This window comes from Macrotis lagotis, chromosome 2 (assembly GCF_037893015.1).
Source record: "Macrotis lagotis isolate mMagLag1 chromosome 2, bilby.v1.9.chrom.fasta, whole genome shotgun sequence".
NCBI lineage: Eukaryota > Metazoa > Chordata > Mammalia > Peramelemorphia > Peramelidae > Macrotis > Macrotis lagotis.
Genome location: NC_133659.1, coordinates 157,260,751 through 157,384,870, shown reverse-complemented (window position 1 = coordinate 157,384,870; position 124,120 = coordinate 157,260,751). Strand labels below are relative to the sequence as shown.

The window sequence follows — 124,120 nt, the reverse complement described above, 5'->3', positions numbered from 1 at the left end:
CAGAATCTATTTTTTGCTCAGTTCAAATGCTGCTTCCTACTTGGGATCTTTCCTGATTGCTCCAGTTGCTAGTGCCATCCCCTATAAATCATCTTATACCTATTATTCACACACACACACACACACACACACACACACACACACACACACATTATTCAAATGAAATGTGCTATGTGCTATATGCTAAGGACTAAGGATAAGGATACAGAAAGAGGCAAAAGATAATGCCTGCCCTCAAGGAGTTTACAATCTAATAGTGGGACAACATGCAAAACTCAAAACTATATATAGTATAAAGAGGAGATAACCAACAGGAAGAAGACACTGAACTTAACCAACAGGAAGAAGACACTGAACTTAAGAGGGGTTGGGGAAAGCTTTCTGTAGTAGGTAGAATTTTAGTTGACCTAGAGGAAGCCAAGTAGGTCAGTAATCAAAGCAGAGGAGAAAGAGAAGTTCAGGAATGGGAGACAGTCAGAGAAAATGCCTGGGTCAGAGAACTGGAGTGTTTTGTTTGAGTAACATCAAGCCCGGAGGTTGCGGGATTGAAAAGAAAGTGTTGGGTAGGAAGATGTAAGAAGATTGGTAAGGGAGGAGATGATTCATCTCCCAATGTGCCATGAAAAATCTACAAGCCATCCAAGACTTCTAGCCATTTGGGGCAAAGGACAGTCCTTCTAGGTGGACTGAGGCACAACAAAGAGAACATTGAGTTGAATGGCAACACATTGAGTAGTGGGTGTTCCTACTGGACCCTTCTCCAATGTAACCTTGCCATTAATTCATCTGCCAGCACCTATTCTGTGTTTAAGCAAGAACTTTCAATGTCTTCAGATGTGACTGGAAATCCTTCTCAGTTCTTCAATTCTATCAATATCCAATCCTGGGAAAGGTCACAGCAACCTCCCCACTGTGGCTTCCCTGTGCCAACACTGGATATAAATACATTGGGGTAGTTTGTATATGCATATATATGTATGTATGTATGTGTGTGTGTATGTGTGTTTATCTATCTATTTATCTTTCTAGCTTTCTGTATCTATATCTTTTGTTTCAGTTTTATTCTCAATTAAGGAATGTTTAAACCAAGGATTGAATCCAAAGTTCAGGGACGAATACAGGATTACAACCATAGTCCACAAACCTTTTATAGGGACAGTTTGTTGTAGTAACTGTCTCTTTAAAAATTTTTTTAAATTAAATTAAATTTATTTATTTAAGGCAATGGGATTAAGTGACTTGCCCAAGGTCACACAGGTAATTATTAAATGTTCAAATTTGAACTCAGGTCCTCCTGATTGCAGGATTGGGTTCCATCCACTGTGCCACCTAGCTGCCCCAGTAACTTAGTCTTAATCAGTAATTCTTTGACTCTAAATAAAGTAAACCTACTTTAATGTAAATAACTCTTAAAGTATCAATTTGAATGTTCTAAAAGACCTATAATTTTTACCTTATTCCTTCACTCAGTTAAATGAGTTTAAAGAGATCATTTTTGGGTAATTTTGAGTCATAGACTAATAATTCAAAATTTGTGAGTTTGTGAATTTTTAATGAATTAACCCCTTATTTAAGCTTGTTCTTTCTCCTCAATGGGATATCACTCAGGACAGCCTACGATAGGTGCTATCCATAAAATCTACTTTTTTATTTGATCTGAAGCAGGAATGGAAATAGTTTATAAGGAAAACTCAAATTACTGCCAAAGAACTGATTAGGAAGATTAGACTATATCCTTGGAAGAAAGACAATTTGTGCCCTTCTCCTTCCCACCTTCTCTATTTATGTTGTTTAGGGCAGCTAGGTGGTACAGTAGATAGAGCATTGGCCTTGGAGTCAGGAGTTCGAATTCAGCCTCAGACACTTGACACTTACCAGCTGTTTGACCTTGGACAAGTCACTTAACCCCGATTGCCTCACATTCAGGGTCATCTCTCGTTGTCCTGATTCATATCAGGCCACTGGACCCAGATGATTCTGGAGGAGAAAGTGAGATTGGTACAGAATAGTACCCCTCACTCAAATCTAATTCATGTGCTTGTCATGGCATCATTTTCCTGATGTCATGCTTTTCTTTGAGAATGATGGGACAAATATCATTCATGTTGTCTTTAGTTATATTGTTGTTACATCTCTTTCTTTTTCAAGAGTTAAAAACCTATGAATTTTGCAATTGAGTGTTTGTGTGTGTGTGGGGGGGCATCTTGTCCCCTCTACTCAGTTCTCATTCTTTTTTTGTTGTTGTTTTGTTTTTTGCAAGACAGTGGGGTTAAGTGACTTGCTCAAGGTCAGAAAGCTAGGTAATTATTAAATGAGATATATGAAATAAATAGGTCCCCTGACTCCAGGGCCGGTGCTGTATCCACTGTGCTACCTAGCTCCTCCTCAGTTCTCATTCTTGTAAATCCAATGTCCTTGTTCATGTCTGTCTTCTTCTGGTGCAGTAAGATTGAGATTGAATGTGCATTCAAAACTGATTACCGATTGTATTTTGTGTTTTATTTATGGCAATGGAGTTAAGTGACTTGGCCCAAGGTCACACAGCTAGGCAATTACTAAGTATCTGGGGGGGGATTTGAACTCAGATCCTCCTGACTCCAGGGCTGGTGTTCTATCCACTGAACCCACCTAGCTGCTCCAATTACTAATTTTAAGAGTAAAAATCTGGAACCCTATTTTCAAGTACTAGGGAGCTGCCATGGTTACTGTTCATAATGCTGATGAATCAAGCTTCTGTACTTTATTACTCTGGTTTTCCCAAAGAACTATTCATTTTCTGACTGGGACTTGCTTCAATTTGTACTCCTGACCATGTATGGGTGATATCTTTTGATGCATGTGTAAATTGTATTTAAGTGCAATAGAGTTGCACAAAGTGAGCTCTCTCTTCCAAAGTCATCATGATCCAGCATGGCAAGACAGGGTCAAGGCAACTGGTGATGGCTCTAGATGCAGTGAATGACCTTGTTCTCTTCAATGTCCAACCAAACTCTAAGTGCTCCATAGCACCTGCTTCAGCTGCTTTCATGGCCATTGGAACAAAGTGCTCTCTTTCATCCATTCCACCAGTGGAAGACTTCATATGCTTGGGGTAGACACCCCCCACAACTCACTGATGAGTTCAAGACTCCCTCAGTTAGCCTGCTGCCAAAACAGTTTACAGCAAATGGAGAAATTTTGAGTACTGTGGACAAATTCATTTACTTTGTCAGTGTCCTTTCCAGGGAAGTACACACTGATAATGAAGTTGACATATGCTTTGCCAGAGCTAGCTCAGCATTTGGTAGGTTCCAAAAGAAAGTATGGGAGAGGAGAGGTATTAGACTAAATACCAAATTGAAGGTCTTCAGGACTATTGTGTTGACTTCATTGCTATATGCCTGTGAAATCTGGACAATCTATCAGCTCCATGTCAGAACACTGAATAACTTCCATTTAAATTGTCTTAGGAAGATTCAGAAAATCACCTGGCAAAGTGATTCTTGAGCTAAACCGCCTAGCATTACAACATTACTACGGAGAGTACAGTTATGATGGGCTGGACATAGTGTTAGAAGGCCAGAAATACTCTTGCCTAAAAGACTGTTCTATGGAGAACTCACATAGGGCAAGTATTCACAAGGGGGTCAGAAGAAATGATATTGGGGCACCCTGAAGATCTCTCTTAAGAGCTTTATAATTGTACAGCATGAGAGACACAAGACCATCCAGTATGGTGTACTCTCATCAATGAGGATATTGCACTCTATGAGAAAGGCAGAATTAAAAGTACTCAGAGGAAATGTGACAGATGTAAGTTTAAACACTCCAGGTGTTCATATGAACTATTTATGACCGACTTATGTTAGAACACTCTGAGCTCACATTGGTCTACTCAGCCACATTTGTACGCACTGTAATTTGTTTCAAACATAGTGATGTCATTTTGATCTTCTTCAATAACAAAGCACAAGAACTAACCAAGTAACACCTGAGCACATACTTCAATGCTCATCACATTAAATGGTTCTCAAAAGTTAAAAAATAAAACAAGCCAAGAAGAACATTTTGTATTTGATCCTAGAGACAATAGGAAGTCTCTTAAGTTGATTGAGTGGGGGGAATGATATGGCTGTATTTGTACTGTAGGAAAATCACTTTAGCAGCTAATGGAGGTTGGATTGGAGTAATGAGATTTGAGGCAGGCACATCCACCATTAAGCTATTGCAATAATCCATGTGATGAGGTGATGAAGGCCCAAGTTTGAATGGTGGAAGTGTCAGATGATGTCAGTATATATAAGAGATGTTGAAAATTTGAAATATGGGAGCTAGTTATTATTCTATTTCTATTTTTGCATGTGGTCTACTGACTGAAGACAGAGACTGCTTTCAATTTTGTCTGTTTAAGCCTAGTATGCTATCTACCATATAGTAAAATACTTAGTAGAGATTTATTTTGGATTAATTTGAATGTTAGCATTGTGTCTTTAATGCTAATTACTGAATTACCTTTTAAGATCTCTTTTAGCTGTATAAAAATGAGCCCATTTCTTACATGTTGTATAAATAACTAAGGAAAATTGGTCTCTCCACATTTGTGGAAAGTGTTCTTCTAGTGTGATAGAGAGAATTGTCTTGTAGTTTGAAGACCTGAGTTTTCATTTTAGATGTGAAATTTACTGATGAGTCCTTTGTGTACACCATATAAGGAAACAAATTAGTAAGGAAATAAGCATTTATTAGGGGTCTACTATGTGACAGGCACTTTACAAATAATATAATATCTTATTTTCCTCTTATTTCTTTCAACACATTCAATTTTGATCAATGTATAGCCTGGAAACAATGTAAAAACTATTAGATTGCCTTCTGTGGGGGGTAGGGTGGGAGGAGGGAAGCAAGATTAGGGGGAAAATTGTAAAATAAAAAAATATTTAAAAATTGATTGATAGAAACTAGCATTGTATGTAGTTGGAGAACCAATAAAATATTTATATAAATAAAAAACAAATAATATCTTATTTGATAGTCGGAACAGTACTGTAAAATAGGGGTAGAGCATCAGCATGAGGCAAAGAAAGGTGAGAAACAATCTAGTTTGATTAAGAACTGAGTCTTAGGAGAAAACTAGTAATAAAAGGTACTATTCTTCATTCTAAGCTGGAACTACATTGTATCTGGCTTCAAATTGGTAGGGTGAATTTTAGTAATTAGTGAATAACTATGCTGTTATTTTAAGATTAAACTTTCAGGATCAGATCGTTAATCTCAGGGCTGAGGCTGCATATGAACTCAGGTCCTCCTGACTCCAGGGTCAGTGCTCTATCCACTGCACCACCTAAGTGCACCATTTCATGTTTCTCAATTATCCTTATCTCTAGATAGTCTATCTGAGGGCCTAATAGTATAAGTCATACAATCACCTGGTGGTGGAATTGCAGGTTTATGCCCAAAAGAATGTAAACTAGTCCACTTAGACTTTCTAGCTCATCCTTTTTAGCTAGGATAATTGTCTTACATAATTCTACTTCCTTATTTCTCCAAGTCGTCATAGCAGCACAGCAGCCTCTTGGTCTTTGTTAGTTAATATATTACTTTCTTTTGTAATTATGAGTATCCAGCATGCAGCTGTTGTTCTCTCTTCTTGAGTCCGTAATGTCCAATATCCATTCAGTTGTATTGATGGGCTTCTCATGACAGCAACACATACATACTTACATCAATAATTCTGAGTACAATAATGATACCTTTCCTTCAGGAAGCGAGGACAATAAAATATTACCATAAGTAAAATAATCCTGTGAAGTAGGCAATATAGGTATCTTTATCTTCATTTTGCCCATGAGGAAAATGAGGCTTAAAGAAGTAGTTAGGCACTATAGTGAATAGAGCACTAAGTTTGGAATCAGGAAGAGATGAGTTAAATTCTACTTCTGAAACTAACCAACTGTGTAACTCTGAGCAAGCCATTTAACCTTTGTTTGCCTCAGTTTCTTCAACAATAAAAGGAAATAATAATAGCACCTATCTGCCAAGCTATTATGAGGATCAAATGAGTTAATATTTGTAAAGCACTTATCATAGTGCCAAGTACTCATGATAGGTATTATATAAATGCTAGTTATTATTATTTGTTGAGGCAATCAAGTTCACATTTGAACAGTTTTAATTTTTAATAGGTTTTTTCCCCATCATTAAGCCTAAATCTTCCTCCTAGCAACCTATTCCTCTGATTCCATTCTCAGTAACCAAACAGAAAAAGTAGAATATTCCCTACATGTGACAACCTTTCAAATATGTGACTATAGTTTCTATGCCCCTGTAGACTATAATATTCTATGCTTGAATATTCTTTTTTTCCAGGCTAAACAAACTCCATTCATTTATCTGACCCTCATATGACAAAAACTCCATATATTTTTTACTATCTTGGTTGCTCTACTTGAAACACTCTCCAGTTTATTAATATCCTTAAATTATAGTACTCAAAATTGAATTTAATATTCTATATTGAGTCTGACAAAGACAAGATCCCATGGGACTATCATCTCCCTATCCTTGCATATTAAACTTCTCTTGATGCAATCCATAATTGCATTACTTTTCAGGCTGTCATATTACATTGCCAATTCATATTTATCTTACAGTCCTTTAAGCCCCATATATGTTTTATAGACAAACTGCCTTCTAATTATACCTAACCCATTTTGAATTTGTAAAGTTGCTATTTTATACCCAAATCAAGGATTTTACATTTATCCTTTTTGAATTTAATCTTAATAATATTCAGCCCAAGATCTTAACTTGTTAAGATCCTTTTGTATCTTCATGCTATCTTTCAATGTATTTAGCCATCCTTTCCAACTTTGTGCCATCTGCAAATTTGATGAGTCTGCTATCTATATTTTTTATTCAAATCAATGAAAAAAATGCTAAACAGCCTAGGACCCAAGATCATATACCTGGAATAGCTCACTGGAGGATTTTTATTAAGTTGACATTGATAAACTTTAATGAGCATCTTTGAGTCTGACCATTCAATCATTTCTGAATCCTCTATTTATAATATCATGTATCTTTTTCATCTCCGTCTTTTTCATCTGAAAAGTATCACCAAATGCTTTTGTAGGTAGAGTACATCTCTTTCAGGCTCAGCCTCCAGATTTGGTTTGGTAACTTTTAGAAAAGGAAATGAGATCAGCATGATCTGTTCTTGGTAAAGTCACACTGATTCTTGGTAATCACCACTTCCCCTTCTAGTAGTTTGCCAATTATCTCTTTACTCACATATTTTAGAATCTTCCAGGAATTAATGTTCACTTACCAGGAGTGGGGAACATCTGGCCTGGAAAGTCATTTGGTCTGGTGCTGTCATAGCAACCACAGGCGCGATTCAAAATTCAATAAATCTAAGAGCTTTGTAGGGTTTAATTAATTAAATGTTTGATCAAATATGGAAGGCTAATCTTTAAACTGATAATTCAGTATGATCTGCAAATGATGCTATAAACATCCAAATAGCCCTTGGAAGAAAAATGGCTCTCCACCCCTGTACTAGTGTACTAGAGTCATTGGAACTTCATGGCCAGCTTTGTAAGATAGTTTGGTACTCATGGATCTGTGAGCATTCCTTTCCTAAGAGGATAGAAGATCCTTCTTGACTATTAGAAGATGCTCTACCTAAAAACACCTAGACTATACTCTTCTGCAAAGTTCACTTGGGGATGAAAATGTTAAAGAACTTTGATGAACTCTTCCCTTGAAGGTTGGGGTCCCAATTTATTTCAGGGCATGGAATGGAATATTACTCAAAATATTAAAATATTAGATTAGACTGTGAGAAGATACAGTTTTTACTGTCTCCAGACCTTAGAAGAAAGTTAATTCTTAATAAATTTTTAACCACTGACTTCTCTATCTAGTTAAGAGCTAATGTCCTATAGTTTGTTCTATAATAAAACTTATTCACCACAGTGTAGTGGGAAGAATTCTGATCTTGAGCTCAGATCCTACCTATGGCACAAACAGGCTATGAGAACTTGAATGAGTCACTGAAGGGAAGGGAAAAGGGAATTAACAAATATTTACATAGTGCTTACTCTATGCTAAGTACTGCACTAAACACTTTTACAAATACTATCTCCCTTGATCTTTATAACATTCCTGTGAGACAAATGCTTTTTGTTATTTCCATTTTACAACTGAGGAAAATGAGAAAAATGAGTGATTTGCCTAGTGAGACTCAACTAAACAAAGAGCAATTTGAACTCTGGTCTTTCTGACAATAGGCTTAGTGCCCTACTTCAGCATGTCTTGATATAATGATTTGTAAAATGGGAGCAATTGGAGATGATATCTAAACTTGTTTCCATTTTTAGCTGTATGAGTCTAAGAATCTTTATCAAAATAGAGACAGAGCTAGAGACAACTGGAGCCTTAATCTTCTAGATTCAGATTGCTAGAGTTAGAAGAGACCTCAGAGATTTCCCTGCCTGATACTCATTTTATTTTATTTTTATATGAAAATGAATGCTTATTAGCAGCAATTTAAAAAAATATACATCAACCAAATAAGAATTAGAGAAGATCACTGAATGTAAAATGAATAATTTTGATTGTGTATGTGTTTAGTCATTTTTAGTTGTGTCCAACTTTTTGTGACCCCATTTGGGTTACATATTGGAACAGTTTGTCTTTTCCTTTTCCAGCTCATTTAGTAGATGAGGAAACTGAGGCAAACAGGGTTGAGCAACTTGACCAGTGTCACACAGCTAGCAAGTACCTGGGAATAAATTTGAACTTAGTTCTTCCTGACTTCAGGTCCAGTACTCTATCCACTGTGCCACCTAGCTGCCCCATACTTTTGACTACATTAAATTAAAAAGGTATGGCATAACCAAAATCCAATGTAGCTAAGATTATAAGGAAAGTAAGAAACTGGGGAAGAAAAAAATTTTACAGCAAGTTTCTATGATTAAGGTCTCATCTTAAATATATAGAGAACTTAGTCAAATTGACAAAAATATGAGTCATTTCCCAATTGATCAGTGGCTAAAGATATGAATAGGTAGGTTTTAGAAGCAAAGTTATATTAAATCATAAAAATGCTTTAAATTACTATTGATTAGAGAAGTGCAAATTAAAACAACTCTGACAGATACCTTATACCTACTGGATTGGCTAATATGAGAAAAAGAAAATAAATATTGGAGTGTATTTGGAAAAATTAGGACACAAATGCAATTTTTGGTGGAGTTGTGAACTGATCAAATCATTCTGGAAAGCAATTTGAAACTATGACCAACAACTGGGACCAACAACTCATTTTTTGGCTGAGTAAACTGAAATAGAAACTAAGTGACTATACCTAGGATACACAATTAGAGTAACTGTCTGAGACTGAATTTGAACTCAGTTCTTCTTGACTCCAGACCCATGATTCTATTCACTATGTAGCTTAGCTGTTCCTTTAGAAGGCCATGTTCCTGAACTTGGTATCTTAAGAATTTTTCTTTTCGTTCACCTAGGTAATAGCTCACATAACTTGTTTGTATTTCTTGGGTGGCCAGAGGTTCCATTTTCCCTTCCCTTCATCTATAGGACACAGGTCCATTCTTTGCTCTGTTGATCTCCAAATCACTATGGAAAGGAGAAAAAATGCTAAAAGGGTAAACAGTTCTGTTAAGTTTCTTTTATAGGACTCACTCCAAGGACTGATTCCTGCTGATAATGATGAAAGCCACCCTATTTATCCTCAATGAATGAGATACAATCAAAGTTCCAAATTAAGATCCACCATCTAAAATTCACAAAATTGTTTGTGGACCTTCCCAACAATGCTTTACAATGGAAATGTTTTTGATTTTGAAATGTTGAAGTCATATCCTGATATTCCTACCTTCCCTACCAAAATGAAATAAAACAAACAGACACAATTTCCTCCTGTTAAAAAAAAAATCGAACTTATGTGGATTTGGATGGACAGATCACCACCTTGTGTATGACAAGGTAATATAAATTTAAAGACTATCAAACCTGTTAAAAAACTTATCAATGCTTATGTTCATCTGAGATCTAGTCAGCCTGCAATACCCCTGTACTTCTAGTGAGAAAAAAAGGTTATTGATGAAGGCCTTCTTGTATACCATGTTTTCCAGGATCTGAGAGCTATCAATAATTTTGTCATTTTGAAAACCCCAGTGGTTCCAAATCCTGTTTCTATCTCCAACGTTCCTCAAAATATGAAAGCAAATTCTGTATTGTCTTGTATGTTGCTTTTTCTAGTGTTTAGGTAGATTCAGATTCACATAACTGTCTTTACTTGGAAAGGTCAGCAAAACACTTGGACTAGGTTGCCTCAGGATTATGGTAAAAACAAGCTTTTGTCAAGGACCTACACGATGTGCATCCACCTGGGTTCTACCTTATTTAAATATATTGATAACTTCCTGCTTGCCTCTCTCTCACAAGGAGCCAGTGAGGAACATAGTTCTGAATCTCGCTTTAAAGTTACAGCTTCCAGGGCGGCTAGGTGGCACAGTGGATAGAGCACTGGCCCTGGAGTCAGGAGTACCTGAGTTCAAATTTGGCCTCAGACACTTAATAATTACCTAGCTGTGTGACCTTGGGCAAGCCATTTAACCCCATTGCTTTGCAAATAATAAAAATAAAAAATAAAAACATAAAGTTATACCTTCCCCTTCCCATGGTGTGAAACTTGGGGTATGAATCAGGTCCAGGAAATAGGTCCTTGACAAATGGCAGGCATCTTATCAAGATGAAGTTGTTGCCCTACTCAACTAGAAAAATCTTCTGTATTTTTGTCTAGATTATCCTAGGTGGGGGATAGTTTGCATAAAAGATAAGTCACTTTGTCCAAGATGGAGAAATCAATCACTTCTTCCAGATCCTCATTAAAATAATATTCACTCTTATCACTTGTTAACCAATCGGAGTTGATTTCTAACCTCAAGAAAATCTCCTCTTCTAAGGGCATATAAGTATTGAGTAAGTTTCATGAGGGGGTCTTTGGCATTCAAGAGTATCAATGGCCCCTTTTATTATGTTAGCATAATTAAAAAATAATTACATATAAATTATGTCTCTTGAACATTTTATACATCCCACAGGTTATCCTTCAAATGCCAAAACCAAAAACAAAGCAGGTCCATGTCCTATTGGGGATTGTGGGATACTGATGCCATTGGATTCCAACACTGAGGAAACTCACCAAGAAACAAGTTACTTAATGGGTCTAAAGAGACTCTAAGTCCTTCACACCTTTAGAGACCTTGGAGGAAATGGTTAAGCAAATAAAGTAGATAATGAGCTCCCTATTATCTCTGGGACTGCCTGCTTATGACAAGTCTTTTTTCTTTTTTATCCATGAACAAAGAGAGAGGTTGCATTGGGAGTCCTCACCTAGAGATGGGGGTCCATTGATAACTACTCTTGCCAACTTGAAACAGTGGTGCAAGGTGCTGTGGAGTGTCCTTGAACTCTTATGACCACTGTTGAACTTGCAAAAAAGACCCAACCCTTTCTTCTGTCTATATATCTCATAGAGTTGCTACCATTTTGCTCCAATTTAAGACTCAAGACTTTCCTACCAGTTAGTAACTGCTTTTGAGGTAATCCTTTTGTCTGATTCTAATTTTTCCCTTCAGAATTTTACTATCATAAAACCAACCACTCTTCTTTAAATCCTGAAAGACCATGAAGAGCCACATGATTGCCTTGAGATAACTGAGGTCACAGAGAGGTTATAACCTGACCCTCAGATGTCCCCTTGGAGGAGCTCATTCTTACATTGTTCACAGAGAGCTCCTTTTATGAAAAAGAGGAGTAGCTAGGAGAGTAGTTGTTTCCTCCCAGGTGTTGAGTAGAATGTTATGCTGTGTAATGAATTTGAGGCACAGGGTGAGGAATTTGTAGTGTTGATCAGGGCATTCCAGCCAGTTCTGGGGCTCTGAATGAACATTTATATTGCTTCCAAATCATCTTTGGGATCTGTAATATCACTGGTAACTTGTGGAAGCAGCTTAGCTGTATCATCACAAATGGCAAACCAATAATTTATGTCACATTTATTGCCCAACTCTTTCAAACTCTCTTGCTCTCAGAAGCCATCTCTGTGATTCATTGCCTGGACTATACCAAAGGGTGGTCATTCTTTCAAGTTGGCAACTGGTTGGTAGACAAGTTGGTCAAATGGACTGGGATTCTCAAGAGTTGTCAAAAACACTGAGAATACCAAATGACTTTTCATCCTTAGTCATAGATGCTGAAATTGATATCTTGGTGACTAGACATGAAGCCATTCTATAAGACAGAATGTGGGTCATGCCATATGCCCTTCCCCCCATAAATGATTAGTGCACCTCCTATGCCAATAATTCCATGCTCTGGCACATATAGAAACCCATGATCTTCAATGCATTTGCTTAGCATGGTTTGTCTCTGGTGTTTATGCATAGGCCCATCATGTAGTCTCTAGCTGCCTTTTTTGTCAGTTATTCACCTGCTTAAGGAAGAAAACTATGACAAAAGGGGGAGAAAGTGGGTAATTCTACAATTCAAACACCTACAGATTGACTTTATTGAATTGCCAAAGTCTATGGGCTAAAGATACATGGTAGAATGTAGGGGACAACTGAGTCATTGAGTAGAGGCCTTTCCATCAACACATATACTGAGCAAGCACCACATCAAGGTATCTGATGAAAGACATTTGATCTGCCATTTTGACAATGATCAGGAGTCACACTTTACCCCAGAAATAGTTGAGCAACTCACCAAATATTTTGGGTAATTGCAAACCCCTTATCACTCACACAATTATTGGGGGAAGTTGGGTGGTTAAAGAGGGAAATTAAGACCCTTTTGGGAAGATCTTTCCAAGAATAATTACAGGAAACACAGTTAAAAAAGCCTCAGATAAAAGGCCTCTTGTATTGTCCTAGTAGGCAGGTTTGTGGATTGTCTCCTTTTGAAATTCTGTTCAGTAGAACATCTACTACTACTTGAAGCATGGACCCTCAGAGCCTGGGTCTGCCCAAAGGTGATGAAAATCTGATAAGATATGTCATCTCTTCCAGTTTTATAGGTCTAGAAGGAGGCAGACTTGACTCAAATTCTGCCTTTGGAAAAGGTGATGTATTCATTTGAGTGAGGAGACAATGTGTGGCTTCACAATTTCAACAAGACCTCTAGTCTCCACTTCTTTTTGAATGGGCCTTTCTAGATCCTGTTGACCAGAAATACTGCCATCAGGTTTGCTAAGTGGATAACCTGGGTACATCATTCCCATATGAAGTGAAGCCTGCTGTGATTAACCTCAGGACCAAGAAGCAACCTCTGATTAGCCCCTGGAACCAGTTAAATTTGTAAGAAACCTCAATAGCAATCAATGGTCCTTGGTCACCTGTTTATTTGACACTGATAGTTAGGATCTAATACTTCATTTGCAATCTACCATATATTTGGTTGGTTTTTTTTTCCCACTTAATGCCCTTCTTTGTGCTCTTGGGGATAGGGGAACTGGAGACTAGACATTTATGTATATCCAATCCAAAATTACAGCCATGTTTTTAACTAAATCAACTGCTGGATACATATACATGCCCCTTTAGTCTTGGGGAAGGGATCCCCCAGTAGACATGGGGATGTCCAATCAGATGTCCAGGACATTGTTGACAGTGCTTTTGTAATAATTAAGGCAAACTTAAACACGATGTCAAATTGTACTGATGTTGGGAAAATGATTTCTCTCACCTCATTTATCTTTTATGGAATAAGATTGTTAACCTTTCACAATTCTGGTCTCCCTTGAGCTTGAACTATAATGTTAGGCCACTGTCACTGTGCTATGAGCAAAACAAAATGCAAGGGCAGGATATGGGATGCCAAATAGGATGTAATTCTACCTATCCCCAAAACAAAATGTGACTATTTGGGAAATGCAATGGCCTTATGACAATATTTTAAATTGAGGTCAAGCCCATGCAAGTAGATTTTATATGACAGACCCATGGGGACTTTAGTTATTGTGTCACAACAAAGCTTATTATTAGTTTCCACAAAATTGACAGGGACAGGGAGGGATGGGAAGAGATCTCCAAGCACCTACCCTAACCCTTAGCACTTACTTGCAGAGCAAACATGCAGTCATCCTAGTTTCTGCCACATTTCCTCCTTTTAGTGAAAGAATCTTTTCCATTCTATTGCCCATGTATCAGATCAGATATAATTTATCATTCTTCAATAGAATGAATGAATTTTTGCAGATTTGTGTTAATGAATCCATAGATACTATGGAGAAACTTAGTACAGAGGTTTATATCCTTGGAGATGTGGCTTTACAGAACAGACTACTTCTGGATTACTATCTGGCAGAGGGGAAGGGGTATATGCCCTTGTAGGTCAGGAGTATTGCACCTGGATTTCTGCTAACTCTGATAACATTCATTTCTATCTTGTTTCAATAAAAAAAAAGTCCTGGAATGAGTTTCTGGAGGATTAGAAAGAACCCTCACCTCCATGGGAATGGTTAACTTATTGGCTCCCTGATCTCTCATAGCTGAAATCTGTTTGTGGACCTTTTCAGGTGTTTTTGTCATGAGGACTGTATATTACTTGTTCACAGTGTCTCCCCAAGTGTAAAGCACTACTCTCAAGGCATACCCCTATATTACACGCAGCCCAGATTACAATGATATAGTTGAAGACAGAGGAATGGTATGGATCCAAATGCCATATTACCATACTTTTGTCCAACAGAAGTTCTTTACTCTAGTCTATTAAAAACTAGCTTAATTTGAAATGGAGCTGACTGTACTCTACTTGCTGCCTTGTTTTGCTAAAAAAAATAGTTTCTCCTTTTCCTGAATTTTTTTCATTGGCCAGGGGCAAGACCTGAATCATTTTCTTGCCATCAAACATCAACTCCTGGGAAGAAAATAAGCTTCTCTGTCATTTAGATCACAGACTCATTGGCAGAGGTCCCAAGAAGTTTAGAAGCAGATGAGAAAGAATTTTCCACCTATATGGAAGGAGAGGACAAAAAGTATGTTAATATTATGCTGGAATCAGGAAACAAAAAGGGTATCCATAGAGATTAACTCATTAAACAGAATAGAAGTGAGGTTGGGGGAGGGACCTTGTACTTGAGATGAAGTGTCAGACTCCTGTCTCTCCTATTTCCACTATCTTGAGATTGTGAAGTGGGAAGGGAAGGGATATAAATTTCAAGTGTGTTACCTCTGGGGAGCCTACTAGTGATCAGAAGCATTAGCCTCACATTCATACTTATCATTTAGTGGGTAACAGAACTATGAGCATAAATGATAACCGTGTACATGACCTATGCTAAATACTAGAAATACACAGAAGGGCAAAAACAATTCCTGTTTTCCAGGAACTCTTAATCTGATGGGTGGGTATTGGGGTGTGGGGTGGGGACAACTTGCAAATGTCTATGTAGAAATAAGATATGACCAAGATAAACTGGAGGTCATTTCATAAGGAAGACACTAGTGTTAAGGAAGAATGAAAAAGACCATTTGTAGAATGTAAGTTTTAGTAGAGACTTAAAGAAAGTCAGTGAAGCCAGGAAGGCAGGAAGTCTCCACACAGGATGGCCTGTGAGTATGCTTGAAAGTATGAAATGGAGTGTTGTGTGAGGGAGATCAGTTCACTGAATTGCAGAGTACAATAGATCTAAGACCATAAAGGTAGGAAAGGACCAGCTTAAGAAGATATTTAAAAGTCAGAGGATTTTGTATTGAACCACTAGCATTTATTGAGTAGAGAAGTGATAGAAGACAACACCACAAAATCTCAGGTGTGGATGTGTAGGTAGGTGTGGGCGTAGGTGTGTGACTAAGCATCTGGAAAATTTCTTGTTAAAGCACTATTGAAGCAGGTTTTAGAGATAGGAGGAAGTCATAGTTGAATTCAAGATATGGCTTATGGGAACCAAACTGGAGTTGTCCCTGGGAATTCACAGAGAAAAGATGAATGTGAAATCAGCTACATTCCTCTTGTTTGATGGAAGACTACCAACAAGAAGGACTTTAGAGTACTCTGGGTCTTGCCTGAGAAGAGGCAAAAAACCCTAAATAAAATCTACCTAGAAAGATACCTACCTTTTGGGGGTTCTGTACGGTGTAATAAATTGTATTTGGGGATTCTTCCTTCTGAGTTTTGGGGACAGTTGCCTGTAAAAGATTATAATGAATCACAATCCTCAGACCTGGAATACCAACTCATACTTTTCCTTTTCTCTTTCCTTGTTCCTTCCCAGGTCTTTCACCAAAGTAGCCATATCTCCAAATTCAGTGCAGGGACACTGAAATATGGAGTAGGGCTTGAAGGGCAGGATTTTTTTTAATCATATAAAAGAGTCAATCCAAAATCAAAATCTTCATTTCACATCTTCCTCATCCTGGTTGCCAGTGGAGAGGGATCAAGCTAAACTTACCTTAGGTATGATGATTTCATCATAGACTGTGTTTCCTGTATGTGGAAGAGGGTCCTTTCTGAAAGTGGATGGTGAAACAGCACCTATAATATACCAATTCAGAATCATAGCATATTAGAACCTATCAGGAACTTTATAGATAGTCCAATGTCTCCTCACTTTTTCTAGGTGAGAGAATGGATTCCCAGTAAATGAAGGTGATTTCTCCAAGGAAGAAGGTTGAGTTTTCCACTGAGTGGAAGAAGTCTAATTGGATTAAGCCATTTCCCACATTCTTAAACTAAGAGAGGGAACCTTGACACTCACAAAAGAGATGAAACTAGGGGTTAGAAAGAGACAGCTCTGGAAGCTATAGATACCTTAATGGACACTCCAGTGTGGCTTTTTGTATTGGGAGGAGCATAGTTGGACACTAGTCCAACTCTTCTCAACCCCATTTGGGATTTTCTACACAAACATACTGGAGCACGTTTCTAACTCATTTTATAGATGAGGAAATGGAGACATAAGTGATTTGCCCAGGGCCACACAGCTAGTAAGTATCTGAGATCACATTTAAATCCAAGTCCTCCTAACTCAATGGTTGGTGCTTTATCTACTATGCCACCTAACTGCTATCCTTTTGCTTAGAGCATTTCATATGGGATATTTTTAGGATTGATTTTGATAAGAATTAGTAACCTTATAGGGTTTATCAGAGATATAATAGTGACATTTTAATAATCAAAATTACATAATTTTGAAACACTTTAAGCTTTAGGTAAAGTTTCTTAACCACATCCCTGTTAGTCAGGTTGTTTTATTATTATTATATTTATTTCATATAGAAGAAATCTGATGCTAGAGGTCCTATCACATGGAAGCAAATATAATCTAATTAAGGTATCAGGATCCGGCCTCTGACTTATTTTTTGGGGGGAGAGGTCACCGTTCTATCTGACAACATCTCTTCCTTTTTCCCCTAGGAATATCATAATTTAACTTATTTCCTCTCAGAAACCTACAGCTCCATTGTCATTACCAGGCTAAATACAAACATTAAATATAAAACAGATTTAAGTCAATTAGGGACGCTGCAAACATTTATATTTCTTTTTTTTTTTAGGTTTTTTTTGGAAGGCAAACGGGGTTAAGTGGCTTGCCCAAAGCCACACAGCTAGGTAATTATTAAGTGTCTGAGACTGGATTTGAACCCAGGTACTCCTGACTCCAGGGCCGGTGCTTTATCCACTACATCACCTAGCTGCCCCAAACATTTATATTTCTATTCTTAGTACAGAATTGGTAAGAATCCTTCAGGACACTCCATTTTTCTCTCTAGACATTTGGTCACAGTCCTTGCAAACTTGTAGCCCTAGCCAAAGAAAGCTTTTTCTTTTGTGATACAATTTTGGATCAATAACAATATTGATATAGTGCTTACTTTGTCCAAGACACTGTGATGAGTGATTTACCATCAGTATCTCAGTCAGTTCTCACAACAACCCTGGAAAATAGGTTCTGATGAGGAAGTAGAGGCAAAGTGACTTGCCTGAGATCATACAGCTAGTAAGCATCTGAGGTTGGATTTGAACTCAATCTATTTTTTTTGAACCACAGACCCTATACTCTAACTGCTGCATCACTTAACTGTCCACCAAACTAAATTAGTGTTTCAGAGAATCACTGAATGTTGCAGTTGGAAGGTACCCTGAACCTTCTAAGCCTCATCCATGTCTCTAATAGGCTCATTATCTGAAACCTCATCCTCATAGAGATTGACTCAGCTTCTGTACTTAACTTCCTCCAGACCCTCATTTGCTTTTCCTCTCTGATTGGAGGTATTGAGGTGGGGTGGGGTAAAACAATAAAATGATTTCCAAAGTCTCTCTTTTAAAAGAGGGCTCAAAATTTTCTATTTAACTTCATTTCCCATCAGTTGCTCTACTTGGTCTTGAATCCATGAATATTATCATGCACATCATTATGTCACTTTCCTGGCTTCTGAACTCCCTTTCCTTTTCAGCTTCCTTTTATGTATTGTCTTTCCCCATTAGATTACAAGGTCCCTAAGGGCAGGAACTGTCTTTATTTTTTTATTGTATCCCAGTGTTTAAGCACAGTGTCTGTGGGTAGATAGATGGCATAGTGGGTAGAGTGCTGGGTTTAGATTCAGGAAAACTCATCTTTCAGAGTTCAAATCCAACTTCAGACACTAATCAATTGGGATAGTCATCATCCAAGGAAAGTCTTTTAACTGTTTCCTCATCTGTAAAATGAGCTGGAGAAGAAAAATGTCAAAACAACCCAAGAATCTTTGCCAAGAAAACCCAAAGGGGGTCACAGATAGTTGGACAAGACATGAAAAACAACAAAATGTCAGAGAGGAACCCATCCTCTTTCCATCAACACTTAAATAATTGAAGCTAAAGTTTAGCTTTTTTTTTTTGTTTGTTTTTGTAAGGTAATGGGGTTAAGTGGCTTGCCCAAAGTCTCACAGCTAGGTAATTAGAAAGTGTCTGAGGTCAGATTTGAACTCAAGTACTCCTGACTCCAGGGCCAGTGCTCTATCCACTGTGCCACCTAGCTGCTCCTAAAGTTTAGCTTTTAAGGATAAAGTACTAAGATGTACATACTGACTTCCTCTATAAATCTAAACCAGGGATCTACAAACACTTTGATAATATCTTATCATTTCCAGTGTTGTCAGAGTTAAGATGTTGCTAGATATTGAAAACCTATATCTGAGATCTGCTTATCTATCTCTCCTTGTATTAATTACCTTGCATTGAGTGATAATTTGTGATCCCACATAGCTTCCTTCACTTAATTTTATACTACAGGTTAGTTGGAAATTGCTTGTAAAAAAGAGCCTACTTGACTGACAGTGGAAATGTCAGTCAACTCATTTTCCCCTGATATGACTTGTAGTAGCAATGAAGTTCCTTCCTGACCTTTAACTTACATTGTGTTGGGAGTTGTAGGTTTTCCCATGACATTAATAAATTCTTCCCAGCTTAGGGTTAATGTATGTGAAAATGTAAAGAGAGACCATTAAGATATTCTTAATAGAAAGACTATGGAAGGGAAAGAGAAATGTGGGAGGGTATGATTCTCCAGGGCCCTAGAAACCTTTCTGCATTCTCCCTCTCAAAGAAACCAAAATCTAAACTAAGGAAGAAGAAAATACATTTCTTTCTACCTTCCCAGAACTCCATACCTTTTTTTTTGTTGTGTTGTTGATGAAAGTATATTCCAGCTAAAACTGTTAATATAAGGAGAGGCACCAGTATCAACCAGAGTAGAGTAGAGGCCCTTGTCTTTTCTGAAAGTAGAAGAGCAAACAAGGGACAGAACTTCCTGAATAAAAACCAGAAAACAAAAACTAAAAACAAGCAAAAAACTAGACTCCTCTCTAAACATATCCAGGGGCTGAGTGGGCTTCCTTATAACCAGGCTCTTTGCTAGAGTCACATCCTACCCTAAGATCTGGGAAAGATTCATCCCAGGGAGATTGAGTATGTAGTTTTTTTTTATGGAGATTGAGATTTTGCTGTCCTAGAAATTTAGGTCATAAATTCTTCATCTTTATTGATGTTGTTAGTCACATCAATCCCTAGTTCAAGAATCTTCAATGACTCTCTATCAATAAGTAAAATTCAAGATCCTTTATGATATCCCCCACCTCCTACTTTGCAAGATTTACCTCATATTCGTCCCCTCTATGTCTTCTACTTTCTGCCATATAGGGTAACTATTTTTCCTCTTGAATATTCCAGTGCTTCCACACCTTTACCCCCTTCTCTTCTCACTAATCTTTATGCCTATTATGTCTTCTCTCTCCCTCCTTCTGTCAAGCAGCATGATATTATAATGGATAGGGTGTTGTGTTTGGAATCATTAGAACCTGGGTTCAGATTCTGTCTTTATATGTTACTGGTCACCAAACCTCTCTTAATAATGGCCACTTAACCTACCTATCCCCAAGGTGGGAAAAATCAAAAACAATATTCAAGCCTGCATCACTGCTTACCAGGAAAGATGTGACAGTCCACTGGTTATTAAACTTTCTACTCTCTATATGATTGTGTTTTAAGGTCAAGGTTGAATAGGTTAAAATATTTTTCATTCATTTCTCACGCCTTAGTCCCCATCTCCCTCAGTCAAATCCCCCAACCCTGAGTTCCTTTACTTTGGCTTTGCCTTTTGTTGTGCCCTCTTTACCCTCTCCTTCCTCTGCCCCTGGAATCTCTGTTGTTAATAAAATTTTCATATTAGACCCCTTCCTTTTATATGCCTTTCATTTTTTCCACTTGTCAAGGCATCTAGGTAGTAGAATGGGGAGAATTTGGACACTCCTTGTTTCTCAGAGTCATTTCCATAACTTCTCCCTGCTTTCATTATTCAGAAACTTCTCCATTCAGCTTCATTCAATCTGGATATTTCACCTTATCCAGATCCTGATTACTGTTATCTAATGGCCACCAAGACATTTTCCATCATTACTCTAGGAATCAATATCTATCTCACTTCACTTGTAATTGGAAACTTCAGCATCATATTCATATCTCCTCTAACAGGTGGGCATTATAGTTCCTCGACCTCATCTTTTATGATCTGCACCTTTATTGTATCTTTTTTTAAGGTTTTTGCAAAGCAAATGGGGTTAAGTGGCTTGCCCAAGGCCACACAACTAGGTAATTATTAAGTGTCTGAGGTTAGATTTGAACTCAGGTACTCCTGACTCCAGGGCCAGTGCTCTATCCACTGCGCCACCTAGCTGCTTCACCTTTATCATATCTCAACTTAGTCATTCATTGATGTCATCATAGATGCTCCATCTTCATGACTCAGAGTACTGAAATTCTTCTCCCAGGTCATAACCTTATTCTTCCAGCTCTCCTTCTGCATCTTACAAAAATTATTCATCTTTATTGTGAACTTCTGTCATTTTGTTTGTCCTTGATTTTTTTAGTCCATCACTTTTGCTCTGGCCAAAATTTCCTACCATACTATCTTCACATCCTTAACCATATAATTAACCCTATCAAACCTACTCTGTTCTTTACCCTTTAATACCTTGCTACTTTATCTTTGCCTTTCCAAAAACTTCACTCTGGATTAATTCCATCATCTACTCCCCCCCCCCCCAACTTCTAGGGCTGCTAAATGTTGCTGGAAGAAGTCATATAACTGTGCTGACTGTATCAACTACAGATTTATGTTATCTAAGCTCAATTGGGTCCTAATTGTTCTTCATCAAGTTTTTTTGCTCTTATTTTAGTGAATATCTATTTTATTCCTCACAGGGTTGCTTTGAACCTGAACTTCCCTCAATCTCTCCTTTAATACCAGGATAGGTCTTTGCCTCACACCTGAAAAATAGGTTTTATCCATAATGAGTTTCCTTTTCTTCCATCTACACCTTAGTATTCTCACCAACCCTCATTCTCTCCTCTTTTATTTCAATATTAAAATGTGACTTAGTCCTACTTCTTGCCTTGACCAACCTGGGTCCTTGAGCCTTTCCCCTCTGGTCTCTTCCAGAAGCTTGACACTTAATCAGTTTTTCCCTTCTTCTAATCTTCAGTCTCTGGTTCCTTTCTTGCTGCCAATAAACTTATGCAGCTCTTCTCCATAATTATAAACTTTCATTAAACCCTTTCATCCCCTCCAGCTATCATCCTCCCTTTAATCCTGTAGAAGGCATTCTGTTTCTTCTTATTCACCAGTTATTCAGTATAAAAACCCTTGCAGTCTGATTTCTGACTCAAGTACTAAGCCAGGACAGTTCATGATTACCCATGATCTTTTAATTACTAAACAAAATAAACTTTTTTCAGTCCTTATTATCCTTGATGTATCTGCTGTGTTTGATGCTTCTGAGCATCCTTTTTCCCTAGAATCTCTTTCCTACATGAGTTTCACTAGTTCCCCATTCCTCTGTTTTTCTTCTTCTCTGTTTGACTATTCCTCATTATCCATGTTCCATTTCCTAAGCATGTATACTTCCCAGGACTCTGACATGACATTATCATTTCCCTTATGTCTGCTCTATCAGTGATATCAGTTTCCTTTAGTTCTACTATAATTTTTATACAGATGACTTTCAAATATCTATTTCTAATCTATACTTCTTACCCAAATTCTAGACCCATATCATCAACTACTGCTGAATGTCACCTAGATTACTGCAAGGAATATCTAATTTAAGACTCCCCAAACAAATTATTATTATCATTATCATTATTATTATTATCATCATCATCATCATCATCTCTAAACTTTCACCTCAGTCTGGCATCTCCTTGGTCAGGGGCATCAAAATTCTGTCAGTCACTCAGATTCCCAAATTTAGAGGAATCTTTTTCTCATTCCTCTCCCTCACTCATCCATATTCAATTATTTGACAAGTCTTGTAGATTTCACCTTCACATCTCTCATGTTTTTCTTCTTCTTTGGCCTGAAATGGCCACCCTCCCAATTCAGGATCTTATCACTTCTTACCTTTCTGATTAGAGCTTTTAAAATCGTCTCTCTCCTTCCTCTCTCTGTTCTCTTCACTCCATCCTAAACACAGTCAATAAAGTGATATTTCTATAACCTGGGTTTGACTATGTCACACCACCCTCACCCCCTTCAGTGTCTCTCAGTTGAGTCTCTCTAGGATAAAATGCAAGATCCTTATTCTGGCATTTCAAGTCCTACATGATTTTATTCCAGTTTACCTTTCCAGACATATCACTGCCTTACATACACTATACATCAGTCCCAAATTTGCTGTTCTCCAACCTTGAGATTCCCATCTCTGTGCCTTTGTCCAAGTTGTTTCTTATGCTTGGGAAGCTTTCCCCCTCTTCACCTCCCCCTCTTCGATTTCCTAGCTTTCTTGAAGGTTCATATTGGGTACTATTGACTATGGAAGTATTTTCATAATCCATGTTCCTCTCAGTTGTTAATACTCCCTCCTTACCAATAACTTACCATTACCTTATATTTACCTTTTTTTATATATTCTCTATTTATTCGTTTGCATATGTTTTTATCTCCTCCAATGAAAGTAAACTTCTTGAAGCCAGGAACAACAGTTCTTTTTCTTTGTATGTACTTAGCCTAGTATTTTTTATATTGTAAGCTCTTAATTGCTCATTTTGTGATTTGAGTAAGTCTATTAGTCTTAATTTCCTAGTGTTGTAGTAATAAAATGAGACAACTCATGTAAAGCATTTTGCAAGCTTCAAAGCACCATAAAAAAATCAGTTCTATAACATATTCATCTCTTACTTGAATACTCTCCTAAATGAAGTCTTTCCTAACCCATCTGTAAAAAATAGTCTTTCTTCTTAGATTTTGCTTTATACCTCTTTAAGGTACTTTTCATATATTGATAAAGTTATATACATGAATATGACCTGTACTAGAATGAAAGTTTCATGAAGGTCAGAGTCTGTACCTGCTTTTTTTCAGTATGTAATACAATACTGTATATTGTAAGCCATAATAAATTTGTTGAATTAAATTGCACTGAAAGGTGCTTCTGATCTTGACTGAATTTGATTTCTATCCTCATTGGTTCTGTCCTGAAACTGCTCATGTAAAGACCAGACCTTCTAAGGACAACTTCCTACAATGAAGTTTCCTGAGGAAGGGACAGATGATTACCTGAACAGAAATATTTAACAAGTATGGAGTGAGAATTGTTGCTGACAGGATTTGTGACTGTGCAGGTATAATTTATGTGAGCATCTTCAGGTCTTTGCAAGATGAAAAGCCTAAAATTCCCACTGGACTCAACAACTTGTTCTCCTAGAGCGGTCCACTGGTACTCCACAACTTCTCCCTCCTCCACAAAGCATGTCAGAGTGATGTTGCAGGTGTTGTTCTCAGAGGCTATAGTATTCAGAGTAATTTTTGGTGGTGTCAATCGTCCTATAGAATGGAACAATATATGGCATGAGAATGAGTCTATAATGAAACTGTGTTCTTTATAAACTTTGCTAATTTTTCAAATTTTGATGTCTTTAGAAGTCAGTCTAAAGAAACTCTTTTGCTAAGGTAGCCTGTGTCCAAGGAAAACAGATAAAGACTTAGGAATCATTTTTCATTAAAATGTTAATGAATGACATTAATAAGTAGGAAAAGCATAGGGATAGAAGAGGACAGAACTTGGCAGAATATCCTTATTGAAAGGACAATAATAGCAAATAAAGTCACTGAAGAGAACAGAGAAGGAACATTAAGAAAAGAAAGAGTAAAGCAGAAAATATGTTGTCATTGAAGTCAAAGGAAGAAAAAAGTACCAGTAAGAGGAAATTTTAGGATCATAGAAATAACCACTAACATTATATATTATAGAGAATTCAAGGAGAACGCTGAAAAAAATCAAGGAATATGACCTTTAATGAGATCATTGAAAATTTTAGAGAGAATAGTTTCAATAGAGTCATTGGGGTTTGAGCTGTGTTATAAAGGACTAAGAAGGTGAATAGTAAGGAAAAAAGAAGCCATTGGATATAGAAAGCATTTTTCAGAAATTTAGCAGCTGATGGTAGGAGCTTAATGGAATTGTTGCTAGAAAAGCTACAAAGTTTAAGGAAAGTATGGTTTGTTTTAGGATTATGGAGACATGAGCATGTATGTAGACAAATGGGAAAGATGCAATACAAGAGATGAGATGGCAAAAATTGAATATACCTGAAGGCAAAACCCATGCCCTTTCTAACCTTTTTTCCCACCAGACTATCTAGTATAGTGGCAAGATTTCTTTCAGGGAATATTTGATTGAAAACTTAAATATTCTTTGAAGAAAAACTTGGGAAATAACCAGTGAAACAAGAAAGAACTAAATCAGGAAGTTTTGCCACTATGTACGTAACCTTAGGCAAATCACCTCACTTCTGTGGACCTCAGTTTCCTTGGATGAAAAATGAGGGGTTGGGCTAGAGAGGCTCTTTGGTCTTTCTCAGCCCAAATATTCTATGAGTCCACAACTATAGTCTTACTGTAGACTTGCAGAGTATAGTTCTTGGTGATAGTGATGTTAGTTGTAGAGGTCTGAAGATTCATGTCAGCTCTGTAGGGTCCAGTATCCTCCATCTTAAGGGGGCTAATCTTTAAGTTGAAAGTTTCAGGTTCGGCAGTCAGTCGTCCCCTATAATTTTGATGGGTTGGAATGAGACGGACTGATGTACCTTCTGGTTGCATAAGAGCAACAGGTGTACGGGAAGACCAGTTAATATTCTCAATTTTATGTCCAGCTGGTATTTCTGCAGGGAGGATAGCTGACTCTCCCAGAATCCCTATTACCTTTATTGCGGCATCATTCTCTTTGGAAGCTCTTGGCTCTGTAGAAGTAAAAGAAAAATTGTGATAGCAATTAAACTTGATTTCTATCTAGTAGTTTTCTCTTAGCACCATTACCTATAATTTGGGATAAATCCTGTAGATGCCATTATAAAAGTAAAGGGAAACCTTGGAAGATAGTGAGTTCCTCAATAACTGGAGCTCTTTAAATAGATGTTTGATAACCCCTTCGGGGAGAAGTTTTACTGAGAATTTGTTTGGGTATGGGTTTTATTATATTAAACCTGAGATATTATGATTTTTTTTCTTAGTCCATCATTTAATTCCTTGAGGAGGTACCTTATTGTGGAATCACACGCTAACCTCACTACCCCAGGAATACTTTATGTCAAGGGAATTCTAGAGATTTTTACATGCAAATTTTCATGACATTGATGTATCAAATATAGCATATTTTTTGGTGTGGGAATTCCTTCTATAAACTCAGACTTAGCCATCTATGAATGAATAGATAAATCTTAGAGAATGGTTGAGATTCAGAGTCATTAAGTAGATTGTCTAGTTTATTATAGGTAATAAGCATCAGAGATGATTTTTGAATTCACATCTTCCTGTGTTCTACCCATAATACTTCTAATATTCTCTCTATATATTTGCCATTCAAATTTAAGAATCATTGTTCACTTATAGAAATATACACATTTGAATTCCTCCAATTGTATAGTTATCTGAGACAGGAGACCTATTCCTGGATTTTGGGTTTGTGTCTCTATTAGGTGCTTGGTAAATTTTGAGAGGCCATAAGAGTGGAAGGAAGAGATTTTTGGAGTCAGAGGACTTAGGTTCAAATTTCATTTCTAATCACTACTGCTTCTATGACATTCAACAAGTTATTTAACCTCCCTGGGTTTCAATTTTCTTATTTGTAAAATAGGAAACTATTAAAATTCTTTCTTGTTCTGCCCTCCCTGATCAACCCCCTTTTTAGATAGTATAATAACTTCATGAGTAGTATAAGTTAACAAGAGTAGGAAATAAGATTGAAAAAGGGAACCTAGAAGTCACAGACTAAAGGAGCATAACAGTTACTTGTTAATTGTCTAATAAATTAGAGGAAAATAGGAACTACTGAAATCTGTCTCATAATTTAACTAAGGCTAAATTCTAAAGTAGAGGAAACAAACTGGGTCTTACTGAAGTAAGACCTTTAGGCTTACTAATTATTCATCACCCCCCACATAAGTTTAGTAAGATCAGCACAACACAAGGAAAATATACCAATGAACCAATCCTAAAGTGTTACTGATAACTTTGAGATGATGTGTATCTGTTAATGAACTACAGTGACATGGATAAAATAAAATAAGAATAATAAAAGTAAAATAAAAATAAGAGTTAATCCATCTTCTATCACTGAAATCCTTAAAAATGAGATTCACTGGGGTGGCTAGGTGGCACAGTGAATAGAGCACTGGCTCTGGAGTCAGGAGTTCCTGAGTTCAAATTCGGCCTCAAACACTTAATAATTACATAGCTGTGTGGCCTTGGGCAAGCCACTTAACCCCACTGCTTTGCAAAAAAATAAAAAAATAAAAACCCTAAAAAAAATAAAAAAAATGAAATTCACATTACCCTGCTCCTCCACCTCAGGTACTCTTCCATCATTAGTGGGTCTGTTCTACTTTCATACTCCCAACTCCAACATGTGGCTCTCTGACTCTCTGTATCCCTCCTCCTCACCATTTTCTTCCTTAAATTGCCTACTTTCCTTCACCACCTCATTCCTTATTCCCCATACCACCTTGTCTTTACTTGCTGTGCTGTTTGCTTCTGTTCTCTCTGTGCCTTATTAAAGTATGATTGACACATTACTCTCAGTTTGCTGCTGTTGTGGTCTTTCTTAGTGAATATCAAAAAAACTAAAACAAAACAAAACAGATATGCCTGTCTCCACCTGAACCCAGAGGGACCCCATATCAGTCCTATTCTATTACTCATAAATTGGGAATACTGTACTGAAACTATAAGTTATTCATAGCTGCTCCTACCCGAAAGAGGTAGGTGCAATAAAGTCATGTGTAGCAAACAATGAAACTTGTATTCTCTTCCAGGAGATTCCTCCCCTCTCCCTTTTATCTGGACCATAATAAATCAATTCAATAATTCCATATGTTATTTGATAATTCAGAGACTCTTAGTAGATGATCTTTGAGATACTTTCCAGCTCTAGCTCTATGATATTATAAATATTCCAACCTTCTAATTTTTAAAATTACAAGAGAGGTAACTTGGCACAATGGAGAGAGGGGCTAACCTTGGAGTTAAGAGAAGGTGGATTTGTATCCTAGCTCTGATACATCATATGTGAACCCAGATAAGTCACTGAAACATCCTCTGTCTCATATAACTTACTTAGATTTTAATTCACAGAAAAATTGCTTATGTATTGGCTGATAGAGTTTCCTTACTAGGAGTTTACTGCATAGATGAAGTAATATTTCTGCATAAAAATTACAACATTCAACTTATATAGAATTGTGCTATGGAATATAACGATTATGTAATGTGAAGCTCAATTGTACCTTTATCCCCACAGGCTAAAAATTGAGAGTTAACTGGAGTTTGAGACAAAGGATGAGTGCTTTTAACATTTAGTCAAATTTCTGCTCACTTAGAAACTTGCTAAAATATTGTGAGAAGTACTTTGGTATAAAAGAGAAGATAAGGGCAAGATAAATCTAAGGAAATGATTATGAAAATTGTTTATTTCTAGGAAAGACTCATTATTTGTTGGAAGAAAGAATCAGACTATACCTCCAAAGCAAATTATTAGATCATAAATTTTGTCATTAGTGCCCCTCCTCTCTTATTTTGGGTCTTTTCTACCTTCTTTTTTTTGGGGGGGGCTTATCTTTTATCTCTGACCCAGATAACTTGTATTCTCATCTATCATAATGCTCTCTCTCACTTGCAGATCATATTAAACTACTTTCCTCAGATTTTATTCATATTTTAGTATAAAATACTGATAGAGTTTAATATATTAACTTTCCCAGGAGTTTTTGAACTTCACCAAGGATCAAATCTTTAAGCTAGAGGTATGACTCACAAAGAGTGAAATGGGAAGCATTTCATTGGGAAGAGTGGCATTTTGGGGAGCTAAGGGATCTTTCTAGCAATACTGAATTTATATCTTATGTTTAACAGCCTGTTCCATGTGCCTGTTAAACTGAACTTTTGTTGCAGGAACTCATAAGGAGGATCCAAAGATCCTAAGGGTCCCTGGAATGTTGTATTCCTTCAACTTTAACATTTACTAAGTATCTACTGCATGAAGAGCACAGTGTTAGTTGCCAAGGGAGATACAAAGTTTAGATGAAACAGAATCTTTGCTCTCATCACTCTATTTTGTAGGGACTAAAAAAAAACCCATGCAGATAATTCTCATTCATATTGTTCCTTGAGGGGGTGGAACCATATGAAGGTAGGAATTCCCAGAAACTCTCCTCCAGAACACTCCTAATGCCTTAAAATTATGACTGTAACCAGATTCCAGAGAGGTGGAATGCATAGAAAGATGGAGCAAAGCAACTTTTCGGCCCAAGATAACCTGGAAGATCTGGAAGAGTTTGTTCCACCAGGATGGGAAGGGGTTGTAGGGCAGCCAGGGCCACAGCTGGACTGCAGCCTTGCCACACCAGAGTGAACAAGCTCCAGTCATCCAGGAACTGTCTGCAAGGTGTCTGGGTCCTTGGGGGTGTCTAGGTTCATGGCAGCAGAACCAACTTTCAGACCTCTCAGCTCAGGGATGGTCAAGGACAACTTGGAAAGTCAACTGGAAAGCCCTGCCACACCAGAGTAAATGTGGAGTACAGGTCAGCCAGGCCTCAGCACATACCAGGGCTGGGAGCTGGAAGCAGTTTTGCAGATTTACCCAGCAGGGAACCACCTGGCAGCTGCTTGCAAAGCACTCAGACCATGAACAGTAAGGGGGTTGAGGGTAGATTGTCAAGGTCTCTCTGTTTCTTTATTCATACTCAGATCTAGGTTGCAGTCTGTAGCACCCTTTTGCTATAGCAGTGCAGGGACTCTCCTCAAAGCTCCAGGGCAGAAGGGAGTGCTTGTGATTATCCATAGTTCACAGCATAGGCCAGGGAAGACAGAGCCTCTTATGAGACCTGGAAGGAATTGAGGCACCTGGGGAGGTGTTCCAGAAACACTAGAAACTTGGGAAATACATAAAAGCCAAGTCATAGACTGGGGAAAACAACAGAAGAAAAAGAATCTGACTATAGATAATTACTTTGGTTCCACAGTGGATCAAAGTACACACTCAGAAGATGACAAAATCAAAGCTTCTGTATTCAAAGCCTCCAAAGAAATGGGAATTGGTCTTAGGCTATGGAAGAGCTCAAGAAAAGATTTTGAAAATCAAGTAAGGGGGCGGGGCATCTAGGTAGTGCAGTGGATAGAGCACCAGCCCTGGAGTCAGGAGTAGCTGAGTTCAAATTTGACTTCAGACACTTAATAATTACTTAACTGTGTGGCCTTGGGCAAGCTACTTAACCTCATTGCCTTGCAAAAAAATTGCCTTAAACAAAAAAAAAAGAAAATCAAGTAAGGGTGGTAGAGGAAAAATTGGAAAGAGAAATGAGAGCAATGTGGGGAAAATCATGAAAACTAAATCAGCAGCTTGGAGAAGGAGATACAAAAAAACCCAAAGAAAATAGCATGCTAAAATCCAGTTTAGGTCAAATGGAAAAAGCAGTCCACAAAGTCAATGAGGAGAAGAAAACTTTAAAAAGAAGAATTGGCCAGATGGAAAAGGAGATAAAGCTCTCTTAAGAAAATAAGCCCTTCAAATGTAAAATGGAGCTAAGGGAAGTTGATGAGTTTGTGAGAAATCAAGAAACAATAAAACAAAACCAAAAGAATGAAAAACTAGAAGAAAATGTGAGATATCTTACTGGAGAAACAGCTGACTTGAAAAAACAGATTCAGAAGAAATCATTTAAAAATTATTGAGCTACCTGAAAGTCATGACCAGGAAAAAAACCCTACACTTTAATTTTCAAGAAATTCTCCAGAAAAATTGCCCTGATATCCTTGTAGTAGAGGGTAAAGTAGAAATTGAAGGAATCCACTGATTGCCTCCTGAAAGAGATCCCCCCCCCAATCCCAGAATTTCCAAGTCAAAGAGAAAAGCAGCCAGAGAGAAACAATTGAAATATTGTGAAGCTATAGACAGGATTATACAGTATTTAGTAGTGTCTATTTTAAGTACTCATAGAACATGATATTCTGGAAGGAAAAGGAGCTTAGATTATAACTAAGAATCAACTTCCCAGCAAAACTGAACATCTTCTTTCATGGGGAAAAGATGGACATTCAATGAAATGACCAGAACTGAACAGAAAGTTTGATCTCCAAGTACAAGCCACAGGTGAAGCATAGAAAGGGTATACGGGAAGGGCAAATTATGAGGGATTTAATGATGTTGAACTGCATGAGAAGATGATACTGATAACTCATGAAACATCTCATTTATTAGAGCAGTTAGAATCAGCACAGGAGAGAGTTGAATATCAAAGTACAATATAAAGATGGAATCAATGGGTATAAAAGGAAGTTACTTGGAGAAAGGCAAAGGAGAGGTAGAATAGACTAACATATTTATGTAAAAGAGTCAAGAAAAAGCTTTTGCAATAGAGTGGAAGTGGGGAAGGTGAGGAAGAATGAATGAGACTTCATTCACATTGGAAATGGCTCAAAGAGGGAACAACTGTAGAAATCTATCTTACCTTAGAGGAAAAAGGACAGGAAAGGTGTAAGAGATTGCTGAGGGTTGTAAACAATAAGCCTGTGATGGGGCTTTGTGTGGGAGTGCTAGCCTGAGGAAGTAAACTTTAATCAACTGCTGCCTGCAAGCACTGGGGCATCGTTTGACTTGTAATTAGAGAATGCCAGGGGATTGGGAGTGAAAAAGGCTATTTAAGCACTTACTTTGTGTTGAATAAATGGAGAACTTGCCATCTTTGTCTCAAGCCTCTTCAGCATTTGCCTGTGAACTTGACTACAGCTGGACTGAGTCAAGTCATGGTTTATGAGTAAAGTATAAATTAGCCACAACAGAAAGGGATGGGAGAAAGTGGATGAGGGAGGGGAGGACGGTGTAGGTGATAGAAGAGAGGAAAATTGTGAGAGAGGGTAGTCAAATGCAACATTTTTTTTGTAGGACAGTGCGGTTGGGTGGCTTGCCCAGAGCTGCACAGCTGGGTAGTTGTTGGGTGTCTGGGGTTGGATTTACGGTTGCATTTGGCCCTGGTTCCAGGGCCAGTGCTCTGTCCATTGTACTTCCTGGTTGCCCTACCACACACTTTTGAGGAGGGACAAAGTGAAAGGAGAAAGAGAGAATAGAATAAATAGGAGTGGGGAGGAATAGTATAGAGAGAGATATGGCTAGCAATAGCATGTGTGGGAAAATATACTGAAACAACTTCTCTGATGGACTTATGATAAAGAATCCATACCAGAGAGAGAGAGAGAGAGAGAGAGAGAGAGAGAGAGAGTTGATTGTATTTGAACACAGACTGAAGTACATTTTTTCCTTTTTCTCTCACTTTATTTTTCTTGAGGTTGCTCTATCTTTGTGGGGGGGAGCAGGTATTATGTTTATTTTTACAACAAGACTATTGTAGTAATGTGAAAATAAATAAATTAATTTAAAAAATAGTGTTCCTTGAAAAATGCATAAGAGAATTATAAAGAAAATGCTATGTGAGGTCTTGGAGTATTGAGGAATAGAGTGGGGGAGAATCCTTACAAAGGATGCATATCAAGGAAGGTTTTATACAGGAAATAACATTTAATGGAGAGGATTTCAACAGGCAAAAGAAAATTCCATGGAATAGAGAATTATTTGAAGTAATCTACTGAGATCATAGAGCATCAGATCTCTGTGGACAACAGCTAATAACCTATTTTGACTGGAATTTATATTTTGTAGAGGGGGATGATATGAATTAAGACTGGAAATACTAAGTAGTACCAAACTGTGGTTGTCTTAAAAATGCCAGGATGAGGAGATGAACCTTTAATTTGTAGGCAATAGGGAACCATTACAGATTCTGTGGCAAAGGATTGCCCTAGATATATGTAGAAATCTGGCAATAGTATGAAGTAAGAGGGGAAACAGGAAGTTACAAAGTCTCTCTATGTCTAACAAGTCTTCTCTGGATCCAGCTAACTCTTTGCTTGGCTGCTTTCTTTGTTTGCATCCCTGCTTTAAGCCTAAAGTTGCAGCTGACAATCATCTACAAAACTAGCACTGACAATTGATTGTATTATTCAGGGATCCTCCAGATAAGGGAATTCCCTGTTGATGTACTCTATCTCAGGAGATCAAAAACTGATAAATAAGAATATTCCAAAAAAAGCTGAAGAGACCAGAACTCCCCCCCCCTTTGGAATTTGGAAAAATTCCATGGAAAAATCATGGTGTTCACTTTTCTTTTATTACTTTTTATTCAAGGGATTTGTCTATGGTTTTCTGTGTGAATCTGGGTTAACTTTATGTATTTCTGAACTTCCATTTCAATAAGCCAGTTAATTGGCAGTCATTTATTAAAGGTGTATACTGTGCTAAGTGCAAAGAAAGGCAACCATAGCTCCTGTTTCTTTAGTTTTAATCTTTATAAAACATTTCTCCCACAATAACTATGTAAAGGAGATAGTATAAATAATATTAGGCTCATTTGACAGATGGAAAAAAGTGAGCCTCCAAGAGGCATGGAGCTTGCCCAAGATCCCAAATGTAGAAGTGATAGAATCAAGATTTATGGGATTATAAATTGAGAGCTGAAACCAAGGGCCTTAGAAATCATCTCACCTCCAACAGTTCAAATACAATATTCTTTCTATTATTGCCAGTTCACCTCATCTTCTTATGAGGGATCCTTTTACCCCTCATTGTGATGTCTCTAGTCTAATCCCTATATTACTCACGTAACTCTCATGGAGGAGACAAAGTAGAAGAGTGTGTCTGTGATTATGTCTATTTCAGCCATGCATAACAAGTATCCTAGTAACCATCCAGAAATCTACTGGACAAGATTGTTGAGTGATTCCCATTCTTCTTCCATGATAACAATTACTATCAATTAGTTTTCTACCCTTCCATTTTTATAGCATACCACAATTAATATTTTGTTCTAATGTTTCTGCAACACAGAATTATTATTCTATTGTGCATATTCCCTTAGCATAAAAATGGACATTTCATTTCATTTATTACTCTGTTGTTTCCATATATTCTTAGCTAGTCAGTATTTTAACTGAATCTCCTAAAATAAATCCCTTCAATTCCTTTATTTAATTCATATCAGTAATGGCTTTTGATTTAGTTTTCTATTTTTTTTCACACACCTTCATTCATATTTGGTAAAAGGCAAACTGAATGCAAAAGGAAAGTGAAGCAGAAAATTCCAACAAGCTGCCACAAGATGGCACCCAGTACACCAAGACAGGTAAGTGAATTAATGGAAAGAATAATACGCTTAGAACTCAGGAAGACCTGAGTCCAAATTTAGATTCAGACACTTACTAGCTATATGACTTGGGCAAGTCACTTAACCTCTGACTGTCTCAGTTTCCTCAACTATAAAATGGAGATAATTATAACTGCTACCTCGAAGGGTGGTTGTGAGGATCAAATAAGGTAATATTTGTAGAATACATTGTGCAGAATCTAGAACATAATAGATGTTTCACAAAAGAATATTTCCTTTCTTCTTTTAGAGCTTCCCAAATATATTTCCCCTCCCACATGAGGGTAGTCATAATTTTGGAAGAATTCAGGTTCAAAGATTGAACCAAGTGTTAGGAGAAGAAATTCACCTGGACAATACTTGAAGCTTCTTTTGAATTAATTCCATCCCTTTCATGAATACACAGTTATTCTGACTTTTTTGGGTCTGCACTTCACTGGCCAAGTAAAGAGAAGTGTTTACAAAACTGAGGTTCAAAGCATCTCAAAGACAATGGTGGCCCCAGTATTGGTGATTCAAAGGAGATGATACCACAGTTAAGTAACTGTATTTTGTAGATCTGGAGAACATGGAGAGAAAAAGTATGCAATCAGTAGCTAGAGTCCAGATGTCTTTATTTGACAGTTTGGTAGTTAAAAGGAGTCTGTTGAATCTAGATCCTTAAGGACTCTTTTTATGTAAACATGGGTGGCTTGAGTATTTAGTTGTAGAGGGATTTGAGATGTATTGGCATGATAATTTAATAGGGGGAAAGGAGAATCTAGGTTTATCAAGGTATCACACTGGATTATTTCTCTTCATGTTATTTGTTCAACTGGTACTACCATTTAGGGTGCCAAATATAGAGATGGCCATATATGGTGCTAGATATAGAGATGACATATATAATTTATCTATCTATCTATAGACACTAATCTATAGATGACTTTCTTTGTCTACAATCATGAACTAAAATAAAAGGGTTTCATATTTCCATAGGTGATTGACCCCAGAGAGAAAAGGAGAAAAATTAAAATAATGGGTAGGGGAAGAGACTCTTCTTGGGGAGTAGGGCTATAAGGATCTCCATAGTTTTAGTGTTACAGATTGAATTACAATATATTGGAGTATTTTCAAGGTGTTTTAAAGCCAAAAGGCCATAGATTTAATGGCCAGCTGATAAAAACACATGGATGTTTTTAGAATGCCAGAAGTACACTTGCCAAAAAGACTTTTCTATGGAGAACTCATACAGGGCAAGCATTCAAAGAGATCAAAAGAAGCAATACTAGGACACCTTGAAAGTCTCTCTTAAGAACTTTGGAATTGGGTGGCTGGGTGGCTCAGTGGATAGAGCACCGGCCCTGGAGTCAGGAGTACTTGAGTTCAAATCTAGCCTCAGGTAATAATTACCTAACTGTGTGGCCTTGGGCAAGCCACTTAACCCCATTGCCTTGCAAAATCTAAAAAAAAAAAAAAGATATGATAGAAATAAAATCAACTATGTATTAAATTTGACTTAGTGCATAGAGGACTGGACCTAAAATCAGGAAAATGAGTTCAAATCCAGTCTCAGATACTTAGTAGCTGCATGACCCTGGGTGAATCTCCAAATCTCTACCTCACAACCCTTATCTAAAAAGGGTATTATAATAATAGAACCTACCTTTCAGAGTTGTTGTGAGGATCAAATATGATAACATTGTTAAACAAATATTCTTGAACTCATTATATAAACATTATTATTATTATTATTAATTATCTGTATGGGTCATGAGGAAGGGGACAGGGAGCAACAAAAAATCTACTATTGTCTACTCAAGTCAATATACATTTATTAAGCCCCTACTATATGCCATACACTGTGCTCTATTTTGAGGATACAAAGAAAGGAAAAAGGATCATGCATAATCACAAGGAACTTGTGAATAGTTACATACAAATGAACTGTGTACAGAATAAGTAAGAAATAATAAGCAGAAGTAAAGAGTGATTAGAACAGGTTTCTTATAGAAGATGAATTTTTTTTCTGGGACTTGAAAGAAATCAGAGAAGTCAAGAGGCAAAGATGAAGAGGGAGAACATTCCTAATATGGAGGACAACTAAAGGAAAATGCACTGATTTGGGAGGTGGAATATCTTGTGCAAGGAATAGCAAGGACACCAGTTGATCTGAGTGAGAAGACTGACTGAGACTTCAGTATTCTTCATCTAACTTCCATTCTTGCCTTGGCTGCTGTATTCTTGAAGCTTCAAAGGCGTTGGATACTATCAACTTGTCCCTCCAAAGAAAGTCAACTTCTAGAGAGAGCAATTATTTTAAATGACTAAATTTGAGCAAGAATTGTAGACTCCTGCTCTCATCCTTGATGTCTGGCATTCAGGACACGGTGATAGTCCTGGCCCTGGAAGCCACAAACAAAAAGCACAAGACATATGTAAAACCCAGCAGAATATGACCTTATAACCAATAAAACCACCATAAAGAAGATTTGTACTAAGGAAGATTTCTTCCCATGTTAGCCCTTCCCATAGTTTCACTCATATGTTGCTAGAATCTTAACCTTTTTAGCCTTATTATCTGTATTACTAATTGTACCCTTAGTGACTCAATCTCTCATTAGCAGAATTTCTTGCACTTCATTGCCAGGGAAAGCATAGTGACCTATCTAGAGCAGTGCTCCAGCAAGAATTTATTACCACTTTCATGACTGATCAGCTCCTTTCCTTATAGATAGGAAGCTAGATGGCATAATGGAGAGAATGAAGACCTGAATTTTAATCCTGTTTTGAAGACTTGCAAACTGTATGTTCCAGCAAAAATCATTTAATTTCTCTCAGTCTCAGGATTCTCATCTTTAAAAAGGTAATAATGGCACTGACTTAACAAGGGCAGCTAGGAGGTACAGTGGATAAAGTGCCAGAGGAAGAAAGACTCATCTTCCTGAGTTCAAATGTGGCCTCAGAATTTTACTGGTTATAGGACCTAGGGCAAGTTACTTGACCCTATTTGCTTCAGTTTCCTCACCTGTAAAATAATCTAGAGAAGAAAATGGTAAGCCGTTCCAATATCTTTGACAAGAAAACCCCAATTGAGGTCATAAAGAGTTTGATATGACTACAAGAACTTGAACAACAGCTTCACAAGATTGTTGCAAAGATTAAGTTAAACTTTGAAAGCCTATATGTTAGTTATTATTATGAAGATATGATTCTATCCCAAGCATAAAAATTCCTTAGGAAAAAAATGAATCACTGAAAACACATTTAACCAAACTCATTTTTATTGTTTTTGTATCCCCAATATCTGTTTTAAAATTTGAATAGGATTTTATTAGTTCTTCTCTTGAACCCCCTTCCTAACATCTCTACCCCTATACTTTGTGTAACTTTGGGATCAGGAAATGGAAAAGATGTGAGATTAATAGGTTGATTGGTGGACTTCTGTGTTGCTAGTCATTCTGGTCCCTTTCTTGAAAACCCTGGGAGGAAGTGTGTGTGTGTGTGTGTGTGTGTGTGTGTGTGTGTGTGTGTGTGTGTGTGTGTGTGTGTGTGTGTGTGTGTGTGTGTGTGTGTGTGTGTGTGTGTGTGTGTGTGTGTGTGTGTGTGTCTGTGTGTGTGTATGTCTCATCTGATAGAGTTGTGACCTGATTTTGTGGGCTTTAGCAGCAGCAACAGTAGCTGAGATAATGTATTTCTCTTCTCTGAAGTCTCCGCTATCACCTACATCTTGGGGGCCTCAGCAAAAACTGAGAACAATTTGGCCAGGAAGTGAAGCTAGTTTCTCTTTGAGTGGGAGGGGTGTGGGTGAAGGTGAGGAGGAGAGGGCAGTGGCAGAACTGAAGTGGGGGAAAGGAGGGGAGAGATAAACACTTGCTTATTTTGTCTGCTACTGTGCTTCCAAGTTATGACTGAAGCAATATGGTCAGAAACATTTATTAATTTATTATTATTATTTTATTAATTTTCTAAAGTGTCTGTAGAAAACAAAACTAGTCATTTTAATAGACCCAAGGTTTAGTTACAAATGGAGATGGGATTATCAAAGTCACTTTGTATTCATGTGCTTCTAGAAGATTCTTGGGCAGAAATAACAAGGAAAATGGAATAAGTACCAGTCTTGGAGTCAGAAAAGCTGGGTTTCAGTAGTTCAATAGTCCCTGCCTTCATGGGGCTCACAGCTTTTGGGGAAGGGAATGGTTAGGAACCAATTCAGATACCTTATATAGTATTACATGATAAAAACACTAAAGAGAGGCAAAAAACAGTACAAGGGAAGGGATATTCTAGGTTATAAGGGATTAGATTATTACTAACCAGGGGATCAAAGAAAGCCTTGTAGTATTTGCCTTAAACTTTAAAGGTTGGGTTAGAATTCAACTAATGAAGAGGGAGAGAGAAGATATCCTAGGCATTGGGAACAGTCTGAGAAAAAATCAAGGAAGCTGGAGAATTTAGGACTCATTTAGATGGGGGAATATTTTAATATACACAAGATAATAGAAAATATTGGTACCATTTAACACATTTTATGGAGGTCATGCTTAGTTTCTTCTCAGGGATGATTTTTGTGATTACAGCTCCCAACTAAAACATGGATACAGGAATACTCTGAAAGGTTGTTTCTTTATTCAGTATATTCCTGATGAATTGGTTTCAAGTACTTTTTGAGCTTTTCATTCTGTTCAGAGAAGAGACCATATCAACAAACTAGGACTCTGGATCAATAAGTCAATCAATAAATACTGATTGATTGAGATACTAGTAAGATAGTAAGGCAACCACAATGCCATGGTTCCTCTCCTTGAGGAACTGAAAGTCTAACTCAGGGTTCTTAGCCTGAGGTCCCTAATTTGACTTAAAAAAAAAGGTTCTCATAACTGCAATTCAGTATAATTGGCCTCTTTTGTAATCCTATGTCATTTATTTAATACACTTAAGAATATCATTCTGTGGAGTCCATTTTGAGACTGCCAAAGAGATCTATGACACAAGAAATATTAAGAACCCCTAGTCCAGCCAGAAATGATCCAGAGGCACAGAAGAACATAATAAAACACTAATTTTCTCAGAGAGGTAGAACAATAAGTACCACATCCCTTCAGAAAAGGAAGGAAACAATCTTTGCAGAATTTGAATAGTCAGGGAAAACCTTGAAAAAAGCAGAATTTGAGATGGGCAGGATTTGGAAAAGCTGAGAGCATGAGGTTAATTACTGGAATAAATTAGGTACACACCATATAGAAGCAAACAATCACATTGGCATAATGTTTGATAGACCTTAATAGCTCAGTTTGTTGGGGGAAGGATTCCCTCTCTGTGGAAAAAACCCCCCAACTTCTGGGAAAACTGGATAGAAATCTGCAGAAATTAGGTTTAAGAAAATATCTCATACCATACAATAAGGTAAACTTCAAATAGAACAAATTGTGCTAAGCTCCAGTTACTAAGCTAATTAAAGAAAGAAGTAGAATAAGATATTTGGGATCTATGGTTAGAAAAGGAGCTCATGACTAAACAAGTTATAGAGAAGATCATACAAATTAAAATGACATAATGGACAGTGGGATTATGGACAATAATTCTATAAAATTAAAGAAATTTTACAAATTAGAAGGGAAACAGGTAAATGGCAGCAAGTTTCTGATAACTGTGTTCTCCTATTGAAAAATGACTAAACAAATTGTGGTATATTATGCCATAACAAATAAATTCCTTAATTTTACGGAATCATTATCCATAATCTTATTGTCCATTGTCCTGTTTTAACTGCTCCATCTTCTCTTGAGATGCCTTGCCCATAGATACCAAGAATACCCCATGTAACCACATGATTCCATACTTACAGCTTTCCTTTCCCAATTAGAATATAACATTGAAAGTAGGGACCATCTTTTTTTTCTTGCATTTGTATCCTTATAGCTACTTAACACAGTCCTGAGAACACAGTAAGCTCTTAATAAATGTGCTCTCTCTCTCTCTCTCTCTCTCTCTCTCTCTCTCTCTCCTTATCCATTTATCCATTATGACCATTCATCTACCCTTATGGGAAGAATGAAAGGGACAGGGAGTCCAACAAAGCATGTTAAAATGATAATCTAATCCCAAATCATTTAGGTTTCTGAGACCAAGGATCTCAAGTTTGCATTGGGAGTGAGATTGACAAAAGAATAGATTTAGTTGGGCTTTGTTGTTGACGGCTTGGTTAGATAGGTAGGTGTTGTTTTGTTCTTCATTCTTAAAGAAGACCATAACATCAGGGGAGGTGATGCCATGACTTACACATGAATTGCATTTGAATGAGGGGATATTGGGCAAAGTCACCAGTCTCACTTTCCCTTCTAAAGTCATTTGGATCCATTGGCCAGATATAAATCAGGGACCCTGGATTTGGCCCTGGATGCAAGGTAATTAAAGTTCAGTCTTTGAGCCTGAATTTGAACCCAGGTCTTCTTTACTCTAGGGCTAGTATTCTATCCACTGAGCCACTTATCTGCCCAGATGGAGAGGTATATAGCTCTTGACTGTGAACTAATAGAGTCATGGTTTTTCTTATTAGAGAGAGGTTTTCTAGTTATTACACACTAATAGATAGTAGTAGAAGGCAATAGATAGAAACTTAAAGAATTTAATTAAATTTTTTTTTTAAAAAGTTAAATAGTTGAAGGCTAGTAGAGAGAAACTGGATGACCCCAAGACTGCCAGAGATGTCTAGCAGAGATAATCTTATGGAAAATAAAGATGTTTCAGGATCATAGAGAAGCAATTCAAAGATGACAACAAAGAAACAGAAAACAGTACAATTATATCATTGAAGGATATTAACAGCTATGTAGTGTTCGAAGTGAAATTGCTCTGACCACACAGTTCTATAATAATATCTATTGCTAGCTAGCATTTGCATATTGTTTTAGAATTTTCAAAAGATTATAAATATATTATATAATTTAATTCTCACATTATCCTGTGACGTTGGTGATATTATTATTCACACTTTACATATGTGAAAACTGAGGCTGAAAATTTTAAGTGACTTGTCTACTTTCATCAAACATTTTCTTTCTGGTCCCAGTACATTATCTATTATGACACCTTTATGTGTTTGTCTCAAGCACATGGTTACTTGTGCACACCTTTATTCATATTCCCTGACCAGGAGAAAGAATTTAAATAGAGTTTCAAAAGAATTTAAAACATGTAAACTCATTTTCCTTTTAAAAATTAATAACATTTTCTTGAGATTGAATTGCCTCAGAGGACAAAGGTGCAACTGGTTGATATAGCTTTGAATATGGCATCAACACCCAAGACTCAAATAATCTGAGTTCTTCAGGATTGATAGATTTCCTCACCCCATTTTGAGTGAACACATCTCTCTGATAGGGTGTGCCATAATAACAAATGCAGAATTGAAAGACACTATGTCCAATAGAAAAACAACTATTTTTGCTGAATATCCTTACTATATTATTGTTGAGTGAAAATTCCTTTGATAAAAATGGAATCTCCAAGTTCTCATTTCATTCTAATTCTGTAACTTAATTATTAAAATGTCTAGTCGGGTCTGTCATGGAACTTTTGTTTAATGTCCACATTGATTTAAAATGATCTCATAATGGACCTTGAGGAAAGGCCAATGTAGAGAGAAGGAATCCTGGAGTGATTTGGATGATTTGATTTGGGACACTGATACTCTTTGGTCTTCCTGCTTTTGATTGCATAGTTAAGAATTTTTTCAGTGGGGTCAGAAAGGACTCCTGATTCAATGGTATTATCTCATTGTATATTTAAGGAAGTTGACAAGAAAAATGAAGATATCACAAGAACAAATATTCCTTGGTTGTTGCTGATGGCCATCCATAAAATGAAAATAATAGCTAGCATCTATGTAGCACTTTAAGGTTCACAAAACACTTTTCATAACCCAATCTTCACAATTGTGTGAAGTAAGTGCTATTATTATTACCATACAGATGAGAAAATGGAAAGAAGTTAAATGTTATGCCACAGGTCACACATTGTGAATACATGGAGTTTCTCATCCTCCTCCTCAACCTTCATGTTGTGAGTATAAGATTCAAAATTCAACTAAGTTCTTGGAAGACCCCTTATTTCTCTGCTTCTTATTTTCAACCTTATATTTCTCAGTTCCTGGACCAAATGCTCAAAGTATCATTTAATCTTTGCCACATTCTTGTGAAATGACTTATTATAGATGAGGGACCTAAGGTTAATAGAAGTTGTAGGTTGTCTAAAGTTATATGTAGAATAAATAGTAGAACTTCAATCCAGATATTCCTAAACTAATAACAAGGGATTTCTACTCTGAATTAAAGTGGATCAGAAAGTTACTACTACTATAGTTGCTACTATAGAAAGTTACTACTACTATAGTTGCTACTATAGAGGAAAATAATGCTTCATAAAACCATAAAATAAGACATGGAATTATTCACAGATCATTATTAGTCACACACATGCTTCCCTGCATTAGTGTGGTTAATCATGAGTTCAATGTACTGTGTGGGTACTTAGTGTTTTTTTTCCCCTAAAGTGAGTTTCTTTTCCATCACTCCAAAAAATTGAATGGAAAGAGGAAAGAAGATGAAGAATGAAGGGAAAAAAGAATTTCAGGAAGAGTGATGGGGAGAGTGAATGAAGGATAGAGAGAGATGGAAATGAAGGGAGAATGGAGGGAGATATATAGAAATGAAGAATGGAGGGATACGGAGGAGCAGGGTAGAAGGAAAAGAATGGAGGGTGAGGGATGGAGGAAGAATTAAAAAAAGGGGGAGTAGAGGGATGATGGAAAAAGGAGGGTAGCATGGAAGGAGAATGAAAGAGGGAGAAAGTAAGGGAAGATAGAGGAGGGGAAGAGAGGATGAGAAATATGGAGGAGTAGTTCATATTACTCCAGTTCTGAGGGTGGAGAATTGAGCCATTTGGGATTTCCACTTCGGGGAAGAAGAGGAAATTTTAAGGCAGATCACAAGATTCTGTACCTTTTTTTTTTTTTTTTTTTAGGTTTTTGCAAGGCAATAGGGTTAAGTGGCTTGCCCAAGGCCACACAGCTAGGTAATTATTAAGTGTCTGAGACCGGATTTGAACCCAGGTAATCCTGACTCCAGGGCCGGTGCTTTATCCAATACGCCACCTAGCTGCCCCAACCTGTATCTTCTTTCTCAGAAAATATATCCCTTAATATGAGAAAGTCTTTGTCACTCATGATTTAGAATTTTCTTATTCTGTGGCATTTAAGGAGAATAGAGAGGGGAGTCCTGCCAACAATTCCCCTCCTGGGACTTTAAATATTTAAATACTTTGAATATTCTCCCTAAGTTTTTAGTGAATTTTTGATGTCTGGAGAAGAAAAACACCAAATAGAAATTAGCACTAAAGTTAGAAAAAAGTGGTGAATGAATGTTAGATGACTGCAATGAAAGGAATTGAAACAGGTTGGAGTTAATGTAAAAAAAAATGATTCATGAATAAATAAGTTAACTATTGATAAAACCAATAAATATATTTTACACTTAAATATATCCATTTCAACCTAAAATGTTATTAATTCATCAATTAATCCCTGTTTCCTTTAATTTCATTTTATCTATTCTTTCTGAAATATTTATTTACATATAGATACATATACATATATATAACTACATATACATATATATGTAACTACATATATATGTAACTATATACACATATATGTATCTTCTTTTTGTAATAGCATGGTCAACATTTATTCTTTACTTTTTTGTTTCATATTAATTATTATGGATCTTTCCAAATTTATTTATATTTTCATACTTATGAATCTTATTTATATTTTAGTATCCTATTACTTTGATACACTGTAATTTATCCAGAGAGCAACTAGGTAAAGCAGTAGAGTAGTGAGTCTGAAGTCAGAAAAACTCATCTTCCTGAATTCAAATCTGGCTGTGTGACCCTTGAGCAAGTCACTTAACCCTGTTTGCCTAAATTTCCTCATCTGCAAAATAAACTGGAGAAAGAATGGCAAAGTATTCCTATATCTTTGCCAAGAAAACCCCAAATAGGATCACTAAGAGTCAGACACAATTGCAAACAACTGAACAGCAAATTTATCTAACCATTCTATAATTGTTGCAGATTTTTGTGACTTTTAGGTTTTAGGATTTGGGTTTTTTTTTGCTATACTATAAACAATTTTAGCCTCTTTTCATCAACCCCTTTGATTAAAAAATGGAATTCAGGTCAAATGGTATGATTATTCTGGTAACTCTTAAAGTGATCCATCCGAATGGTTTGCAAAAAGATTGTGGTATTTTGCAAACCCACCAGCAGAATATGAATGTTCTTATTCGTCCTAAACACACTAACATTGAGTTTTATTAGTTTTAACTGTCTGCCATTTTGATTAGTATAATCTTAAATTTGCTTTAGCTTACATTTCTCTGATATCTTTTGGGGTTGAACATATGTTTTCAAGTGAAAATTTATGTTTCCTTTCTGTAAAATTGCTATACATATTTTTTATCTATTAAGGGTTTGGTTTTGCTGTTGAATATTATTGTCATTTCCTTTATATTTAATGTATGTAGTTTTCATGTATTTTTTATAAATACTTCCCCTACATTGCTATCTCTGCCTCCCATCTCTCTCTATCTCTGTCTCTGTCTCCCTTTATATATATATACACATACACACACACATATATATATTTTTGCCTGACATTATAGGGTCTCTTTTGGTTTTCTCTTTTCCTCACCTGTAGGTTGCATTCCATGGAAGATGGCCACCTCAGGTTCAAAGTACTCTGTGGGTACCATACTTCTACAACTATGGCTCATTAATCAGCATCAACATGTTTGCTTTTTTTAAATTAGGAGACACAATTAATTCAATCCAAAGAAATTTCCTGGAATAATGTGTTAAGAAAATTAACAATGAAACCTATCATAGACCTGGGACATATTTTCCTACAATTATACTTAGCATTATTGGAGAAGTAGAGATTATGAACAGAAAGGTACATGTTTAGTAAAGCGCTCTCTCTCTCTCTCTCTCTCTCTCTCTCTCTCTCTCTATATATATATATATATATATATATAAAGAAGGGTAGTTACAAGGACATGAACTCTTTGTTCTGCTCTGACTTGCTTTACTTCCTAGAGTTTTTTCAGATACCACTTTACTGGTTATTGGGCAAGGATTGTTATTTCTGCTGGCTTTAGCCATTTAATCTTGTGAAACCCTTAGTGACTATGCTCCAAAATAGTATACTGCTCAGGAATCATATGAACTATCTTCTTCCTTCTCTAAAAAGCAAGATGCATCAAGCAGTATTGTCTTTCTAGAAGATTCATTGTCTAGAATAGTTGAACTCAGAAACCTGAACTCAGACTTACTTCAAGCCACCCTCAAAACTAGTGCTGGCCTTCAGAAATCCACATTCTTGTCTAAAAATTTAAATACTGGAATTATGCTATTTAATTAGTTCAGAATCCTCCTCTTTTAAACTGAGATTAGGGGTTCAGGAAACAGTAGTTTGGATTCCTCACCTTGGGTTTTGTACATGAACATGTTCTAGGTGGTCATGTGCTTTTTGCTGCAAGGTACAACTGCTGATGGAAGACAGAGGAAAGACAGAGCCACTCTCTCCCCCATTCCACAAGCTGCTTTCTGCTAGCAGGAAAGGGATAAAGAATGACTCTGCAAGAACTGAAAGCTTCTTACAGAGCTGATTTTATCCTTAGAGTTGACTGGCTCCAGACAAGTCTAGTTTCCTTATTAAAAGACACAATAGTCATTGCTGATACTTAGCCAGCTGTCTTCATTCAGTCGTTAAAGCTTTATAAGGTTTGGTGGGTTATTTGCACTTCATTGCCTGATTATTTAAGTAATGATTGCATTCTCAATTATCAGATTATTTAAGAAAAGTCCTAAATACCTTAACATTGAAATTTAAATTTTTTTTATGTAATCAAGGAAATTTATCTTGTCTCCAGTAATTTCTCCTATTTGTTCAATAGATAAAATTTTTATCTCCCTTTCATACTTGAGAAAGAAGTTTTCTTTCATCTTTTACTTCTTTTAGTTTGTCTCCAATTCAGATGGAATTTAAAGTGGTAGATTGTGAAATGCCAGTCATTCAACATTTATTATATTCTTATTAGGTGCTAAGTACTGAGAATACAAGTACAAGTAAGGTAAAGGTTTTTTTTTTTTAATATTGCTAGCCAGGTTTTTTCCAATTATTAAATAAAACATTTTCATCCAGTTATTTTCTATAGGTTTATTAACCATTATGTGGTATTGAAAGTGGCAAATACAGACAACTCTTTACAGGAGTTTAACTACGGAAGTAAGGAGAGATAGTTCTTAAATTTCAACAAGATTTGTTTGTAGGTAGCAAGGAAAGAACCAGCATAGTGAGAGATTAAACATTAAAAGGGCTAATTGCTATGAGGGCAATCTGCTGGAGAAGATAGGAGGGGTGGGATCATGGGCAATTATAGGGGTTGATCTTGACAAGGAGAAAGTCAACTTTTTTCTTTAATCAAGAACTGGAATAAAGAATGGCTGGGGCAAGGTGGGGGGGGGGGGAGATATCAAATGGCTTACAGATAAAGAGAAGGGGAGAAGAGAGCCCAAAGAGAAGGAGTCATTACCGATTCTTAGCCAGTTTCAGTAAACTGAAAAGTGAAGTCCTTGACTTAAAAGTGAAAAAAGGGCAGAAGATTTGAGGAGATGAGGTTTGGAACATGCTCAAAGGGCAGTGGGAATATGGGAGTGATTCTCAACTTTTTGGTTTCAGGTCACTTTTATACTCTTAAAAATTATTGGAGATCCTTCCCCTTCCCTAAAAGCATTTATTTATGTAGGTTATGTCCATTGATATTTATCATATCAGATATTATTATGTATCACTAAATATTAATATAACATTAGTTTTGACTTTGCAGGCCTACTGAAAAAAGTTTTGGGGATATTCAGGTATTCCCTAATCACATTTTGAGGACTGCTGAAACAGAGGAACAACTAGGAAGGAGTCAGGGTCCAGTTAAGGTTAGATAACAAATCTGTAGTGAATGTAATCAATTTTGTTAGGTGAATGAATTACTATATATACATTAACAATATAATAATTGTTATTTATTTATTTCATGTTGACTACACACAAGTAATGTATTCAGTGCTGGCATTTTGGGGGGGGACGGGGGAGTACACATTTCTGATTTCATTAGAAGGGAAACTCCTAGCATAGAAATTTCTTCCACTGATGTAGATTAGCAATTCACATGAATTTATAGTCTAAACAGTTTCCTGGGGCACTGAGATATTAGGTGACTTGCCCATGCTCACATAGCTGGCATGTGTGAGAAGAGGCATTTGAATCCAGATTTCCTGGCTCCAGTGACAGTACTGCCATTGGCATTCAAAGATAATATGGAGCATAGTCCTTGATCTTGAAGAACTTATGTTCTAGACACCGAAAGCACTATAAGTATGTATGTATATGTATATATATATATATATATATATATATATATATATGTTTGTGTATATATCATCATTAACACTATTTTAAAATGGCATTATTTGTTCTTTGAAGTTTTGAAAATATAAATTTGTGAAACCATATTAGTTTTAGATTAAATTAAATTGCCCACCTTATATAAAATAAATGCCCTGAGTTCCTTCTAATCTCTGACTGCTGTCTTAAGATGTCAAATATCATGTAGCAAACACCTTATCCTTGACCTTTGTTTTCACACAAACCTGTTTCCCACAAACTTAAGCTACCCTCTCAAATTTCCACTGTACCCAGTCCCTTATTTCCACTCCCCAGAGTTTTCATCATGATCGAAATCTTGTCTGAGACCACCAGATAACAGTCTGTTTTCAAATGCCTTATAACTAATAGCACATATATGGCAAATGTGTATTTTGCCTGAGTGAGCATGCTAACCTAATGAAAAAAAAAGTCTTGGTTATTGCTCTGTCCCTAACAAGCTGTGTGAACCAGGAAATGTCTTAATTTATAATAATCCTTGTTCTGCTCACTTTTATATTTCTGAAAAATTACTAGGGCAATTTGTATGAAAACCATGAAGCATCAGACACTATAATAAGATATGATTATAATAATATATTATTAAAGAGCATCCTTAGTCAGATCTGGTGGCCTCTCCACCTTAGAATTACCTTTGAAGGTGACAGCTTTATGAAATATTCCCTTAGGTTCTCTCTAAGAAATCAAGTGTAAAGGCTAGAGATGGAAGATAAAATAAAGATCATGGAAACTAAGAGAGAGAGAGGGGGAAAAAGGGAGGAGAAAAAGGGAAGAAAGGAGGGGGAACATAGACAAAAATACATACACATACAGAAAGGAGAGACAGAGAGAGAAAGGAGGGAGGGAGGGAGAGAAAAACAGAGAGAGATAAAGAGGTAAAAGATAGCAACAAAGTTATTGGAAAGTGTTGGGCCACTGCCAGAAACAGGGATGTTAAGAGGAACAGATGGGGGGGGTGGCAATAGGTGACAGGTTAATTTTTAAACATTTTGTTTGAACATTTTATATTTGACTCTCAGGCAGGACATCCAAATAGAAAAAAATATCTAGTTGTTCTTTGGAGATGCAGAATTATAATAAATGCTTGTTGAATTGAAGACTTGAAGAGAAGTTGCAAGGAAGATAGAACCTTGGAAGTCATCTTTGTAAGGATAATAACTAAAGCCATTTAGATGAGATCAGCAAGGTTTACTATGTAGAGAAAGAGGAGAAAAGTTCCATGATGGAATATTGGGGAAATCAAAAATGAAGTTGTAAGTTGAGAACGAAGAACCTTTAGAAAAAAACAGATAAACAATCATACTTGCTATAATTTTTGTTTGTGGGGAGGTTTAAGGGATGGGTTAGAAAGGATAAAGGGGGGGATGCATGAAAACTAATTGGAAAACTGTCATTAATCTAAGTGAGAAGAGATGAGAGATTGAACTAAGAGGTGGCAATGTGAGTGAAGAGAAGGGGACAGAAAGAAAAAATATTACTTTGATCCATCTGTGATCTCATCCCTCCAATGATTTATATTTTGGGGGTTTGTTTTTTCCTTTTTTTTTTTTGGTTTTTGCAAGGCAATGGGGTTAAATGACTTTCCCAAGGTCAAACAGCTAGGTGATTATCCAGTACCTGAGGTAGTATTTGAACTCAGGTCCTCCTGATGCCAGGACCGGTGCTCTATCCATTGTGCCACCTAGCTGCCCCCTCCAATGATATATATTGCAACTCTTTCTTGCCTTCTCATCCTGGATAACTTTGGTCAATTACTTTTCACAAATCTCTTATAGATGATTGATACTATATACTAGGGGCTTTCCTCCAGATTTCTTGACATTTTTATAGAGGGGGACAAAAGCTGTTCATTGGTTATACCTCAACTTTAGTTCCATGACCAATACATCATTTATTCTAACCCTATTTTTTATTCCAGTATTGCGATAGATTTGAAAGGACTTCAGAATTCTTTAGTTGTGGGTGTGAGGGAAAGGGAAGACTTAAAAAGTGTCCTTGGTTGTGAGACTAAGTAACTGAGAATATAGTTAAGAAAATAACAGAAATAGAGAAGTTAAGAAAAGGGTAATTTGTATTTTTTTCCCCAATTGGGGTTGGGAGAAAGGAAGAGGTCAAATTCATCTGAGTTAAATACAATCAACTTGGATATTCAACAGACAACAAGAAATATGGAACTGGAGCTTTGGGGAGAGTTTGGTGGCAATAGACACAGGATTGAAAGCCAGATGCAGGAGTGAAGATATTTTAAAGGAAGAGAGAGGAGAGCCTGAGACAAAGCCAAATGGACACACCCTAGTTTAAGGAGTTAGAGAATGAGAAACTAAAGAGCTATCCATACCTCAAATTAACCCTTTATTACAAGTTTAGTGAGTTTTCCATAGAAGAGTTTTGTTAATAATGATGATAATACATTATTGATTTTGTAATAAGAATAATAATTGGGAATATTATTTAAATCCCCAGGTAGATTAATGACCTCCAGGCACATTGGTTTCACATTTTAAGGAAATCCTGTTGTTCCTGACCTAATTCCTGACCTTCCAATATATTGCTAGATTTCTAATGGAGATCAAAATTTTAAACCATTCTCAGTCACCTTAAATATGAACAATCCATAGTATGAGTCTTTCATAGTCACTATTGGCCTCTCTCTGTTGACCAGCAGGGATAATTTCCTTCTTTCTAGATGGTTTTAAGCAACTGGGGTCAGGACTTACCCTGTACGTTTTTTTTATACAACACCTAAAGCAGTGCCATGTGCTCAATAATGCTTAGTGATGATAATAATGATATTGAGCACAACAGCTACTTATAGAGAAGGACTTCGGACTGGTTTTAAGCCCCAATGTTGCTGTATACTATCCTTATGATCTAGGGAATATCTCTTCATCTCTCTAAACCTCTACTTTTATTATGTACATAAAACAAAAATAAATGGTGAGGGTTTTTTGTTATTATTGTCTACATTTCAGTTCTCCATTATTCACTTTAATGTAGATTAGTAGTTGTGTCTAACAATAAGGATAACCCCAAATTCATTACTCCTACTCTAGGAATTTAAAGTTAGAAGGGGCCTTAGAAATAATGGAGTACAATTCTCATTTTACAGATGAAGAAACTGAGGTGCAGATGACTTTCCAAAGGACTCATCATAATTGGAAGAGCAATATTTGAATCTAGGTTCTTGGGCTGCAAGTACTCTTTCCACTATATCATTGTTTCATCCTACTGGTTTAAAGATGCATGTCAACTTTTTAATGTAATTTAAGGTAGAGAGGAAACATAGTGTAGTGAAAACCAAACCAAACAATCAAATTTTCAGTTTAATTCAAGACAGCAAACATATACTATACACCTACAATGTGAATATATGTAGAGCCTCTGATGCTTTTTGTCTGGGTTCTGGTTCTGCCATTTACTAACTTTGTGATTTATAAGGACATTATTTAACCCCTGTGAGCCTCAGCTATTTTTTTGAAAACTGTAGAAAAGATGTTTTACCTCCTTCATAGGACTATTGTAAGGATCAAATAAGAATGCCTAAAAACTATTTCTTGGAATTTTAGATCCATACAAGATTACAACTGGAAGGACTCCTAAACTCATCCCTTTCATTTTATCACTGAGAAATCTGAGGCCAAGTGAATTCTCAATACAAAGATATTTCAAGACCATCCTCTTCAAAATAGAAGAAGGCATTAGGTTAGCCAGCTGTGATGTTTGCATTCTCTTCTCATGGCCAGCTCAATTCCTTAGGATTTCAGTACAGACAGAAGTTATAGCGATTAGCATTATTGTTTAAAAATACAAACTGAAATCAACTTCCTGCTCGACCAAACCACCCAGTAGGTTTCAAAAATGTAGGTTTCAAAAAATGTTCCTGCCCAAGCAGATAGCTGGCAGGTGGACAGTAGAGAGGAATTAGCGGAACTTACCTATGAACAGAAAGAGGACCAAGAACCAGAGGTCAGGTTGGGCCATATTCTTTCAGCTCTTAATCCTTGTGAGGCAAGGGTGCCAGTGACAAGTGAGTTGCAGTTTTTCTGTTTCCCTTCCTTTTTTTTTTTTATTGCCATGACGTTTAACTGCATTCAAGCTTCACCAATAGCAGCACTGCTCTAGAACTATAACAATAATAAGAGAGCTGCTCGGGCCATATATACTTTAGAGGAGAAAGGGGAATTAAAGCTTTTCGAATAAAGATGGATGAGGGAATAAGCTTGGACTGATGGAGTGAATTTTTTGAGGTTATAGTAATTGCCCAGGAATTTGAATCAACATTCTTTAATTCCAGATTCTGTCCATGTTCTAGTCTCCAGACCATTGATTATTTCTTTTCCATATTATCTCTAATAAGTGGTCATCAAATCTCTACATGAATAGTATCTATCAAGTACCTATCAAATAAACTACCTGTTTATTTTTTCCAGTTATAGTGGTCATCTTCTTTTGTTAATTGATATGATTGCTGCCTGCCTGCAACATCCACCCACTAATATTAGTTCTGTTCCTTGGAGCAGTAGAGACAAAGTTCATTTTTTTCTGAATGAAATATCTTTGATTTAGAACTGGAAAGACTTCAGAGTTAGCTTCATTATTTTGTAGATGAGGAACTGAGGCTCACAGGAATGAAGTGCCTTACCAAAGGTTACATAGAATTGTTCATTTTATTTAGTAATATTAATTGTGCAAGATGTTCTTCTGATTCTATATGCTTTGTTTTGATAACTTTGCATTTTTCTAAACCTCTTTATGTTCTCATTCAATATTGCTAATGATGTCTTATATCATACAATTTAATTAATGAGAAATATAAATAGGTATATAAAGTCTATGAAGTATAATTTATCAAATAAGTAAAAAATTACATGGAGTAATGCCAAGAAAAGCTTAACCAATCCAAACTGCCATAATAGGAAGACCAAAATATTCTAAAAAACTCCTTGATCAATACTCAATCAACCAATAAACATTTATTAAGTATCTACTATGTGCTAAAATCTGGATAGGCACTAAACCTTTGACCTATGTCAACTTGTAAGAAAAGGCAACCAAATGTAAAAATAGTTCACATTATGAACTTGCCTGAAAATCATTAAAAAATTAATGAAAGATTATGAGTAGCAATACCCCATAAATCAGAGAGAAGCAATGGAATAAAATCACTTTATTTTAACTGATATTTGATTTTATCTCTCTAATTAAATACTATGTAATTTTTTCTTTTAATGTTTTTCTTTTTTCTCTTTTTATTGATTTTTATTTTATTTATCCAATTATATGTTATTAAAGTTTTTCAGCATTCATATTTACAAGTTACACAATTTTCTTCCACTCTCCCTTCCCAACCTTCTATCAGTGGTGAACAGTCTAGTGAACATTGTACATATATATTTCTATTTTTTTTTTGTATAAAGAATTAAGACTAAGGGAAAAAAGAAAACAATGGAATAGGAAGTAAAAATATAAGAGAAATTTTAAAAAAGTGAATATAGTGATCATTTAGATTCTGTAATTTGGGTTTTTTTGGTTTTGTTTTGTTTGTTTATCTTTATCTAGATGTGGATGGTATTGTTCATAATGAGTCTTCCAAGGCTGTCCTAGCTCTCTGAAAGCTGAGAAGAGCTATATCAATTCACAATGTTGTTCTTAATGTGTACAATATTCTCTTGGTTCTGCTCCTTTCACTCAGCATCAGTTCCTATAATTTTTTCATGCCTCTCTAGAGTCCAGCCTTTCATGATTTTTTATAGAACAATAGTACTCCATAACATTCATATGCCATAATTTTTTCAGCCATCCCCCAGTTGATGGGCATTATGGTAGTTTTTCAACATTTATCCATTTGCATATTTATAAATTCCATGTTTTTCTTCCACCCTCCCTTCCTTCCCCCCCCTCCCATTGGTGGTGAACAGTCTGGTAAAAGTTGTTCATGTACATTTGTGTTTAAGACATTTATATATTAATCATTTTCTGTAAGAGAAATTAGAACTAAGGGAAAAGAAAGAAGACCATGAAATAGGAAGGAAAAAGATATGAGAAGTTTTAAAAAAAAGTGATTATAGTATAAATCCAGATTCTATGGGTTTCCCCCCCCCCTGTATATGAATGACATTATTTATAACAGGTCTCTAGTGTTGTCCTTGACCTCTGAACTGCTGAGAGGAACTGCATCCATCATAATTTATCAACTCACAATGTTGTTGCTAATGTATACAATGTTCTTTTGGTTCTGCTCCCTTTGTTCAGAATCAGTTCATATAATTCTTTCCATTGCTTTTCTTAAGTTCGACCATTCCTGATTTCTTATAGGACAAATAGTACTCTATAACATTCATAAACCAAAACTTCTTTAGCCATTCCTCAATTGATAGGCATACTCTCAATTTCCAATTCTTGGCCACTACAAAAAGAACTGCTATAAGTATTTTTGAACATGTGGGACTTTCCCCATTTTTTTATTTCTTTTGCGTATAGGCCTAGTATTACTATTGCTGGATCTAAGCGTATGACAAGTTTTATTGCTCTTTGAGCATAGTCCCAGAGAGCAAAGTAATTTAAGCCAAGTAATTCTGAGCACACAATGATTGTTCTTTTTCTTAAGGAATAATAATCATGATACTCCTCTTCTTACTTGACTTCTTTTGTTTTGAAAACATTTCATCTTCCAAAATTCCTTTATGTTCTCATTTGCCAGCATGAATTATGTGTTATATCAAAGATTTCATTAAAATGAATATTGAAAAACCTAAGGAAAATGAAAGTATAAGATTTATGAAGATTTTTACAGTAAACTTTTTTTTACCATTAAGGAGACTAGAGCTGCCATATTTGTATTCAACATCAAAGTCCAGATATAGAAGCAGAAATGGCACTAAAAAGAACAGAGTTCAAAAAACAGTTGAACTAAATCAAATATACATAGTGAATATCCGTACTAGAGGTGATAAAATTGTGACAGTATTGACGGGTTGATTCATAAGGGATCTGCAAAAAGGGGAAAATATCAGTTCAGAAAAAAATTTAGACTGAATTCTGAGAATTAATCTGAGAATAACAATGACTGAATGAAATGCTTTTGTTCCTATGTATAATAAATTTTTATGAGAACTATATAAACTCATTGAATTGATCCATAATGAAAGTATTAAGAGGCAGGAAGACTTTTCCAGTCAATTTGCCACAGTGGATCACATCTTTACCATCACACAGTTGACTGAAACACAAAGAGAATACAAAATCCCACTGTGCTTATTGGTTTTTTTTGTAGTTTAGCTTTTATTTCATAATCATAAACTTAACTCTGTTGTTTCTAGCTAGACTTGTGGAAGGAAAAAGGAAATGAAATCCCAAGAGAACTGCAGCAAGTGAGAGCACAAGGATTACAGGGTATAAGAGCAGACTGAACTGGGGTGCTCTCTCCAGCTACAGAGGAATGGTTTGGTGGTTAAGACAGAAAACAAAACAAAAAACTTATGAGAGTTGTCCACAGTCAGCAATGGTGATCTTCTTGTTGGTCTTGTCATCCCGAGAATCAAAAGGCTCCATGGCTTCCACAATGTTCATGCCTTCTTTCACTTGGCCAAAGACAACATGCTTGCCATCCAACCAATCAGTCTTAACAGTATAGATGAAAAACTGGGAGCCATTTGTGTTGGGTGCAGCATTTGCCACGGACAGCATGCCAAGACCAGTATGCTTCAGGATGAAGTTCTCATCAGCAAATTTCTCCCCATAGATGGACTTGCCACCAGTGCCATTATGGCGTGTGAAGTCACCACCTTGGCACATGAACCCAGGAATGATTCTGTGGAAGCAGGATCCCTTGTAACCAAATCCCTTCTCTCCAGTGCTCAGAGCACGGAAATTTTCTGCTGTCTTTGGAACCTTGTCTGCAAAGAGCTCGAAAGTAATCCGGCCCAGGGGTTCGTTATCTACGGCGATGTCGAAGTACACGCTGGGGTTGGCCATGGCCACAGATGCCAGGGGCGGCGGAGGCTGAGGCGGCGGCGGGGATCGGCCTCCGGCGGGCAGAACCAGGACGAGGACTCCCGGGAGCCGCGTCTGAAAAGCCGCTTATTGTTTACTGATTAAAAAAGTTTGTTTCAGAAGAGCAAAGTTTTACCTTAAAGAGACTTTTCCCAGATCGTATCTCCCATACATTCATAAAAATCCACTCAAGATTTTTTAAACAAATGAACAACAGAAGAAATTCTATTCAAAATTCTCCCGATTGGGGCAGCTAAGTGGTGCAGTGGATAGAGCACTAGCCCTGGAGTCACGAGGACTTGAGTTCAAATGCGACCTTAAATACTTAGTAATTACCTAGCTGTGTGACCTTGGGCAAGTCACTTAACCCCATTGACTTACCAAAAAAACTTTAAAAAATTCTCCTGATCATAAATATCAAATCAGCATAATATTGGAAGGTATATATTTGCAATAATTGTTTGTTACTGTGATAGAGGGGATTCATCATGGAATGAAAGTTCCTTAAATGCCTAAAGTATTTTCAAATTGGTCTTTGCTGAACATGCTAAGACAATTTATTTTCTGTGTGCTTATGATTCAATTTTTCTAAAATTGTCACAAAGAACCAAGGAAAGGATACTAGATTTTGTAAAATGCTAGCTATTTATTGTGTTTTTTATCCTTGTCAAGTTCTATTTATCTCTTCCTATAGGGATGTGATCGGTCTTTTCTGATCTCTTGAGATGATTCCATATATACAGATAAAGGATAAAAGGCCAACAAATGTCATAGTTTTGTATATGATCATCTCATGACTCAAGGCTCCCATTTTTCTATTGTCAACTTTCTTCCAATTCAATTTTGACATCAACAAGATTATGAAGTTGCAAACCTGTTGAGTAATACTAAGTTTTCTAGAAGTCTAAGATCTTATGACTAAATTCAGTAGTTCAGTTTTGAAATTAGAACACAATTAAATATTTGCAGACCAGAGAATTAATTAAAAAGAATTTTATTTACAACAAAAAGTATTCTTTTTGTTAAAACCAGACATTCCCTCCTCAGTTTCTGCATTTACCAAGGCAACAGCACTGAATCAAAAAGATGTACCAAAGGATAATTTGAACTCTGTCATCTTCATTTTAATCCTGGAGTTGGGTCTTGAGACTTTTATATTTTTAATATTTATTTAAGGCAAGGGAGTTAAATGACTTGCCAAAGGTCATACAGCTAGGCAAATATTAAGTGACTGAGGCCACATTTGAACTCAGGTTCTCCTGACTCCAGGACTGGTACTCTATTCACTGCACCACCTAACTTCCTCTTTTATTATTTTAAAAACATTTTCAGGTCTCCTTTTTTCTCTCATTATCCTTTGGGGTAGGACAATAGGAACCATAGATACTCTCTATTGAAGTAATTTTGTAGAAATTTATTTATATGACTGAGTACATTCTAGTCTTATAACTCTGATCTCTTCTTGTTTGACACAAAAATGGAGAAGAGAAGACTTACAAGGGGAATTGGGATATTTATTTTAAAATATAAAGTGGGTGTTGTCAGTTAAGAAGTGTGTGTTCATAAAAGTTGTCTAAATGTGACTTACAGGGAGAAAGATTTTGCCTAGCATTTTAATTTAAGTCTAGAGGTGAAGAGACCATAAGGCTGGCCACTTAGTATTCTGAGAGGTTAAGAGAAAATTATATTTATCTAAATTTCTAGATATTTCTTGTCAGGTACATAATTTTTAGGTTGAAGAAAATGTCCTGGTCACTATCCATAAAAGAGGAAAGGGTAACCTCAAGCTTATACCCTTAGGCGTGACTCCTTTCAATTAAGTACTAGTTATTTATTTTTTTAAAAAATCACAAATTGTGAATAATAAGTAAATCCATTTATCTAAAAAGATACCACACAGCAATTTGAAGTCATACAGACTAGAAAATGTACAGAGGGAACTCTCCCATTGAGTCTAATAAATGTCAATCACATCAAGAAATACTCCAGTCTCACCAGAAGTGACATTCTTTTAAGTCTTTAGGGAGGCAAACTGAAAAATCAGGGGTATATTCTGAAATCTTTTATCTCTTTTCATGGATTTATCCTTGAACAGAGTTTGGAATCACATCTATCTATATTGAAAGAGAAATAAAGAGTCTTTTTCCCTAAGGTTTCACACCAACTCTGTCTTTTTTGGCATGTGATGTTAAGGTATCATTCTTTCCACCAATCCTGAATCACTTCTAAGCACCAGTGAATGAAATATTCCAGACTTAAAACATGGAATATATGAAGAATCATAAGAGTGTGATTAGATTTATTTTGCTTAATGGTTAAAGGATATACAGAGACAATTTACAGATGAGGAAATCAAAGCAATCCATGGTCATATGAAAAATTGTTTTAAAGCATCTCTGAGGGACCTACCACTTCACACCTCTCTGACTGGCCAATATGACCAGAAAGGACAATTATCAATGTTGGAAGGGATGTGGGAAATCTGAGACACTAATGCATTGTTGGTGAACTCATCCAACCTTTCTGGAGAGCAATTTGGAATTACGCCCAAAGGGCAATAAAAATGTGCATACTCTTTGATCCAGAAATACCATTACTGTGTCTGTATCCTGAAGAAATCATGAAAAAGGGTAAAAACATCACTTGTACAAAAATATTCATAGCAGCTCTGTGTGTGGTGACAAAAAATTGGAAACTGAGTGAATGTACATCAGTTGGGGAATAGCTGAACAAATTGTGGTATATGTTTGTTATGGAACACTATTGTTTTATTAGAAACCAGGAGGGATGGGAATTCAGAGAAGCCTGGAAGGATTTGCATGAACAGTTGCTAAGCAAGATGAGCAGAACCAGAAGAATATTATATACCCTAATAGCTACATGGGGTGATGATCAACCTTATTGGACTTGCTCATTTCATCAGTGCAACAATCAGGGACACTTTTAGGGTATCTTCAATGGAGAATGTCATCTATATCCAAAGAAGGAATTGTGGAGTTTAAACAAAGACCAAAGACTTATCTTTAATTTAAATTATTTTATAAAAAGGGTATCTTATGTAATTTTGCTATCCCTTTTATTTTTTTTTTCTTCTTAAGGGTGTGATTTCTCTCTTAACACATCAATTTTGATCAATGTATAGCATGGAAGCAATGTGAACACTATCAGACTGCCTTCTGTTGGGGGTGGTGGGAGGGAAGCAAGATTGGGGGAAAATTGTAAAATTCAAAAAACAATAAAAAAAGATTTATTTTGCTTGGCTGTGAATGAATGATTGAAAGTCATAGTGACAAATTTTTCATTTAAGGCAAGGCAATGTTTCCTGACAATTAGTTCATCCAAAAGTAGTAGAGGCTTCTTTAGGACATAGGATGTCACCAGAAGACACCTTGATGACTACTTCTTGGGGTTTATGTCATGGGAATTCTTGTTTATATATAGATTGAATTGCATAATATTGGCGAAGTTATTTCAAATTCTGCTCTAGCTGACATTCTATGACAACTACATAGTGAGATCTAGTCATGTACAAAGAATCAGAGAAACTTAGAGAATTTTCTGGATTTTAGGTCCTTATTTACTACAACAAGAATTGGGATGTTAGTTTATTAATTTTCAGCCCAGCTCTCTTTCTAAGATATCACTGAACTACTCTATGCTCAGTCTTATATCTTCCTGATCCAAGTACTCCAGAAGAAAAAACATTTTGCTCATCATGAAGAGGCAATTTCATACAAATTCATATAAACATAGAATGTTAGGGGGCAACTTGGTGGTGTAATGGATAAAGCACTGGCCCTGGAGCCAGGAGCACCTGAGTCCAATCCAGTCTCAGACACTTAATAATTTCCTAGCAGTCTTGGGGAAATCACTTAACTCCATTGCCTTGCCAAAAAAAAAGCCCCCCAACCCCATAGAATATTAGAACCTGGCAATGACTTCAGAAACGATCTACTCCAATGTCTTCCTACATTACAGATCAGGAAGCTTTGGTCCCCAAAGGGACAATCATTTGCCCAAAGTCAGATGGCTTGCTAATGGCAGGCCTATGGATTTCTAGTCTTTATCCAGAAGAAGTTAGGTACTACAGTGAATGGGATGCTGAGTCAGGAATACTTGAGTTCAAATCTGACTTTAGAGATCTCCTAGATGGTGACTCTGGACAATTCACTTAACCACTGTCTGCCTCAATTTCCTCAGCTGTAAAATAGAAACAATAATTAAATCCACTTCTAGAGTTACTATGAAGACCACATGAAATTTGCAAAGGGCTTATTACATATATATATATATATATAATATACATATATATATATATATATATATATATATATATATATATATATATATATATATATACTGCTTCATAAGTGTTTCCTCTATCCATTGCTTTCACTCCTCATCTTCCAGTTCAACTCAGTCTAGCCCTATAACTCTTAAGTTGAGGATTAAAGATCCATAGAAGACATTTTGGTCTATTTTGCTTGGGTCAAGTGCTATTGCTAAGGGACCTTATACTTCCTGAAGATTATCTTTTTCCCATAGCAAACAAGCACTGACTCAGACTGGGTAGCTATTTTAATGGATGTGAGATTCCATATGCTTAGCACATGCTGAAAATTTAACTCAATAGTGAAACTTGTGAAACAGGACCTGACCTCTGACACAATGTACTATATTTAATCTTGGAGTTTTCTCTCTGATGATATCTTTGAATTCTTTGGTTCTTATCTTCAACTTCCTGATACCAGAAGTCTGACTCCTTTCTCTCAAAAGTTCTTCAGCTCCCCAGAAAGCAAGAGACTAAAAAGAGATACATATCAGAAAAGATTTATTCAGATAGTAACAAATCTTTTTTTCCCTTTGATCTCAAAGGACTCACAGGTCTCAAAAGTCATAGAACAAATTAATGAAATCTCTGCTTTGTGCATTACTGTTGTGTGACTCTCAAATTCATGGAATCTCAGACTTGGAAGGAATCTCATTCATTTCCGAATTAAAATCCCTACCTCAACATACTTAAAAAGTTTTCAGCTTTTTCTTGTAGAATTTTCCAACCCATTCTATCTTTAGGTAATGCTAATTGTAAAACAAACAAACAAACCAACAAAACAACTTGATATTTTTGCTTTTATATTTCCTCCTACACCAAAGATTCATACCTTAAGATAAAGTAAGTTCAACAAAAATTACCAACACAATAACCCAGTCTGAGAGTATATAAAATTCATTGGAATTTTAAAATTCTGCTTTATTTCTCATTGCTGTTCCTCTTGGGTTTGTGTGCTGTAGTGTTTATTCAGCCTTTTATGCAATTGTGTGAGGATGTGGAAGCTGGTAATAGCTTCCATATCCACAATTCATAGGGGACACTTGGCTAACCCCGTAGACAACTTTCTCACACTGAGATTGTATTTCTCAGATTAGCTCTTTACACTGCTGCTAGATGCCCCACACCTTTCCCCTAGCATCCCAAGATGTATCCATTACATATGCTATTGGTTACCTGACCTCCTATCAATTTCAAAATTATATATATGGAGGCTGGAGAAGGAGGTCTTAATTCCATTCCTATCAGTATATATCTATCACATTGTTATTGCTCTTAATAGATGAAATAGGACCTAAGACTAGAAAATGACATAGCTTATTTTTTTTGAACTGTTTTATCCATTTGACCCAAGCTGGTTTTTAGCATGCTATTTTCTTCAGCATTTTTTTGGATTTCCTTGACTAAGCTGCTGACTTCATTTTCATGTTTTTCCTGCATCTCTCTCCTTTCTTTTCCCAGTTTTTCTTCCAACTCCCTCATTTGATTTTCAAAGTCGTTTTTGAGCTCTGTCATAGCCTGAGCCCAATTTCTATTTTTTCTTGGAGTCTTTAGATGCAGGAGCTTGTGCTTCCTCATCTTCAGACTGAGTATTTTGATCCTTCTTGGGCTCATTTGCAAAATATTTCTCAATAGTCTTCCTCTTATTTCTCTGCTTGCTCATTTTTCCCAGCCTGGGCCTGGTTTTGGGGTGCTTCCTGAGCTTTTGGGGCACTCCCACAAGGGTCTCAGTGTGTGAGGCTCTGTCCTCCCTCCTGGTCTGTGAATGACCATAAGCGCCCCCCTCTGCCATGGGGCCGAGGTGGGGGGGCCCTGTTGTTCTATGGGGGGACCTAGACTGGGATCAGGATCTGAATGTGTTCAGAGCCCCAGAGTCCTGTTCCAGGGGCAGAGGACAGAGCTCTGCAGTCTCTCTCTCTTCACTCCCCTCCCTCAGCTCAATGGGCTCATGCCCTGGGGGCTCCTGCTTACCAGCTCTGCCTGCTTCTGTTTCCTGGTCTGGGCTGCCGAAAGACCAAGCTGCTAGCTGTGTGCCCTGGGGGCTGGGCTCCACGTGCTCGCTCTGGCAGAGGTCCCCCGCTGTTCCCCCACTTTGTGCCCAGTGCTCCCCGGGGTGCAGCTCAGGAGACTCCCCCAGCTGCTGTGAGCCACAGCTCCCAGCACCCTGGGGCTGTCTCTGGGAGGCTGAAGTTCTTTTGCTCTGGCTGGCCACCCCTCTGGCAGGCCGCCTCTCCATCCCCGGGGAGCAGAGCCTTTCTGCTCTTTTCCAGGTTACCTTGAGTAGGAGAACTGCTTCACTGTGTCCCTTTGTGGGTTCTGTCTCTTGAAAGTTTAGTTAGAGTCCTTAGTTTCACGTTTTATCAGAGCTCCTAAGACTCAATCCCTTCATGTCGCCATCTTGGCTTCGGCCTCTTATTTTTTTTAAAAGAACAGAATAGGAAATGTAGAAACAGAGGGACAGAGCAGCAGTATATTTTACAAAGCTTTAAACATGTGAAGAAATTCAGGAACTAGAGAGGGAATTAGAACATTTGGGTGAAGATTAGAGGGGACAGAAATAGAATCAGTACTGAAATTGAAATATACTACAGATGACCTGGACAGAAAGAGGAGAGGAATAAGTTCAGGAACATCATTGATTTGTCATGGAAGCAAGATGGATGAGTGATGATGAACATGAGTTATTTATATGTCTCCTGGATATTTTTTTCTTCCCAGAGCAAAGCAGATAATAATCTTTCGGTTTTCAACCTTCAAAGGGCCAAAGGGACAAATAATGAAGAATTTCTATTTTCCACTTGGTTTTCTTCAACAAGGAGGAACTGATTACTGAAGTAGAAATTATAGGAACTTTGGGGAGAAGTGACTATTGCATTTCATTTTAGAATTTATGATATGGTAGGAAAAAATCTTGACATGGTCTGACAAATATTCCAGGTTTTTGAAGAACAGATTTCAAAAAATTCAGAAAGGGGCAGTTAGTGGTGCAGTGAATAGAACACTGATCCTGGAGAAAGCTTTCAAGTTTGAAATTCTTATTCACAATGAAAAATAATCCATTTAGAAGGAAAAGGGAAAGCAGAAGGAAGCAATGGAGATTAAATGCCAAGAAACGATCCTGTAAGAATAATGTCAGGGGTGCTAAAGATTAAGAGCAAGGAAATTAAAAAATCTACGTTTGAATTAAAGAAAGGACAGCTGTTCTAGTTGTAGTGAATGGCACAGAGGGAGCTAGAGTGGCAGAATGGAGAATGTGCTGAACCTGGAGTTAGAAACTGTAGTTGTTGTTCTGTCATTCAGTCATGTCTAACTCTTGGGGATTCCATTTTGGTTTTCTTGGCAAAGATACTGGAGTAGTTTGTCATTTTCTCCTCCAGCTCATTTTACAGATGATGAACAGAATGATGTGAAACTTAAATGACTAACCCAGGGTCATGCAACTATTAAGTGTCTGAGACTGCCTTGGAACTCAGATCTTCCTAACTCCAGGCCTGGAATTCTATGTATTGAACATTCTAAGTGCTTCCAAAATAGAGGTTAAATGACTTGGTCAGGCTTGTAAATATCTAAGACCAATTTTGTATCCAGGTCTTCCTGGAATCAGTTTTGCTCCCTTGAATGGGATGCATGGTAAATGGCTAGTTTCTAGCACTTAGCCTTCTAAGGGGTAAGAAGAAGGAATAGAGGACTTGGACTCTGATTTACTTTTCTTTATTCCATTGTAAAGCAGGGGGATGAATAGCTTTTTATTACATTTTAAAAAAAAATCCCAAACCTGGGAATCAGGAACAACTGAATTCAAATCTGGCCTCAGACACTTAGTAGCTGTATGACCCTAGATAATTCAATTGATGTCTGGCTGCCCCAGTTTCCTCCACCATTAGATGCACATAATAGCATGTGTACCACCAAGTTGTTATGGGGATCGAATGAATAATATTTATAAAGGACATACCACAGTATTTAGAGTATAGAGGGTATCTATTTATTTTTTTAAAAAAGATTTTATTTTCAGTTTTACAATTTTCCCCCATTCTTGCTTCCCCCCCCCACCCCCACAGAAGGCATTCTGTTAGTCTTTAGGAGTATAGAGGGTATTTAATAAATGTTTATTCCCTTCCCTCCAGTGATAACAGATGAGAGAAGAAAGAATTACTCAATTTACATTTTGCAGAAAGAACAGAGTGAACTATGGGGTTGAGAACTAAGACAAATAGGAAGAAGAAGAGCATGCCATGTTACTTTGGATGAGTTCAGCTCACCAAATCCAAATGAATTGCATCCTAGGGTAATAAAGGAAAGAGCAAGTGATTGTTGAGACATTATTTAAGGCTCTTTGAAAGAGTTTGAAGACTGGGAGAAGTGCTTTAACACTAGAAAAGGACAGATTTTTTGGTTTTCAAAAGTAACAAGAGTTTGTGCAGAAAATGGAACCTGCAAGCTATTTGGCCAGTGAATTTGGTTTCAGTCCTTGACATAATTCTAGGATATAGAAGAAAATGAGTTAACAAAGTTTTATTACAGAAAATGGACTACTAGAGAAGGAAACTGATCACAAAGAATGAGTATAAATCCATCAAGAAACAGGTCATATCAAACTAACCTCAATTCCCTTTTATTGGAAATTATTAAATTTATGTACAAGAAGAATTTTGTTGGTAGAATTTACTTATATTTCAGCAAAGCATTTTCAAAAATCATTCATTCTATTCCTGTGGGGGAAACCTTAGTTATATTCTTATAGGAAAGTTGGAGAGTTGTGGACGAGATAATCACATGAGTGACTAAGAAATCATAAAATGATTATATTTAAAAAGTAGTCATCAATGAATTGATATCAACCTAGAAGAAGTTCTCTATAGAGAATAAAGTTTATCAATAACTTTAGATAGCATTATACAGATATATTAATAGACAAATAATTTTCTCAGGAGGAAAACCTGGAGGGATATCTGACACAAAATGCTAGGAAGGGTAGAACATTAGCTTAAGCTAATAAAATTAAATTTAAAAGTGAAAAATGTACTGTCTTACATTTGAGGAAAAGAAGTTTAAAAGTGAAAGATGGAGAAAGTGAGGTGATATGGCAATTTGTCTGAGAACCATCTTTGGGATGGATTACAAATTCCATATGAATAATCAGTGTGATGTTAGCCAGAAAAGGTAATGGGATATTCCTTTGAACTGAGAAGCATAGCATTCATAGTCTCTCTCTCTCTCTCTCTCTCTCTCTCTCTCTCTCTCTCTCTCTCTCTCTCTCTCTATATATATATATATATATATATATATATACATATACACATGCACATATAGACATATATACATGTATGCATACTTATGTACTGCATGTAGATATATAAACATACAATCTGTCATATCTATATGTATATTTCTATATCTATCTATAGCCCCCTATCTAGAGAAGTGAGGGAAGAGACACTGCCAGACACTGTACTAATACTATACAAACATGACCCCATTTGATTCTTGCAACAACCCTGTGAGGAAGGTGCTCTTATTTTCCTTGTTTTTCAGTTGAGGAAACTAAGGCAAATAGAGGCGTTAAGTGACTTACTTGTTCAGGTTCATAAAACTAGTAAACATCTGAAGTTCGAATTGAGCTAAGTCTTCCTGACTATAGCTATTGTGACACCTAGTTGCCTAATCAATATTTATTCCTTATATCATATGTTTATGAAGATATAAAATAATATACATGTATGGAAATTACTTATCTAAACATGCATTAGAATTGGATATCAGACTATATTAAGGTATAGTTATGTTGATATATGCATATTTATATCTATCTGTTCTCTATGTGTTTATATGTTAATACATGCATGCATGTATATATTGTATAGACATGTATATAATATATTGCATTTAGATATGAACACACACGTATCAATGTTATATTTAACTATATATATGCATATATATATATAGATTCTGTCTTAATCAGACCAAAATATTCAGTATCCTGAAGAAATCATGAAAAAGGGTAAAAATTCCATATGACCAAAAATGTTCCTAGCTCTTTTTGTAGTGGCAAAAAATTGAAAATTAAGGGAATGTCCATCAATTGGGGAATGTTTGAACAAACTGTGGTATGTGCATGTGATGAAACAATATTGTTCTATCAGAAACCATGAGGGATGGAAAGACTTGCATGAATTGATGCTGAGCGAAATGAGCAAAACCAGAAGAAACTTATACATGTTAAAATCAACATGGGGTGATGATCAATCAGGATGAACTTGTTCATTCCAGCAGTACAATAATCAAAGACAATTTTAGAAGACTTGAGTTGGAAAATACCATCCATATCCAGAGAAGGAATTGTGGAGTTTGTTTGAAGATCAAAATTTATTATCTTCAGTCTTTAAAAGTTGTCTTATGTATTATGTCACTTTTTTTCTTTCTAATGTTTTCTTTCTTTCATTTGGATCTGACTCTTTTCTCACAACATGTTCAATATTGATCTACATTTAGCATGGTGATGAATTGAGAGCTTATATCAGATTGCTTTTTGTCAGGGGAGGGGGGAGGGAAGGGAGGGAGAAAAATTGTAAAACTCAAAACCTTGCAAAAAAAGTGATTAGTAAAAACTACTGTTGCATGTAGTTATAAATAAAATAGTCAATTTTTTTGGGGGGGAGGAAATGGGGATTGTTTAGCCTGGAAAATAGAGTTTTTGGAGGAATATGATACTTAAATTATTTTAAGCATTGTTATGTGGAAGAAGGATTAGATCTATTCTGGCTCCAGAGGGCAGAACCAATAGCAATGAATGGGTAGAAATTGCACAGAAGAAGGTTTAATCTCATTGAAATGAAAACAAAATCTTGGCAATAATGATGAGAATTCATAAACGAAATGATCACAGACTCATCTCTCTGGATATCTTCAAACAGATGCTGGATGATCACAGGGTAGATATGTTGTAATTGACATTTTCATTCAGGGGCAGGTTGAATCCCTAATGCTCAGTGTCTTCCTACTCAAAGGTCTGACTTGGTGATTAGCAAGGTCTTTCCAACATTATGATGATGTGTATAAAAAAGAACTTTTGGAATTATAATATGTGATATAAAGGAAATGCGTATCATAATATAGTAATATTAGGGAATGAAAGGAAACGGGAAGTGGGTGAATTCTCTTCCTCTCCCTCCCAATACTAAGACCTCAACTAAATCAGAATTCAAACCCAGAGAAGGTGTGTTCCTTTGCATTGTTTCCCAGAAAATCTTACCTTATTTTTTCTTGTGCCACAGATAAAACCCCACTGCAGCCAGAATGAAGATGATCAGCATTCCCAAGACAGATAGGCGAGTATACCAGAGATAATCAAGAATATCTAAAGTACCTGAAAAGAGAAGTGGCAAAAGTGATAAGAAGAGTTCCAAGACAAATTTGATTTTGTTTTGATCAGATTCCTCACTGGACAAACTCAAGAGATGAGTGTAATCAGCCACATCTTGGGTTTCTGCCAGAGCACTACCTCTTCCCAGTATCCATTAAAAAACCCTTTCCAAAGAGACTGGGAATGTGACTTGTAAAAGATTGTAGTATCTCTCTCCTAGTAATCTGGATTATGGATTCGGACTCATTATGCACAGTTTTAGTTGTGTAAATCTTGTGCTCAAAAATCTTCTTTGGCTCCCTAGTGCCTCTCTTAAGTTACAACTCTTTTCTGTACTTTGTTTTCACTCTATCTCTGCCTTGTTCTCTTGTTTTAATAAAAACAACCATCTTTCCCAGTCTTTCTTCCTCACACTTTCCAATATTCTTGGTTTTCTCTATAAGACTATAATACTGGTCATCTCTCATGTAACAGTTTACCTTCTTTCCTTCAATTAATTTCAAAATTGATGATCATACTCCTATGTGGCAGACTGAACTAGGTACTATAAATACAAAAAGAAAAAAAAAACCAGAACAGCCTCTGCCCTTAAGGAGCCTACATCAGACTGGGTCACGTAGTTGAGGAAATACAAAATATAGCTTCAAAACAAATACATAATATAATTTATATATTATAATATAATTGATGTCCAGTTACATGTGTTCTTAGCTCAAATGAACTGGTTTTAATCCTGGGGCTCCTCAAAATTCACTAGCCAGGTTTCTCTGATTATGCTCCAACTCAAAAAATACTTGAGAAATCTCAGAATATAGTTTGGACATAGCTCATATTTGTTGTTTTTGTTGTTTAGTTCTATCTTGGTTTTGTTGTTCAGTCCTATCTAACTCTTTGTGATCTCATTTGGTATTTTCTAGGCAAGGATATTATAGTGGTTTGTCTTCTCTAACTTATTTTATAATTGAGAAACTGAGGCAAATAGAATTAAATGACTTACCCAGAGTCACACAGCTAATAAGTATCTGAGGTGAGATTTGAACTCAGGAATATGTCTTCCTGACTCTGGACCTGAAATTCTATTCAACATGCCACTTAGATTTCCATATGATATATTAGTTCTGTCAGATTCTGGTTCTATTGATTAGTTTTTCATTTTTCCTTCTTCCTCAAGTTCAGTTCTGTCCCCACCTTAATAAGTGCCTTTATACTTGAAGACTTCAAAAATTCATTTTTATTTCTGCCCAGACATTCTGATCTTTTAATTCTTTAATCCTCTCCACTGATTTGATCTAGAACTTTTTACTCAGGGGTAATCTGGTAGATGTTTAACAACTGTCTCTTTAAAAAATATATATACCTCTTATGTACTTTTTTTTTGAGGGGTTTTTGGCAAGATAGTGGAGTTGTCCTGAATTTTCCCCTTTACTTCATCATTCAAGTAAAATTAGTTGCCAAATCTTTCATATTATATCTCCATGACATCTTTCTAATTCTTCCTCTTCTCTCCACAAATAGTTACCATACCTGTACTAGCCCTCATGATTTTTCACCTGGACCACTGCTATAATCTTCTAATTGATTTTCCTGTTTCCATTCATTTCTCTGACCAGTTCACATATATCTACCAAACTGACTATACATTTCTCCCTTTCAAGAACCTCCCTTATATTCCTGGGATAACAGAAAAAGTTCTTAACCTGTTATTTAAATCTTTCACCTTTTGACTTCAGCCTACCTTTCCAGATTTTTTCATATTAATTTCCTTCACAGACTATATTCTAGTCAAACTGGCCTACTTGTTTTCTGATGGTGAAGCCCTAACATCTGTCCCTGTGCCTTTGCTAAGGGCTTTCCTTGACCTTAGAATGCATTCATGCCTTTCCCTTGTCTCTTGGAATTCTTAGTTTTGGTCAAGGATCAACTTAGGTGCCATCTATAACAAGAGACTTTTCTGCATCTCACCAGTAGTCTGTACTTCTACCCAAAATTATGTTATATTTCTTTCTATTTACTCATCCCTTTATATCCTTTTGGAATCCTTTAGGTAGAATGCTAATTCCTTGAAGGCAGGGATTATCTAATCTTATTTTTCGTTCTTCATTGCCTATGCCAATGTCTTGCACATAGTAGATACTTAACAAATTTTTATTGATTGATCAATTGCTTACTAATTGTGTGATTCTGGGGAAAATCTCTGATTCTTTATTTCCTCCCCAGTAAAAAGTATATTATGATAATATCCCTAGTACCTACTCTATAGTGTTGGTCTGAGATCCAGATGAAAGAATGTCTATAAAGTAGAGCATTATATAAATGTCTAATTCAACATTCCCCAAGCAGAACATCTTTACATCTCTTTCTTGTTGATGGCACTATCAATCTGCCAGCCACTCATGTTCACAAATTCAGAGGAATCTTTGCCTCATTCTTCTCCCTCGCTTATCCACATCCAATCATTTGACAAGTCTTATAGATTCTATCTTCACAACACCTATCATATTTTTCTTAGGTTTTTTGCAAGGCAAACGGGGTTAAGTGGCTTGCCAAAGGCCACACAGCTAGGTAATTATTAAGTGTCTGAGACCGGATTTGAACCCAGGTACTCCTGACTCCAGGGCCGGTGCTTTATCCACTGTGCCACCTAGCCGCCCCCATATTTTTCTTTATATTTGGACTCAAATGGTCACCCTTCCCATTCAAGATATTATCATCTCTAACCTGGACTTTTGTTAGAACTTTTGAAATTATCTCTTTCTTCTTTCTGTCCTCTCCAATCTATTCTAAACACAATGAACAAAGTGATGTTTCTATAACCTGACTCTTATTATGTCACACCATAATCAGACCTTTCAGTGACTCTCATTGAATTCTCTCTCTAGAAAAAAATGTGAAATTCTTAGTCTAGCATTTGAAGTCCTTCATGATTTGACTCCAGTTTACCTTTACATAATTATCTTTTATCACTGCCAATCTTATATATTATGCCGCAGCTCCAAATTGACTTATTTTCAATTTCTCAAGCTTGAGATACTCATTTCAATACCTCTGTACAAGTTGTTCCCTATGCTTGAGAAGTTCCAACTCCCTGTTTTGGATTTCCTAACTTCTTTGAAGGTTCTCATTGGGTGCTATTGACTATGGAAGACCTTTCATAATCTGTCTTCTTCTCAGTTGTTAATACTCCCTCCTTACCATTACAGTTATCATTACCTTACCATTATCTTGTATTTACCTTTTTATTTTCTCTATTTACTTATTGAATATGCTATGTCTCCTTCCATGAAATTAAACTTCTTGAAGCCAACAACATTTTTTCTTTGTGTTTAAGCTAATGCCTTGTGTAGTGTATGCACTTAATATATGCTTCTAGATTGATTACTCATTATGTAATTTGAGCAAATCTATTAGCTTTTAATGTCCTAAGTATTTATCTTATAGTGTTTTGTGGATTGAAGGAGACAACATACTCAAAGTACATTGCAAGCTACAAAACTCTACAATAAAATCACTTCTATAATAAATTAATCTCTTAGTTGCATACTTTAAAGGCTAGTTCAAATTCTATTCCTCCATGAAGTCTCCCCCCAACCCATCTGTAAAAAATTACCTTTCCTCTCAGACTTTAGGGAGCAATTTGCTTTATATTTTTTAATGTACTTATAATATTGTTACAGTTATATGTATGAGTATAACCCCTACTAGAATGCAAGTTTCAGGAAAGTCAGAGTCTATACCTGCTTTTTTTCCAGTATGTAACACAATACTGTACATAGTAAGCCTTAATAAATTTGTTGAATTACATTGAACTGAAAGGTGCTTGTGATCCTGACTGAATTTGATATCTATCCTCATTGGTTCTGTCCTGCTCATGTAAAGATCAGACCTTCTAAGGACCACTTCCTGCAATGAAGTTTCCTGAGGCATTTGGAGGAAGAGACAGAAATATTTAACAAGTATGGATTGAGAATTGTTGCTGACAGGGTTTGTGACTGTGAAGGTATAATTTGTGTGAGCATCCCAGAGGGATCCACTGGTACTCTACAACTTCTCCTCCCTCCTCCACAAAGCATGTCAGAGTGATGTTACAGGTGTTGTTCTCAGAGGCTCTGGCATTCAGAGTAATTTTTGGTGGTGTCAATCATCCTATAGAATGGAACAATGTGACATGAGAATGAGTCTATAATGAAACCATGTTCTTTATAAACTTTGTTAATTTTTCTAATTTTGAAGTCCTTAGAAGTCAGTCTAAAGAAACTCTCTTGCTAAGGTAGCCAAGGAAAACATAAAGAATTGGGAATCATTTTCATCAAATGAAGTTGCCAAGTGGGAAAAGCAATAGGGATAGAAGAGGACAAAGGACAGAATACTGGAAAATATCCATATTGAAAGAAGAAGAATAACAAATAAAGTCACTAAAGAGAACAGAGAAGGAACATTTGAGAAGGAAGAAAACTCAGAAAATGTTTTCTTTGAAGTCAAGGGAAGAGAAAGTATCAATGACCAACAACTTTATATATTCCAGAGGTCAAAGAGAGAGAAGATTGGAAAAAGTCATAGAATCTAGCATTTATAAAGTAATTAAAAACTTTTTTTTGGGGGGGTTTACAGAGCAATGGGATTAAGTGACTAGTCCAAGATCAAACAGCTAGGTAATTATTAAGTATCTGAGGCAAGATTTGAACTCAAGCCCACCTGACTTCAGAGCCACCTAGCTGTCCCAGTTAAAAATTTTTGAGAGGACAGTTTCAGTAGAGTCATTAGGGCTTGAGCTATGTTATAGAGGATTGAGAAGGTGAGTAGTAAGGAAGAAGAGAAATTGAGTATAAATAGTATTTTTTCAGAAGTTTAGATGCAGGTGGTAGATGATTAATATGATGGTAGCTGGATGAGCTACAAGAGTTAAGGAAAGGGTTTTATTTTAAAGGATTAAGGGGACATTATGTTTGTAGGCAATTAAGAAAGCCAATAATGAGAGTAGAAAGGGCAAAATCTGGACCCTTCTGATGACAGGACCCATGTCTTTTTGAACTCCTTTCCACCTGATTCTGTAGTATAGTGCCAAGATCTCTTACTGATAGCCACTGAATGGTCCTGAGAACACTTGATTGAACACTTCAGCATTCTATTGAAGAATAACTTGTGAAATAAAACATAAAACCAAAAAACTAAATCAGGAAATTCCATTTCTTTAACTAATTTTACTACTATGTCTGTGACTTTAGGTCAATTGCCTCACTTGTTTTGCCTCTGTTTCCTTATATGAGGAATGAGAGGTTATACTGGAGTGCTTCTTTGCTCCCCTTCAACCCAAACATTCAATGCATCCACAACTATAGTCTTACTGTAGACTTGCAAGGTATAGTTCTTGGTGATAATGATGTTAATTGTAGAGGTCTGAAGATTCATGTCAGATCTGTAGGGTCCAGAATCCTCCATCTTCAGGGGGCTAATCTTTAAGTTGAAAGTCATGGATTTGACAGTCAGTCATCCTCTATAACTTTGATGGGTTGGAATGAGATGGACTGATGTTCCTTCTGTTTACACAAGAGCAACAGGTATATGGGAAGACCAGTCAATGTTCTCAAGTTTATTTCCAGTTGGTATCTCTTGCAGGTAGGATAACTGACTCTCCCTGAATCCCTATCATCTTTATTGGAGCATCATTCTCTCTGGAAGCTATTGGCTCTGTAGAAGCAAAAGGGAAACTATAATAGCAATCAAATTTGATTCCTATCTGATAATATATCCTTAACCCATGATATTCCATAAGATGTCATTGTAAAAGTAGATGGGGAGCCTTGAAAGGTAATAAATCTTCAGTTTTAGAGTTCTTAAAATAGAGATGTTATGATAACTTTGGGAGGAAGTTGTACTGAGAATTTGTTTCAGTATGGATTTTAGTGTATGAATTCTGATATTTTGTGATTCTTTTTTAGCTCCATCTCATTTAATTCTTTGAAGAGGCACTATATTATAGAATCTCTCACTAGTCCCCCCCTCTTCTAGAAATTATGAGAGATTTCTGATGGCTTTCTCTATGAAAATTAGCATTACATCTGTGTACCAAATAAATGCATTGCAAAATCAGTGTGCATCAAAGATCTGCATATTTGTTGATGTGGAAATTTCTTTCACCAACTCAGACATAGTCCCTCTATAGTTGAGTAGATAAATCTTAGTAGTTTGTTCAGTGTCCTGTAGATAGAAAAGACCAGAAGTTAGTTTTGAATGCAGGTCTTCCTCACTCCTTTCCTAGCATTCTATAAGATGGAAATGGAAGTGCAGGCAATTGTCTCAGTCATTCCAGTTAGGCTCCCTAAGGATAGAATGACTGACTCAGAGTCCCTAATCACTATCAGTGGAATTGGGTTCTCTCTAGAAGTTCCTGGCCCTGCAGATGGAAATGAGAGACTGTTAACAGTAGTCAACTTCAACCCTTAGGCCCCTGATATTCCCTAAACTTCGTAATTTTAGGATTTTAGTTCAGCATTTTAATCCACCATTGTGGATTCCATTCCAGAAGTGCCATAGAAGGCCTTATACCCCTAAACAAGGTGATTCAGGTTCAGGATTCAAATGGAAGGAGACTAGAAGACCATTTTATAATTAAAAAAGTATATTCACTTTGCCATAACATATAAAGTTCATTCTGCAAGGAATTGATTCAATCAGGTATAGTTTTCTACTCTTAATTTTGTACCATTACCAAGAGAAATATGTGTCAATGATTTGAGCATTCATCCTCTGTAAGGTAGTGAGTTTTCCATCCATAGATGATCTTCAAGTGAATTCTAAATGATAATGTGCTGGGTAAGTTACAACAAGGAATTTCCCATTGAGAATAGTTTTTATTTTATGTGCTCTGTGACTCCTTCAAGGATTCTAAGATTCCCATCTTATTTAATTCCTTCAGGAAAAATTATTATTATTATTTTTTAGGTTTTTGCAAGGCAAATGAGGTTAGGTGGCTTGCCCAAGGCCACACAGATAGGTAATTATTAAATGTCTGAAACTGGATTTGAACCCAGGTACTCCTGACTCCAGGGCTGGTACTTTATCTACTGCACCACCTAGCCACCCCCAGGAAAAATTATTAATGAAATTTTCTCTATCCCCTTCCCCTAGATATTACTTCAGTTTAGGAGAATGGCATTATTTTGAAGGATCATGAACATATTGTACATGAAAATCTGTATTAATACATCAATCATCTGTATTCTTTGGCTTGAGAAATCCCTCTACTAACTCATACATAAACCATCTACAACTTATAATAGATAAAAATCTTAGAGAGTTTCCTGAAATCTACAGTGGCAAGGTGACTTGCCTGTGGACACAGACATTAATGAATGTCACAAGAAGGATTTTTTTTCTTTGGTGGAAGAAAGGCAATTGGGATTAGATAAATTGCCCAGGGTCACACAGGCTTAACCTCTGATCTGGATTTGAACTCAAGTTCCCCTAACTCCAAGAAGAGTATTCTATCTAATAGGATAGCTAATAAGCACATTGGAATTTATTAATGATCCTACAGAAAAATTCATAATAGTGTTCTTTAAATTATGGATCATTAAAAAAAATTGTTCTCCAAAGAAAAGCAAAGTTGGTCAATAGATACAGTGTTGCCTCATAGTCAGTATAGCTCTGTTTGAGGTCTACCTCTGACATGTATTGTCTGTATTCCTGTATCCAGGTCATTTACCCAATTTTTCTTTTTTAGGTTTTTTTTTTTGCAAGGCAATGGGGTAGTGGCTTGCCCAAGGCCACACAGTTAGGTAATTATTAAGTGTCTGAGGCCAGATTTGAACTCAGGTACTCCTGACTCCAGGACCAGTGCTCTATCCACTGCCCCACCTAGCCACCCCGATCCAGGTCATTTAAGTTCTCCCAAGTCTCTAAAACTACGCTATGAAGAACAATTGATCTGCATTTGGAGAGGGGATTTCTTCTTGGCCAACACAAATGAAATCAAAATAAAATTATAAAATTGTGTAAAGTAAATTTCAATTATATCTCTATTTCAGCAATATTCAAAATGGATTCTGAGACAAAGGAGAGGATATATTTAGTTTTTTCTCACTTTCTCATGGTTATTTTTCCTCTTTAGTTCTACTTCTTTCATAATATGACTAATATGGAACTATGTTAAACATGATTGTACATTTGCAATCTATATCAATTTACTTGCTGCCATGGGGAAGAGGTAGGGAAGTTAGGTGATAAAAAATTGTGGAACTCATAAACTTAAAAAAAAAGATGAATGTTGAAAACTATCTTTGCAGGTAATTGAAAAAATAAAATAAATAAATACTGAAAAAAGAAGTATTTGGGGGGGGAATTAAGATTATAAGGGCAAAAAAACCTAAGGAAATACTTTTAGAAATGACAATTTTCCTTCATGTTGATATCAATTTATTTAATCACTACTTCTTGGGGTCTATCATTCACTTAGGACCAAATTCTACAAAGTTATTCTAGTATCCAGTCAATCATATTTCTTCACAAATCAGCCAACTATTATTGAAGAAGGTGCTTCTCTTAATGTTTAATTGCATTCAAGGACAAGTATATAACTCAAGAAAGCCAACTGAGTCACGTTCTAAGTGACATTCTCCATGAAAAGGTCTTTCGAAAGCATCTCTTGGGGTAGCTAGGTGGTGCAGTGGATAGAGCACTGGCTCTGGAGTCAGGAGTACCTGAGTTCAAATCCGGCCTCAGACATTTAATAATTATCATAGCTGTGTGGCCTTGGGCAATCCACTTAACCCCATTGCCTTGCAAAAACCTAACCCCCCCAAAAAAAACCCAACAGCATCTCTCACAGACTCCAAATATTATTATTTTTAGCTTTAAGAGCAACAGCAGAATAAATTAGATTCACATAGAATGATGAGCAAGCACTAAGACTGGAAGCTGGGATTTCAGTTGAGAAAACAGCTTGTGGAGTCAGGGAAATGGATATATTTCATCTGTTAGCCATGGGAATCTTCGAAAAGTAATTTGAAAAAATGAGCTGATGTTAATCTTTCTTTAGAGTCATATAAAAAGATAAAGATTTTATCTGTGATTCTTGAGGACTTATGAGGAATCTGTAGCATCTGGACACAGAATGAGTTGGTTGAGAAAATGACTTAATGTGCAATGCTTCTCTCCAAGAAAGGAGAGAAAAGGGGAATAGCAAGCTTGTGATCCATAGGTTTTATGAAAAATATGTGGAAAGACATAGGAAGGTGGTAAGGAGAAACTTATTGGGACGACTTAAAATGTAGTTTTATAAAGAGAAGTTTATAAAGAGAATTTTATGAAGAATTTTAGAGAATTTCAAAAAGTATTTCCTATAGTTCCTTTAATAATGCTGTGGAGAAATAGTAATAATATATTTATTAGACTTTGTTATCTGAAATGAGTTGAATGATTTGAGACTGAATTTTCAGACAATTGAGTATCCAGCTATTGAAACTTTGAGGTGACTTAGACTGGGACCTAATTTGGTCATAACCAAATTATTATGAATTGTTTTATCATCTTCATTATTAAATCATTATATTAAATTAACTAAATATAGTAATTTTAACAATTACTTATAAACGTAGCTAAATAAGAGTAAATGAGGTATACATTTCATTAAATAATTAAAATTTAATGATTGTGGTGGGATGCCTAATGGCTTACCCAATAAGAAAGAATTGTTTATAAAGGAGAAATGAATTATCTAAATATATCCCTAAATCATATAAAGTTTATAAGGATAAAATTTAACTATATAGTAATAATGAGTAAAGTGGCAGGTTGAAAGTAACTGATCTAAAATGGATGTGATCAGAACCCATAGAAGGGGTTGAGGGGAAATTTCTTCCCAATCCTGTTACAGGTTGAGGCTCATTCATGATTTTTAAGTTTTTTCCTTTTCCCATAATTAATTTCTTAAATAATTTAAATTTGAAGTGTTTTACAAAAAGTTTTGACTGAATGGAAGAACTTATTCTTTCTCTTTAGAGAAGTGAATGAAGAAGCTTGTTGAATAGAATTCTTCTTAGCTCATAGGCAATAAAAAATATCTCTCAGGATACTGGATCATCTCACTTTACTGTGCTAATGATGAGCATTAGCTAATAGATGAACAGGAAGAAAACTGTAGTTTATGCACAAATATCTTTAGGTTAAAGTTAGAGTTTAAAGTCTAGAAACTCTTAAATTTCTTCATTTGTAAAATGAGGAGAGCTGTCTCTTATATAAAGTAGGAAGTTCGAACCATGAAAAATTTTTTCAACCCTGATTTACATATAATTTATATTGTTTTTTTTTTAAAATAAGTACGTAGTTACTATGCATGCTTCATGTAGCTTCTTGGAGATACAAATGAGAATTGGGTGAAAGGTAGGCAATAAAGATGGATAAGTAGCCCTGAATATGGCTCAGCAAACCCTCACACCAGAGGTGTTAGTCCTTCCTGAACTCCCCATATAGCATCCTTTGAGGATGATTGATAGGACTCAAAAGTCAATGATTTAAGGTTATATCTATCCAAAGCATGTGAAGACTTCCCCTGGTGGAATGGGTGAATGAGAACTATGCATTCTAATGACTGGAAAGGCAACTAAAGCATGCACTTTGGAGTGCTTAGAACTTGATCAGGCAAAGAAAATGCCAAGATCACCCACCATTTTGGGTCATTGTCAATCTTCCTGACTTTTGCTTTACCACTGAACTTCTATGACTCTGGAAGAGAAAATGAGACTGCTGATGAGCAACTCTGTTTTACTGAAATCCAAATCAAGTCATCAAATCCAAAGTCAGGACATCACCCCCTGTTGTCATTGGTCTTCTTCAAAAATAAAGGATAAACAACAATATTTTCATGTATTTTAAATGACAACTTAGTGTTAAGGACAGAGCAGCGAGTTGTAGTCAGAAAGCCTGGGTTCTAATTCTTCCACTTATTGGCTTTGGTTAAGTCATTTCACCTCAGTTTCCTCATTTGTAAAACAGGGATAATAATTCTTGCATTTGCTTACTTCCCCTGGTTGTTTATGAACTGTAAGAAATCTGATGCAGGTGATCTATGATTATTTTTGGGAACCACTTAGTACATAATTTCTGTACTAAAAATTCCATGAACCAGGCCTCTTGTTCACACTGGGCAGCATTCTTCTTCCTCCAAGGATTCTTCAGTATCCAGAAACCTGAGAGAGAGATTATGGCTCTGGGAGCCTGCAAATCATAGTAGTTAGCTGTAGCTTATATAGGATCTAGAAGATGAGAACAGGAAGGGACCAAAAAAAATCACCTTGTACAGTTGTCTTGTTTCACAGATGAGAAAGGTGATGGAATACGAACTGTCCAAGGTCATGGTGCTGCTAATCAAATAGCACAACCTGAACTGGAATCTTCTGATTCTAAATTCACTGAAATTTCCATTTTACCTTCTGCTTCTTTCCTGAAGATATTGCGACTATCACACTGAGGTAACTTTCAGCCTTCTGAAAGCCTAGTCCTTCAAGATTTCCCTTTTTCTCTCCACTCCCCAATCCATGTTGACCTGTTGTCCAGGCCTCTGGGGAAGGGGACAGGGAACAACAAGAAATTTGAGCACTGTTCACTCATCACATTGGTCTGATTGGTAAAATCAGTTCTTGAAATACACATTCTTCATATATGTTCCTCTCATTCTTTGGTTGCTATCCTAGACTGCAATCTTAAGGACCTCAGATACTTCAGTCTATTATCCGTCTGCTTTTCAGGCAGATTATTTAATATTATTTAATTTTATTATATATATATAATATCATATATTATAAATATTATTTAATTTTAAAATAATTTAAAATATTTTGAGTTCTTAATTCTCTTGCTCTTTCTCTTCTCCATCCCCACCAATTGAGAAGGCAAACAACATGATATTAATTATGTAATCATGAAAAATATCTCCTTGTTAACCATGTTGCAAAATAAAAGCAAGGAAAAATGAAGTGAAAAAATACTTCAATTTGCACTCATAGTTCATCAGTTCTCTCTCTGGAGGTGAATACATTTTTCATCATGAGTTGTTTAAAATTGTCTTGGATCATTGAATTGATCAGACTAGCCAATTCTTTCACAGTTGATCATTTTTACAATATTTCAATAACTAGGTGCAATGATCTTCTGTTTCTGAATCAATTTTTCTCACTTCATTCTGAATCAGTTAACAGAGGTCTTCCCAGGTCCTTCTGAATCCATTCTGTTTGTCCTGTCTTACAGGACAATAATTCCATTATAATCATATGCCACAAATTGTTCAGACAATTGACAAGCATCTCCTCAATTTCTAATTCTTTACCATCACAAAAAGCTGTTATAAATATTGTTGTTTATAGAGACCCTTTTCTTTTTTCTTTGATTTCTTTAGAATCTATTTAGGATATTTTTAAAATCTATTTAGGATGTATGTAGGAAACATGCCTAGAAGTGGTATTGTTGGATCAAAGGTTATGTACAGTTTTATTACCCTAAGAGCATAGTTTCAAATTGTTCTTCAGAAAAGTTGCACAAGACCATAACTCCACAAAGACAGCATTGGGGGGGGCACTCCTTTAGAATGTCCAGCCAAGTGTATATATTCTTTGAGACTAAGAATGAATGTCTTTTTTTCAGCTCTTGGTGCACATAACTTAATAGTACCTACACATAATAAATATTTGTTGACTGATGATATCTAAAATACTTAGCAGAAAACCTTGTTCACTGTAGCTCTTTGATTTATATTTATTGAAATGAATTGAGTTGAGTGGGAACCTGATTTATCCCTTTGTCACAATTTTTACAGAACTTTTGTAGATCAGGAAATCTTGAACATTTGGGTTTAACAGTGGTCAGGTAGACAGACCACTATTACTATGGGTCATGCCAAAGCTAAGCCTATATAGTGATCCAGTCTTAGGTGTTGAAAATGCAAATACTTTAATAAATTAAAACAATATAACTTTTAAAATGAAAGGGATGTAAAAAAAGTTACTTCCTCTGTCTCCACAATCAGCAAAATAATGTGTCACTAGGTCAGGAGCTCAGTAAAAATTAATAAATACTTATTAAGTAACTGAGAAACTGAGTGCTCTTTACATACTGTAAAAGCCTAGGTCTAATCTTGGACTTAATTTCCGCCTAGTTGACCTCCTATGCTTCAACTGGCAAAGAAGACAAATGGTCTCACCATATTCTTAAAGGACTAGTTCAGTGTACATTTTGCCAGAAACAAAATCCAGTATATTGGATACTGGGTAGGGTTCCAAAGAAGGGGAAGTGAAAAACAAAGGGATGGTAAAGAAAGTGAAAGGGTGAGGAACTTCCTCCAAGGTCTGTGATGGCTCACTCAATGCTGGAACAAAAGAAATATAGTTCTTAGTATATCTATGTGGCTAATAATTCTATTTTCTTGAAAACACCGAGAGGATATAGAGTATAAACGTGTGTGTGTGTGTCTATGTGTTTGCACAGTGCTTTCCAAATATTTAATAAATGCTTTTAAATTGATCATTCTATAAAATGAGGATAATATCATGTGTTCTGCATTCCTTTCAGGACTATTAAGCTAAGAGCCCTAGTCAAGGAATATATCCTAGAATTCTAAAATCATAGAATGTAAAAGTTGTAAGTTAATCCATTCATTTTTACAAATGAAGAACTTAAGGCCCAAAGGGAGAAGGGAGTAAGCATTTATATAGTGTCTACTGTGTGTCAAATACTGGATTAAGAGCTTTTCACCACTATTATCTCATTCAATCCTCATAACAACCCCATGAGGTAGGCAATATTATTATTCCCATTTAAGAGCTAAGGAAACTGAGGCAGATAAGTAACATGCTCAGGATCACACAGTCAGCAAGTATCTGAGGTTGGATGTGACCTAAGGACTTTCTACCAGGTCTAGAGATTAAGATAGTTTTTGAATATAAGTAAATTTAAAAAAAAGATCTCTTCAAAATAGAAAATAGCACAAGACTGGCCAGGCATGGTATTTGTAGTATTTCCTCATGCCTCACCCTGATGACCAGCTCAGTGGCTTTATATTTCAAGAGGAAGGAAAACTATAGTGGTAAGCATTTCAGTTAAAAGCACATTCTAAAAGGAAGCTGCAACCATGCTCTAAACCACTAGTGACTGGGCGGGGCTCAATTCCTGCCTATGTATGACAATTAGAAGCTAGAAGCAAATAAAACTTACCTGTGGGATTTGCCAGGTAGTGAAGTGCATAGAATACCAGCCCTGGAGTCAGGAGGACTTGAGTTCAAATGTGACTTCAGACACTTAATGTAATCATGAAAATGATTACCTAGCTGTGTGACCTTGGGCAAATCACTTAACCCTATTGCCTTGCAAAAACCAGAAGCCCCCCCCCCCCCCAAAATAATAAACTTACCTATGAGCAAGCAGAAGACCAAGAGCCAGAGGTGGGGTTGGGTCATGTTCTAATCAGGTCCTAATCCTCTGTTGGCTGTAATGAAGGAACCAGTAACAGACAACTCCCTTTTTCTGCTTCTCCTTTTCTTTTTAAAGAATATGATGCTGTAATATAGAAACTACAGTAAAGCAATCGCTATATGTGCTGAAGAACTTTAGTAATAGTATCGAGTCTAGAATAAGAGGTCTTAGAGGTCCTCCAAATAGTGTTTGCAGGTGATATTGTGCCAATATCATCAAGTCCCCTTGGCTTTTTAATTCTCTTGTTTAAATAATTCTGGTTTCAATTGATTTAATTCAGTTTCATATCTTTTTCTCAGTGTTTTAAAATAAATTCTGATCTTTGTTCTGATAGGTCAGTGATCTGACTGGACAGAGACAATAAAGATAGCTCCACATCAATAACAAGTCTTTGCTTGAGACTTGTTTAAAAAACAGCCATAATTATTTTCTTTAAGGCAGTAATTCTGAAAAACATTGTATCATCAGGAGATCTTTGAGGTCAAAAATCTTTTTTATAACAAGATCAAAACATTATTCACCTATTAAAATACTTCTTCTTTTTCCAACTCATATCAGTGGGAAGCTGGATTTTCTTCATATGTTTCCACCATAACAACATTATAACAAGAGACTGAATGCTGAAGCCTATAGGAAAATCCAGATGTACTGGGCCTATAACCAGGAAAACCTGATTTCTAATCTGGATTCAGACACTTACTAGCTATGTAAACCTGATCAAGTTAGTTAATCTCAATTTCCTTATCTGTAAAATAATGATAAATGTAGCATCTACATTTCAAGGTTGTTGTGAAGATTAAATGGGATGGTAGCTGTGAAGTGCCTGGTACATACTAATAGTTGTTAAATAGTAACTAGTTAAATAGTAAATAAATAGTTGATAATAAAGAGGTATACATACGACATGTCAATCTTCTCAATAAATTTTTTGTTTTGGAAAATAGTTTTCACAAAAGATGTTATTTATGTTAATATATGTTGAATTTATCAGTGCTATTTTCAAATTAGTAAATATTTTAAAATTATATCAGTTTTAAATTCTAAGATAATAAATATTGATAACAATTACCCACAAAAGCAAAAGTTTTTTGAAGTTCTCAAAATATTTTAAGAGTGTAAAGGGGTCCTAAAACAAAAAAAGTTTGAGAACTATTGTCTTATGGTATTATTTTGTGGTTGCCTTATCATGTCTAAAAACCTAGCAATTTGTTTTAACTTTTTTAAAAAAGAAATTTTGATAAAGGCAAAGGTTTTAACTGGGAGTCCACAAATGTGTTACTATCCTTTGTAATTATATGTATTTTTTATTATCCCTATAACATTATTTTGAGAAGGGGTTCATAGGCTTGACTGTGGCCAATAGAGTCCATGACACAAAAAAGATATGAACCTTTGATATAGTGTCATAAGGTGTAATCTCTAAGTCTGTGACCTCTCTCATGTCTCATGTATCCTTCTCATCCATTTTTCCCTCATCTCTTTCCTATCTTTACATTAAAATAGATATATACTGAAGCCAGATCTAAGTCAATCCTTAATTTTCTTTTCTTTTCTTTTCTTTTCTTTTCTTTTCTTTTCTTTTCTTTTCTTTTCTTTTCTTTTCTTTTCTTTTCTTTTCTTTTCTTTTCTTTTCTTTTCTTTTTTCTTTCTTTCTTTCTTTCTTTCTTTCTTTCTTTCTTTCTTTCTTTCTTTCTTTCTTTCTTTCTTTCTTTCTGGCAATGGGGTTAAGTGACTTGCCCAAGGTCACACAGCTAGGCAATTATTAAATGTCTGAGGCCAAATTTGAAGTCAGGTCCTCCTAACTTCAGGGCTGGTACTCTATCCACTGTACCACCTAGCTGACCCCAAGTATTAATTTTCAATGTGAACATTTACAACTTAGAAGTCAACAAATACTTCACATAGGGGCTTGGTTAAAACTGGGTTAAAACTTAATACTGTGTCTTGTATACATTTCCCCTAGGGAACTGATTGTTAAATATTTACTAGCACACTACTATTCAGAAGTTACCATTTTTCAGTGTTTATTTGGTTTGGAGGATTTTATCAAATTCTTCATATAATTTACCTACTACTTCATTCTTAGTAACTTAATATCATTGCATAAACTATATTTAGTTTAATGGTGGTCTTTTTGTAAGCCCTGGTACTATGAGAGGTGATGACCAAATGTTCCATGAAATAATATTTCAAGTAGCTTTTGGGTTTAGGATTTAATCCATTCCATCAACTCTTTTCATTGCCTCTCCTAGGAGGACATTTTAAAAGTCATCCTTTCATTTAGCTGCAACTTCATTCTATTATTTTTTTTAGGTTTTTTTGCAAGGCAAATGGGGTTAAGTGGCTTGCCCAAGGCCACACAGCTAGGTAATTATTAAATGTCTGAGACTGGATTTGAACCCAGGTACTCCTGACTCCAGGGCCGGTGCTTTATCTACTGCGCCACTTAGCTGCCCTTTTGTAATTGTTTTCAAAAAATTTCTGAGTCTGCTTTGGCAGGTAGACTCCCAAGTATTTTAATTTGTCTGAAGTTACTTTGAATGCTATTTCTTTTTCTAGCTCTTTCTGCTATTTCTTGCTAGTCATAGATAGAAATGTTGAGGATTTATGAAGTTTTATTTTATATCCTGCAACTTCGCTAAAGTTGTTAATTATTTCTTATAGTTTTTTAGATGATTTTTTGGAATTCTCTAGGTGTACCATCATGTCATCTGCAAAGAGTAAGAGTTTTGTCTCTTTGTTCCCAATTCTAATTCCTTCAATTTCTTTTTCTACTCTTATTGCTGAAGCTAATATTTCTAATACAATATTGAATAGTAATGGTGATAATGGGCATCCTTGTTTCACCCCTGATCTTATTGGGAATGCCTCTAGCCTGTCCCTGTAGCATATAATGCTTGTTGATGGTTTCAGATAGATACTGCTTATTATTCTAAGGAACAATACATTTATTCCTATGCTCTCTAGTGTTTTTAGTAGGAATGAGTGCTGTATTTTGTCAAAAGCTTTTTTTCAGCATCTATTGATATAATCATATGATTTCTGATAAGTTTGTTATTGATATAATTACTTATACCAGAAGTTTTCCTAATATTGAACCAACCCTGCATTACTGGGATAAATCCTACTTGGTCATAATGTATTATCCTAGTGATAACTTGTTGTAATTGTTTTGCTAAGAATTTATTTAAGATTTTTGCAACTATATTCCTCAGGGAGATAGGTCTATAATATTCTTTCTCTGTTTTAACTCTTCCTGGTTTAGGTATCAGCACCCTATTGGTGCCATAGAAAGAGTTAGGCAGAGTTCCATCTTCACCTATTCAATTTATTGCTTTAATTTACTCCTCATTGGCAGTGAGTTCACCATTTTCATTTGTGATATAGCAATTTGGTTTTCTTCTTTCTTTTTTTTTTTTAAATCAAATTGACCAGAAGTTTGTCACTTTTATTTTTTTTCCATAAAACCAGTTCTTGGTTTTATTAGTTCAATAGTTTTCTTGCTTTTGATTTTATTAATTTCTTCTTTAATTTTTAGAATTTCTAATTTGGTATTTAATTAAGGGTTTGTAATTTGTTCTTTCTCTAATTTTTTAGTTGCATATTTAGTTCATTGATTTCCTCTTTCTTTAATTTATTCATGTAATCATTTAAAGATATATCCCCTGACAGCCACCTTGTGTGAATCCCACAGGTTTTGGTATGTTGTTCCATTAAAGCCATTATCTAGGATTAAATCATTAATCCTTTCTATGATTCGTTGCTTGATCAACTCATTCTTTAAAATAAGGCTATTTAGTTTCTAATTAGTTTTGGGTCTATATCTCCCTGGTTCAATTTTGCATATGATTTTTATTACATTATGATCTGAGAAAGATATATTCACTATTTTTGCCTTTCTACAATTGATCATTAGGTTTTTATGCCCTAGTACATGGTCACCTTTTATGTAACTGTTATGAACTGTAGAAAAAAAAAGTATAGTCCTTTCTATTCCCATTCAATTTCCTCCATAAGTCTATCATATCTAGGTTTTCTAACATTCTTTTTTCTGAATCTGAGAGCAGTAACTTGAGGTCTCCTACTAGTAGTTTTGCTGTCTATATCTTCCTGTAGCTCTTTCATCTTCTCTAAGAATTTGGATGCCATACTATTGTGTGCATACATATTTAGTATTGAAATTACTTTATTGTCTATGGCATCTTTTAGGAGGATATAGTTCCTTTTCTTGTCTCTTCTAACAACATCTATTTTTGCAGCTGCTTTGTTTGAGATAAGGATTGTTATCCCTGCTTTTTTCACTTCACCTGAAGCAAAATATATTTTGCTCCAACCTTTTACCTTTACTCTATTTGTATCTCTCTGCTTCAAATAAATTCTTGTAAGCATAATATTGTAAGATTCTAGTTTTTAATCCACTCTCTTATTTGCTTACATTTTAATGCAAAGTTCATACCATTCACATTCAAAGTTATAATTACTCTTTATTGCCTTCTATTCTATCTCTGTTTATATTTTACCCTTTTAACTTTATCCATATTTCCCAGGATTTTGTTTCTGAGTACCTCCACCTTCAGTGTGTTTGCCCTTCTATATCAACTCCCCTCCCCTCCCCTTTCTTTTTCCTGTTCTTCCCCCCCTTCTTCCTTCCCTTCCTTTTGTTAGTATTTGAAAGGTAAGACAAATTTCTTAACTTAATTGAGTGTGTGTAAGTTAACTTTAAGCCAAGTCTGATGAGGGGAAGATTCAGATGGTTCTCACCTCCTCCCTTCTTCCCTTTTATTGCAATAGGTCTTTTGTACCTTTTAATGTAATGAAATTTGCCCCATTCAGTCTCCTCCATCCTCCTGTCTCCTTGCTGTCCCCCTTTTTAAGGAGGCATTGTTTTTAAATCATTCTATCTGAGTCATAAAAAAAGTTGTGAGTGTCCATCTGGCTAAGTATATTCTCTCTAATAGAGTTACAGTTCTTGAGAGTTATGAGAATCTTTCTCCCAGGTGGGGATATAGCTAATTTCATCTTATTGGATGGCAGATTTTTTTCTTTGCCCTTTTTTTAAACCTTTTCATGTGTCTCTTGAGCCTCCTGTTTGATGTCCAAATTTTCTATTTAGCTCTGGTCTTTTCATCAGGAAATGTAGGAAGTCTCACATTTTGTTAAATGTCCATCTTTTCCCCTGGAAGAAAAAGCTCAGCTTTGCTGGATAGTGGATTCTTGGCTGCATTCCAAGCTCCCCTGCTCTTCAGATTATAGCATTCCAGGTCCTTCAATCCCTTAATGTTGATGCAGCCAGGTCCTGAATAATCCTTACTGTAGCTCCTTGGTATTTAAATTATTTCTTTCTGGCTGCTTGCAGGATTTTCTCTTTTATCTAATAGTTCTGGAATTTGGCCAGAACATTCCTTAGTGTTTTCATTTCAATATGTCATCCTGGAGGGGATCAATGTATTCTTTCAATAACTATTTTGTCCTCTGGTTCCATGATATCAAGGCAGTTTTCCATCACTAAATCCGGTAATATTAAGTCCAGGCTATTTTTTTCTTTAATGTTTTCAGGAAGACCTATAATTCTCAGGTTGTACCTTCTCATTCTTTTTTTTAGGTTTTTGCAAGGCAAATGGGGTTAAGTGGCTTGCCCAAGGCCACACAGCTAGGTAATTATTAAGTGTCTGAGGCCGGATTTGAACCCAGGTACTCTTGACTCCAAGGCAGGTGCTTATCCACTACACCACCTAGCCACGTCCTGTACCTTCTCATTCTGAAGTATTTTATATTTTCTTCTATTTTTTTGATTTTTTGGTTTTAACAGAATCTTATTGTCTCATGAAGTCATTAGTTTCCACAGATTCCATTCTTTTTTTTAAGAGAAGAATTTTCTTCATCTACCTTTTGCAACTCCTTTTCCAGTTGGTCAATTCTATTTTTGAAGGAGTTTTCCATTTGCCCAAGTGTAGTTTTGAGAGAATTATTTTCTTTTTGCATTTGTCCAATTGTATTTTCCAATGATTTCTTTTCTTGTTGTGAGATGCTAATTTTATCTTGCAATGCGTTAATTTTCTCATGAATTTCTTTTCCCAATTTTTCCAATTGATTTTTTAAAATTCTTTTATTTTTTGCTAGGCAATGGGGTTAAGAGGCTTGCCCAAGGCCACACAGCTAGGTAATTATTAAGTGTTTGAGGCCAGATTTGAACCCAGGTATTCCTGACTCCAGGGCTGGCGCTCTATACACTGTGTCATCTAGCTGCCCCCTCCAATTGATTTTTAAACTCTTTCATGATTTCTCTAAGTAAGTCTTTCTGGGCTGGAGATGAATTCATATTTTCCTCAGAAGTGTTAGATCTCCCTGAGTTAGAATCCCAGCTGTTCAATTTCCAGGCATGCTCTGCAACTCTCTGTGCTGTAACTCACCCTCCCATCAACTGGGACTCACCAGACCTCCTCTCCCCCTGGCCAAAGGTTCCATGGCTAAAGTTGGTCCTAGGACCTGCCACTCACCAAAGCCTCTGCAGCTAAGATTGTTCCTCTGACTTCACCTTGCTGCTATCCCTGCACTTGCCCTCTGCTCTCTCTTTCTGGTTCACCCATGGTCCCCTGAGACAGACTTTGTTGGTAGGTGTTCTCCCAAGCTGATAGAAATATGCCCAATTCATGATACAGTTCAACTATAGAATTGTACTAATACCATTTTAGAGCCCAATCTTCAATTGTAACACTGTTTCTATAGAAAAATACATTCATGGGTGGCTAGGTGTCATAGTGGATAAAGCACCGGCCCTGGAGTCAGGAGTACCTGGGTTCAAATCCGGTCTCAGACAATAATTACCTAGCTGTGTGGCCTTGGGCAAGCCACTTAACCCCGCTTGTCTTGCAAAAACCTAAAAAAATACATTGTTTAGAATGCCAGGAACATAGCTCTTTTGAGAGCCAACTTTCTGCTCACTTCTCTAACCTCTTGTTTGGTTAGACTGGGCACTTTCCTATATCCAAGGCCTAATTGTGTGGTCACTGGTTGTGGTTTCCATAACTAGAGGAAAGGTCTCTATTGAGGACCTGGGGGTAGTTGAATGGGTAATATAGGTGTAGACTGGGGTGAACGAGCTTGAGGGATAAAGACTTTTGTGCATGCAAGGCTTTTCTTCTAATGTAAACCCCACAATGAGTTCTCTGGAAACTTTCTTTTCTTTCGGAGCCAAAGAGAATGACCTGGTTTCCCTTTGCATTGACACCACCTGTAACTTTAAACTAGGGCTTGTATCCTGCCTTTGATTCACTCTGAAACAACAATCCTGCTCACAACACAGTTCAGATTTGGTCACTGCTATTTACTGTGATCTTTGAGCTTTCCATGCTAAAGTGGAAGTTTGATCTTAATGTTGTGTGGGAAGGATATTGGTGAATTGAAGTGTTTAGAGACAATAACCTCTAGGATGATGAGAAGGCTAGTGGCCATGATACAGGAGGATATAAGAAGCCTGTGGAGCAAGAAGTTTTTCAAATGAAAAAGTGATCAGATCCTTGGCCTCCAGAGCAAGAAGCTTGGTACAGAGTCCCTTACTAAAAGTCATGAAATGAGCCAAAAAAAAGAGCCCTCATCATTGAAAGCTACCTTGGCAACAGTGAAGATCATGAACCTAGAAGAGAACAGCAATATAGGAATATGAATTGATGTGAGGTCCAAAAAGTTCTCTTGGAAGAGAGATGGAAGAAAAATTGAAAAAAGAAATGAGAGTGATGTAAAGAATCATAAATTTAAAAAGTCTTTTGGCTAAATGAAAAAGGAGGTACAAAAGCTAACTTAAGAAAATAATATCTTAAGTGGAAGCAAATAGCTCAATGAGACATCAAGAATCAATGAAATAAAATCAAAAGAATGAAAAAAGTAGAAGAAAATGTAAAATACTTCAGTGGAAAAGCAATTAAAAACTCCTGGAACACCTGGAAAACAGATCCAGGAAAGAGTATTTAAGAATTATTGTACCTCTTGAAAACCATGATAAAAAAAAAATGAGTCTGGACATTATCTTACACACACACACTCACACTCACACACATACACACTCACACACACATACTCACACACACAAAAAGAACCATACTATGCACACATCTATTTATTATTTCTTTCTCTGGATATAGTTAATATCTTTCTTCATAGTTCTCTTGCAGTTAATATTATTTCAACTAACTTTTTGGTTGAGTCTTTAGGACTTTCCAGCTATATGTTTAATTTAATATTTCATAATTATGTGTATAATTAATTAATTAATAATATAGGATTATTATAGTCAAAATGTCTTGACCACTAAAATGTAACTGTATAAAAAGTTTCTGTACACAAATTTCTCTTTATTTTGCTCATTTTGCTCTTCACTATTTTATTCAAGTCTTTCCACATTTTTCTAAAATCATACAGCACAACATTTCTTACAGCCCAGTAGTATTCTACCATGATCATATATCATGATCTGTGTGATCATTCTCTGATTAATGGGCATTCCTGCAGTTATCAGTTCTTTAACAACACAGAGAGCTGCTATAAATACTTTAGAAACATAAAGAATATTTTCTTTTTTCTCTAATCATCTTGGGGAAACAGACCAAATAGTGATAATTTCTGATTCATAGGATATAGGCATTTTTATAACTCTATCCACATAATTCCAAATTGCTCTCCAAAATGGTTTGAATTAGTTCCAAAAATTCCACTAATAGTTAATTAGTTTCCTAATTTTTTCATATTCCTTCAACATTTGTCATTTTTCCCTTCTCTCATCTTAGCCAATTTGATGATATGTGATAATTGCCAAATTATTTAGTAATTTGATTTTTGGTAATGTGGTATCTGATAAACAGATAACATAACTGATATAAAATTATGTCTCAATATTGTTTTAATTTGCATTCAGTAATGATTTAGAGCATTTTTATGACTATAAGTTATTTTGACTACTTTGTTGGAAAACTACCTGTTCTTATCCTTTGACCATTTATCAATTTGGGAATGGCTCATATTCTTACAGATTTGACCAAGTTCTTTATATATATTGGAAATATGAGACCATAATCTGAGAAAATATCTATAAAATTTCTACTCCCACCCCTTCAGTTTTCTGCTTTTCTTTTTGATCTTGGCTACATTGGTTTTATCTGAATATTGAAATTTTAACTTAATGTAACTGAAATTATCTATTTTACATCTCCCAATGTTCTCTATCTTTTGTTTATTTATAAATTGTTTGCCTATCCATAAGTCTGATGAGTATTCAATTGCATGTTCTTTAAATTTTCTTGTAGTAACTCCCCTTATATTTAGGATATATATCCGTTTTCATCTTATCTTATAAATGTTGAAAAATATTGCTCTATATTGAATTTTTGTCAGATGGTTTTCTAACTTTCCCAACAATTTTTTAAACCAAATAATGAATTCTTATTCCCCAAACTTCATTCTTTACACTTTCAAACACAAGATTACTATAAGAATTTGTTGCTATAAATTGTATATTTATCCTGTTCCACTGATTTACTTTATAATATAGTTTAAGATCTGGTACTGCTAAAGTTCCTTCCTTTATTGATTGTTTGTTGTTCCATTAGTTCCTTTGATATTCTTGAACTTTTGTTCTTTGATATGAATTTTGTCATTATTTTTTCTAAAAGATTTTTAGTAATTTAATAGGGGTGGCATGGAATATATAGATTAATTTATGTAAGATTGTCATTTTTATTATATTGATACTGCTTACCCATAAACAATGATTTTATTTTCATTAAAAAGTTCCTTTATAATTTTGTTGATATAATTCCTGTATTTGGCTTGGCAAGTGTATTCACAAGGATTTTATATAGTCTGGAGTTATTTTAAATAAGGTATCTCTTACTATCTCTTCTTGCAGGGTTTAGTTAGTGATATTTAGGAATGCTTGTGATTTATGAGACTTTGCTAATTTATATACTACTACTTTGCTAAAAATATTGTTTCAACTAACTTTTTAGTTGAGTCTTTAGGACTTTCCAAGTATATTATATCTTCTGCAAAAATAGATAGTTTAATTATTTTATTCCTTTTATTTAATTTTCTTCTCTTATTGGTAAAGCTAGGATTTACAATATAATATTGAATAATATTGAAGGTAGTGGGTATCCTTGTTTCATACCTGATCTTCCTGGGAAGAATTCTAACTTATCTCCATCACAAATAATACTTACTGATGGTTTTAGGTAAATGTTTCTTATCGGTATAGAAAAAAAGATATTTTCACCTATAATTTTGAATGTTTTTCATTGAAATGAGTGTTTTTAATTGTACTTTAACAGAATTTTTTTTGCACTATTGATATAACATATTTCCCCATATATAAGATGTTCCTTAATTTTGGGGTCCAAAATTTGAAAAAAATTTTACATAAAGTTATTGAATTCATTTTATTCATCACGAAATTCAAGGATCTTCTGATCTTCTGCTCATAGCTTTCAGGCATCTTTTGGGCAAGTCTGGTGTGTGTGTACACATGCTTAGTCCATTCCATTTCATGAACCTGAAGCACCATTCATGTCTTCCTTTGAAATCAGTAACTTCTTCATTAGCAATTCTTGTTGCCTCACGCTGAACCATCTGTATGGACAAAGGAATTCCAATTGTCTTTTGCTCTTCAATCCATATCTTCAATTCCTTCTCTAAATCAGAACATTTGACTGACTTGCTTCTCATGGCCTTCTTCTGTCATGGCATTTTCTTCTTCCCTTAACCATTCTTGGATTATTTTCTCAGTTGGAGGAGGACCAAACTTACATTTAGCATCACGCTCTCCATTTATTTTAGCAAACAGGATCACTTTTAACTTGAATTCAGAACTTCTTGAATTAACTTGAATTCAACTTTTCTGAGCCATTTCTGGGCAGAGCTGGCAAAATGTAACCTAATACAGATAAGAAGTGTAAAATAATGACTGCAAAGACAAGTGTGAAAAAACAGTAAATGCAAGTCAAAAAATATGCAATAATGAGCGCAAAAATAAGCACAGATAAAAGTGGGAAATGCAAACTAAAAAAAAATCCACTGTATAAGATGCTCTCAGTTTTTAGACCCCAAATTTTTTGAAAAACAATGCATCTTATGCATGGAGAAATACAGTAATCATGACTTTGCTACTTTTATTATTGATATGATCAATTACATTAATAGTTTATCTTACGTAAAACCATTTTTGCACTCTTGGTATATAGATCCCACTTGATCACTATGAACAATTTTTGTCTTCTAGCTAGAATCTTATTTAGGATTTTTTGCATTCATATTCATTAATTGAAATGATCTGTAATTTTCTTTCTCTGTTTCTATTTTTCCTAATTTAGGAACAAATATCAAATATTAGGAACAAATAAATATTTGTTTCATAGATAAGACTCCTTTTAGTGGTATATTCACCCTTTTCATCTTAAATACTAATGATTTAGTTTTCTTATCTCTTTTTAAAAATCATATAAATCAATGGTTTATTTTATTGGCTTTTTTTCATAAAACTAATTCCTGCATGGGCTTATTTCTTAATTTGATGGTTTTCTTACACTTAGTTTTATTAATCTTGACTTTAATTTCCAATTTAGTGTTTAAATGAGGATTTTTAATTTCTTCCTTTTCTAGTTTTTTTAATTGTATATCCTATTCATTGGTATAATTTTTCTCTATTTTCCTCTGATTACTGCTTTTGCTATGTCCCATAGGTTTTGATAATGCTGCCTCATTATTGTCATTCTCTTTAATTAAATGATTAATTATTTCTCTGATTAGTGCTTCAAATCACTAATTTTTAAATTTTAGATTGCTTAGACTCTAATTCTTATTAAATATAATTTTTATTTCATTGTGATCTGAAAAGGATGGATTTAATTTTTCAGCTTTAAACTATGAAATTTTTATGCCCTAATATATATGGTCAATCTTTGTAAAGGTACCATATATCACTGAGAAGAAAGGTTTATTCCTTTCTATTCCCTCCATTCCTATTTAATTCTTTCCAGAGATCTATAATATCCAGCTAAACTAAAATTCTATTCACTTCCTTCACTCCTTTCTTATTTAGATTTTGATTAGTTTTATCTAATTCTGAGAGAGGAAGATTAAAGTTCCCTACTATTATAGTTTTGCTATTTGTTTTCAGCTGTAATCCATTAACTTTTTTAAAAAAAATTTGGATTCTTTAATGTTTGATGCATATGGGTTTAATATCTATATTGATTCATTGTATATGGTGCCTTTTATGATAATTTAGCATCTGTTTATCTCTTTTAATTAAGTCTATTTTAGCTTTAATTTTGTCTCAGATTATAATTGTTACTCTTGCTTTAATTTTATATCAGCTGAAGATAAATTAATACTGTTTCATATTTTTATTTCAATTCTGTGTGTATCTCATTTTAAAGGTATTTTCTATAAGCAAAATATTGTTGGATTCTGGTTTTAAAATCTATTCTGCTTCCGTGTTTTCTTTTTATGGGTGAATTAATCATATTAACATCCAAAGTTATAATCATTATTTGTGTGTTTTTCTCCATCCAGTTCACTGAAGATGTTTTGTATGTTTTTTTGTTTCAACCACAGGGTCAACTCATGGTCACAGATTTCTACACCAAGGTCTAGTCAAGTCAACTTATGATGGCTCTAAAAGCAGTAGACTTGACTCTGTCTTGCCACTAAACTGTGATGACTTTGAAAGAGAGAGAGAGGGTCAATTAGAATGGAGTTGAGAGGTTAACTATCAATAAAACTGAAACTAGGGTAATTCAAGCCAAGGTATATTACTCTGTATAGTATATTATTACTATATCTTACTCTAGAAGAAGGATATTTCCCTAAAGCAGAAATGGGGAGGAACTTCAGGTAGCAGCAGCATCCTGGAGGAGAACCAGTGAGTAGCAGCTTCAGAAGTGAAGAGTAGTGACAATGGATATGACTTTGGTAGAATACAGTCATGAAGGCAAAATAGAATGGCAAGGATGAGAGTTACAGGACTCTACTAAAGTATTGTGAAAGGGGAGTCAAAAGTAACAGTGATGTGGGGCGGTTAGGTGGCGCAGTGGATAGAGCACTGGCCTTGGAGTCAGGAGTACCTGAGTTCAAATCTGGCCTCAGACACTTAATAATTACCTAGCCCTGTGGCCTTTGGCAAGTCACTTAACTCCATTGCCTTGCAAAAAAAAACTAAAAAAAGTAACAGTGATGTACAATGGGTTTCTGACAGACAGAGGTATGAAAATTCAACAAGGAGAGATTTTCCCCAATTGTGAGACATGGTAGAGATCAATCCTTTCTAACTGGTGAGTGAATCTATGGGATATTTTATTCACTTGCAAATGAGGACAAAGAATTATCTTAATGTGTTATTTTCTCCTGTTATTTATTTTGTCATTTTTCTCCAACTAAATATGCTACTATTTCTGATTCTGTCATAAGTTGAAGTTTGAGACAAATTTTTCTTCCACAATGGACCCAAAGAATATTTGATGGCAGAATTCAATGTTATACTGTTATACTGTACCAATATAAGATAAAGAAGTGATATAGTCAATTGTGTCTCTAGGAATTCAAAGGAAAAATAGGGCACTGAGAAAAGTTCATGGAGGAACTAAGACTTAAAATTAGACTTGGAAGGCTGAGAAATATTTTTAGACTATTAAAATAGAAGAAGCTTATGCAATTGTCTAGGGCAAACTGCCTTACATTTTATAGTGCCTGAGTGTGCAATTATAGAGGTAGATGAGCAGAACAGAAATACAGTAGCATGCTAGATTACAGAAGAGTGTCCAATACCTCACAAACATCCACAGTAGAATTTAGAAATATGCCACCATGGAAAATAATAAGAAAAACCACCTCTGTATTCCCTTATCTAATGCAGAAACCACAGAAGGTCTAGAGAATCTTGTGGAGGCTGTCATTGACAAGCTTGCATAGACTCTAGGTTGACCCATTGTGGCACTGCTTTCATGATCTTAGCAGAAGGGGTAAATGGAAAATGGGAAGGAACTCAGGCAGAACCTGAAACAGGAGAAAGTTTTGGAGCCCTGTGGTAAGACAAAGTCCCAAGGCAAAGCCCATCATCAGAACAACTCTGAAGTCCTTCGAAGGAGGGGCCTAGTCTGACCCAGGACTAGGTAGGTTCTGGTCAAAACATTCAGTTGTTTAACTTGCTCTTAATGCAAGGTTTTCAACCTAGATACTAAGATGACTGAGCCAAGGAAAATCTCATATAAATGAAAAATTGTCTTGATTTGGAACATGGTTAGAGGGCAAACTCTGAGGAGGATAATAACCTCATAAGCTCAAGTAAACCTCTGAGGAAAAAAAAAAGTTTTGGCCATAAGGATTGCAAAAAAATGAGATTCAGAACAAAAAGAGGTGGATATGGGGGAAAATGGAAAAGAAAACAGACATCTTTATAGTAAATGCCCTAAAAATTAGCATGAACAAGACAGAAAACCAAAACTCAGTGAGATAAGAATACTTAAAAGAATAAACATTTTAAAAAATGGACAAGAATGAAGAAAATATTGAAAAAATTATATAAAAACAAATAACTTGGAAAATAGATCAGAGTGAGAAGGGAGAGAAGAGAAAGAGAGCAAGCATTTACATGATGACATTAAATATAAACTCCTTACATTCCTTTATGGGAATATAAAACATGTAAATTCTAAGAACTTCATCATATAAAAGCAGTTAAAAAGAATATAGACAGAAGGCATGGATTTGAGTCAGGTATGATGGAATGATCTCCAAAAAAAAAATGAAGGCATGTAAAGGAAGGATACACTAGGAGAAGAGAGAAGAGAGATGTAGACGGAAAATTCTTTCACATAAAAGAGTTGTGCAAGGAAGAGTTTTTATAATATGGGGAGAAGTGTTGAGTGGGCAATGATTGACCATCACTCTCATTAGAATTAGTTCAAAAAGGGAAGAATCTCTCTCTCTCTCTCTCTCTCTCTCTCTCTCTTTATCTATCTATCATCTTATATATACATGTGTGTGTATGTATGTATGTATGTAATTTGCATATCTATATATGATACACACATACATACACTCAGTTGATTATAGAAATATATCTTACCCAATAGGAAAATTATAGGAGGAGGAAATAAGATAAAGGAAGGGGGAATGATAAAAGATACAATGGATTAAGAAAGGCAGTGACTTGCAGCAAAAGGGGCATTTGGGGAGGGACAGGATAAAATGAGAAACAGTTGGGATGAAGGAAAATGCAATTAGTAGTTATAACTGTGTATGTGAATGGGATAAGCTTATTCAAAAACCAGAACTGAATAGCAGAATTGTTTAGAAATCAGAATTCAACAATATACAAGAGATCCCACGAGGCAGTGCCCATAACTGGGGAGGCATGAACAATATCAGAATCAGGATTTGGACTGTATGAGCTTAATAGGGGTAGCACATGGTCTTCCCCTTCAGTGAGACAGATGTACTTTCTGTCTTACCCAGTGGTTTTTTTGGATGCTTAGAATTAAGATCAGCAATATTAAATGCCTTTTACACATATGTGTCATGTATCATCTAGACTATGGAAAATGAGCATATATAATAAAAGAATCTGCAGTCTTTACACTGGGGACATACAGAAAAATAGCAATAGTCATGAGCTTTTTAAATGTGCTCAACTCAGTGAAGGATTGTGCAATCTGAGATAAGGTATAGCTCACCATTGCCTCACTTTGCATCTTTCCTGTATTTGAGGCTAAAATATGCAAATTCATCTGTTTTTGTTTATGAAAATGACTGGAATCATACAGAAATTACAGATGAACCAGGATTGATATTTATTTTATCCATTATTATTTTTTACTTTTCATGATGTCAGAGATGCCTTCCCTGACTACACATCCTTGCAAGAGACATACTTGAAACAGAGTTGAAATAAAGGGCTAGAGTTAAAGTTTTTAAAAAGGCAGTAGTAGAATGATGATCTCAGACAAAACAAAAGTAAAAAAAGACCTAATTTAAAAACTTAATCAGGGAAACTACATTTTACTAAAAGGTACTGTGTATATGATGAAGTAATATCAAAAATTTGTAAATTTTTGTAAATGGCAAATTTCCCTGATAATGATCTAATTTCTCAAGCATATAGAGAATTGACTCAAATTAAAAACAAAAGAAAGTAAAACAAAATCCTTTCCTCAACTGAGAAATAGTGAAAGGATATAAATATGTAGTTTCCAGAAGAGGAAATTAAAGCTATCTATAGTCAGATGAAAAAATGCTCTAAATCATTATTGAGTAGAGAAATGCAAAATAAAACAACTTTTTGCTACCACCTGATACCTATCAGAAATGACAAGTACTGAACAAGGTGAGGGGAAAAAGGTATGCTAATGAACTATTGCTAGAATAATGAGTTGTTCCAGTCATTCTGGAAAAAATTTGACACTATACTGAAAGGCTATGAAATTATGCAGACTATTTGGTCCAGCAATGCCACTACTAGGTCTGTATTTCAAAGAGACCAAAGAAAAGGAAAAAGGATCCATTTGCACAAAAATATTTATAACAGCTCTTCTTTTGGTGGCAAAGAATTGGAAATGGAATGCTCATGAATTGGGGAATGGCTGGACAAGTTATGGAATATGATTTTGATGGAATACTTCTGTAGTTTTAGAAATGATGGAAGTAAAATTTGTTTTTACTTTCCCAGTAACTGGGGGGGATCAAATAAAATAAAGTGTTAAAAATAAAAAGGAAAGAAAAAAGAAATAATGAAGGATGCAGCTTTAGAAAAAATATGACTAAAACTATATTAACTATGTAAACTGAAGAAAAACTGAGATAACTGCATCAAAACAGCGCCTTTTGGGGCAGCTAGGTGGCGCAATGGATAGAGCACCAGCCCTGGAGTCAGGAGTAACTGAGTTCAAATCCGACCTCAGACACTTAATAATTACCTAGCTGTGTGGCCTTGGGCAAGCCACTTAATCCCATTGCCTTGCAAAAAAAAAAAAAAAGAACTCCAAAAACAGTGCCTTTTGTCATAATGATCAACTGTTAAAGACTTGGCTACTCTTCATTACAGTGATCCAAGACAATTCCAAAGGACTCATGATGGGAAAAAATGCTATCCCTCTCTAGAGAGAGAGTCAATGAACTCTGAATGAAGTTTAATTTTTTCACTTATTTTTTTCAATATGGCTAATATGAAGATATAATTGGGTTTTTTTTACATGCACAATTGATGTATATTGCTTTCTCAGTGAAAGTGGGGATAGATAGGAAAAAGGAAGGAATTTGGAGCTAAAAATTTAAAAAGAATGTTGAAAATAAATAATAATTTTTTAAAAGATATTATCTGTGTTGTTAGACAATTCATTCCCTTCCCTGATCCTCAGTTTACTTAATTATCAAGTGAGAGGTTTTGATACTATGACCTTTGAGATCCCTTCCAAGGCTGAAATTTCTGTTTCTTTTTATTCTTTATTCTTTTCAAATTGTATCTTATTTCACTAATATGGAAACTAGAGACAATAATATTGATCAAAATTCTTGCATACCTTAATCAATGATTTCATGAATATCTGTTTCTTGCAAATTTGTCTCCTTATAATGAAATATGATGAGCACTTCTGAACTTAGAATGAAGGTCCTAACATGGCAGATAAACATGCCACCATCAGATCCATACTTAATTAAAATTATTCCATCTTGGTAGATCTTTTCAGAGTTTACAATTTATTCTTTGAGAATATATGGTTACACTCATGCCATTGTGATATTGAAGGAAGGCTTCTGTAGAGACTTTTACAATCACACTTATGAACTACCAATTACTTAATTCATTGGCTTGGTAACTAACTACTGCCTTAACAGGGAGTAGACATACCAACCTTAGTAACCCATAGGCAACTAGAATGATAAACATCCAGATGAAAGATAATTTCTACAGTAATATAGATCACTTCAAAACAATAACAAACCTAACTTTTGTTGAATCGATAATTGAGATATAGACAAAGAAAGCATGAGCTTAAGAAGATAAATATTTAACTTTCATTGCTCAGTGCATTCATAGTCTTTTATTTTTTTAAATTTTTTTTACATTTTTTTTTGCAAGGCAAACGGGGTTAAGTGGCTTGCCCAAGGCCACACGGCTACGGCTAGGTAATTATTATGGCTAGGTAATTAGGATTTGAACCCAGGTGCTCCTCCTGACTCCAGGGCTGGTGCTTTATCCACTATGCCACCTAGCCGCCCCATTCATAGTCTTTTAACTGGAACCTATCTATCCTATGTTCTTTCACAACTGAAAAATATACAGATAACTTCCTTATGCACACTCATGACATACTCATGATAGTCTAAAATGTAATTCACTAAAGTTGTTATGCTATATAAAGCTAGTTATAATCTTTTCATTAATAGATATAATGAGAGAGATTCACAGCTAAGTTCTGGAAATGAGGTATTTTGAGGATCAGTTATTTAAAGCTATTGTCTATGATTTTAGGATGATAGATTTAGAGTTACAAGGGATCAAAGAAGTCAGTCTAACTCCTTTTTACAAATGAGGAAGCTGAGGTCTAGATAATTAAGTACCTTGCCCAAGATCATATAACTTGTAAGTGAGATTAAATTCAATTTTATTTTATTTTCAGTCCCAAATTTTCTCCTTTCTCTCCTACTCCCACCAATTGAAAGGGCAAGATAAAACCTATTACAAATATTTATAGTCATACAAAACAAATTTTCACATTAGCCCTATCAAACAGAAAGAAAAGAAAAGAAATTATGCTTCAGTTTGTATTCTGTGTTCTGTCTCTGAACATGAATAACATCATGAATTTTTTGAAACTGCTGTCATTGTGTGCTTCAATGGTATTAAATTTTTCAAAGTTTGCTATCTTTTTTTTTTTAAAGATTTTTCAAGGCAATAGGGTTAAGTGGCTTGCCCAAGGCCACACAGCTAGGTAATTATTAAGTGTCTGAGGTCGGATTTGAACCCAGATACTCCTGACTCCAAGGCCAGTGCTCTATCCACTGTACCACCTAGCCACCCCAAAGTTTGCTATCTTTACAATATTAGTGTTGCTGTATAAATTGTTCTCTCCCTTTTCATAAGTTCATATAATTTTCTCAGGTTTTTCTTGATCTTTTGTTTTTTTAGATAAAATTTGTTTTTTCCCTTAGTTCTATAAGGTAATTTTTTGAAAGTTTTGCTGATATGACACTAAATAAATAAACTAATTTAGGTTGTTTGGTCATTTTTCTTGTAGCAATGAATATTTCTCCAACTATTTAGACCTGTTTTTATTTGTGTGAAGAGTATGATTACTGTGCTCATGTAATTCTTTTTTTTTTTTTTGCAGGGCACTGGGTTAAATAACTTGCCCAAGGTCACACAGCCAGGCAATTATTAAGTTTCTGAGGCCGGATTTGAATTCAGGTACCTGACTCCAGGGCAGGTGCTCTATCCACTGCACCACCTAGTCATGTGTTCATGTAATTCTTCTGTGTGTTGGTAGGTAGATTACCAAGTATTTTATACTGTTCGTGCTTATTTTGAATGAAATTTCTATATCTTCTCCTGCTTATATTTGTTGGTAATATATAGAAATGCTGATGATTTTTTGAGGTTTATTCTCTGTAACTTTGCTGGCTAACTGTTTTAATTAGTTTATTAGTTAACTAAAATTCTCTAAATAAACCATTATATCATCTGCAAAAAGTCTTAGTTTTGTTTCTTCTTTACCAAGGCTTATTGTTTCAATGTCTTTTTCCTGTCTTATTGTTATAGTTATATTTCTAGTACAATATTTAATAATTTCACCACTGCTCTAATAAGGAAAGCTTCTAATTTATTCCCCCTAGAGATAATATTTGCCCTTGGTTTTAGGTAGATAATATTTATCATTTTAAGGAAAACTCTATTCATATCTTTGCTTTCTAGTGTTCTAAATGATAATGGGTACCACATTTTACCATCATTTTCTGTGCATCAATGGAAATAATCATATGATTTTTGTTGGTTTCAATATTAATATGATAAGTTATGCTTGTAGTTTTCCTAATATTAAATTGGTCCTGCATTTTTAGCATAAATACAGCCTGGTTATTTGATAGAATTCACTTGTCAGTCCGCAATTGGGGCCATTTTCTTTCAGAACTCATTTATGGCTTGTTCACTTTTTATCAAAGATAGGATTATTTAAATATTTTATTCCCTGTTCTTATAAACTGGAAAATTTAAATTTTTGTAAATATTAATCTATTTAATATTTATTTTTTAGTTTCAATGCCATATTTATGCAAAAAATCTCATAATAGTTGCTTTTTTGCTTCCTTCTTCAATGATTGCAAATTTATTTTTTCATTTTTATATTGATAATTTGGCTTATTATTTTTCTTAACCAAATTAACTAATGACTTTTCTATTTTATAGGTTAATTTTTAATCACTTATAACTTTATTTATAAACTTAGTGGTCTTTAAAAATTTTCAGTTTTGTCAATCTTTCTTTTGATTTTCAGGATTTCTATTTTTATGGTGAATTGAAGTGCTTCCCCCCCGCAATTTGGTGGTTTACTTGAATTTTTTTTAAGGTGCATGCCCAATTCATTGGTTTGCTCTTTCTTTTTTATTAATACAAGATTAAAGATATTAATTTTGGGGTGTTTTATCATTGTTATTAATATCTTCAGAGAAATTATTGGTTACTTCAATAATTTCTTCTTTGATCCACATGTTCTTTAGTATTATTATTTAGTTTCCAATTAATTTTTAATCTTTACTTCAAAGGCCTTTCATTGAATATAATTGTAAGTGGGATTAGGATCTAAATTATCTGATTCTGAATTCAATGCTTATGCTGCCTCTTACCAAATGTTATCATTTACCACCCAGCTGAAGAGTCATTACCAAAACAAAAGAAATTTAATTAAATAACACAGAAAAATTTTCACAATTTCACAGTTCAATTCTAAATTGTTCAATAAATACTTCTACAACACATTTGTTGTTGGGAGCCAGAGTCTCTAAGCTGTTTGACACAATCACGGCAAGAAGACTCAGGGCAGTCACACTGCCGATGGAACAACATTTCCTTCTTCAATATATATAGGGATTCCATGTATACCCATATTTATAGGCCTATTATTGATTGCAAAACTTATTCATCCTAATAGTGGAATGACTATAAAGGAAGGATTTCAAATAAATTCCTTGAATAAAACAGATTGTGAACTCTGTCCAAATTTAACAGGACTGCCTCTCCCTGAGACATACAAAAGGCTTCAGCATTATGAAATCTTTGGAAGATATAACACTGAGAGTTCCAGGGAGATGTCAGAATATAGATACAGGGAAACCAGATACAAGATAGGTCAGATAGAATTCCAGGGAAATTAACAGTTTTGCCCCCCTTATCATACACAGGAATATATGATAAAGATGGTGAGAGAATAGTTAGTATAGGTAACCAATATGTGAACTCTAACAGCTTTAATTTATTGGGAAAGAATAAAAAGTCATAGAAACCGTAGGGTCTACCAACAAGGGCTGAAAGGAAAATTAGTTATTGAAGGAGTCAATGGACAGGTGGACAAACATAACTACCCTCACTATAGGTTGTCAAGGGAACATATCGAAAAACACTACATATGTGGTACAAAAACATAGAAGCATTCCATTAAACAAATTATATCAAAGATTATTATAAGGAAAGTTCTGTTTAATCAATAACTTTACTATACAGCAACAAACTAGGCAACAGGCAGGTTGAGGTCATCACGGTCTGAGCAGGGACAAGAAAACTAACTACATGATTGGTAATCACACTTATAACCACTACATGATCAAACTTGTAACCATATGAACTATATGATTAATGATGAAAATTGTACACTTTTGTAACCAAGGAAATGATTTTAGTTTGCTTGTTTCACATGATTTTGAGACTATAAAAATAAATCTAAGCAGCTGACAGTCAACCTGCTCCTGCCTTTACCCACTTGTTGACTCAACTCATTTCGCCGACTCTATCCCTCCTGTCAGGTTCCAAGGACTCTGCGGAGGCTGGACCCCCACAATTTGCCTACAAGGCATGGGAAAAACATCTGAGTAACATATGTGACCAAGGAACACACATGAGTGGTAAGATTCACTACAAGGTAATGTGAATGGTCAAGGCAAATGATACTGTGGCTCCTGCAGAATTTCTCATATCTTCTGATTTCTGCTGAGCTGTTGGTCTCTTCTACCATTTCCTGGTCATCCCAAACATCAGAGTGCTTAATATATACACTATGCACTTTAATAGAACTATGTGAACTGCAAGCTCAATGTGAGGGAGAAGTGAAAATCTTCAAGCAGAAGCTAGATAACCACTTAGTGGGTATTGTGTAGTTGTGTGTATGTGTGTGTGTGTGCATATATATACATATATATATATATATACATATATAATTTTGTGATTCTATCATGCTCTTGGGATATAAAGGCAAAATGAAAATAAAAACCTTCTCTAGAGAAGCTGTGTTCTATTGAGGTTTTATAAAATATAAACATAAATTTTCAGTTGTTTCAGTCTTGTCCAACTCTTCATTGTCCCATTTTGGATTTTCTTGGCAAATGTATTGGAGTGGTTTATTTCTTCCTTCTCCATCTCATTTTCCAGATAAGGAACTGAGGCAAAGAGGGTTATATGACACCCAGGGTCACACAATAAGTGTCTTAGACCAGATTTGAACTTATCAGGATGAGTCTTCCTTATTCCAAGCGCATTGCTCTATGCACTGTACAATCTAGCTACTGAGATAGATAAGTACTTGCATAATAATTTGAGAAGGAAAAGAAAGTTAACCCCTTAGAAGATCAGAAAAGGCCTCCTACAGAAAGTGGCATCTGACCTGGACTTCAAAGAAAGCTAGGAATTCTAAGAGGAAAAGGGTGAGGGTGAGAAAACAGTGCACTTTAGGCAAGGAAGTCAACCTGTAAAATCATAAAAGTAAGATATAGAATGCCCTGGAAGTACTGTAAAAAGAAAGCAGGAGAATTTAACTGGAAAATAAATTGAATCAAGTGGAATAATATGAAATGTCAGGAAAAGATAGCTACAGATTGTGAAAACATAGAAATGCCATACTAAATTTAGCCTTAGAAGCAGAAAGGAGCCATCAAAGGCTCCTGAATAGAGCAATGACATGGTCAGATATGTGCTTTGGGAAGATTATTTTGACAACTGTTGGAGGATAGATTGAAAGGGAAAGGACATGGATTCTGAGAATTCAATTAGGATGCTATTCTAATAGGATTGATAAAAGGTGATAAGACTCTATCTAACTGAGTTTGGTGGCCAAGCAAGAAATAAGAAAAGAAAGAAGAAGAATATGGGGGGTAGATATCAGATTGGAATTAAGAAAAAACTATGGAATTTGGCAATAAGATACCATAGGTACAGGATAATTTCTGTTGATTGATCAGATGAAAACCTACTTTGGAAGGGATCAAAAATGGAGTAGGGAAATTGGAGAAGAGGGGTATGATTTATTTTGGAGTTTTTCTATATAAAAAAAAGAAATTCAAAGGGGCAGCTAGGTGATGCAGTGGATAGAGCACCAGCCCTGGAGTCAGGAGTACCTGAGTTCAAATATGACCTCAGACACTTAATAATTACCTGGCTGTGTGGCCTTGGGCAAGCCACTTAACCCCATTGCCTTGCAAAAACTAAAAAAAACAAAAACAAGAGAAATTCAAAGATGATAGCATGAGGAGATGGCAGAGTCAAATCTGCCTTGGATTACTATAGAGGGAAGGATTTGACATTCCATTCTATTTCATCTACTAGTCACCTGCCTGAGTGACTTCTGGGGTTATCTTTCCTCTACATACAATTTCTAAGTTTTCAACTACACATTTCTGCTTAATGCCCTTAGATGTCTCCTCCTTGAGGCAAAACCCCTAGAAAGATTGATAATTTATCTGAATTCATTCTTTAATGTTCCATTCTATGATTTTCTCCCAGTGATTCCAAACCCTTAGTCATCATTCAAATCCCTATTCCCTATTTTCCAGTATTTTCCTCCTTCCCATGTCCCTTAACATAATCACCCCTCTCTATTCACAAAAAATTCCTCAATCTAAAGCTGCTCATTTCTTCTATGGGGGCTCTCTGAAATGCTTACTCCACAGGTAATACAATTATTATTATCTTAAAACTTTTCCTTTCCTGCTCATTCCATCTTCTTGAACTCATTGAATCTGGTTCCTACCTGATGATACAACTTTCCTGGAAACTCCTTCTAGTACTGGTCGCCCTTTCACTTAGATCCCTGCACTGATGAAGGTGGGGAAATTGGAATACTCTTTCCCCCTAATATCACATCAAGGATCTCTGTCTCTATCATTCAATAACTTCTCTTTCGAGATTCACTCAATCCATATTTACTAGCCAATCCAGGCCACTGACTTTCAAGACATTCTCCTTTCCTCAGTGAGGTCAGTGCCTCTCTCATATATTTACTCTCCACCTCAAATTCTGTTTTCATACTAGAGGACTTTGTCATACATTTTATACTTCTTCAAATACCATAACCTCACAGTTGCTTGATTTACTCCTTTCCTATCATATATTCATCTATTCCACTTTAGCTTCACAGACATTGTTTATGTCCTTGATCTTGCTCTCCATACCATGTTGTAATTCCATATAATCTGAAATTTCCTTATAGGATCACAATACGGTTTTTTTTGTATCTCCCTCTGCTTTGCAACCACAAACTTTATTTTTCTTTCTCACTATAGCCTCCATTTTCTTGACTTGTCAGTTCTTTCACAGAATATTTACCTGGCACTGACTGACTAGATTCTCTTACCTTTCTCATCTTGACTCCTTAATGAGTCAAGTTTATTTTATTCTGTCATCTTTTTTAGAGATCCTTGTTCCCTTATCACCAGTGCTGCCTTGCCAGTTTTCAGTCTTGGATTACTGCCTTCATACATTCATTGTCTTTGATATTACTTGGGTACTGCTGAATGAAGCAGAAGAAAAATGGTGAAACCATGTTAACTGTATCTAATATGAATATATGTTGCATAATTTCAGTTTGACTGTTCCTCCTTAAACATCCAATAGCTCCTCATTCCCCCTTCTTTCAGTTGAGAACCTTATCTATGTTTCACAGAAAAACTGAAGTCATTTGTCAAGAATTACCCTTTCCTTATCTTCCTTGTGTCAGATTACTCAATGTTCTGTGGAGACTGAAATTCATATCCAAAACTGAACTCAAGTCAAGCTCTTTAAAATTTTCCTCTTAAATTTTTTTCTTTAAAATTTTTCCAGCTGAACAATTGAATATTTATGGTTCATGGGCAGGTAAATCTAATATAAAAAAATGACAATTTTATGTAATTAATATATTTTATTCAATGCCATCCCAATTGAATAATCAAAGTTAGAAAAATAATAACAAAGTTCATTTAAAAGAATGAAAGGCCAGGAACTTCAAAGAAACCAGGTAAAAAAGATGTAAAGGTAAAAAATTCACTAGTGTCAAGCCATAAAGTATATTATAAGGTGAGAGCATTGTTGAAGTGTAAAATAGATAATTTTGATCATATTAAATTAGCATTTTTCTTTTTTAAATAAAACACGTCAATGAGAATAGAAGGAATACAGAAAATTGGGGAAACTTTCTTAGACAGTCTCTCAGATAGTGAAGGAAATAATAAACTGGTTGATTTAGAAAAACAAGGAACTTATCAAATTGGACTTAAAAAGACAAGTAGAAATGCACACAGTATGGTCTTTGTGTTTGAGTGAGTATTTATATGTTTATAGACATCTATGTATATGTGCATATATATAGTTAATTAATTGTAAACTTCTTTAGAATAGGGGCAGAGAAAGAGGGAGGTAAAAAATAAAGTAAAAAGTATACAGCAGAGAACAAATGAAAATCTACAAGGAAGGAAAAAACTAGGAAACTTTGAAAACATTATTTGGTGTTTATAATTTAGATTTTCCTGAAATGGAAATTTATTATTTTGATTCATCCCATGTTCTGCTATGTACATAGCAATGCTTTTATTTTTCTTTTCTCATTTTGTATTTTAAAAAACTGAATAAAATTAAGAAAAAAGAAAAAATATTATTTTCCCATTACCATTAAAGACACCCATTCCCTAGACTTTCAGTTTAGGTTTTGTTGACTCTTCACTCTCCTTAACTCCCTCTGTTTAATATGTTGCTAAGTCCTGTCAATTTTACCTTTACATCTCTTCTTCAAGAACTGAAAATACAAGAAACCAACAAAAATTTGTTGAGTGCCAACTACATGCAATGTCTCATCACTGGAAAATTTACAAATTTACATGTGAAAAAAACTTAGGTCAAGGGTTGATTTTTTTTCCAGAGTGATTAAAATGGTTTTTATAAGATATCTTAACAAAATGGCACATGTCTCTCATGGTGAGAGAGAGGAGCCCAAGGGTTGAGTTTTGAAAGGAAATCTTTTGTTTCTTAAAATCACAGGAAAGTGACATGAAACCCTTAGGAATTTTATTTATACCCAGAAAGTAGGTGAAGGACCTTACCCAACCAGTCTTTTCTCAAATAGTAGCTCCAAACCTCAACCTCAAAACAAAACCATAAGATCCAGGTAGCATAATATGTGGGTCCTAGGGAACCCTAGGTCTCCACTGAGCCCTGTCATGGAACATCAATGACCTAAGACTGGGAATGAGTCTGTTCCTTTTAATTTAGTTAGAGTCAAAAGAAAACTTGACATTTGGGAAGAAATACAATGGGGGAAACCAGTCTCCAAGGTTTCAGTTTTTTATCTGTTTCAAGAACTGGCAGAGCTTTTGGGATAGAAACATAAATGCAAAAGGATATAAAAAAGAAGAAAAGAGAAATTCAAAAGAATGTCAAAGGCAAAACAAAACTAGAGCAATAATCTCAGCCTTTGTCTTTCCCTTCTTCAGGAGCACATGGACACCAAGGATTTCAGCCTCTGTAAGACCCCTGGAGGAAGGTAATTTTGCAGAGTTTCCCCTCTTCTTCCTTGATACCCTTCAAGGAAAGCCAATCTTCAGGGAAAAACCTGATTTCAGAAACTGAGTCTAGAAGGCCACAAATCAGATGTTAAATTGTGGTTAGGGAGTACAGTGAGCCAGGGGTTTTACTAATTCCAGTCAGAATCTCTCCATTTTTTTCAAGAGAATCAAATTCTTCATAGAATAATGGTCAAAAGTTGAGGGCTTCAAATGTCTGAAAGAAAGCCAATTTTTGAGAAGTGATTAAAGAAAGTTCCAAGTCTGACAGCAAAAGTAGTGAGTAAAATTCATTCTAGAAACTGACAAAATACCTACTGACAAGATTGGCCCTAAAGTTCAAGCTCTTTGTTAAGTATGGAGAAATGACCCATATTTTTCAGAAAAAAAAATGAGGCCATTTGCCAAAAAATACCTCTTCTCCCCTTAATTTCATATCACTCTGATTCATTCTGCTTCTATCTCCTTCTTTACCACATCTCATGTGATAAGGTGGCCTTTCTCCTTACCAAGACAAACCCCTCTATATGCAGACTGATTCCTTTTCTTCCCACCTTCTCTAGAGGATTTTCCTTTTATCATCCCCATTCTCTCACTTATTTTTAATCTTTCCATGTCTGTTGGTTGCTTCCCTGCTGCCTACAAACATGCTCATTTCTCCCCGACCCTCACCTGATCCTTCTATCCCATTTAGCTAACATCCTATATCTCTTTTCCCTTTGAAAATTCTCTTTGAAAATTCTGTCTATTCAGAGCTATGCTGGAGGCAGCTTTGTTATTATAGTTTTTATATTTTGCATGCCCTTTGACCTTTCTATGGCTCTACTAGGCCTATATCCCCTCCAAAAAATTCAAAGAGAAGAAAATTACCTAAATTTATAAAAATATTTATAGCAGCTTTTTTTCCATCATAGCCAAAATTAGAATCTACAAGGAAGTTCTCTTACAGGAAAATGCCTAAATTACTCGTGACATTTTGGGTTTATATGAAGAATTATTAAGCCATAGGAAATTATGAATGGACAAGTTCAGGAACAAAATAACTCTATGAACTGATGCAGAAAAAAAGAGAGTCAAAACAGAACAATTTTTAAGATAATAACATTGAAGATTTTATGAAAATTTGGAATAGAATTCAGATAAATGGTCCTTACACATGCTAGGAAGGGTTAGAATGGTTTGTTGATACTTATAAATATGCACAGCATGGAAGTGTATGGACAGATGCAATAGGATTAAAGTTGCAATCAACTGCCTTAATCCTTATAGTCATACAGATGGAATGCTGCAGGTAGCAGCCCAAATGAGTAATGGAATGTTCACTCTATAGTCTTGTGTCCAAAGTTGTTGAAGTTTCAGAATTCCATAAGATTTTCAAACAAAGTTTCTGCTGAGGTAGTTGTCATGCAACTGGTGAGAGAAATGGGACCAAGGAACATGAACCAAGACAAAAAGAGGGTTTTAAAAGCTTAACCAAAAGGCCGACTCAGGACGAGAAAGGTGGAATCAGCAAGCTTGTCAGAGCATTTTGGCAGTCAGCTATAATTAGAACTGGGTGCAGTTTAAACATTAAATTACCAAGGTTGTGTAACAGGAAGAAAGTCAGACCCTAGTTTCCTCTGACCTTTTTAATAGAATAAACAGCTTTGAAAGAATTTAGAATTCTGATCAACATAAAAATAAATCTGAAAGAATGAAAATGAAAATACATGACCCACCTCCTGACAGAGAGGTGATGAACTTAAAATGCAGAAAGAGACAAACATTTTCAGATATGGCTAATTGAGAATTTATTTTGCTAGATCATACAGCTTTTCAGATTTTATCGTTAAGGTTTGTTTTATTTATTTATGGGGAGGGGGTAATAAAAGGGATAAAAATGAATCAAATGTTTATTAACTAGAATACATAAAAATTATTTGAAAATAAAATGTGAGTCAAGATAAAAATAGAAAATGAGTATCAAAGAGGTAAGGCAGCTTGGCTAAAATTGCATAGCTAGTGAATACCTGAAGCAGGATTTGAATGCAGTCCTTTCTGATTCTAAAGGTCTTAACTCTTACAAGGTGCCTTCCTCACAGCAACCCTTTAAGGTAGATAGTACAAAATTATCATATTCAGAGACTCAGAGAGATTGTGACTTGACTCTAACCCAGGTCTGTATTCTACACCAGTTCATTTAAAAAGATAGAAGATAAGTAGATAGGCAAAAATGTACTACATATAATAAGCATTCTTGATGTGCTAGATATTGTACTAAATTCCAGAGATATAAATGCAAGAAAACAAAATTTTCCTTTTACCTAAAAATGATTTTGGTCAAAGGATAGGAGCAAGTACTCCCCGTCTTCAAGGAGCTAACAATCTAATGAGGGAGACAATGAACAAACAAATATGTGTAAACATGTGATTAGGAAATAATAGAGTGAAAGCATTAGGATTTAAAGGAATTGGGGGACTTCCTTTTGGGGAAGCTAAATGGTGCAGTGAATAGAGCATTGGCCCTGGAGTCAGGAGGACCTGAGTTCAAAACCTCAGACACTTACTAATTACCTAGCTGTGTAACCTTGGGCAAGTCACTTAACCCATTGCCTTGCAAAAACCTAAAAAAAAAAGACTTCCTTTAGAAGATGAAAGTTAAATTGGGATTTTAGGAAGCTAGGGGGAACCAGAATGTAGCTATGAGGATAGACAGCACTGGAGGCATAGAGGAAAACTAGAGGAAAGTGTTCAGAGGTCAGAGATGGAATTTCCTATTGGAATAGACAGGCCAGTGTCACTGAATCAAAGAGTATTTGTCAAGGAGTAAGCTATAAGATGACTGGAAAGTCAAGGTGGGCTAAGTTATGAAGGACTCTGATGGTCAAACAAAACATTTTATAAATGATCTCAGATATAAGCAATAGAGGAAGGCATTAGAATTTATTGAATAAGGGGTTCAAATGGTCTGATCTATGCTTTTTCACTGTAATGACTGAATGAAGGATGGATTGGAATGGAAAGAGATTTGAGTCTGGCCAACTCACCAGCAGGCTATTATCATAATCCATCATGAGGTGATGAGGGCATGCACTACAGTGATGGTAGCATCAGATGAAAGGGGGAATATTTGAGAGATGCTGCAGAGACCTTGGCAACAATTAAATATAGGGTATAAAAGAATATGAAGAGCCAAGGATGATCCCTAGGTTTCAAGCTTTAGGGAATGAGAGAATAGTGATGCCTTCTTCAGTAATAAAGAAGATAGGATGTGGGAGGGGGTTTAAGGGGAAAGAAAATAAGCTTAATTTTGGAAATATTGAGTTTAAGATGTCTACTGTATTATCCAATTTAATATGTGTGAAAGACAGTGGGAGATAAGAGATTAGAGGTCAGCAGTGAAGTTGGGGAAGGATAGATAAATTTAAATCATCAGAATAGAAATGGTGGAAAGTGTAGAATGAGATAGGAGAGACACAGTTAAGATATCAGACAGAAGATCGTACTTTACTACTCTACAAAGACTGGAGATTTGGCAAGAAAGGGTACAACATAAGATGGAAGTCAAACCTGCACAGCAGGAGACAGAAATCCCATTCCCCACTAACTTTTCTTCTTCCCTCAAGAGAAAGACTCATCACCAGAGTTCACCAAGAAGTAATAATTTTTAGTTTGGAAATTTTTTTGGCTTCAGCAATTCATGAAGTCTACTTGCTAAAGCATGGTAGAATTGTTGATTTCCATTGTTAAGGTAAGCATGCTCCTGTCATGATGAAAGCATGAATTCTTATAATTTGAAAGAAATACCAAATCTTATTGAACAGTGATAAGGGGTTGGGGAAATAGTGAGTGTAACCTCTTTCAGTGAAAGTTATTGAAGTGATTTTAACTTGAACCAAAGGTAGAGCAAAGGAGAAAATATGATAACAAATACCTTAGAAAATTTGGTGGGGCTAGATGTGTTCAGTTTTGTGTGCCATACTTTGAGAAGGATGTTGAAAAGTTGGAAAGTATTCAGAGGAAGTGATTAGAATGGTTAAAGACCTAAAGATAATAGCAACAATGATCATACAAAGGACTTTTTTTAAATTTAATTTTTATTTAATGAGAATTTGTTCCTCTTCTCCCACCCCTCTCTGACCTCTATGGGGGGGTGTAACCTTGGTAACCTTGGTAACAAATGAATATAGTCAAGCAAAGCAAATTCATACCAAAATTGGAGGGAGATAAATATAGACTTGATGCATGGAAAAGCTTCCTAATAATTAAATCTATTCTAAATAGATTATTCCAGAAGCAAGAGGTCCCCTTTCTCTCCACCCTCTCCTCACTCTTTGAGAGGATTCTTTTTCAGCAATAGGTTGTATCATCAAGTTGGCAAACTATGTCTCTTGGGTCAAATCCAGGCTTCACCTATTTTTTATGGCCCTCAACTAAAAGAGCATTTACATTTTATTTATTTTTTCTTTTCTTATATGTATTAATTTATTTACACATTATTACAGTAGTATTGTTGTAAAAATAAACATAATCCCCCCTCACCTCACAAAGATAGAGAAGTTTCAAGAAAAATAAAGTGAGAGAAAAGGAAAAAATGTACTTCAGCCTGTGTTCAGATACCAACTCTGTTTCTGGGATGGATCACATTTTTTATTGTAAGTCTATCAGAGAAGTTGCTTCAATATTTTTTCCCACAGTTCAGTTACTATTGCTAACTGGATTTCCCTTCATTCTGTTCTGCTCCACTCCCATTTATTTTATTCTCTCTCATTTCACACCTTGTCCTTCCTCAAAAGTGTATTTTATCAAGTACCTTTTCCCACAATTTTTCCTCTCTTCTATCACCTACACCCCACCTCTCCCCCTTTCCCCTTTATTCCATCCCTTTCCCCTCCTTTTTCTTCTAGGGTAAGATAGATTTTTATACTCTATTGAGAGTATATGTTATTTCCCTTCTGAACTACTCTGATTTAGAATGAAGATTCTCCTATTCCCCCTCGCCTTTTCTCCTTCCACTCCACTGTAAAAACTTTTTCTTGACTTTTTTTTGCATGAAATATCTTAGCCTGTTCTCCTTTTCCTTTCTCCCAGTTACATTCCTTTTTTGTCCATTGACTCCATTTTTTATAATATATTATACCTTCATATTTAGCTCCCTTCTGTGCCTTTTCTATATGTGCTCCTTCCAATTGCTCTAATAAATGGGAAAGTTCATATGAGTTATTAGTATCATCTTCCCATGCAGGAGTACAAGGAGTTCAACATCACTAAATCCCTCATAATTTGCCTTTCCCATCCATCCTATCTATGCTTCTCCTGAGTCCTGTACTTGGAGATCAAACTTTTTTTTCAGCTGTGGTCATTTCAACAAGAAAGTCTGAAAGTCCCCTATTTCATTGAATGTTCATCTTTTCCCCTGAAAGAAGATGTTCAGTTTTACTGATTCTCGGTCTCAATCCAAACTCTTTTGCCTTGCAGAATATCATATTCCAGGCCCAATGAGCCCTTAATGTAGATGCTGCTAAATTCTTTGTAATCCTGACTGTAGTGCCATAGTATTTGAATTGTTTCTTTCTGACTGCTTGCAATATTTTTTCTTTGACTTTGGAGTTCTGGAATTTGGCTACAATATTCCTTGGAGTTTTTTGGGGAGGTATCTCTTTAAAGAGGTGATCAGTGGATTCCTTCAATTTCTATTTTACCTTCTATTAGGGCAATTTTCCTGGAAAATTTTTTGAAAAATGAAGTCTATGCTCTTTTCCTGATCATGAATTTCAGGTAGCCCAATAAATTTTAAATTATATTTTCTGGATCTGTTTTCTGGCTCAGTTCTTTTTCCAATGAGATATTTCACATTTTCTTCTAGCTTTTCATTTTTGACTTCTCACAAAATCATCAGTTTCCCTTAGTTCCATTCTACATTTGAAGGAGTTATTTTCTTTAGAGAACTTTTTTATCTCCTTTTTCCATCTGGCCATTTCTGCTTTTTGAGGTATTCTTTTCCTTATTGACCATTTGATTTTGTTTTTGTTTTTGTTTTGTTTTTGCAAGGCAATGGGGTTAAGTGACTTGCCCAAGGTCAGACAACTCAGTAATTATTAAGTGTCTGAGGCTGATTTGAACTCAGGTCCTCCTGATTACAGGGCTGGTGCTCTATCCACTGCACCACCTAACTGCCCCTCTCATTGAACATTTGAACTGCTTTTTCCAAAGACCTAAATTGGCCTTTAAGATGTAATTTTCTTTAGTATTTTTGGTATCTCCTTCACCAAGCTGCTGAATTGGTTTTCATGATTTTTCTGCACCACTCTCATTTCTCTTCCCAATTTTTCCTCTACCTCCCTTACTTGATTTTCAAAATCTTTTTTTGAGCTCTTCCATAGCCTGAGATCAATTCCTGTTTTTCTTGGAGGCTTTGGATACAAAAACTTTGACTTTGTCTTCTTCTGAGTGTGTGTGTTTTGATCCACTGTGGCACAAAAGTAATTTTCCATGGTCAGATTCTTTTTCTTCTGTTGTTTATTCATTTCCCTAGGTTATGACCTGATTTTAAAGCACTTTCCAAGCTTTTGATTGTTTTTGGGACATCTCCCCAGAGACCTTAATTCCTTCAAGGTCTTATCAGAGCTCTCCTGGACTGTGCTCTGATCTGTGGATGATCACAGGCATCTCCTTCTTTCCTGGAGCTGTGAAGAGGGGTCCCTGCTCCTTTATGACAGTATGCAATGCCAAACTGCAACCTGGATCTGAGTTTGGGTAGAGAAACAGAGCTCTGTCCCAGGGATATTGGAAAGACCTCAGCAGTCTTGCCCCAACCCTGCTGGAAGCAGCTGTTGGATAACTCCTCAGGCCTGTATCCAGTTTATGAGGTCAAGTCTGCACTGAGGCCTGAGCTGTACTGCATTCCATGCTCACTCTGGTGCAACAGAGTTTTCCTGTTGATCTTCTAAGTTGGCAGTTCCTAGGCTGAAAGTTCTGGAAACCACCCTGCTGCCAAGGACCCAGGAGACCCTAGGGACCCATGTGTCCTCTGGACTGTTCCTGGAAGGCTGGAGCTCATTCACTCTGGTCTGGCTTGGGCTGTGCTGTGGCTCTTTCCAACCGTGGTAGAACAGACCCTTCCCAAGGATCTTCCAAATTGTCTTGGGCCAGAAAATTATTTCACTCAGTTTTCTGCCTCTAGAATTTGATTAGTCATAATTTTAAGGCATTTGGAGTATTCTGGAGGAAAGCTTCTTAGAATTCCTGCCTTCACGCCTTCATCTTGGCTCCACCGTCCCTCCCCCCCACATTTACATTTTAAAATAGTTTTATTGTTTTTAAAAAATGTAAAAAAAATTCTTTTTTTAAGGGTTTTTTTTGCAAGGCAAATGAGGTTAAGTGACTTGCCCAAGGCTACACAGCTAGGTAATTATTAAGTGTCTGAGGCTACATTTGAACTCAGGTACTCCTGACTCCAGGGCCAGTGCTCTATCCACTGCACCACCTAGCCATCCCCAAACATTCTTTTTTCATATAGTACAAAAGGAGACTATGGATATAGTCATAGTTTGCTGATCCTTGAATAGATAGTTTCTAAGATACCTTTCAACACTGATATTCTCTGAGGAAGATCTGAGTTGGAAAAGAGTTAGTTTCAAGGAAATGGAAAAATGTATTAAGGCCAAGCAATATACTATATGACATCTTTTAAACTAGAAAAATCTGGACTCTATAAATATTATGTGTACCCTAAGCATGTTTGAAGGAAAAGATCTACACTAAAGACAATAGACCTGATGGTATATTGGGCCCTTTATTTCTGAAAATGAAAAGGAAAGAAGAAATAGCTATGGTTTTAAGACCCTATTTCCCAGAATAAATTTGCAAGTTTTGGGCTTGTGGCCTTCAATACAACTTCCAGTATTTAGCAACACGGTGCAGAGATTTTTGAAAAACGAACACTTGAATTTTGAAGTTAGAACTTCTAGGTCCAAATTTTGATTCTGCAATTTATTAATATGAGATTTTTTTTGGATAAAATAATTATTTTTTCTGGGTCTCAGTTTCCTTGCTTGTTAAGTGAGGAGATCCATCTCCTCTCAGAGATTTCTTCCATTTTTAACATTCTATGATCCTATGACTTATCTATCTAAAGTGTCACATTCAACTTACTTCCTGTTTTGAAGCTGTTTCCTCTTTTTTCTATCATGTGGGGATTTGCATGTGAATTTCCACAACAGAATCTGTTTTAAAAATAAAACCCTCAATTATTTATATCATTAAAAAAGACAATACCCCTCAAATTTCAATTGTTATACATAAAAACCTCCAAATAGCATACAAATTTTCATTTTGATCTTATAAAGAAAATGATTCCATTAAAAACAGAAAATATCAGAGAGACTGTCAGACTTCACCTAAACTGGTCTATAATATAAATCAGAACAAGATCTCTATTTTTCTATATTAATAGATTTCAGAAAATCCCTCATAGACCAGAAGAAGTGATTAACTAGGATCTAAGATTTGCACAGACTCACCCAAACCAACTCTTTGATCCTGGACATATTTCTTAAATTCTCAATCTCTAATATTTTCAGTAGCTCTTTTTGTAAAGTGGATATTTATATCTTGCCAGTTTTCTATTCTCCAGAAATGTAGCCAGGAGAGATGAGATTTGCTTTGCCTATTTGGAAAAAGAAGAAGAAATAAGTAGTTATGCTATTGTTATTCCGCTATGCAAATAGCTATATTGTGCTTGCTAGTCCAGAACAAGTTAAAACATGCAGTGACAGCTTACTTGGAAGGACATCTTACAAACTCTTTTTCTTCCCTTTTCAGTGTCTCTGTGGTTGGATGGTTTAAGCCATTTGTACTAACTATGTTGAATCTGTTTGCTTTAGGAAATATGCCCTTTTTGACCTTCTGCTGATTCAAGGTCTTCCCATCCTTTTAAAACTCAGCTTAAGTCACATCAGTTTCATGAAATCTTTTTTGACTCATCTAGTTCTTTTTGATCACCTTAATCACTGAACTCCTAGCCCATACAACTGAGAACCCAATTCTATACAGTCAAAATTTCCCACTTTTGTTAAGTTGTAGAGTAATACTTCTTGGTAGAGATTCTAGAAGCAGGCCTGGTAGGAACTAATATCAGAAGATATTAATAGCCATATTGTGTTGAGGTATGAGTTGACCCTTCACATATATATTCTGACTCTATATTTTACATATATATATATATATATATATATATATATATATATATGTTTTCCTCTCAAAGACTGTTCCCAGCAAATGCTCTTTATTCCTATTGATGGAACTCTGCAGTGGATCATCTTCTTCCTCTAATCTCTTAATTGGTGCCTTCATTAACTCCCATGGGTTTATTCAAGCACAATTCTCAATTCCTTCCTCCCCCTCATCACATATGTTCAGTCATTTGACAAGCTGCCATTTCTATCTCTTCAGCATCTTCTTTATTCACATGACCACATGGCCTTAGTTCAGGCCCTCATCTCTTCTCACCTCAATTACTGCAATGGGTTGATAATTTATCTCCCCATCCTAAGGCTTTCCCTATTCTAATCCATCCTCTACAAATCTGCCTAAATAGTCTTCAATAGGCACAAGTCTGAACACATCATTTCCTATTCAATAAACTCCCATTGGCTTGCTATTGCCTCTGGAACAAAATAAAAATTCTTCTTCCCAACCGTGCCCTGATTACACTTTCAAGCTTCATTTCACAATACTCCCCTTACTACACTCTATGATGTAGTCAAATTGGTCTACTTGCTATTCTTCACACAAAACTCTACATCTACCAATTCCAAGTCTTTCTATGCCCATTCCCCATTCCTCTCTCATCACCCTTACAAGACTCACCTAAAACTTTACTTTCTACGTAGAATCTTTCATGATTCCCCCCAACTGCCAATATTCCTTCTCTCCCTAAATTATCATGTTTATTTTGTACTTATTTCCTCTATATACTTATGTATGTACATGCTGTCTCCCTAGATAGACTTTTAGCTCCTTGAGAGCAGGGACTTTTTCATTTTTGTGTTTATAGCCCCAGAACCCAGCACAGTGCCTAGCATATATTAGTGTTTAAAAATGCTTGTTGATTGAGTATTCTTAGTATATTTATATTTGTTATGCCCTAAATTTTGATGGAATGTGTTTAATTGCCAGCATTCTTAAGTTTCTTTGATTTGAGCTAATTAAATCATCTGAATTACTAATAAAGGAAAATACAGTAGTAGGGGCTTTAAGCAATGATTTTGAGAAGATGTAATCCCATTAAGTACTATGAACCTAAGATAGGTGGCTGGTTTTTATTGTAGTTGTTTTTATGGTGGAGAGGTGGGACTCATTAAGTTATGTGGAGCCCTCAGTCTGCAACAAAAATCAAGTGGGAGTTAAAAGAAACACTGAGCCCCCAGTGCACCTGTGTTCCCATTTTCAAACTATTTCCTGTCAAAACAATAGTTCTCTCCCATTGTCTGCTCAATCATACAATTGAGCCTGGAAGACACTGAAAGGTACCAGTCAGAAATCAGACATGACCCCTTGAATTTCTGGGTATAGACATGGAAATATTTGTTAATTTTCTTCTCTCTGTCTCCCTCCTTCCCTTCCTCCCTGTCTTTGTCCTCCCTGTCTTTGTTTCTGTCTCTGTCTGTCTGTCTGACTCTCTCTCTCTCTCTCTCTCACATATGCATGCACACACATGCTTTCTTCTCTCTCTCTCTCTTGAGCTTTATTCATTTTCAAAGAAGACTAACTCATATCATTTCTTCTCTTTTTTAGGTCACAATTTGTTGATTTGCAAAATAAGATTATTGAACTGAATGACCTCTGAGGTCCCTTCCAGCTCTAATTCTGATTTTATTATTCCTATTGTGGATGATGGACTGCTATTTCTTTTTAATCTTTTTGAAAAAATAATCTATATGTTAGGGAAGCTGCATAGGGAGTGGTATCCTTATTAGAAGACACTCTGGTTAAATCTTTTTTTCCCACTTCATCATCATTTAGCTATTTGGAATATTAATTCAGGGTGCATATGTCAATAATAGTAATATTTTCTTTAATACTCTAAAATTTACAGCACATTGTCTTTACAACATTTTGAAGTAGGGAGTGCAATATTGTCATTCTTATTTTACAATGAGCAAATAACTCCTGAAAGGTGGATTTAGGGGCCTGGATTAAGACCTGGCAGAAGCAGAGGGTGTTAGGGCAGGCCTTTGATCCTCAAAAAAATGCCAAAGATCTTTTTATTTCCCCCATATTCCTCAATTTAATGTAAGAGGAGGGATGAAATCTGAGAAACTATGGCAAATTTTCTTGGTCTTGGCTTCAATCTAGCATCTTTCAATTTATGGTGTCTTATTGCTTCTTTGAGAACCTGGTCTGTGTCCTGTCTTGTGATTCATTAAGTTGTTGGTCTAAGACTTCTACTTGACTAATTTCATATTTGATTCTATTATAGACCAGTTTGGATTCAAGCATAGGGAGAGATAAAGTAAGAATAAACCTAGGACTTGTCATATAGATTAAAGGCAGCTCCCAGTGAGAAGTGGGATGGGAAGGGGGAGTTGGTTGGTAGAAAGTGTAGAAAAGAGGTAAGTGGAAAAACAATGGAACAAGGCAGCTAGGTAGTGCAGTGGATAAGAGTATTGGCCCTATAGTCAAGAGGACTTGGTTTAAATTCAGCCTCAGATACTTGATACTTTTTAACTGTGATCTTGGGCAAATAACTTAACCCTAATTGTCTTGCATTTAGGGCCATCTCCAGTGATCCTGAATGCAGATGGCTCTGGAGAAGAAAGTAAGGTTGGTGACTTAGCACAGCACCCCTTCACTCAAACCCAATTCATGTGTTTGTCATGGCATCATCTCACTAATGTCATAGTCTTCTTTGAGAATGAAGGACAAACAACAGGAAGACTAGAAAGACAGGATAAGACCAGATTGTAAAGGACTTTTTAAGACAAACAGATAATTTTTTATCCTGAAGGCAAAAGGAAGTCACTGGAGTTTATTGAGCATAGAGGATATGATCAGAGCAGTGTCATAGGAAAATTATTTTGGCATCAGAGAAGAGATAGATCTGAAGAAGGAAGACCAGAGGTAGAGAGACCATGAAGGCAAAAGGAAGTCAGAAGACTAGAGGTAGAGAAACCAATGAGAAGATTGAGATCTAAGCAAGAGCAAATGAAGTCATAGTAGTGTGACTGGAGAGAAGGGGACATATTTAAAAGATGTTAAAGTAAAAGTAAGCAATGGATATGTAGAATGAGTGCAAGTGAAGAGCTAAAGATGGCATTGAAGTATCAAGCCTTCATGACTTGGAAGATGGCTATACCTTCAAAAAGAAAAGTTGGTAATAGGGAAATATTTGAGGGAAAAAATGGTTTTGTTTTGTATAAGTTGGGATTGAGTTGCTTACAAAACATCTAATATGCAATGTTCTTGGGGTAATATGAAACTGGAGGTCAGGAGAGAGATTAGAGTTTAGTTTTCTTTTATCTTAAAATTTGATGACTATGCTATCTATGTCTTCATTTAAGTCCTTGATTAAAAAAAAAAATTGAACAACACAGGGTCAAAGTTAAATCTCCACAGAATTCTACCAGAGAATACAGAATACAGAATAATACAGAGTATATTTTCTATAGTTTAGGTACATTGAAGGAAAGTAAGTCTGGGCATGAAATTTGGAATCATAATCTAGAATTTGAGTTAGACATGTCACTTAGCTTCTCTGGGACTTTGCTTCTTAAATTTAAAAGGGGGGGAAATAATACCCATGCTGCATAGTTAATGGGACCCGAATATCATAGTGTGCAAAACTATTATTTGGCAAATGAATAGAGATCTGGAATTATTAAGTGTCTGAGGCCAGATTTGAACTCAGGGACTCCTGGGCAGGTACTCTATCCACTGTGCCACCTAGCTGTCCCAGAGAGGTGGATTTCAACTAGATATACAAAGGAAAAACTTCCTAACAATAATATTGCAGTGCAAAAGTGGGATAATTGGGCTGCCTACAGAGGGAATTTATATTTGATCCTTAAAACAATAGCAAGCCCCTGCAACATTTTGAACAGTGGGTTGATGTAAGCAAATGTAAGCTTTTGAAAAATCATCTTGTGCAAGATGATTTATGGGGAAAGAGGAAGTGAGAAACCAATTACAGTAGTTAAGAAAAGATATGATAATAGCCTGAACTAGAGTTTTGACTCTAGGACAAAGCTCCGTATGAAAAAATTGGAAGAGGATTTGGTAAAGAACAATATGAGTCAAAAAAGCTGAATATGAGGCAGCAGTGTAAAATTGAAGATAAAACAGTAAATGTTATCTTAACTTGTGTTAAGAAAAGTTTGCCCTTCATTCTCGAAGAAGACCATGTTTTCAGGAAGGTGATGCCATGACAAGTATATGACTTGGATTTGAGTGAGGGGATGCTGTGCTGAGTCACCAGCTTCACTTTCTCCTCCACAGCCATCTGGGTCCTGTGGCTAGATCTGAATCAGGACAATTGGAGATGACTCTGGATGTGAGGCAGTTGAATTTAAGTGACTTGCCCAAGGTCATACATACAGCTAGTAAGTGTCAAGTATCTGAGGTCAGATTTGGACTCGGACCCTCATGACTCCAAGGCAGCATTCTATCCACTGTATCACCTAGTCTAAGAAAATGAGGCGAGAGTTGTACTGTATACTGATTAGGTTAGATAGTTTCTAAAGTATTGTGTTCACTTAATGGCATAGCATTTTAGAAAGAAAATTGATAAACTAGGGCAGATTCTGAAAGGATAATAAGGATAGTAAGGGCAATAGAGGCTATGCTGAAGAAGGATGAAAATTGGGATCACAGTGTAGTATTTGAATTGGACAAGTCACTTAGCTTCTCTGGGCCTTAGTTTCTTAACTTGTAAAGGGGGAAGGGGAAATAATACCCATACTGTATAGTTAATGGGGGCCTGAATATGATAGTGTGCACAAAAATAGAGAAACTAGGAATGGTTTACCTGAAGAAGCGATGCCTTTTTAGTGACACAGTAACTATATTTTAAGGATTTTAAGAAATGATTAGGAAGAGAGATTAGATTTGTTAAGGTTCATCCCAGGGTCAGAACTTGGAAAAATTGGTAGATATTGTGAAGAGTCAATAAAGTTATCAAATTGGAGATGGGTGTGTGCCTCCAGCAAATGAGCTTCACCCTCTTTTATTATTGCATTCAGTTGTTTCAGTCTTGTCTGACTCTTTGTGACCGCATTAGGTGTTTTCTTGGCAGAGATACTGGAATGCCTTGCAATTTTCTTCTCCAGCTTATTTTACAGATAAGGAAACTGAGGCAAACAGGGCTAAGTGACTTGCTCAAGGGCACATAGCTGGTAACTGTCAGAGATCAGATTTGACTCAGGTCTTTCTTACTTCAGGGTCTGGCAATCTATCCACTGTGTATCTAGCTGCCCAACAACAACAACAAAATAAGTGATTTCAAATATTTAAAGATAGCTAATGAGTTTTTTCTTTTCTAGACCAAATGTTCTTATTCCTTTAAAATGTCCATCCTATGGTGTGATCTCTTGACATCTCAATATGCTGATGTCCCTTCTTTAGATGTTCCAGTTCATCACTGATTTTGAAAAATATGGTATAACTGACTCACTCAGGCATGCCTAAAACTTTCTGCCTCCTAAGGATTATTCTATTGGCACATGACTTCAAATCCCTGAAAACTTGAAAGAGAAGTAACTGTTCTTCTCCCCCATTTTGTAGATAAGGACCTTCAAAAACCTTCATTCACTCTTGTAGCAATGCTTGGCACTCACTTTCAATATGAGATATTCTTTGATGACATTTCTTTATTTTTTGACTCATTTTTAAGTTTAATCTATATTTTCAGCATTTTCTCCATCACTTTCTTCTTTAAATTTTTTATTTATTTTTGAATTTTACAATTTTCCCCCCAATCTAGCTTCCCTCCCCCACCCCACCCCTACAGAAGGCAGTCTGTTAGTCTTTATATTGTTTCATGCTATACATTGATCTAAGTTGAATGTGTTTAGAGAGAAATTATATCCTGAAGGGAAAAAATAAAATATAA

General features: G+C 35.7%; 2 protein-coding genes and 1 pseudogene across 4 annotated transcripts; all 3 read right to left on the bottom strand.

Moving 5' to 3' along the window:
- Window positions 1-2,691: 2,691 nt before the first annotated feature.
- Window positions 2,692-51,884, bottom strand: LOC141513345 (SLAM family member 5-like). 3 transcript variants are annotated; one of them, XM_074223070.1, is made up of 8 exons: window positions 51,769-51,884; window positions 25,444-25,785; window positions 24,104-24,370; window positions 22,949-23,011; window positions 19,662-19,766; window positions 16,463-16,545; window positions 16,128-16,199; window positions 2,694-15,022 (listed from the first exon to the last, which is right to left on the bottom strand). In XM_074223070.1, the coding sequence occupies exons 1-8, from the start codon at window positions 51,812-51,814 to the stop codon at window positions 14,957-14,959; spliced, it is 1,044 nt and encodes a 347-aa protein (XP_074079171.1). In that variant the 5' UTR covers window positions 51,815-51,884; the 3' UTR covers window positions 2,694-14,956. The 3 variants fall into 3 exon arrangements, with proteins under 3 accessions (XP_074079173.1, XP_074079171.1, XP_074079172.1); XM_074223071.1 differs by lacking the exon at window positions 22,949-23,011 and having other exon boundaries at window positions 2,695-15,022; window positions 51,769-51,883; XM_074223072.1 differs by lacking the exons at window positions 19,662-19,766; window positions 22,949-23,011 and having other exon boundaries at window positions 2,692-15,022.
- Window positions 51,885-55,249: 3,365 nt separating this feature from the next.
- LOC141511220 (peptidyl-prolyl cis-trans isomerase A-like) lies at window positions 55,250-55,819 on the bottom strand. Its single transcript, XM_074220464.1, has one exon. The coding sequence runs from the start codon at window positions 55,805-55,807 to the stop codon at window positions 55,310-55,312; it is 498 nt and encodes a 165-aa protein (XP_074076565.1). The 5' UTR covers window positions 55,808-55,819; the 3' UTR covers window positions 55,250-55,309.
- An 11,592-nt stretch (window positions 55,820-67,411) lies between these two features.
- LOC141511988 (SLAM family member 5-like) lies at window positions 67,412-81,962 on the bottom strand (annotated as a pseudogene).
- Window positions 81,963-124,120: the final 42,158 nt, after the last annotated feature.

What these genes read in the sequence shown, in the direction of transcription:
- LOC141513345 (XM_074223070.1), bottom strand. Translation starts at nt 51,814, where the DNA reads ATGGCCCAACCTGACCTCTGGTTCTTGGTCCTCTTTCTGTTCATAG. An exon ending in TGTTAAATATTTCTGTTCAG is followed by an intron (nt 23,012 to 24,103) that starts GTAATCATCTGT and finishes GACTGTGTTTAG; the next exon opens with GATGGAGTGAAGAGAACAGA. An exon ending in CCGTACAGAACCCCCAAAAG is followed by an intron (nt 15,023 to 16,127) that starts GTAGGTATCTTT and finishes CCTTCCATATAG; the next exon opens with GTGGAAAATTCTTTCTCATC.
- LOC141511220 (XM_074220464.1), bottom strand. Translation starts at nt 55,807, where the DNA reads ATGGCCAACCCCAGCGTGTACTTCGACATCGCCGTAGATAACGAACCC.